Genomic DNA, 121,896 nt, shown 5'->3' with positions numbered 1-121,896 from the left:
ACTGATCTGAATGAGAAAACAGAGCACTCAGGAACGAGGGGGGAAAGGAAACAAAAAGAGAGATAACAACTAGCCTAATAATTACTAGATTACTGAATGGGAAAACATCACTTAAGAAAAGAGATGTTGTCACTGAACTGAGAAACAGAAGCTGCTGGTCTCTGTAGGGTTCAATTAAAGTGCTTCAGGTTTTGGTTTCAGACACTGTAAGATGCCTGCTGGTAACAGGATCTAGGACTTCACTACATCTGGAAATTCTTCAACCAAGCCATGACAAGACAAGACACCTTTTCTGAAGAGAATGTTTTCTTTTATTTAATTTTCTCACAGCTCCAGAGCACAAGTCAATTAAGACACAACAGAAGTTTCTCAAACTGAGAGGATATACTGAAGGTCAGCTTATACCACAGTAGAAGACATATTCACCTTAAGTACTTTGCAAAGCCTAAAAACAGTCTTCTGTGGCTATACAAAGATCCATACTAATGTGCCAAGCCAAGCACATTTCACTAGAATGTTATTACTCTGCAAAAAGGAAAAGAAAACTTTACTAGGCTGAAGAGTTTCATTTAGGATTGCAGCTTTCACAACAGCACAGAGTGCAGAAATACACCCCTGTTTCCTGGTTTCAGGCAGGATAAAGTTAATACGCTTATTGATAGTGGTATAGAGTGGTTTGTATTTGGGATGAGAGGCAACGAGGTGTGTAGCACACTGATGTTGTGGTTATTGCTAAGCAGTGATTAAGGACTCTTCAGCTTCTCATGCTTCCCTCCAGAGAGAAAGTCAGGGAGGGCACATGATGCTGGGAAGGAGACACAACCTGGATAACTGACCCAAACTGATCAAAAGGATATTCCATACCATATCGTGCCTTGCTCAGTATATAAAGTAGGAAGAAAGATTCCTGAGGAGCACTGCTCAGGAACTGACTGGACATCTATTGGTGGGTTATGAATAATTTCATTGTGCATCACTTGCTTTCTATATTCTAATTCTTTTATAGTTGTTGTTTTTCTTGTTATTAGTATTTATTTCCCTTTCTATTGTCCTATTACACTGTCTATACCTCAACTCACAAATTGTACATCTTTTATTTTATTTATTGTCATTTCCATTCCCCTGCAGTGGTGAGAAGAATATCAGACTGAGGTTTCTAATTCCCACAGACCCATGGTATCACTTCTATAGGTTTTGGAGCCAATTTTGCCCTTGATTATTTATGGATAACTATCACTGAAATAAATCAACAGATTTTGCATCTACGCATACCACCAAAGGTAAGAAAAAAGCCATTAGTGCTGAATTTTTAGAAATCCTTTTGTCCAATTGAAGACAAAGAGAATTTTACCATTGACTTTCAGCAAGGAGCACAGATAAATCAAATATAAATGCTTAGAAAAGTCTCATCCTAATTTGTATGTGTTACTGGCAGCATAATATCAATATCACAACAGGGTAAACAGATAAAAGTCTTGGGCCTGTTGCCTGTCCAGGATACAACTTCTACAGAAAGCTACAGCACCAGGAAAGAAAGCCAGCAGTTGAACATAGGCATCCAGCACAAAATTCTTGTCTCACACAGATTTTCCAATGCACCATAGCTGACAACATATGTAATCTTTTAGAGGAACACTACTCTGCACCATATTTTTCAATATCCTTTATTTTTACCAAAGAAGGGGTCAGCACTAACCCATGCAGACAGAAACACCTCATACCTTCCCTAAAGTAAAAAACAATGTCCAACAACAAGCATAATGCTGTGTCTCCACACACTCCAAGGGAATCTCAAAATAAAGCAATGACTCTGTTTCACACTTCATGTTTTTCAGTTATTCAGTATTTCCTGGAGCTCAGGAATCCATGTGCTGTGAAAACTTTTAAGTCTGCTCTCAATATTTAAAGGTACATAATCATTAGCACCTATTGTGCATTGGGCCTGAAAACCTCTAATATTCCAGCAACTCTGTTATCTTGTTTTAACACAACTTTCAGATGCAGCAGGACTTGTAGCTTGAAGCAATTAAAATAAAATATTTTTTTAATATTTTTCTCTCATTTTTTAACATAAAATTTCCATTAGGTTATAATTTAATATGTTAGAAAAGGAAACTACATTTTAATTAAATTCTAGCCAGATCTCTTTTGCACACTGATGACAATTGTCTAGAACAAGATTGTTGTTTACTACAAGTGTTAATGCTTCATTTTCTGCTCTGCTTCGAGTCCTCCCTTGTGCTTAAAGCTGACCCAGTCTGGACACCAGTTCTGCAGTGGCTCATTCATCACTTCTTGGTAACCAGTGAACAGCAGTTTGCTGCTCATCGTGATCCAAGCTCCAAGCCCCTTTCTATCCAGTGACTAATTCCACCATCAATCCCCTACTGGCTAATGAAACTCACTTGCCTTTTTGGTGGTACTGTGTCACAAAGCCTTCCTGAAATCATAACATTTTACATCTTTTTCTTTACCCCTGTCAAGTCCCACTTAGACCACCTCTCCTTCTCAGAGAAGTTAATTGGATATGTGAAGCATGACCTTCTTTTCATTAACCTGCATTGACTCCCTGAATCTGTCCAGCTTTTCCCCAACTTTATTTTAATTAGTGGCTTGAATCTTTCCTAATTCAAAGGTTACATGTGCGTATATGCCATTTTCTCATTTATCCTGTAGTTCTTTTCCAGCTAAAAGCATTACATCATGCTGAATTCACAACTGATCACATCTTGAGGAATTTCCCTTTTCCTATTCCTATGCATAAACACACACACACACTGCAAAGAAAATAAATAGGGAAAAAAAAGCCACTTTCTATTTAAACTCTGGTATCACCACTTAAGCTAAAAGAAATCTTGTTTGTCTTGAAACAGCAGATAATCTATTATACTCAGCAGGTCCACATTATCTTGCAATGCTGGCAGTTAAATTACCTACTTGGCCAATATCTCTCTAAGGTTTTCAAGAGTTCAGATTCTATAGCAAATTCAGCAGTGTGTCACACAGGAGGGTCAAAGCTTCAGGGATTAAAGAGAAACTGTTAGGACTAAGTGAGCATATTTAGATTAAATCACATTCTACAGAAGTCTGATATTACATTTGCCTAGAAGTTGACTTCTGTATTTATATTGAAGTACTTTAATAATATAGCTTCATTTACTTTAATGCTTTGCAACTAGCAAGTCTAATTAGCTTCTGGATGTTGTACTTGTGGAACACAAATCTGAAATTTAGTGAACTTCAGTGCTGAAATCACCAGCTTAAATATTTAAGTTTCTACCTTCAGCTTTCTGTATCCTGATCCAAGGTTTGTAGACTTGGATCATATTTAAAAGTCATCTCAATTTTACAATTTTATTTGCTTTCACTCTCTTTTCATATCTTGAGATCCAGTTGACATTTCCAGAAGATTTACTAAAGTTTTATCTGTCCTATAGGATTAATAGGAAGACATCTGTAGTCCTGGGCTACTATGGCTGTAGAAGAAACATTGCAAGTACTGAAAACTTTTGATATAAGCACTCTATCAAATCTCTATTTTCAAAGCCAGTGCTCCACAGATCCAGTATTCCTGAAGCCAGGCTCCAAAACTGTTTTTAAAATTAACAAGAAAACACCAAAACAAAACCCAACTAGTCCTAAATTATGCATTTGAATTAAAATTATAATACCCTTACCCCATTCTCTGCCAGGCTTTTAAATCCTCCTGGAGCAAAGGCTTTTCCAGAAGTGGAGTTTTGCTCATTACTTTTTCTACTTAGAAGCAAGAAGAAGACAAAAGTCTTTCAGCAAGTTCCATGATGTCCTCTGTTTTCATCAACTGATACTTGAACATGTAAAGCTGTGTGAAAGAGGTTATTGTCCCAGCAACCCAGCAAGCCACATAAAATCATAGAGTCACAGAATAGTTTGGGTTGGAAGGGACCTTAAAAATCATGGAATTCCAACCACCCTGCCATAGGCAGGGATGACTTTCACTAGGCCACGCTGTTCAGGGCCCCATCCAGCATGGCTTTGAACACCTCCAAGGATAAGACAGCCAGATCATGTCAAAAATAAAATCATGTTTATAATTCAAAGCACAAAGCCTCCAAGCCTCCTTGCCAATCAGCCTAGTGAATATTGGCTCTAAGATGTCATTGTTTCACATAAATATCATGTCTTCTGTGGAAAGTTTCCTTATGGTCTTATGACCCATGCAGTGCCCGCAGTCTCTCTCAACCTCTTGCTTCTTATAATTTATATTTGTATAGACATTTATTATTCATATTTACATTCTATGTAATTTTTCTTTCACTTTTGATCTCAGTTTTTTTTGATAACTTCCTTGTATTTTTTCTTTTGCCTCCTATACTTTCTCTTTCAGAGCTAACACTTCTAATTTATCCTAAGGGATTTCTTAGAAATGAAATATTAACTCTCAGTGGAATGTTTTTTTGTCAAACCTTTTTTTTTTTTAAGATTGTAAACATCTCAGCTGTATTTCTCCTGGTCTTCATTGCCTCCCGTAGTTTTCCAGTCATCCATATTGATAATTTCTGCCACTTCCTGAATATTTATGTCTTGACTAGAAACAGCACTGTATTTGCTGTGCTCACAGTAATCTGCCTTTGGTACTTTGTACTCCCTTTGCTTCCTGCAGTGTTTGCTCAGGGGTGTGCATGGCTACATTGCTCCAGGAATTGGCACCTTTGAGTTTGCCCACATAAGGAGAAAATCAGCTATAGGTTATCTATCATACAGCTACTGAAAGTACTGAGTTTTGTGCCTGGAATGCCTCATTCCCACAGACAAGATAGCAAGGGGTCAAATACACTGTTTCTTATTTCTGGGTATGAAACTGTCAGAATATCAATTTTCCATTTGCCAGTCTGTTCTAGTAATGTATATTGCAGTGATAGAGCATTCTGCATGCTCTCCTCTTCTGTGTGCTATCAAATTCTACCAACGTCTGTGGTGAGTTTTTAACATGCTACCACTATTTAAATAATTACTTTCTCCATAAAAACAGAGAACAAAAAAAAGCCAAAATTCTCCTTAGTGCACTCCATCTGACTACTACACACTATTTTTTACATTATATATTAATATTCTCTCTTTGTGGGGGAGCTATTACTTGACACTCACCTCCTCAGAAGCAGGAAATGCCACTGTACTTTTCTATTTCACAATTCTTTCATGTGTTGAACTGGTGGGAAGAATCTCCTTGGAATTTCAGTGGTGGAATCATTGCAATATAGGCTGTGCTTTTCACTGTGTAACATTCAACTCTCTCATCTGGAAAAAGAGTATCAAGATCTTTTGTGAATTTGTCTTCAATCTAAGACAACAACACAGATTATTAACCAGAGCTACTCACCTACCACTCCCCTAGCTACAGCTGGGAGTACAACAAACCCATATAACTCATCTTGACAGCTGAGAAGAAAACTTTGAAAATGCATGAAAAATTCATATACTCTGAGGTAGTGTGGGATATCTAAAATGACTCTGCTCTACATATATTTTTTTTAATAGTCTTCTTATTAGCTGTGTGATGGGTTCAAATAGAGCACTGAATGACGTGTAAATGGGAGAGGTGGAATGGGAATCGTGTATGTGGATGGAGGAGTGTCGTGTCAGGAGGTGGAGAGAAGCACATGAGTTTGTAAAGAATGGAGAGAAAACTGAAGCTGCAATTTTCTTCAACACTTTGAGCACTAAAAGACTGAAACTAGCATCTTGACATTTCCCAGAGAGATAAAAAAGCATCTGTATTGCACTCACTTGTATTAGTAGGTTGCCTTATTACTTCAGTACTTTGGAAGCCTGCCATTTGTTTTTCTTTTACTGCTGACCAATACAGGGGATTTCTTTGCAGAGGGCAGGCAGACAGCAGAGTCTGCAGCCTTGTGGCCATCATCCAAGAACAAGTTCTCATTGCAGACATCAGCAAATACACCCACATCTGCTGCCTGATGCAGTTAAATGGTGAATACACTGGAGAAGGCACTACAGATTCTGCTGGAAGTTGCAAAGATTCAATATCACTTAAGACTGGACTTTTTGGTCCTAGGATACATTTTGGCTACCCCTGGTTTTCTCCCAAATAACACAATCCTACAAACAGGAAGATATATAAGTCACAGAGCTTCAGGTTCCACAGTCTCAAAGACAAGCCAAGGATGGCTGACTCTAGTATTTGGGTTTGCACTTCTGAATCATTTCAGCAAATACTGGAGAAGCAGCCATTACAGGCAACCAACACAACTACCACCAGTTAAAATAGGAAGTGTGCTTATGCCCATTCCCAAATTAGAATCACTGAAAAGAAATGTTGGACTTTGGGGATGTTTTGTTTGGATTCTTTTTCCATATTTGCAGTCATGTTGCCCAAGAGGGAAGTCTGTCTGCTCCTCATAAAAGTAAGCAGAGCAGCCAATGGTTTCCACAGTGATGGTAATACCACATTGTGGAACTCAGGGTATTCATAATGAAAAATGTCCTTAAGTGAAATGCACTGTCAATTTTATAACACTGATGCCTTAGGTTTTAGCTTTTTTTTTTTTCAGGTTCTGTACTGCTTTAGGTGTGTAGTTCTGAGCTTCACATTAAAGGATGGTAAGCTCCCTTCACAGAGTAGCTAGACAAAAATAATTCCTTTCCTAGCTTGGAACCCAGGACAACCATCCAAATGTCAGGCCCAAGAGCATAAACAACACTGGACTGAAGAGAGAAAAACAAGAAGAATGGGACTTCATAAGATAAAGCTGTAAGTGGACAATTAACTCCAATATGCTAATGGACCAGAACTTATATGAGAGAGACCTCATGACCAGTTGTCCATTTTGTGACCACTTTGGTTCATCTTGGGTGCAGCCCTGGCTGGGCTCTTGTGCTGCCCAAGGTGAATCCATTGAGACCTTTTAATAAACACCTACTTTATTCTTTAACTCTGTCCAGCCTCTGTTTTAGGTCAGCCTTGATAAGGCACCAACAGAAATGCTCTGCATCATCCCTGTCAGATGATGTAGTGTCAAAAATCTTTTGAACTGGATAGTATGGAAGAATACAATGTGAATAATGCCACACTATTAAAGATTATCCTGTTTAAAAAATACTATAACGGCAGCCAAACCAAAGCTCTCATTTTGACTCAGTGTTGTATTGTATCATCACCACTTCCAGTGAAATATTTTCCTGTGCAACTGACTTATTCATAAGTTACCCAAACAGAACTTCAGCACACTATAACTGTTCTTGGTTTTTTTTTGCCCAAAGAAGAATTTGTTTTCATATTCTTCCTTCTAGGACTGCTCATTTTTACCAGTTGAGAGAAAAAAAACAACCTCATTTGAAATGCAGTAAGTTCTAGGAGACAGCAATAATATCTACAGAGATAGCAACAATGTTTCAGGAGCACAAAGTGATTCAAACATACATACATTTCTATGCTAGCCTGGAATTCCTTATTTTTAATGACTGGGGCCAAAGATGCTTTTCCTGTAGCAGCTCTGCTGGGGTCATGGTCCCTTTAAATTTTTTTTTTTTTATTATTTACTAGTAAGTGCCTTATGTTTTCATGTTACAAAACATTGAAAAAATTCTTATCATGGTATATCCAAGCAAGCTGAATTTTCTGCATTTTTCTGTTGAAGAATAGTTCATCATACATTATGTTATAAAATTTCCCAACAAAAGTTAATTCTAAAAATGTATTGTCACTGTTGAGTACGAAAGGCCCAGACTCACCAGAAGGCTGGTTTGCACAGCATCTCAGTTTACTTCAAAATTCTCTCTTTTATACACTCTTCTGATACAGACAGACCAGATTAGTCAATTAATCAATACATTTCACCTGATTGGCTAATTAACAAAATGCCTTTCTTATAAACAATCTTTGAGAAAAATAGAAAAACACCCACAGGTTCTTTATAATAACAAGCTATCATTGTTTATCTTCAACTCCCTAAAATCTCACAAGCCAATTCTGGTAAAACTTATCTAGTTTTCTTGCTGTCACACCAGGCTGTCACATCCACAATATATCACCACTCTAATTCTACACTCTATATATATGGGAAATTGCAAGTTCATTTAATTAAAAATAATTTTTTAATGAACACAATAAATCCTGCTGAACACTGCCTTAATCCAGAAGAATTGTCCCTTCATGGACATTTATTTTATGTGGCTTTCCTGGTACTGCATAGTTTTTTAAAAATGCTTACATAATATTTTTCCTTTGTAGATATCAATTTTATAGGATGACAATCAAAGCTAAGAGTATTCAAAAGTGAGGTAAAGACAATAAAATATGCACTTTTGATAGGCACAATGATCAGCTCTACCAACAGTTTTAATATTGACAAGTTACTGACTCGGATTAGACATCTGAAATACAACCTAAATCTCAGTTGCCATTTAGTAATAAATTGCAGTGCTCATTTTACCTTTCCAACATCACCACAAATACCACTGTAAATCAAGGGTTACACAAAAAAAATAAAAGAAAGAAAAATTACATCTCTATTCTGGAAATGGCCATTTATTTATGATAAATTCAGAAAGCAGTGCTTTTTTTTGTTTTATTTTTACACTTATGGAGTTTTTGGGTTTTGATTTTTTTCTTGTTTGGGTTGGTTTGGTTTTTTTAATTTTGGCTTGGGTTTTTGTTTTTGGGGTTTTTTTGTGGTGGATTTTTTTTTTTTTTTTTGTAGTTTTGAAAAAAAATCCAAACTTCTCAAGCAAGATTTTCCTGAGATAATTCAATGAATCTTCCATGTAATAGTAATACATGTCATGGCACTCGTACCATTCAACCCAATAACTTGAGATATAGTCAAAAATTCACATCCAAACCAAATTTTCAACTTTTTAAAGCTTAAGAAACTAAGAATCTACTTCTTATCAACAATTCTGTGAATGTTTTCTATCAGTTTTTTCCTCTCACATCTCATGAAAAACTTTTAAAGAATTACTCATGTATTTACTTCTGGTCTGAATTCCAATTTGTTGACAAACTAATTTCTAAAATAACAGTCATGTTCACCCCATCTAAGACATCATCATTGCCCCTAACTTGGCATGATGTTAACCATTTGCTTTCAACATTTCTACCCCACTATGAAAAAATAATCACAGGAGAGAGCTCAGCTCACCAGTGTTAGCCCACTGTGAGTATCAGCAGGAGGCATTTTGGCTCACATGGCCACTTTCTGAGGTGAGTTTTGAACAAGTGGGATCTAATTGGTGTGGGGAAAAAACCCAACAAAACAAAACAACCAAATCCAAGGCAAGAAATGAGAAACAATAAGCAGAGAAGTCGATGGCTCATTCCCTGTAAGTCCACAAGTGCATCATCCCCAGCACATAGTTTTCTGCAGAAGGACCAGTTTCAGACAGGCTGTTTCCCCTGCTCCTAAAGGTGCACCTGGCTGTGCAGCAGTGCTGGGTGTCTGTCACGTGCTGTGACCAGTGGTGTGGAAAGTGACATCTGTGCGCCCATCGCGGCGACCAGAGCTCACCGCTACCCCAGCCACGCCCGGGCTGAGCCCCACACTCCAGCCACCTGCCAGCCCCAGCACAGGCACCCCTCGCTGCCATACGCTGCCCTGGCACAGACATCATCCACCGAGCCACCCTGGGATGGGCAACACAACACGCTTGGGCCACCTGGCAGCAGAGCCAGCGCCCGTGGCCACTCTCCTGAGTGATGAGATCAGACTGGGCACTGCAGGCCCCCTGAGAGCCTCAGCTGTGTCCTTTTAATTGACTGTGGCACCAACAAGGGTGCCACAGTACTTGGTCTGAGAGAAACAATCATTTTAAAATAATTGCTGTGGCAGAGGGCTCATGGCCACTGAGGGCAATCTGCCAAGTGCTGTTTGAGGGGGAGGCAGGGAACACTTCACCCTCTGCACCTGCTTCACCATGAGCAAATGCTGCTGTGCAGCTCTGGTTTGCTTTTTCCATTCCACTGAATGATTCTAAGGATGGTTTTTGCAGTGTTATATAATAAGTGGAAGAGATACTTTTTTGGTTCTAAAAGAGTTTGTGAAATTAAGCCTGGGTAATTCATAATTAGATTAATTTAGTGCAAGTACAAAGCATTGGGCCATATCTGGAGTGCTTGCCCACAGCAACCCACAACCCACAGACAAATGTGGAGTGGCTATAGGTGAGCATAGGCACCCTATAAACTCTTCCAGATTCTCCAGATTCCCACTGGGCCAACTGCTAGATTTGTTGTTCTTTCCTCACAAATTTTTGAAGAGATCAGACCACAGAGTACATCCTGGGAAGTGCAACAGAACAGTCAACAGTGCCAATGTTCAAGGAGTTATTTCTTCACCAAACATGTCTAGCAGCACAGAATGGGCAGGATTGTCACAAATTCAAAGATTAATGTTAGAATCTAGCAGAGAGAAAATAGTATAAGGGGGAAAGAGCCCCTTATGCAACTTTGAAAAACTAAAATAGGTACACGAGTGTATATACATAGGTATACATATCTATATAATCATACAGAGTTTGACTGTGAGACACAAGTGATCTCAAAGGTGATGGCACCCTCACCAAAGGAAACTTATAAAGAGCCAAGAGAATATACTCCCAAGCAGTGGGGGCTTGATGAGAAAGACTAGATATTCTCTTACAGACAAAGATCCATTTTGCCAGAGTACAGGACAGTAGACTCCCACACCTCCTATCTCTGCTCTCTGTTTGTTGTGGTGCATCCCCCCACCTCAGGCCACACCACGATCTGCAGGAGTCCAAATTTCCTTTAAATTTATTTTCCCTTGTCTTTAGCACTGATTTTTTTCTAAATAACGCATATAGGAGGAAGCTGACCCTGTTACAGATATATTTTCAAGCCCTAGAGCCATATTGTCAAATTTACTTCATGTTCTTTCAAAAAAGGTGTGGTACTAATCAATAGAGAAGTGTATCTGTGAATCTATAAATTTTTTAATTAGTTTCTATCAATAAAATAAGCTTTATTATTATTGCTGCTGCTGTTTGACTTTCCTTGTTTGAATTACTTTATGATGCTTTAAGTGACTCAAATTATTTTTGCCAAATGTCAAGGCTCAAAATAAAGGCATCAATGAAAAATATCATGACTACCAAAATGACATATTTTATTTTGGAAAAGAGTTCATATGGTAGAAACTTTCTTTATACCAAATTACATTTATTTATTGACAGCCTAGATTTGGTCAGTTTTTAAAAATTATTTTAGTTCAACAACCTCCCAATACAGTAATGCACACGTTCACTCCCCTAACCTGGAACAGAACTAAGTCCCCTCACTAGAAATGACAGACAACACTCACCAATAACTGATAAAGCAGAGCTCCTTTTTAAATAAATTATGCTCATCCTAAAGATACAAAACTTGATCCTGAGCCAACATAACAAACAATTAAGCACAAATTTTTGAATCTACAGGAGTACATTTTGGTGAACAGGATATGAGCTGCAGCACTTTGCAGTGCAGAGCATTTGATAAAGTGATTATATTCAGAGTACACCATAGACACAGCTTTTTGCTGGAGATATTAGTTTACACTCTGTGAAATCAGAAGATAACAAAATTGCTTTTCTTTGTTCTTATGCAGTTTCTGACCAAATGATGTGCATCAGGAGAGATGCAAGCTCACACAAAGCAGAAGAGGAGAAAATCTGTTCTGAACTCATATTTGATGTGCCAGTTAGATTTTGGGTTTCATCTCTAAGTTGGCTGAACAGCCCATAAAACAGAAACAAGGTGAAAGTTGTTTGTAGTTTTGTCATGGGAATAGAAAAAGCCAGGAAGAGCTCTGAAAATTTTTCTCACAACATTTCTATAAGATTAGGTTGGGCTTAGCTGCCTAGTCCTTGAGGTCTGGGACTCAGCCCGAGAGGGTTCATCGTGCAGATTTGAAATAACAGCTGAGGCTGCTGCTTACACCCCAGGTCCCCTGTCAGTGCACTGAAGACAATCAGAGCCCAGAAACCATTACAAAAGGGGTTGTTCTGTTGGCTTAATTCTGTGATTTCACAAGGGGATTTTAACTCAAGTCTTTGCGTCAATATTTTGTGTATCCCTTTGCACAGTTGCCCATGACACTGAAGTTTTAACAGGAGATTTTGTAGGGAAATCCTACAGCAGGCCTTTCCTACCTCCTCTTCAGTGGGAGCACTGCACTCATTGTCCACTACTACCCAGCTCCTCATCAGAGAACCCTGTACTGATCATAAAAGATGCTGAAAACAAAACCAAAAGAAAAAAAAAACACACAAAAAACCCCAAACAACCACATCTAGAACAGAAAACATTTCAAAGTGATTTAAAACTGTCAGCTAGTTTAAAGGAAATAGGAAGATATATAAATGAAGTAATTACCTTGCCTTCCTTTTATATTACTTTTTCCTAGGCTTTTTTCTTTGGCATCTGGTCAGTCTGTCATGACACAGTCCAATTAAAATTATATAACATCACAGGCATCCTTTCACTAGTGCCAATGTTCCCACTGGACAGAAGATTCTTTTTGATAGCACTTTGATCCCCACTATTCAGTGTTTTAATTTCCTGACAAATTTATCATGTACAATTTACCATGACTGGTGTTCAGTCTCACTATAATAAAAGGCAGAGCTTGGTGTTTTCCACATTTTTTAATGTATAGGCCCTTCTATTTTTAATTAAACTTGTATTAAAACTGCAGATTCTTCTAATATATTCCTTTTTTGAAGTGCCATGTTTTGGCATTTGGTGGTGTTCAGATGATGTCATTGGTCTGTTTAACTGAACAAACCTGAGCAAATATTTTATCACTGTTTCATTGCCAAAAATCCAACTCATATCTAGTCCACAAGGACCACATCAACAAATTGGAGGAAAATGCCCATTTAAAAAGTTTGTAGCTCAAAAGAGGTGTGCAAGTGAAATAGGAATGACATTTTCTCCACTTTAGTGTGATAACAGAAGCAAGGAGATTAATAAAGGAGGAAAATAATAGATTAAAGCCATTTATAAAGTTCTATTGGAAGTTTGTAGAAGAACCAAAAACTTGAGAACAGTTCTGTACTTTCGTGACAAAGCTCATTTGTCCTTTCATAAATGTCAGTGTTAAGAAAAGCAGGTGACTTTTATAGTACTTTTATTTCTTCCTGACAATCATCCACAGCCAAAATCCTAAATTCTATCTCAGTGAATATTTTAGACTATTTAAAGAATTTCCATTCTCCAGAACTTCTTTAGAACCATTACCTGAAGCTTAAAATACTTTTTCTTGTGTTCTGTCAGTAGCAATTCTCTTTTAACCCGGAAGGGTGCTTAGTATGTGGGATAATGCACATTTTTAAATCAGACAGAGGAAAAAGACAATAATGAATCCAAAAGAATCACTATGCACTGCTGGGATGGAGATTCACAAAGGAAGATCAGAGTCAGTGACTACAGTTCTGAGTATTGTTCATTTCCCAGCATGCTTAATTTAAAGGCTTTCGAGCAGGAATTTTCTAAACTTACACAAACTACCTGTGGTCTAAGAGAGTCTTCCCTTAAAGCTTCTGAGCAGCAAGCCCCATGTAAAACAAAAAAGGCAATATGCCCAAGATCAGCTCCAAAAAACCCCTGAAGTTGGATTTTGCTTGTACACCGAGACACGCCTGTACGTACCCTTATACTACCAGCAAGAAACATCTGCATAATAAGTATGTTCTAAGAAATTAAACTAAACATGTCAGCACATTATATTGATACATTTCATTCACCATTAAAGATTTTACAGCCTGATTTGAGAAACACGTGTTCCACAGTACTTGATCTTCTGCAATTTAAGAAGCTATTTTAAGCATCAGTGTCCCCAAATGTACACAACTGCTACTAAACTGTCTTTGAAATTAGAGTGTAAATAACATATAAGCCCTTTACCAAATTTCTCAGTCAGTATTCACTTCTCTGCCCCTCAGTTATCCCCTTCTGTGCCTACAGCATATATGTGGGATCTACAAACCTATCAAAGACCCACAGAATCATGTTTTCTCTCTTTTTTAGGAAAAATTTGCAAAGGAGGTGAGAAACAGTTTTAAGCAGTATTTTTTCCTGATTTTCCATTATAATTTTATGGTGCTTATGAATTTATAATTCCATAAACAAGCTTATTAAGGTTGAAGGCCCATAGGAGATTCTTTTTATGAAAAACGATTTTTTTCCAAGCCTTGACTGGAATGATTATGAAAGATCCCAAGACATTTAATTCCTACATGGTAGCAACTGAGGCTATCAGCATATCCTTGTTTTGGACAGAATTCTAATGACAAAAAACAGTGCTTCTGGGGACACCTATAATGGAGTGCTGACACAAAAATTCCCATTGATGAATCAATGGATTTTCTTTTCTCAGCTCTGTGAGTTCAAGGTCTGATTCTTCTTTCCAATACATTAGCTGTGCACCTTATTTATACAAGGATACAGAGTTCAGAGTCATGCCACCTGCATGTGGTTGTTGCTACTTTTAACAACTTATGCATCAGCCTGGAGACATGACACTACATGCTGTCAAATCAACCAGGCCAGCTCAAAAACACAGCTTCATCCCCTGTGTGTGTGTGTTACCTGGAGCTTACCTCTCCCCGTACCCACTAATAGCCTGGTGCTGCTCGTAGGTACAAGTGGAGCAAATTCTGGAGCGCTGGCCCCTGGCACAGAAATGTTCCTTGATTCATGTCAGAACTCAAAATGTCCCTCAGACATTTTTGGATGTTCTGGGTCCAGGTCAGGAGCATTTGAGACCCTGGCAGGCAGCTGGAAACAGCTGTGATTTTGGATTTGAACCATGGAACGATTTACCAACCTTGCAGGAAGAACAAGAAGTCACAAAAGTTTAGATATTAGAGTAGAAGTAGTCACAAAGTAGAGGGAAGAATTTTTGAGTGCTGGCCAGGGGGGTTTTAGGTCTTGTACATGGGGGTCAGAGGTTTTAAGATGGAGGGATTTGGGCCTGCCCTGTCCTCCCTTTCTTCCTTACGTCCACGTTCTTGGTGATGTTGGCACTCATAGATTGGTTTAGAGTAGAAAGGCATCATTTAATATAGGCAATAGGCATTGGGGAAAAACTATAAACATTTAACACATAATGTATCATATAAAAGAGCACCAGCCCTGGGTGGGGGGAGAGAAGAAGCAGTCGGGAGTCAGAGAGGATGTCAGGGGTGTGTGTGCCTCTGCCTGAGCAGCTGAGCAGACCGCAGCAGCTCAAGACAATCTTTTAGATAACATGCAATAAACTACCTTGAGACCAGACAACAGAAGACTGCTGAGTCTTTCTTTGAAAGGACGGGTTGGAAGAGAGACTTTTCCAGCACACGGAGCCACCCCTGACCTAGAGGTGAGCTCTGGCAGATTCATTGCACCCACCCCTGCCTGCATCAACTGCTCGTAGCCTGAAGCCCAGCTGCCCTCACACTCCTGCTATCCTGTCAGCCACAAGAGAAGCAACCTGCCCCTAGAACTTCCCAAATCACCGAGGGCACATTCTAGGGCAGAAAACAAACCAAACCAAACACCGGGGCAGTACCTGTGTGCCCCCACAGGTGCAGCTAACTCATGGGAACAGCACTTTAAAGAGTCAGGGGTGCAGGTGTGCATGGCCTGACCACAATTTGCTTTCTCACAGGAAACAGCTAGAGCCAAAAGGCACCTAATGAGTGACGTGGTTAGAGACATGGCATGTAAAAAAGGGAATAAGTGTGTGTAAACAACAGAAAAGGTGCTGTTACATGCGTGACCACAGAAAGAGCAATTTCCAGACCTCCTGGAAGTTGCTGGATACATCTTTAAAGTGCAGGTGGCTGTAATCCAAATTGGAAAGTGTTTTGAAGAGAAAAATCACTAGTGATCAAGAAATGTCCAAAACCTGTTGGGGAAAGGGAGAAGTTGGAGGAAATGAGTGCCATAAGTATTAAAAAAAAAAAAAAAAAATCAAACAAAGACTTTTCACAAGTTGGGAATTACTATTTCTTTCCCTTCCACTGTTACCTCTTCTCCAACCTCCTCCTGAGACACTTTGATCCTTTTTATTTTGTTACAAGTACTTTTATAGTATATAGGTTTTCTTATCCACATTTTGTTTCTACCATTCTAATCACCTCTTCTACTGTAATTCATTCTTTCCAGTCAGTCATGAGAGAAATAAATGCAAATGAAAGCAGAGTAACAACATTCTTTTTGTAATTCATTACCTTCATCCAATTTATTCTATTCCTCTCCTTCAGTCTTTCCTTTTTTCCCTATATAGATAAAAATATGCTTCCCCTCCCTATTTTTTTTTAATTATTATTTATTACATGCTACTTTAATTCTATTTCTTTGCCCTTTTCCATAGTCAGAGCCTGTCTCCTAATTTTTGGTCACTCTGCCCTTGTTTCTCTTAGCTGTGTGCAATGCAATCACACAGACAAAACACTGCCATCTCTCCTTTACAGTGCTGTCTCCATCATTCTACAGGCACCTTCTCCACTCTCACCGTTTCCTCTCCATCCAGTTCTCCTTCTCACATGAATCCAGACATCCCTCCTTTGAAGAGCCATGTCCTTTTCCTCTGCCCCCCCCCCCCCGATTATCTTGAAGTTACACTGTACAAACCAAGCAAGGTGAGAGAGTAAGTAGTTGGAAACTCACTGGCCTCCTGACTGTGCCTCGATCCCAACTCTTGCCCTGTCAAATACAGAATGAATGGAAAGAACAACCAACAACTGCAGAAGGAGGTTGTATTTTCAGAAGGTAAGAATAGCTAAACTGTAAATATGACTTTAGCTTAGAGAAAAAAATTGTTTTGGTTTTGTTACAAGTAAGAGGAGAAAAAACACACCCAAGACTCACTAATATCATTATGTAGATAAGCTGTAATGTGTTCAGTTACTCTAAATGGAGCACAATTCCACTAGATATCCAAAGATTTTCCTTTTTGTTAACATACACTGCACTGTAAGGACTGGGTTATATGTTAGGTGTACTGAAGACAACTACACATGCATTGAGATACAAGCTTTTGAACATGCAGGCTGGCAACAGCAACTTAATATTCACAGGATGACTTTTGAAACACGGGAGAATAAAAGAGGTGACACAAGCAACAGCACAATTTTCTCTTGACAACATCCTGACAGACTTCTGCAGTTATGGACAGTGTCATTTATGGAAAAAATACATATGTGGCAATTGGCATTTTACTTTTTTTCAGCACTGTGAGAAATTTAAATATACCAAATATCAACATAATAATGAGAAATGGCTAATCCCTCTATTAAGTAATTATATAATAAGTAATAAAAATAATAAGTAATTTTCCTGAGGCTCACAGAATTAATTTATTGCCTACTGGAAAAAATATATGGTGGTGGCGAAAGCTAGTTGCCTTCCCACCTTCTTCTTCATCTGCACACAATTTTCCTTCTACTTTCAGTTTGGTGTTGCACATAATTCATGTGGCATTCACATCAGTCATGCAAGAACAAATGGTGTAATAAGCCCAGCCAGCAAGACCTCCCGTGAGATTTCCCCAGTACTGCCTGTGGCTCCCTCAAAACAGACACTTTCTCTCCCTTCTCAGTCTGCCGGACTTTGCATCAGTGCCTGATTTGTGGCAGGAGTTACAGGCAGGGTAAAGATTTCATATTAATGAAGCTGACTTGAACAGATTTTGTCTTCAATACAAGACTTAATCTCCTCTGAACTTTTGGCTGCTAAAATGTCATATTATTCATTTATTCTTTTATAATTTTGGAGTACAAAATATTTAGCAGGACAGAAAAGAAAGATGACACCAGAGCCATGATGTTCTTACTCTACTGTTACGCATAGTTATATTTTCTTCTGTCCTGAACCTTCTTCAAACTGCTTGCATTAGGCAAAATCTACTTGTGAGAGTAGGAAAGAAAACACCCCTCCTGCTTTGCAGAAAGCTTTACTAAAATTCAGCCCAAGTACCAGGTGGGAGGCATAGAGAGGAAGATGGTGATATTACTTAGGAAGGAATTTATTTTTCTAAGAGAGTACTTCTATTTTTAATGCCAACATTAAAAATATTACTTTCCCGCCTCTTTTTTATCATTTTGGTATTTCTTTCAGTTACAAAATATTGATTGTGTTTAATTAACACCATATTGCATTGAATACCTGATTCTCACACACTCCTTTTTCAGGGCCATGCTATGCTTAGATTATCTGTGAACACACTCTATTAATCATGTTGCACAGCATCACAGAGTAATAACAATCCCAAACAAATGGGATTTACTTGGGCCACTGTATGCCCAAGTCTTCCACAACATTCTGAAAATCTCTGCAAGGAGATTAAGTTAAAACCCAACTTTAACTTAAACATATAAACTACTGTGCATATTTTACATATATATATATATATATATATATATATATGTATGTATGTATGTATTTAGGTGGTGCTATATGCAATAGGTGGGACGTGAATCAAGTCTGGTTAGAAATAATAAGCAAAATAATGGTGCAGAATGGCTTATAGCTCCATTGGGAGCTGCCCCAGAACAAGAAGCACTTAGGACTGGCGTTAGACAGAGACAAAATAAAATTTTTCTAGTTAGCACCAGTATCCCACACCTGGATAAGGCAGCAAATATGTGCAAATAACAAAAGACATCAGAATAACAAATAACGGCAGACAGTCACTCTGGACCTATTCTGAAACAACAGAATACACTTTAAAAAGCAGTAAAACCAATAAAAATCCAGTCATCTTGAAAAAGGAGAGTCTTTGCTGCAATAAAGGCAGTCAATAAAGAAGCTCTCTCATTTAAACATCAAATGCACATTGTTTTGCAACACCTGTTATTCAGCCATAATAGCTTTCTTAACCTGTCAAAGTGTTTAAGCTGAGAAAAGAAATGGGCCTCCAGCTGTGCACTTTGGTGGAGAAAGTCTGCGCGAAGCGATATTAGTTTAATGAAATGTGTACAGATTGTAATTGTGGTAATAAGAGGGCAATTCCCAGAGGGACAGTAGGAAGGCAGTGAGTGCAGCCAAGCAGAAAACAGGATGCAGACTGGAGAGAGAGACTGATATCCTGTGTATGGACCCTCACTCTCCAACCTGCTTGCCTACTCTACAGCCCAGCCAGGTCGCCTGCCCAGCAAGCATCAGCACTGCCTCATACCCCATCCTTGCCTATATTCCTGGTACACTTCCCAGAGAAGAGATCAAAGATAACCCAGCTCTCAACAGTAGAGCTTGCCAGTATCTGTAATACAGGCTCATGATTATGTGAGGACATGAAAAAACAGGGCAAAATAAAAAACTAGCACTGGAGAACACTTCCACTGTTCCGCTCTACAAGCCCTGAGACTCTGCAGTCCCCCAGAAGATACAAATCATGTTTCCCCATGAAAATAATTTCCAAGTCCTGGAAAAATGAAAAACAACACTTAGGGAGGAGATGAGGAAAGAGCAACATCAAAAACATAGGGGCCTTTCTTTTCATTTTCTTAAAAGACTTATTCTTATTTCAGCTTGCTTGCCCATGCAAGCACAGCAAACCCATTTATACCAGGCAGATACCCACATGAGAGCTGCCGATGCCAAAGTGTATCCCAGGGCTAGTCTAAGAGAAAACATCAAGACCAGCAACACTCATTACAGCAGATAATGTTTAGAAGAACTTCTGAATTATGAAGTCTTTGTCAGCTGAGCCTGCTGTAGCAATTTGACAGTGTAATTCAATACATCCATCCCCACAGTAGTTCAGCTGGCATAGTGGGTGCCACACAGATCCACCAGCTCCTACCACTGTTTCCATTAGGAAACACCTCTCTTTGGGTCTCCAGATTGTGGATAGTAACTACAACCTAAGGCAGAGAGGCAGAAGTAGAGACTGTCTTTTCATAAATAGGAAGGTAACTATGGAAAATAGGAGCAAAATAAAGAGACGGCTTGACTCTTTCCACAATACAGAGATAAACAATAACTGGCAGGGGGAGAGTTAAAAAACCAGAGTTGGAGACAAAAAAAGAGAGATTATTTTAAGGAAGGATAGAGTGGTCAAAAGAGAGGAAGAACCTATTCCAAGATGGTCAAACAAAAAGGTATGTGAAAAGAGGAAATATAATTAAGACATTTTATACTGAAAAAACATAAGCACCAAATCCAAAATCATTGTCCAGAAAAGCAACAAAATAAATAAAGCGGTAGAAAATTGGAAGTATTTTATTTTATTGGCATAAACAAATGAGCTGAAAAGAGAAGGAAAAATAGCTGTGCTTGGAGTTAGGAGTGGTGAGAATTTTCAGCCAGGGTCATGATTTAGGAAAAGATAAATAATGATTCATCTAGTTTCTCCTAGCAGTAACAAGCAGTATTCTGCCTTCATTTTCTCAAAATTGCCTTATTTACCAGTCACATATTAGGAAAAAGCCCCACAGCTTTATTAGGTTATCTATGGAATAATTTTTTTACAGCACTGACAGCTCACCAATGAATGCTGTATTGCTGTCAATCTGAAAAGCAGCAGAAAAACATAGTTTGAAAAGCAACTACTCATTTGAAAAGTGGATCTCATCTACGCAGAGAAACTTTTCCTGCCCAGTCTGGCTCAGAGTCCTGCTGACACCCTCTTACAGAAAATCTATGTGTGATATAGTAGGAAGAGCACTTCCTACAGCTGCTGCAGGTGAGTACAAAATGATACTGCAGACAAGGAGAGAATATCTGCTATTTGTTCAAGACATAATTGGAAGGTTAACAAGGGCTATCGTTGTTTCAGACATTCCTATTTCCAGCCTTGCAACATGTACCAATGCTCCTTTTACACAGGAACAAGCAGGAACTGCCTGTTGTTATTTAGCAGCATTAGTGAGCTGTGGACCTCTAACAGTGCCTGAGGGAAGCTGGTGAGCTTTTTAATTCATTTCCCTGATTGCAAGGAATAGCTCACAATATGATGGCTGTGATTAGTCAGGATAATACTGAGGACATGCTGACGAGGTTCATCAGACACAGAGCAACTACAGCTGCCCATAGCTGGTGGATAAATTTATGCTACCAGCACAGATGTCATAGAACTCCTTTTTACATGCCTTCAAAATTTCTTCAGCAAGAACTCTTGATCCAAGCTAGCTTGGGCAGCACAGCAAAACATGCTGTGTGAAAAGGACAGGAGAGCAAGGGAGGGATGTAAGGCAGAGCTTGGCTGCTCCATCCCATGTCCCTTTTAATGATGGATGAGAAAATTGCTCAGACTTCTCCAGCTGAGGCCTTGGTTGTGATGTGACACTATCACCTCTCATCAGTTGCATCTCCTTCTGAGCCAGAATGTCACAGAAGACAACATGACTGATGCAACCTGACACAACATGTCACCATGCCAGATCTGCCAGCTGGGAAACTGGAAGGAGGGAGAAAGGAGGGAGTGAGGAAGAGAATGATGCCTTGAGAGGCTACCTAGAACACAGGCTGGACAGTGTTAAAGGAATAAAGTAAGTATTTATTAAAAGGCTTTGGAAAAGGCATTCCTCATAGTTCCCACATTGGAGGGTGTTGTGTTTCTTTTAAGAAACTTCCTATTGCCACAAAAGCAAAAACACCAAAGATAGATGAAATAACCCCAACAGACTGGGAGCAAATCAGTACAACTGAACAATTTAGTGCCTACTGAAATCTACTAAAGGTTTAGGAAGACCTTTTATAGATAGGAAGGGACATAGCAAGGCCAATACGTCGCTGTGTTGTTTTAAAAATCCACCTATCTTTTACCCCTACTGAAAAACTGTGCAAGGAAACCAAGCCTTTCCTCAAAGGGAAGATTCAGGTCCCTAAGGACTGATGCAAGACATTTGCATCAGATATCTTCCCACTTTCCAAAGTGGTAAAGCAGAGAATAAGACGCTCGTTTACTATTTCCCTTAAAAACAATAAAATAATTTTAGTTCAAGATTATATTTATGCTGGCTAGGAGAGCAGAGAGAACTTGGGATGCAGCTCTCCCATTGTTGAAGAGAGTTGGAGACAAATCCATTATTTCTTCAAAACAGTGAAGAAGCTGGGTGATTTTTCTCAAAAAAAAAAAAAAAAGTGTAAAAAGTGTCCTCCCACAATCAGACTGTGTAACTAGAGAACTTGGGAGTCACAGGAGCTTCAGTTAATGATGTCTCAGCCAATGCCACTTCTGCCTAAAGTGCATTATCTGCCTCACTACTTAAACTGAGTTGTCTATATAGACAATTTAGAAAAGAAAAGGTATAAACACTTTGAGATAACAGTGCCAAGTCAATTTAGAGCAAATTACTGCTTTTATTTTCTTCTTCCTATTTCCAACTATCCCATAACTCCAATAGCAACAACTGTTCTCATATAAAAATGTTGTGGCACCACACAACCATATAAATGAAAAGTCAAATAGTGGAACACTCACATCAGTTTCCCTTCCAACTGGAGCTAACTATATTTTACACATTAACACAGATTTTACTAAATTTAGACCATGTTTTTGAACAAGAAGCTTTTTGACACAGAAAATGCTGTCACTGGGATGCCAGAGTAATTGTCTGCAGACACAATGTGGTTCATATATTTGCAATTTTAAAAGCATCATACCTGCCAATAATCACAAATAGAAAAAATTTCACTTAAATATGCAAGATCAGCCTGAAGTTCTGGCATGTTACATGTTGTAGTATTTGCTGCTACTTTTATAGATGAATGCAAATTTGAATTTGCCAATCTGAACTTGCAAGAAATACCGTTTGTGTTACATTATCTAATCTTCATAATATTTCAAGTACCAATCTTAACAATGGCAGCTTCCTAATCTTCTAATGGCTTAATTACTGGCATTAATTTTTTCATTAAAAAATAGGTGAAAGCTAAACGTTAGTGTCAGCAGATCCCTCTCTTTTTTTCCTGCCTACATAGTGCTGAAACATGAAGTCAGCTGGAATTGCCCTGCCCAGGCAGCTCTGTACTGCCAGATGGACATTGCTATCTAGTCCTTCTCACTTGTCAATTGGCTTTGAGCAGTTCAGCTGACAATGTCAGTCACTGAGTGAGAGGTTTTACAGTGACATCTGCCTGTCAGTGACTCTGACTGCTTGTGTCTACTTTCCAGGGCATTTTTCTTCTCCTTGAATGTCAGTTTGTTTAACCAAAGTCCAGTCACAGCTGCCAAATATGCACCATGGCGGCATTTCTAAGAGAAAACAAGGAAAGATAAAATCTATTAAACATGAAAACATTTAATTCTGGCTTAGCCTTAGGCTGCACCATCCTCAGGGGCTGACCCAAGCTAAGTGCTGATATCAACAAACTGTTTCTATTGTCCTTTTTAGCTTTAATTGATTTTTTTGTTATCACCACATCGACCATAATTTGCGGATGACTCACAGCCAGCCAGGGTGGGCTACTTCAGTTACGGTGCAGCTCCCTTCTCTTCACTAACAGATTCCTGCCCAGGAAACATTTGCTAGCCTGCTTCATAAGCAAGGTCTTGATTCCATTTCATAGAAATTACCCAGCTCTCTTTATAGGTAGACTAAAACCCCATTTTATTTTCTTTACTTTCTAGCACTGTTGAAGTACTTCAAAGTCCCTTCCCAGTGCAGCAGGAGTCAGCCCTGCCACTGGAGAACCAGTGGCCACCCATCTGTCCTCACTCTGAGGAGACATGCACTGCCACTCTTGGTGACAGCACCATGTGTTGTGAAACAGAGCAAAAGTCACTTACATGCACTGTTATGTTCATATTTCTTATGCGGGTGACTGAGGGATCACATGTGGCCACAGCTTTCACTCAGAAGCTGAACAACATGGTGAAGATCCAAACACTCAGCAGGATTTTTAAAGTACAAATGCAAGTTTGCATATTCAATTTCATCTCCACATTAATTTTAAGTTATTTCTGGGTAACAATTTTTGCAAATGAATTAATTAACAAGATTAATCACTGAAACTCAGTCTGTAGCTGTGATATTTTTAAATGACCTGACAAATCATATTTACAAGTTAATGGTAAAAAACATTTACCATGTGGAGAGAAAACACAACCAATCAGAATAGAATGCATTAAAAATACTGAAAGTTCACAATAACAGAAAGAAGAGGGGAAAACAGTTAAAATGCAGAGACAAAAGGCAAAATCTTGGTCATATATATTAAGGCAAAATAATACCATTCCCCAGGTTACATACATGGGACAAGGAGAAATATCAAAAATACATGATAGAGATTAAATCTCTAGGCCATTTGCTTAAAAGAAGCTGAAATTCAGATCAAGTCCAAACATCCAGATATCAGGTCCATCAACACTATCATCTTACTCCTTTATCTTTACCACTGCCTTTGAAGGAGACTGACATCAGCAGCCTGGATATGAAATGCCGCCTCTACACAGCCACCACTGACTTGTGCTTCAGATTCATATTCTCCTCTTTTTTTTCTGTTTTTCTTCTCTTATTTTTAATTTCCTTCCTTTTAAAACCCTACACTTCATCTCAAGCTTCTAGCCAGTCAACTAATTTTTCTCTTTTTCTGTATATTTGGCACTGGATTGAAATGAAAATTAATAATCCCTTCAGAAAATGCACACGTATCAGTATATAATGCTGGGGCCAGGAGATCCTAAAGACAGAGCAGTTTATTATTATTATGCAATTAAAAATTTATTCCCTTTAAGAAGCACTACTTTGTTTTAGCCCAATTCTTTAGAAGACCCACTGTGTGCAAGCCACAGTCCTGAACTAGTACCTAGGACAAAATAAGAAGTGAAGCCATAAAAGGAGAGCTGACTGCCAACAGACCTGACTCTTTACCTTCTCTCTCATTAATCTACCTTCTCTTCTTTCAATCCACTATTTTTGTCATTTCCCAGATTTACTTCACTTTTTCCTTCTGGGACTTGGCTGTCTTAGTCTTCCTTCCCTCATGTTCCACTTTTATTTTATTCCCTCTCTTATTCCAACAAATGCTCCATAGCAGACAGATTCATTCATCTCTAGCACCTTATCTGGTGGAGCATATGTTTCTTTTCTTTGAGGTCAGATTAACTATTCCTTATAAATGTTACAAAGAAAAAAATATGTTTTGGCAGCAAGTTCTGCTACTCTTAGCCATCATTTTTGTCCACTGCATTAAGCCCATTTAACATGCTTAAACATGCCTTTTATCAACAGCAACAAAAGCAAAAAGCAGCTGAACTCTAGTTAATAAATCATTTTCTGGAAGTAGAAACTGCCTGAGAAATATGATGCCAAGAAGTTAATGCATGTTATTCTTACAGAGAAGAAAATGGAGGAAAAAAGTTTAACCAGCTTTTGTGATTATAAAATGTGCTTTCTGTATATATTTGTGTGTATACTCATTACACTATTTTAAAACAAAGAGATCACACTGAAGTGCAGTATGTTACTTTAAACATAGATTCACCCACACCAGTTAGTCTTATTTCCTAATTAGAAATATAATTCACTAGTATCTAAATTTGAAACATAATTCTCTACCTCATTAGGCCAGCTCCTATAACTTTTATGTGCATACATATGTGTGTGTATACCTTAAAAAAAGTAAACAATCTGCAGTATGAAACCCTGGAATCACATAGCAGGGAACCACAGCATTTTCTTCCATGAGCTCATAGCTTTCTCTGTCCACTGGAAAGATCCAAGAACTATAATAACCAAGAAGCATTTAAAAAGAAGTCAAAATGTTTAAAAGGTTAGTTTTTTAAAACCACACAGATCATTATTTAAAGGGTTGGGATGTACCAAATGTAAGTGAAAAGCAAATGAAAACAATAAAAGCTGATAATGCACTATATTATGGCCTGTCATTAACCTGCACTGTTTATCCAAAAAGATTGGTAAGAACAGACAGGGAGGATGAAAGACATGTTTTTTCTTTCTTTATCTGTTCTAGTTACTCTCTTCTTGTTTCAGATAGTCAGTTTAAACAATACTATACAAAATGTAGATTTCATACCAGGACTAAGTTTATTCGTACAATTTTTGACTGTATAGGGTAAAACAAATCACCTTAGCAAGCCTGGCAAGAAAGTTATTACAAACCCCTGCAAGCTAGGACCCATAGAAAGGCCCTTAAACATAGCAAGAAAACAAAATTTTTGATCAGTTTATCTGCCTTATCTAGCCCCTGCCAAAAACACTTCCCAGCTCTCCTGTCTTCAGAGATGGCTCCTGCCTTTCTGCCTATCCTTAGAGTGCATCTCACACACTGAGGAAAAGTAAGCAGGTTGTTTCCAAACAGAGAAGTCTCTGTTCCATTCCTCAAAACCAGCATCTCATCCTCTTGCTGAAGAGACAGAAATAAAGTGCATATTTCTTAATAAATGTTATGCATGGCTCTGAGCAAAACACACAAGGAAATTAGCATAAAACTCAAAGATACTGTTAATTTAATGACAATTCTATGTCTGCTAGAGGCTGGTATAAAGAAGTGGATAATACTGAGAAATACCTGCAGTTGTTCTGGCTGTACTGAATTTCTAGCACAAGAAGCTTTGCTGGTTCCCAGGACTGGAATGTTCATACTCAAGGCTGTGACAGCATCATCTTAACTACACCATTGAAACAGTTTTATGTTACTATAGCTCCTTCTGAGGAATTTTTTTTCACTTATTTTGTTCCAGTGCTAACCCTTCTTTTCTTCTGATATTAAAATGATTTAACCTTCCAAAAGCAGTTAGAAGAGAAATTAGAAATTTGGGTATATCCACTGTTGGAATTCTATAAAAACAGGAAAGCAGCAACTATCATGAAGTTTTTATAAGTACTGAATTGAATAGATATATTAAAAAGCCACTAGTTTATGAAGCCACGTGAGAAAGTCAATATAAGAACTTATACTAGAAAATTGGGGGGGGGGGGGGGGGGAGGGAGGGAGGGGAAGAGTCATCAATGAAAAACAAGAATCTGTTTTTTTCCCTGTGCAAAGCAATTTGGTTTTAACTGCATTTCCTTAGATACATTGTGGCTGGTCTCTTCAGAGTTTGAAACAAAGTTAATGAAAAAAAATAACCATTTAATAAAAAAAAAGTTTAGACAGTTAATAAATTTCAAGAACAAATCTTTTTCATTAACCATGTCTAATATCTCCAGTGCTCTAACCGTTTTTGCCAAGGGATAAGAACAGGGAGCATTATTTCCCTACAGCTTAACAAGTCCTTTCTTAAATGCAGCACATCTGCAACCAGGAGTGTGTTGCAGCTTCCAAGCAAAGCCATTATTTTTTGCTTTTTTTCTGTACCTCAAGGAATATCGACTCACTCTCAGGAAATAAAAACACATAAACCCCTAGTATTTCCACAGATGGGTTTGAAATCTCTGTCACCAAGGAATCTTGATTTATGGTGGTGATTTCCCCTGGCAATTGAAAGAAATTATGTTTGCATATACTAAAATGAGTTACTGGATCTGGACAAAACAGCTTGATCCAGATCACAAGATCACTCAATATATTTGGTATAACTCTGAAATGAAAGGTGTTATAAAAGGAGTCTCAAAATATTTGGCCACTTCCACCTCTGAGATCACTCAGCTCCAAGGCAGGTCAAATCATGAGTTAGAGAAGAGTTATGCCTGCAGAGGGAGACCTAATATAGAACTGTAGAGGTAACCACATAAAGCTCTCTTGCCTTTTCCAGAGGTGGAGGGTGGGCCAATGTGTGCAGTTTCTGACATCCAAAATAAGGTTTGAAAGAGTTTTGGGTCTCTGAAACACTAACTGAATATATGAGAGAATCCCAGACACCATGAGTTTGCACACAGCCTCACATCCCCAGAAATTCATTATTTGGCTTACAAAGATAGTAAAGTTCAGTCTCTCTTACTTCTACCCTCAGAGAACCTGAACATCTCCTTACATTGTTATGAAATTTGGGCTTAATTTTCTCTACTAACCTAGGTCTAAGATAAAGGGCAACTGGCTATTTTATCCAGCACAATCTTCTTTGTACAATAAAAGACAATACACATCCAAACACTGCTTTTTGTGCCCACTGTTAACAGGATCACTAAAACCAACAAGCCACCCTAGAATAAAATTAATTTATTGAGGCTTTTGGTTTTCCCACGCTTTCTTTACAGAGGTGACAGTTTTAGACCAGACAGCACTAAATTTATTTATATTTTTCTTGCAGGTAGTTGTCTCAGTAGTACCAAGCACTGATATAGCAGTTTTTCCTGGCTTTTCCCTATACTTCTGGGAGGATGAATCCAAGACTTTACTTCTGCCAGCTGCAGCAGTTCTGACTACAAGAAACAAAAGGCAAGCCCAACTCCAAGTCACAACACTGACAGGAAAAAGCATTGAACACAGTCATGACAGACTGGTTTGTTTGAAAGTGGGGCTTCATTCAAAGAATTGTTGTATGTTTGGAGAGACCCATGGCATTTAATTCAAGCCTGACCCCTGCCTGTGCTGTCAGTGGGAGGGAAAGAGTAGGGAATGTCAAATGCCCCTCCCTACATGCTGTCACACTCCCAGAAAGTATGGGCAAAACATTTGGAAAATAAGCAATCAGTTACTCAAAAAATCTGAACGTGAAATAATACTATCTTTACAAGATTTGGTGAAAGAATTGTACTTTAAGTTAATTGAGGAAAATGAAAAAACAAACAAACAAAACAAACAAACAAAAAAACAAAACAAAACAAAAAAACTGCAGAAACTGCAGGCAGAGGCATTGCTTGCTGCCGAGCTCAGAAAGAGGCATTGCACTGCTTGAAGCCAAGCATGATCATGTCCAAAATCTTCAGCTGGATCTTTGTGATGCACGTGAGACAGAATCTCACAGGAAGAATTGCAGGATGTAATGTTCTCTGAAACAAGGTTTTGTAACTCACACCTTTCATGTTCAGTGGAGGAGTTGAGAGATGGTGAACAAGTCAGTTCTAATAAAGAGCAAAATGTAACATTTGTATTGACATCTGATGATGAAGAGGTAGCATGATAATAACCCTCAATTAAAACTGAAGTCACAAACTATTGCCAGGGCCAGCAAACAGCTACTAAAACACCTATCACGACATCCAAGACTGGCCATAAATCAGGTGAGCTTCAAATCCATTCAATATAAATGCAGTGGAATGCTAAGAAGCTGGACAGCAGAGTTAAAATCATTGGAGTAAAAACAGCAAGTGTTATTTGCCAAAATGAGAAACTTAATTCATGGCTTCTGGGTGAAAACCAAAAGAATGGTAATATTGACCCTAAAAGAAATCCAGTTTAGGCATTCCCTAAATCACAAGCAGAGGTGTTTGTCAGCTTCTCACAAACAACTTCACTTCCTCCAGACATGACATTAAATGGAGGAGATCCCTTGTAACACTGGGGAAGAGTGCAGCAAACGCTTAATGAGAGAGAAGCTAAAATTCCACCTGAGAAAGACCAAATTGAAGCAGTTAAACAACTTTAATTACTATGGGGTAACCCGCAGGGAAGTTTGTGGCGTTTTCTTTTTCTAGGTTATAGCAGCACTCCTCCACTGAAGATTGAAAGAAGCAAGTAGGGGAGCTCTAACAGTTAATTTTTCATGGTTATGATCTATCCAGCAAGGCAGGAGCATTAGCTATAAAATTCTTTCAACTATAAGAGGGTATGATCAAGAGAGAACTGTATTTTAAAGTCTTTGAAGTATGTGAACACACCTCTTCAACAAACCCATTCACAATTGTGTCAATGTGCAAAGGAAATCAGCTGTACTATGGGACCTGGAGGTCCCCTTGAGACTTAGTGTAGACACTCTGATGTGTTTTAACACACAATGTGTTGGGGATCCCCCTCCATGGGAGCTAAAAATCAAGATCTGCTGTGTAATTCTGTGGCTAATTTCAAGACTTATTTGGCCCACATCCAACATAGTATTGAGGAATCCCTCACCCCCACCAAGCATTAAAGAACATTCCAATCCTTGGGACTCCCAAGATGAGGGCAGTGGCTAATGAGAATTGGGTTTGTAATTGCAATTGGATTGGCATTTTAAAGACTGAGCTAGAAACAGCATAAACAATAACACGATTAATCATGCAGTGAAAATAACTAGCTTTTCTCCTACTATCCACTCTCTTCATCACCCCCATGGACAACTTCTGAACTGAGGAAACATCCCTGGAAAATGGTGTTTGAGTGGCAGTGTAAGACGAAATTATATAGTGCAATTTACTTTTAATATTTTCAGGTGAGTATTTTTGTGGTTAGTTTGGGGTGTCATTATTAATAATCTTATTCCCCTTGTACAAATCACGGAGCATCTTAGCCAACATGGAGCATCTTCCCAGGATGGCATTCTGGTCTGAATCTAAATTAACAAATGCACCAAACACTAGAATAACATTTTTTTATCATTTCCAGTCCCTAAAGTTTTTGCAAATAACAAGTATGCAGTTTTCTCTATTTGCATTAATTTTCAAAATATAGCTAAAAAAATAAGGTACATCTTGCCATATTTTTCACATCCTGATCTGAAATATGCTACAATGAAAGGATTCTTTTCCTTCCTTGACATGTGTACTGCTATAAAGGGACAATGCCAAATGCTGTACAAAACAAGCTAGTGTACAACCTTCCACACCAGGTTTACCAAACTGTTTCAAAAGATGAAATGCATTTGTAGGCCCAAAACCAGAGTTGACAACAGGCACTTTTTCTCCCCCATTTTATTTAAAACTTCCAACAGTAACTCTCAAAAGGAAATCAGAGAAGCTTCAAGCACCAGGATGTGTGATTAGACTGACTGTGTGAGTAGCCTTATCTCAATTTTTTTTTCCTTTTTTACAACAGCTCCAACATAATTTCCAATGCCATATTTGAAATTCTCTCTTTACCAGTCACACCAACGTATCTGTAAACTTAATCTCACTCTCTGCACAAGTATTGAAACAGATGGTCACACCTCATTTAATTTAACACTTCTTGCTTTATCTTTCCTTCTGATGACCCTCTGTGAATCATAGCTGTTAAGCTAAATTACAGTATTTAAACTGCTTTTGTGCCATAAACAACACTCCCTTGAGCTTTCTATGACTCTGACCTTTACCAGGCGCCATCATTTTAATTTATATACCTGACCACAAACTCTCATCTCATCTCTATGAAACCTAATTGCTAAAGGATTACTGCCTTTGGACAGCAAATCAGAACAGTTGACACACAGCCAGGGTGCTTTCAAAACGATGGGGCAGCAGAGTTCTATCCTCTACTGCTCCCTGGTACTCTATGGAAACATCCAGCAGCCATAAAACAGAAATACAAAGAATTCCGTTGAATTTTAAGTGTAAGATTTTCATGGGTGAAAACAAATAAACAAAAAAAAACAAAAAAAAAAAAAAACCAACAAAAAAAAAAACCCAGCCACTTACTTTATTGACTGGGAGACCATACTTAGATGCCATACTGGAAATGCCTTTGAAGTAACTGGCATTCAAATCCCGGTAATGGAATTCCACATAAATTTTCTACAATGATATGGAGAAAGAAGAGTTGATTCTTGCAGTGGAGTCTGGTGGAAAAGCTTTCTGCCCCACAGGGAAGTGTTAACAGCTCCCCAGAATGATCAGAGAAATCACTCCATTACTAAATGTTAATGAATCACGTAGGATTGTTAAGACATGACCACAGGTATATTTGGGGAAAAACCATCACACTAAATCCCTGGATGGACCAGGGCAGGGCAAACTCAAACTGCTGAGAGTTCCAGCAAGGTCCCATAGATATTGCTAGCCTTCAAAACATCAGAAATTTTTCTAAAACATTTCTAAGACGTTTTCTTCCCTTTTTAGTTTTAAAGGAAAATACCACAAAAGCCATTTAGAAATAAGATTGCTATCCCATATTGGGCCAAGTCTTCTGTGGCTTTTCACATATCTAAAACATTCCCTCTGAAACTTTTAATGTAGAGTTCTGTACAACATTTGATCAAATGCAAGTATCAGACATGTATAGCCAGGGGAAAAAATATAAAACCTTTTTTGTGTAACATTTATATTTTAATCTATACATAAAGAGTTTCTTAAAATATTTCCTACATAATTCCTAAACAATAAAACCACAGCTGTTTTAGAGTCAACATATTTCCACTGAAACATGTACAGTGTTTCAAAGCCTAGAACAAATAATTTCCCTGTCAAGTATTCAAGTAGTTCTAAAATATTAGCAAGGGAAAGAGAGTAAGACAAATACAGAGATTATTACACAGTCATTAAAAAAAACCCAACTTCCATACAGACAGAAAAAAATCCTAAAGTTTTTAGCCTCTCATGTTCTAAACCAGCAGATCTGACACACCCCAGATTTATTTAAATTACTTTGCTTTATCAGTGAAATATGTGAGATATTTTACGTATATTCGGAAAGTTTGTGTCAGAGATTAACTTGGCACTCAGTTTTTGAAATGGTTTGTATTGAAGGAGGTTGATTCTGTGAATCCCATGGCTGTAACAGAAAAAAAACTTTACATTTTTTCTGCATTTTGGTACAATTTAATTTGAACTCTAGACAAGGTCTTCCATGTTGTGTAAAATTCAGAATTGACTGTGAAGAGAGGACACAAATTTAAATGGCACAACCTTTTTGTTCTGTCCAATGTCCTTTATTTTCAGAAAAATAGGCTCATGCATGAAAAAATATAAAAAATAGGCTGTGTGCACTTTTCACATTAGAAAACAGATTTGTGTGTGCCAGATATGCTCCAAAGATATTGGATGTGCACATGTGGAGACAGCTGACTGAAAAAATGGATCTATTCTCAACAAAGCCATAGCAGACTCTCCTAGGCTCCCTATAAATTCATCTATATATGAAAGGACATAGGTTATCCAATAAAAAAAAAATCAGAGGGACAACTCAGGGCTCCTACATTTTTTGACCTAGGAAACAGAAAGTTGACATTTCAAGTCTACTGTCAAGGTGTTTACTTACATCCCCTTAGTGAGAATTAGGTATGGTCAAGACTGAGAAGGGCCTAAAAGAGCTCAACAATAATAGCTGCATGCTTCAATTCTCCCAAGTGCCAACCAGTTACACCATAAATGCTCCTTTCCTTTCAGAATGCACAGCCATGCACAGCCTTTTCTCATCATCTAAATCCATGCACCAGCATTTGCAAATTCTCTTATTTCCCCACTAATTATGTCTCACCCATGAAAAAAAGTATTTATCTCTAAAACAGTATTTATCACTAAAAAGAAAACACCCAGTGTGGTTGTTCAGGGGTTACAGCTAATATAAACAATTATCCAAACTGACAAAAAATTCAAAGCACAGAGGTATTTATACACATATATAAATATATATATAAACAGAGGTATTTATACACATATGAACACAACAAACAATTTTCAAGTACTTGTCAATCCAAATGTATCCAGGTATCCAGCTAATGAGCCCTGGTAAACAGTCATATTTCAGGACAAAAATTACTCAATGTGAGTTAAGACATCCTATTTACACAGGTGGGAAATCATGGGATGATTTGCCAGTTGTGGCAACAAAATTGCAAGAATTACCCACAGACATATTCAAAAGTCAATTTTAAGATAATAAATCTAATAAGCATACTTTAAGTTACAGTGTCTTAGCATTTGTGATGCATTTCGGCCTGCTCTTTTAATCTTGTTTCTCTTGCTAGTGTTGCTTCTTTGTCATTGTATTGAAATAAAACAAATGTGATGGCATTTATGTGCTTAAATATCTGAACAGCTGCAGAATTTCATAGACAGAAATATAGTGCTAGCCCTTGCATCTTCAGAAAATTATAAGTACATTAATTTAAAATTCCTACTACTTATAACTGTACATGTTGTAAATGAAGTTCTCCCAACTAGCCAGACATTAAAGCCATTATGCAAAGGGAGTATTTCATGAGGCAATGCCACTCAGAGCAATTCTAACCTGAAACTGACATGGTAGAGCACAACACATGTTTACATCCTTTAAAAGTCAAAATTGAAATACTATAAAAGAAATACCACTGGCTGCAGGATTCCTCATGCAATACTTGCAGCCTCCTCAGAGGATGGGCAATATACACACACAGTCCTGCAATACATGTCCTAGCCAAGCAGGACCACCGCTCACCCCCCATGGCTACTCACCAAGCCATTCTCTCCAGGTGGGAAGTCCTGCTTTGTGCAATGCTCAGCTCAGATGGCCTCAATCCACACATCTTCCCAGGGCTCTTTGGGAAAGTACCTGCCCAGCTGATGCACATCACCACCCCTCCAATCAAGGTCAGCAGTACTGCCTGCCATCAAGGCTTGTTTCTACAACTGCAAGTTTCTAAATTTGCCTTGTAACTTAAGGTACCATTTAAATTTAGAAAATTTCAGCTGCTCCCAATTCAAACCAAGAAGACAAAGGTGCACTGTTCCACACCATGTCCTGAGACATTCAGCCACTCAAACTCATCCACAGACCAACCTAAATAATTTTTTCATGAAACCTGATGTTCCCAGGAGTCCTATGATACCAATGAGAAGCTGATAATATTTAACTTTGACTGTAAAGCACAGGTGAACAGGTGTACCTGAAAGCATTAAATGAAATGTTAGTGGTAAAGTATTTCTTATTTATTGTCATAGGGTCTACCAGACTTAAACAATGTAAAAGATTCCAGCTCTGCATGAATGGGAATATTTGTCACTGCCCCTAAAGACCAGGTGACATTTAACCAGGGTCTAGGAGTTACCTTTAAGATGCTTCTTACAAAGGTGCCACAAGAGATACTTAAGCCACAGAGTGCAAATTTTCCTTTCTAATGGAGGGATGAAGGAGAAAAAAAAGAACAGAGCATCCAAAAGGTATGGTTCTTCATTGGTAGTATATTACATGCAAAAGAGTCATTAATCTAAACCAAGCCATAATGTAGATAAATATTTTAATTATATCTCTTAGGCACATTCAGGCTCTCAGAATACAATATTAAAAAAAAAAAAGCATCATCTTTAGAAACAGAAATAATCATCGACTGAAGCTAGACAGAAAGATAAAGATTTCCCTTGAAAAATGTACAGCCTAGCAAGAAACATGGGAGGTTATAGAGAAGAACCATCTGTATCTCCAAATCAGTTGTGCACAGGAGGGAAAGATCCATCAATCAACTTTCATACAGGGTGGAAATCTATTTGTTGCTGCATTTTAGTGATGGAACCAATAGATAATCTAGCCATTTTACCTGACTCCTAACTTCCCATGAAAAAAATCGACCCCTGTAAATGTAATTTTAAAGGCTAACTTTGACCTAGATTGTATGCTTTCCCCATGAAAATTGATGTTTGCTGATGAGGAGCTATTCATAAAAGCTATTAACTTACCCCTCAATGCTTGTAGCAAATGTCGGACAATCATGTCACAATTCACATGGTCAGTACACCTTACTTTTGTGTAGGTCATTCTAAAGAGAATAAAAAGTTAAGCCTTTAACTCTTACCATAAAAAAACAAACAAACAAACAAACAAACATGCTTACATGTAATTAATTTCTTGATAATCATTAAGCGATTTGCTGATGATGAGGTTTCAAACAGCAAGGCACTTTCTCTCACCAGACATAACCTTATCAAGGAAAATAAAAAACATAAAAAAGGCAATGCCAATAACATTCTGAAAGTCTTGTTTAGCAAAAAACAGGACAGGTTTTAAGATACAATCATGCAAAAACTTCTGAATACCACGATCACAGGAAAATATGAATCGTAAGTTACAATGGATGGACCAAATTCAGTTGCATGCCAACATTTTTTTAAGTCTTCCTTAGGATGTCTGTACTTGGTATTAATGTGTTGCATTCAAAATGTCAAAATAAAATCTGACTTATTTTGGATAAGCCAATTCACTTGCTATCTTTGCTGCCAATGCCTGCAGATCTTTCATGAAGATAAATTTGTCCTCTAAAAGTCTATGACAGTTTTATTGACACTAAAAACTGTAGAAAGAGCATTAAACTATTCAAACCATTCCACAAGTTCCAAAAATCACAGATGCTTTTTAAATTTTGAAACTTCACCAGAGTTCAGATATCTGGGTGAGAGGCAGAAAACAAATGAACAAGCTGGAAATTCTGGGAATGAGACAGATACAGCACAGCAAAGAGTAGCAGAACTGTTATAGGGATGCAAGTTGTTATCTGTCACTTTGGTGGCATTTATGAAACCTCCAAAATCCACAAGTTTTGTTTGAGAGTTAGGGCTAGAGAAGTACAAAAATGTCTGAGCAATCATCATGTCTTGGACATGAGCACCCTTTGCAGTTACTGTAAATGCAGTTACAGGCTTTCCTGGAGACTTCTGAAAATCGCTATCCGTTCTTCCAGGAATAAGGAAATAAATTAGGGATCTGCTTCAGAACAACCCAAAGACTTCCTTCAGCCCCAAATTCTTCTGTGTAGCTCCATTTTTCTGTGATTGATGTCGCTTCAAACTGAGAAAAATTACATCATGCGTGTGTCATTTATTTGTGCTCTGATTGTCATTCTGCATAGATCATCAAATGCTTTTTTATTGACTTCTGACAGAAGAGTGTAGAAGGTTTTAGTCAAAGGAAACATTTCCTAAAAATCTTCACAAATAGATGTGGAGGAGATTAAATATGTAATCAGAATTTATGCCTTACAGTAGTCCCTAGACAAACATTTTTTTTTCATATGACATTGCTGTCAAACCTCATCTGGCCTACAGATAATTCAAGCACAAAAGAGTTATTATCATAATAACTATCCTTTTCTGAGCAATGCTTTGTGATCCTAATATTTCAAACATTTCTCCTGAACAGAGTCATCCACACCATTTTATAAAGTCCTCAAATATTTTCTGTTGAGCTCCAGTATTGTTCTTTATATAGACCCAGAAAGGTCTTAGAAAAGCTCATGCTGTTGGAAGACCTTTATCAAGCAGGCACTCCAGGAAATAAAAAGAGCACGCAGTGGTGCGTGTGTTAGTTCCTGCTTGGAGCTACAAAAGTAATCTTACACTTACCTCTTTCCTTAGCACTTAGCAAAATGACAGGTCAGTCTGAACATTCCTTTTTGGTATCAGTGGGTGGCAATTCTCAAAAAAGGCAGACTTACATGTAAAAAGGAGCACAACTACAGACCAGCAAAGCATAATCTGGGCACAAACTATGGCAGCAATCCTGTGCAGATCAGTCATTATTCAATGTCACACTATTTTTTACAGGCAAAAGAAATATCCCAGATAATTTGAGTACACAGAACAGAGCAAAATAGGAAGGAGATGACTATATATTATTCATGAAAAGATCAAACCTTTGAAAACAATCAGGGACAATGTCTAAACCTTTTCATTGTACTGGTGTCTAAAAATCTCACTGTCATCCAGATTACTTCACAAAATCAGTTTGAAGCATCTGGGCTGTTGATGTGCAGCTTAGTTTTGCTCCTTTTGTAGAACACCCTCACATGCTGATATGGCTGGTATGACCCAGAACAACTGACTTGCCTGCACCAGCTCCTGCTGTAGCTGGAATGGGAACAGAGCTGTCACACACATTGCCTGTGTTTTTCCAACTGCCTAGGTCAGTCTGTCTGATATTTCTCCATGACGTAGGCAAGATATGCAGCATCTATATCTCCTGGCAATGAGACTCTGGCATGTCCTCCACTACACAGAGACAGCCTTTGTACTTTGTGCAAATCCAAAACCCAACTCCTGGTGTGGGGAATGTGTTTTATACCAAGGTCAGTCATGACTGCTCTCCTTTGTAAATGCTAATTTCTTAGGCTGCTTTCCCATGAAGGATATAGTCTTAATGCTCTAGATTTTTCTTTAAAATATAAAATTATTCTTAACCTTTCCTGGTAAGGATTGCAGATGGCTTGGATCTGTGAATCCCTTCTTTTTGCTGGATGCTGTCTTAATAGGTATAAAATGCACTCTTGAAATACCAGTAGACTGCCAAGAGTTACAGTAAAGAGCAGTTTGGTGACATGGGAAACAGCAGTTTTGGCAGGCCAGCCACAGAGCTGTGAGGGTCAGTGTGCTCTCCTGACAGCTCTAACAGTTTTTGTCTCTCCTATGGTTAACACACCATTTCCACCTTGGGTCTTCTGGATCACATTGACTGAGAAAGCTCAGAAAAACAACATGGACCCCAACACCACATCCCAGCAACAGAAATGCCTACCCTGAAGCAGATTGTGACATGGAAGCTGGCTGAGGACTCCAAATAGAGACTGGAAGGTGTTCAGTTTATTGCCATAGACCCTGTAAAATGTTCCTGAGCAGTGTCCATCATTTTGTGTGCCCCTTGCACGAGGATCTGTCAAGGCTTCACCTTATGCATGGTTTGCTCTGCAATAATAGCTCATCAGTTTGCAAGTCACATAACACTGGAGAATATAATAGAAAATAAGTGGTCAAAATCAGCAGGAAAGAAAACAAAAGATGTTTTCATCTCTGCCCACTCAGGGGAACAATGGAGGAGAAGCCATGGACAACATACAGGGACAGGACACAGGACAGGGTAAGAGAGTACATTTATGTGGAAAGCTTTAAGAAAAGAGAAGTTTCCATGACTGGGGAAGCAATGAAAAGAGTCCATGTCAATACAAAAATGCTTAAACATGGTTGGTCTGAGAAGTACTTGGCACACACAGAACATGATGGACTGGATGTAAAACAGCCAGTGGAGCTGAGTAGTAAAATGGGTCTTAACCCAAACTGGGAAGAACTGTTTAAGAGGTATGCTCCATGCAGGAACAAGAGATAAATAATAAGTTATTGTATATTATTATAAGAACCATGTGATGCAGATCAGTTACTTCAGAACAATGCAGAGAAATGTGCAGCTTTTTTAAGGCAGTCAATTGGCACGTTCTGTTCCATTCTATAGTTTTGCACACCACCACTGTGAAATTTAGCATACAAAGGTGCACCACAGAAACTAATGAAAAACCAAATATCCTAAGTCCTATTCCCAGTCTGTTTGGTCCAATGTGCTAAACAGGAAGGCATTCCTATCACTCCCTGTTTATTGCTTTCACAGAATGAAATATCACAGTGAACCCAAATATTTTAGGTTAGACCCTCAGCACAAAGAGCTGCAGCCTGTAATTTTCAAGTATTCCCCCTTCACTTTGCTTCCTTAGGAAGAAGGCAGCTGAATTTCTGTTTGCTTGTTTGGCACCTCCACCTAAACTTCATGGTCAGCTTGGCCTAGAGATATGCTTTCTTTTTCTCTTAACATGCTATATATCCTGTTTTACACACAAATTACTTAATCTGTAGCTGACTCTGAACCTAGTCAGAAAATTACATTAAAAATCTTCTAACTTCCCCCACACATGCACTCTGTAATGACTGAATGTTATAAAACAGCAGCTACTTTAAAAGTGACAAAGCAAACAAACTGACTCACCCATCCCCTGACTTTCCTGTTAACACAATTAACTGTTTGAGTCAAATTTCTTTATCTTTTTCAAAGGTTTATCATAAGGATTAAGGAGTCATAAGGATTATCACCAAAACACTCCAGAAACTATTAATTATTTATTATTATTATTCCCTAAACCCAAATCAACTCTTCCACCACATCTCCAACCCAGGCACATGCATGTCTGCTATCATTCCTGCTGGGCTGAGGCTCCAGCATGCCTTTGCATCATAGCAACCACATTATCACTTACAGTTATCAGCCAAGAGCGACACACAAAGGCACAGTGGCTTTAAAGCATAACAGAGTCTCAACAAAGAAAGACTCCATTATTATTATTTGCATAAGCATCTGACAGTAGTTTCTGTGAAACTAATGACTACTTCTTGTCTCTTCAACCAGTTAATTTTGGACAGAGCTGGACTAGCTTTTTTTTTTTTTTTTTAGTTTGGTAGTTCATCACTCCAGTTAGAAACAAAAATGAGCCCACAGAAATGGGATAGATGAATCTTTACAGAAAGCTTCCAAGTGGGTTTGTACATGCATTGTGAATACTGAGGACCCTAAGAATAATGAAGGAATAAAAATAGAGTATTTCACCATGAAAAACAGCAATGCATTATCAAGCAATTAGCTTAGTAATAAGTTCCCGTTTCTCACTTTGGGAAATTTCCATTAATATTGGTATATAATTATGATAAAGGTTGAAGACATACTACAGTACTCTACTGTTAACAGTACACAAACAATTTGTCCTCTCATGACAGACAGGAGAGGGTCTAATTATACTGAACATTTCAAGGAAAGATTGAATGTTTGCCAGGCAACTCTCCATTGATTGCTTTCAAAACAGTACTGGACTGCTGAAGGGAAAATACAGAATCTTGGCTCCAGGTAATTGTGTTTCACACTGTTCCCTTCTTAAACCCTAATGAAGCTCCCTTGAAATCTTCATTACCAAAGGGTATTTGTTAATAAAAAAGAAGAGCACCAGGCAAAGGTCCTATTTCCCTCTCCTTCTCTATAAATTTCTGACAATTATACATTTCTCAGGACTCAGTAATGTCGTTGAAGTGAGTAATGGTGGCCTGAAAAGTGCAAAGGGTGAGGGATACATAATGACAAAGGCCAATATTTCCAGAAATATGGAAAAAGCTGGGACATTAGGAGAGTCTTAAAAAAAGAGAATGGGGATGTTTGACAGAGAAAAGAGCAGAAGGATAAGGAAGGCAGAGCTATATCAATATTAGGTGAAATGACATTACCCTGAAGTTAAACTGATAAAGATAAAAATAAAAACTTTAGGAAATTCAGCAACTGAGTAGCTTAATCTAGATTTTATATGGTAAGGAATAAGGTTGCTTACTGACACTGGTGGCAGTGCTTCCTTCCAGGAAGCATCTGTTCAGATATTTAAAGTACTCAGTGTATCTGGCAGGACTCGCCACAACAAAGATTTCCATCCAAGGACAGTGAATCCCCTTGCTCCAGCCACAAATAAATACTGTTGAGCCAGCTGAGGTATATTGGCTACCTCAGGGAATGTCATCCCTTCCGTTGGCTTTGCTGAAGATAAAGTCTTTGGTTTGCACAGGCTGGGTGGTGATATTTCAATATGTCTAGTGCTATCCAACAAAGCACCAAAGTGCTTTAATACAAGCTCCCTGTGAAGTCACCGAAAAGCATTTTGTGGCTTTCTCTAAATTCCCAAAACAAACACAAACATTTGCATAAATATTGTCCACAATATTACAGTTGGAGACTTTGTTGACTCAGTACCTGAGTGCTGGAGGAAAGTCACGATGTGCAGTCTGTTTCCTCTTTTGTTGTCCACTTGCCTGAATCCAAGCCAGGACCCACTAGGAGAAAGGAATAAATGTTTTTTGTGATTTCATTTTCATCTATTCTGTATGTCAATATGTGCTTTCACTATATTAATCCACATCCTTTCCTGTGTCTAAAACCTACATTAAAAAACAGGAGCTAATCTCTATCCCTTCGTTATGCACTGGCAAAAGAATTTGGCATACGAAGCACCTCAGCACCGTTTGTTAGATAGTCTGTGCCTACGTAAAAGGTTTTCCTGGAATTTACAAGTTTGCACAGTGCATTTTGGAGGAGCAGTTATCACACTATAATCAGATCAGATGAATTGCAAATAGCACACACAAAAGCACATCCTAGCCATTTCTAAAAGGAGTAAGAAAATAATAACCACTAGTCACCATTTGCAATCATTGAAATGACCTTTTTGGAACACTAAGCATTTGAAGAGATGACAATGGTTCCAAGTCCATGAAAAATTTCCATTTCCCAAAACAGAAAGTGTTGCTGATAAAGTATTTGAGGGTTTGTTTTGTTATTAAAAAAAGAAAAACAAAACAGACAGAAAATAATATACAGAAACCTCTGTGCTTTTGATGATCTAAAAACCATTCCTACTCAAACGATTTACTCATTTTTTGAAGCATATCTGTTTTTTACAAAGCTACTCTTTATATATTTCCTGAAGTTCCACATATTATTTAGATATAGAAAAGAATGCTATTAGTGATTTCCTTTGTAAAGCTTCTGGCCATGGTTTCTATATCTTGCTGCACTCGTTAAGACTCTCCAAAGCTAGGATTTATCTTTCTAATTTCAGGATTACTTTTATTTAGTTGAGGCTCTGGCTTTCATTAATCAGTAGCTGCAAGAGATGTTCATTTACAGGAAAGAGTATTTTGGAGCAGGTAGAGACTAATATAATCTCTTGCTTTTAAAAGTACCTATTAAAATACAGTCGGAATGTTGCATTAAACAGCTTAGATACTAAAACTGCACGAGAGACGTCTTAGCTGAAATGTGATAACAGAAGTGCAAGTAAATCCAAGCAATTAACAATGGCGAAATATTAAAAATATTTCTCCAAAGTATCAAACTTGAGCAAATACCCTATCAATGCAGGCAAGGAGCTTGCACTTAGATTCTACAGTTCAGGTGTATTTTTAAAAGCTCATATAAATTGTGAATTATCCCAGAACTAGTCTTTGCATCCAAACCTGTTATTGCTCACACCACTTCATTTGGCAGAGGAAATTGAGTTCTGTTTAGAACTGCCTAACCACCAGTGATAAGCCAAAGTACCCATTCCAGATCTCTGACATTACAGATAAGGGAGAAGAAACTGATCTTCTGATTGTAGCCTAAGGAGCAAAATGTTCTGTAGTTCCCTGCTAAGATGAACAGGAATCCGTCACCAATCCAGGAAGAAACAAGTAATTTTGGATCAGCTTAAACTACATTTTTCAAAGGTTTCACTTGGGGAAAATACTTTCAGTTTTACGTTTTTATTCACTTATGACCAGCGCCAAGATAATTACTCTGTAATTTCATAATAATGCTGATCACCTGTGCCACAAGGCATCACAACTCCTTCTACATTCAATGGGTCTCTTTGTCCTCAGTAACTTACAACAAAGACACAAGACAGTGCTACTGACAACTAATGAAAAATCTTCTCTAGCAGCAGAGGCCTTTGCATTCCTGAACTTACAAGTCCCAAATCTTAATATCCTTCCTCACATTTTAGTCTAAATGCAGGCTGTTATGACCTTAGGGGATTCAGGTGTGAAAATGAACTAGCTTCACATGCATTCTGGTGGGGCACATCAACAAGATTATACAAGCTGATAGGAGATATGTTACCCTCATAATCACACTTCCCAGTGGATGCATCTATGCCAAAACTCATTGCAGCAGGGACAGTGACAAGCAAATGTTCAGTCCTAGGAAGAGAGTGGAAAAAGCTGTTTTGTCATGCTGTTGGTAGATGGTTTGTGCATTTCCTCAGGAGTGTACTTTCATGGCTTGTGTATATTTTAAGTCCAGAAGTGATGGGACTGGCTTTTAATTTTCTATTCCATTCTCTTCCATTAAGGTCTAATGCCCATATCCTCACTGGAGCAACTGAGTGCTTTCCAGTAGTTTGTGAAGTGACATGACTGACATCTGTCCTGTGGTCATGCTCTCATCCATCCTTATACACTCCTCAGGTGTAGCAGTGTGTGCAGCATAGTTTTTGAGGGTTTTGCCCTTTCTTTTTGTTTTTCTTTTTTTTTAATTAGATATATACACAGACTTGTATATGTTGTGCTAGGAAAAACAAGTTAAAACACGTACTTTTTTAACTCAGCACAGAAGTTGCTTTGGTTTGTACTGGTCCTTGTGGGAGTTCAATTCACAGTCTTAAACTATGTCCAAGAAAGTCTTTATGGTGCTTCATATCTTGTTGGAGTGACTGGTCACAGGAGCCATCTGCAGGTCTCTGATCAAACTCTTTCTTTTCTTGTAGTAAAGGGATGTATAGCCTCTGGTGTTATGTTACCATAGGAAAATATGGAGGGGAAACAGGAAAGAGAGAACTGGAATGAGGAACGATTATTATCTTCCTACTAACTTCAGCGTTTGGCTATGCTCAGCAAATATAAACTAGTCAAACTCTCCAGAAGAGATCTTTATTTTTTAAGACATTGGTGCAGGACTTGATCCTAACACACTTCATTACAAAACAAGGACAAAATCCAGCCTTTTCCTAAGGGTTTATTATCAACACAAAAAACACAGTGAGATTTAAAAACAAAGGCAAATGAAGCTGACCCATTTTTGGATGTTAAAATAAAGCACCAGCACCCTCTATCAGGATATTTCAAACACTGGCAACAAAACAGTGATTTATCCTGAGTAGAAAATATGCCTTCAGTAGATATTTAGTATGTACTGCAATCTTCGTAAGTCTGCTTTAATTAAAAGTTCTATTTCTATTTTAAAATTGACATGAACTACTACCATCCAGAGCTCTGCTTTGCACAGATATTTTTCAGAGATGTAGAGCAAATTGTTATGCAGTATCACTCAGATAAAGGCCTGCAATAAGGGAAGCGATAATGAAGACAGCAGCTGTTACTAAATTACAAAAACAAGACAGATTTGTTGGCAAACACTAACAATCTGGGAAACTTTTTTGCAAGTTCAACACTTCTGAAAACAGTCCTTTTTGGGTTCCCTCAATGGAGTGTGATGACACCAGAAAAACTGCTTCACAGGACACTTATGACCTTTGTAACACAACTTGCTGCTCCTCACACTGATCCCCTTCACAGGGAAGGTAATTACATTTATCTTGCCCCCTTGCAACCCCTTTTTTATGGAAAGGACTATAGCTTACAGAAGAGGTTCAGAAAGGATACCTGGATGTTCAACATCCACCCTTTTCTAATAGGCTCCAGAGAATCAACAGCAGGACATATTTTCCTATCATCCTCACCAAAATCCTCAGCCACTAGAGAAACAAATCTTCAGTACAATGTTTTTAGCATTCCTTGCATCTAAACAATTGAATGACATCAGCTTCCAGTCATTACAAAATTATGCTAGATATCAAGAAGAACTCTCAAGGACAAAGACTTCATAGCCATTCTTCCAGCTTGTGCCAACTAGGCTAATGCCACTGATTTTTTTTAGAACATCAGTGATCTAAACAACTGGACAGATTGATGAGTTTTCCAGCACTCTCTGTGTATGTGTACCTTATCCCTCACAATGACTTTACACAGTCATGGAATATCCACCTGAAAATTATCAACTCATGTTTTTCACAATGCACTAAATGAAAGGGCATAATGTAGCACAACTACTCATCCATGAGGATTACAAATCCCTTCAGGCATCTATGTGTGTACAGGTGTAGAACGCAGGTTTTGAAAATCATCTTATTTGATTCTTCTTCCCCCCTCAGATATCCCCAGAAGGCGGCCAAGTACACCCTTCTCTCCTCAGAGGAACCTCAAGGGCAGAATATTTTTCTTTTAATTCTATCATTATCGAATTCCTCAAAACTCTGATAGGTGTCATTCAAGTTCAAGAAACCTTGCTGAGAAAAAATTGCAGTTGCATCTTCAGGGAAGCACTGGAGGCAAAGTTACCAGGGCTACCAAAATGGAGAGTGCTGCAGTGTGCTTAGAGTAAAGAGGCCAGAAAAAGCTCACCCCAAAATATTTACTACTGTTGTATCTAGTCTTAGTTGAGACACAATGAAGAAATAACACAAAGGAGTTATGGAGAACTTTGTTGAGTGTGTTTTCAGATATGCAGATTAATTTATGATGCAAATGCTGTGAAATGCATTCTGCACTGAAGCATGCAAATTGGGGTTTTGTCCCACACTTAAATGAAGCCATACTTCCTTGAAATTTCCAGCCCCAAGAGAGAAAAAAAATTGCATGTTTACATAGAAGAACAGGGGTTTAGTTTGGAAAAGTAGTCAATCACTTTGTAGATTAATTAAACAATGAATTTTGGAAGAAAAGATTTAATCTATTTTCAGTTCTAAAGATGTTTCTTAGAGGAGGCTGGTCTAACAGCTGTCATAATTGTATATGAGTGTTCTTTGCCTTTTTACAGTATTTTTGAAAGCTTTGATATGCAAAATAGCACTACATGGAAAGAATTTGCTTTGCCTCAGTTTCTTTGTGGTAACTTTCCAAATGGATGTTACCACCCTGCTGCCTCCTGTCAAAGGAAGCTCAGCCCTCTCTCATTGAGGGAACTCAAATCTTCCATGGCACACTAAGCAATACAAACACAGCTTCTGCAAGGCATAGTAACACTTATCTCCCAAAATCTCTAGCCTCTGTGACTTTTTGCCAAAGCAGCTCAGGGTTTCTAATACTAATGCATAAACTGAACCTCAAAAGAAAAGGAAGTACACAGTGCTGTAGTAACTGCACTGCTTTGAGGGACCACAACATATCTTGGAACAATAAGTTTATTGGTAAGATTTCATGTATTCTTCTGCCTAAAACCACAGAAAAAAAGAAAAGGAAAAGAATAAACCAGGATAGGTCACAGACTGAACTAACAAGTTCAACTATCAGCTTTTTCATTGATGAAGAAGATAAGTTCACTACTGGTTTCTTCACAAAGATTGCAAAGAGCAGATACTGAAATGCAGAAAAGAGACTTTTCACATTACAGTATACAGCCTAGTTACCCATCTCTATCATAACCAAAAAAGAGGGGCTGTTACTGAGGAAGTTGTTCTGTTCTATGTTGGATGTTATATCAAGTGGCATTTCTTCAACAGGAAAGTAATTTTTCATTAAAAAAACTTTAAAAGCAATAGTTTTGTAATGAAAAAGAGAGAAGCAGAGCAGGTAAAGACAGATAATATAATTAAACACAGCAAGTATAAAAAGCATAGAAGATAAAATAAAGAAACTTTCTCACCTCTTCTCAGGGTGGTAATAGGACTAAATTGACCTGAGAAATATGGATCAGTCAACATTGACATAATATGTATTTTTTTCAAATATTTTCTTAAATGCATTTTTTCAAATATACATCAACTTCAATCATACTCAATAAAAAGATTCTTATTAGGGATCTGACAATATGGAAATGATCTCTGCCTCTGCTAAAACTTTTGATATAAGACACACACTCATTTTCTTTCATGCCAAGTTCATTTAGTGGTTGGTTCTTTTAGAAAATGAAGTCAGACAAGTCAAAATCTGTATTGCATACATTGCAAGCTTCTCCATCAGATCTGCTTTAATCAATACAGAGCCCACAGAGTCTGGACCCAAACAGCTTCAATGGAAGGATTGTTTTGTGCTGACGATATAACACAAACTTGCCCAGCCATGTAATTGCCTGATGAACTTCTAATTTTTTTGGAAGGTAAGTTTTTATTACTAATTGCCACAAAGAGCCACCATCTGCCATCACAGACATTCATTCAGTCCAAACAAATTTGAGAAGACCTATGCAGTCCCATCAGAAGAACAGTGGAGAAGGACACTAGGATCTGATCCTTCAAACATGGACAACGTACAGAGATCAGATTAATGCATGTTTTTCTAAATGCCTTACCCAAATAAAGCACAAAAGAGTTAAGCAACTGGAGCAACGGTCTGAAGAGTAACAATGAAAAGTTCTGACCCTGGTACCTCTAAAGACACTGTGTAAGTTCAGATTTGCTCCATGAACTTGTAGAACTCAGTTTCACCAAAAGCACTATGAATTGTGATGAGATATTCAGTAGTTGTCGTCACATGGGACATACACACATTTGGATATCAGGGCCCCTAAAGCTGTAATCTGATCTGATTCTTGTAATCATGTGACACTCAATTAATTTCAGTGGAACTTTTGACTAGGATCTTCCTGAATAAATTCTAGAACTGCAATCAATACATATAAAATTAGTGAAAGCTTGCTGAGTGCTTAGAGTTTCTGAGAAGACAAGTGCTATATAAATATAAATACAAATGATTACTGCTACATAATATCTATCCTGAGAGAACAGGAGCTGTTCTGGGAGCTGAGGTGAATAATAGACTTTTCATAATTTACCATAAGATATTCATTTATCTTTGAAGAACAGCAACAAGAAAATGCAATGCTGGGGATAAAAAGGAAATAAAAGTACAGCGTATTTTTCTGTGAACTGAAAAAAACTGTTAGAAACCAAACTAGTCCCAACCAAATCGTCTAGCAACTGGAGATGGCAACTGAACAGCATGATTTGATGGAGTAACCAGTGCTGGTAATAAGTAGTAAGCAGAAACACCATTTTAAAAAAGAATTTAGGATAGTTATACAAATGTTATTCAGAAAGGTACAGCTGCATCTGTGGCAAGAATAAATAATTTTCACTTAGTCCTTCAGGGAACTGCAAGGGGCTTTGTGGTTCCTCAGAGTGGTAACCCCAGCAAAACACTTCAGGGAATCTGACTGATGGCAGCTTGCCTTTGAGGAAGGCAGGATCTCCTGCCTCTGAACTTTCCCTGAGCTGGAACACCCTGGCACGTATCTAAGCAAGAGCTTGTGTTTGTAAAACTGCTGCTCCTCTCCTTCAGCTTCCAGTTCCAACCTTCCTTCCCCTCCCCAGGCACAGTCCCCCAGCCAAGGCAGCAAGATGACTCTGTGCCTGAGGGGCAGAGAGCCTGTCTCTCATGAAGGTATCTGGTTTGTGAGAGGAAACTGGTTTTGTCTAGCACTGACTAGAATTAAACTTCACAAACCCCAATCTTGACAGATCTCTAACCAACTAACAGGTTGCTTTGCCATTTTTGTGAGAAGCAGTTTCCTGGCTGTAGCTCAAAGTAGTTCTATCCTCCCAAAACACTTTTTCCCTCACTGCAAGCACTGAAATCAGCTGTGCCAACTACCCATCTACCTGGCCACAGAGCCCTTTTCTTTCTGTGTGAATGCTTGGCAGGGGCAGGGATATATTTACTTACCTCAAAGATCTCCTAAAGGTCTGTAAGAGCCCTGCTCTGGAGACAGCAGGTAAAAGACTCATTTCTCACCCTTGAATGCTCTTTGTGATTAACCAGCTTGGGGTTCAGCCAGAGGAAAGTGATTTTTCAGGCATTTCTAGCTAAAACAGAGCAATGGAGATGCTGCCAGGGGACCACATGGGCAGCACTGTTGCCCCACTACCACTAATATTTTCCATTGCCCCTGGGCAGCTTCTCTGGAGTTTGATGTCTGTGCACATGTCACCTGCTCCAACTCCCCAAACACACACACAAATGCAGCTCCCAGCATCAAACCCATCTGAAAATAAGTTCTAATCCTATACATCATGACAGTGACCAGGCCTGCCTCTATAAGCTGTGGACTGAATTTTGCCCTGTGAGCTGCCAGCACAGCTGCCACCCTCTGGGACAAGGCAAATGACAGTGTTGCTGTGGCAGCGGAGCAGGGACCCAAGTGTTGCCAGCTGCAGGAATGCTACAGCCACAGCCCCAGAGGAGACTTGCTGCACATCAACTCTGCCTTCAGAAAACCCTGCAAAACCTCCTGCTGTCAAACTGCTTTCCCAGCGTAATAAGGATGACATTCATCCTCTGGTATCCCAGTGGTATTAACCACAGGAAAAAAACACTCACTGAGGTAAACGAAAGCCCAAGAAAGTAAACTGATCTCCCAAAGTACTGTACCAGACACCCAAACACTGCTGTAGCCAAAGGCCAGGATTTTAAACCTTTAGAAAGTCCAGAGGGGTTATGAAGACCAGTTGGTGTTTTATACTGGATGCTGAACTCAATATAAAATTTATTCATATACTGCAGTAGCAAGTTTCACAGCTGCTGAAAGACACACTCCTTCAAACATTCTGGTCTGAGAGAGCAAGCAGCTGTGCTACCAGGTAGCAGAGTTTATTCTCATTGTGTGAAAAGTGTGCACAGAACTGCTCTGAAAACCTGAGGGGTTACTTTTCCCTCCTCTAGAACCCAACAGTGTCAGTGTAAGGCTAAATCCTAAGGCTTTTCACTGAATGTTCATTCTATCAGAGTGCCTAACAATTGTAAGGGAATGTTGGCTCCTGTGGTTATGGGCATAATAGAGTGATGGGATTCTTGCTTTAAGAAAAGGGGCTGAACGTTGTCATTCCTCTCCAAACTCCTTTTAAGACCCATATTCCATCTGGGATAATTTTCATCAGCTTGTCTTTTCCCTCCATTTTCCCATTAGAAAGAACCAGGAACAAACAAGAAATTTGTTTAATCGTCTTCTGTGAGATCAGCTGAATTTTAATGCTGTTTGATTACAGCTAGTCACAAAAATGTCAAGTGCATTTCCATTTAGAGTGCTTGCTTAAACAGCCGTGCAAATGGGGACCACCCGAAAATCAGCATACATCATGAGAGATTTGAGCTCCCTTATGGTGTATACTTGTTTCAATCCACTCTCTTGCTCTTTAAAATTATGCATTTTCACAGTACATCATTTCCTTAAATGAGGATAATACATCATTGCTGCAGATTGACTCATGAGGCCCATTAATAAAGGGCAGGGCTTTCCAGCAGCTTTTCTCATTGGGAAGGTGTTATCTTACCATCTAAATTTGTAATGAATATGATGCTCTCAGCCTATGCCCAGCCTACAGTTCCAGCTCCCCTTCTCAGTTTGGTTAGAGGTTTTCATTGCACAGGCAGTGGTATGATGTTAGAGAATAAATAATGTATTGTTCCTTTCCCTAAGTAAGTAGCTATTCATTTCAAATGCACCAAAAATACTTAAAGTGAAATGGTTACCCTTGTCATAGGGGATTCACCTCTTATAAAACATCTCTGCCTGGAGCTGCTCAAAACACTACCCTATTATACAATTTCTAGCATTATGCTGCTGCATGATGCACTATCAGTACAAGACAATACATAGTAATATCCAGAAAGCCTTTGATTTTATTTTTGTAGTTTTCCCACATTCTTTTTCTTTCCAAAATAAGTAGGGCTGATCAGAAAATTGGATGGGAGACTACATTAATATATGGGGAAAAGACCCCTAAAATCTCTGTTTGATCAAATGCTGACTTGATAATTAAAAAATGCTTTAGGTTATAATTTTTCCATTAAAAATCTGAGTTTTATGATGTTATGTTTAAAAATCTAGGGATTGTAGCATTTTTTAGACAAACAAAGTATTTTGGATGCAGCCTGTGTTAGATATCAATTATCTGATTGGTATTGAGAATTTCAGAATTCCCTATAGGGATCAAAACATCATACAGACATTCTCTGAGTACTGAACACCTCATTCCCTGATTGCTTAAACTGAAGTATTAAATGTTAAGCATACTAATTTGAACTGATCAGGCTCCCACAACAAAAGCTTTTGCAAAGGACACAAAATTATTAGCTTTCATGATCTCTTTCAACTATTTGTTTGTGGTCTTCTTTTCTTTTTCAGTTTGTGTCTATGTATTGATTTATATAATAAATTATCCCTGCTTTGGAGCCTAGAAAAGCTTTCTACACAAAGCTTTACTTTATTCTGGGGATGTAGAGTTGCACAATCTGTATTGTGCAACAGTCAGATAAAAACTGTTGTAGGAATGGTATTTCACATGATGGTACTTCCTCTTCTGGTCAAAATTAGGAAGTGCACAGATATTTTTCCCATGCTTTCAAGATTAACACAGCACTTTTGAATCCTCAAAACAATTCAGCAGTCTTGAGCCGTGTTCACTCCCCACAGGCTCTTCAGCATGCAAACTGATTTTTTGTTAGTACAGGAGGTATGTATCAGATATTGGACCTACACAGCACACCTCTTCCCATAGGGAAAAGGAAGTAAGGAATTCACTGGCCAAATATAAAACTGGAGAAATATTTGGAAACATGACTTCCCTATTAATTTGATTCAGTATAGAGGGCTGCATCTCAAACCTAATCTGAACAGGCTTAGGCTCCTGTTAGAGCCTGATGCATTTTTAGCGGTTTTAGCTGGTTTAAATAGAGCTTCTCTATCACTGAGAGGAAGTAAATAGGGGCTGTGTAGAGCTGTTGTTCTAGGAGCACATTTTGTTGGTGGTTTGTTTGTTTCTTAAAGAAAACCCTAAAAGAACGAGAGAATAATAGCCAATTATACTACAAAACTCCTTACAGGACTAACAAAGCAGTACGTTTTCTTTTGTACATTGGATCCACAGAATTTATTAAAACAGATCATTCAGAGTCAGATTGCCAAGATATTTTGAAAAAGTCCAAAAGCTTAAGATTTACCTAGTTAATTGGACATATTCTAGGTCTAGATAAGATTCTCTAGCCTTACTCTCACAATTCCCTGTACTCTGCTAAAGTTTCAGATCTAGCCTTGTCTGATGAAGTTCAAATTAATAACAGTGTCTTAAAGATATGAGAGGTTTGGCCAACTTTGCAAAAGGCCAATGTAATAACTGGAAGGTGCTGGGTCAGTCAGACCTGCTATCCACATTACTGTGCATACCTGCAGGCTATATTGGGCCCAGGAGACAAGTAACCACATAATTAGGTAGACTGACATTTTACTGCAGGTTGAAGTAATTAGGGCACTGGCAAAACAGGAGAATGACTTTCTAAAGCTTATGCTGTTGCATATATTGCCCAGGGTTTAAAATTAATAGTGTAAAGGAGTGAATTTGATACCCTCTTATGCAGGCACAATTACCAGATACAGACAGGCCCAATAAGTAACATTTCAATTCAGCTCTGAGAGATTTTAAAGCTGTAAGGGCCAGAGCTGGTGTCCTAGTTTGAACTTGTACACAAACAAATGTCAAAAATGTTCACAACCAACAAAAAAAGGCTGAATATATCATATAGTGCATATATGCATTATGGCAGCTCCCAGTCTATCACTTGAGCTTTAAGACATACCTGGCAACAGACACATGTTGCTTCAAAAGTCATTCCATGTGCTTTGTTCATGCAGAAAAAGGAAAACAGGACCAAAAGCCAAATTGGTCTTTTATCATTATGCCTCCTAGCTTTTCTCCATAATGTTTTATAACCATGCATCAACCACAAGTGGTGAGCATATTTCCCATCTGCTGGGGCTAAATGTGCTGTGATCAGTACCAGCAAGAAGAGACAGAGAGACACTGAGACTGTGTCTAACTAGATTAAAAACTGGAAAGCTGGAAAGCTGTTTTATCCAAGGGATGTACTGATTGTGAGGCTATCAGCAACATTTCATGTTGCAGTTCCACAGTCATGAGCTGAACCATGACACATTGGCTCCAAACCTTAATTTCATCTCTTTAATTTAAATCAAATATCCAGTAGTAAAAAAAAAAAAAGACATGCAATAAAATGGAGTAAAACCGACTCTAGTAAAGATGATTAATTGTTTGCTAAGTACTGCCATTCATGCGAATGGTGTTTGCTAAATAGCATTCCACATATCTAACATAAAAACCCTCTTGTGGAATCAGGATAAAATGCAATTTCCCAAAAATACAGTATATTGTGATAAAGCCCCTCTCTTTGTTAGAAAGAACAGATAACATCTTTTCTCCCAGTTAAATTACTGTCAGGAATTAATCAAACTCAGCATGGATGGAGAGATGTGGAGGTTTTGTTCTCTTAGAGACTTTCTTTGCTTCATTTTCCTTTGAAGTCCTTTGGGCTAAGCTACTATCCTGTGCTCATAACCAAACTGAATCAAACAGTATCACAGACACTTCAAATGGGCAGCTGATGTCCTGTAACTTTTCTGTACTTTTGGCTGTGGAAAGAGCCCAAAATCCCACCTTCATATGAAGGACACCTGCGTGGAAGGAGAAAGAAAGAGCAAGACCCCCTGTCAGGTGATTGGTTACCCTCGATTTGTAATGCAAAGGTCTGTAATAAGAGCCATCTGTCTTGCACAATGCCTCCCTACACTGAACACTTTTACCAGGGCCCCCAAACCACAACCAACTGAGATTTACCCCGAGGCAGTTTGTAGATGAAAAGAAAAGACTTGGATTAAAGAGGCACTTCCCAGGGATGCCTGCTGAATGGTTTTAGGAAGACAGCCAAGGCGCTGAATCCATTACTCACCAAAAAGTCAACGCAGCTGACAAATTTTTAAAAGAATCAAAGCTTACTGGCCAAGATACATCCATTCCTCTTCCACATCAGTCATCCCCTCATTACTCTCACATCACCATAATCTGCTGTAACAGGAGGAATGCCTCCATGGCAGTGTGCATTAAGCAATCATGCTTTCATGTATGTATCTGTCATAGCAAAATTTCACCATTCCTGAGATTCTATACTTAAAAAACCAATAATTACAAGGACTAAGAACAGTGCCTTGCTTTCTTATAATATCTCTTTAAAGTATCTTTACATGAAGAGGTCATTCATAAGTCTGGCCAGTGCTATGTGTTTTCCTCTAAGGAAAATACAGTGTCTTAACATGGTTTAGATCAGATGCAGATAAGCAAAGTAGATTTTTAACTTCAGCTGAATTACCCAAATTCAGCTCAGGATTCCACCCATTAATAAAGTTCATTAAATTCCTATTAGATAATCAAAAGTATCACACAGATTTGATAGCAAACAAAAGAAAAGGAAGGTGTGTTTTAGCAATATGGGAGTCAACCTCTTTTCTCAGGTAATTAGCAGTACAAGTGGACATAATCTAAAGCTGCACCAAGAGGAAGTTCAGGTAGAACCCTTTTCCACTGAAAGGGTAGTAGAGCACTGGAAAAGTCTGCCCAGGAAGGTGGTGGAGTTACCATCCCTGGAAGTGTTTAATAATTGGACGTGGCACTTAGTGCTATGCTTTAGTTGGCAAGGCTGTGTTCACTCAAAGGTTGGACTTGATGACCTTGGAGGTCTTGCCCAACCTTGATGACTATATGTTTCTATTTTTCTGTGATTAATATAGGACATGAACAATGCTAGGTTACTGTTTTTTTGCAAATTAAGCAAGTTTACACACTCACATGGGACATGATGATTAAGTCACATGACCTAGTGTACTGCATCTCGCCATCCACAACATGTGATGCTGGACTGAAGTGGTACTTCTAGGCAGCTCCTTGGCAGCAATGTTTATGGACCAGCCTTCAGTGGTCAGCAGCAGCTTGGATGAAACTTCAGAACACTCCCTACACTACCATGGAATGGTGTTCATGTACTCATACTGCCAGGATTGCGTGCCTCTCATCTCTGTGTGCTTGCATTTATGTACCAACCTCCTGAGCCACTGTGAGCAAAGTGCACTTAGAGACAGCACAGGCTGGAGCCTGGCAATGGCCCCGCAAGTAAGAATGCAGCTGCACATTTTTCCTGAAGTGGAAAACTTGTTTCCTGTTGTTTCCAGAGCAGTGGGTATGCCTCCAAAAGCAGCGAAGGAGCTATAGCTTTCTGCAGCTGGTGCTGTTGCTAGATATCGTCTGTAATAACTAAGATGTCAAGGTTTAGGCTCGTGCTGTGACAGCATAAATGACTGGTGGCAGGGAGTCATGAACAAAGAGAAGGGAAATGCCAAGAGAGGGCAAATTTCAGGGAGGAAAGTGGAAGTGATCACTTTGATAAAGATAAGGAAGATAATGATAAGATTGTGATGGTATATGTGCCACTGTGTCTTAAGATGCCAGAAGACTGCCATGTTCATGTGTCTACAGACTCCTGGCAAGAAGGCAAACCTATGATTTGGGTTGGCTAGGAGGAGCTGGCCTGTCCTCTGGTGCTAAGGAACAAGAAACCATGGTAGAGTAAAAAAGAAAGGATGCAGATGGATGATTAGAGCAGAGAATCAGTGAAATGGTAGCAATCCATGGTAGTCCTTATGTAGGACAGTGTTTCTGATTCACATCACACAGTCAGCAAAAGCATTTCTTCAGAGCAGCCAAGTGAAGCCATGCCAAGAGTGCCGTGATGTCATTCCTGCAGGAGACACACTCAAAGTCCAGGCATGAAGAGCAATTTGTGCAAGTCTGGCCAGGAGACCTCCCAAGCCTGTAGATGAAAGAGGATTGCTATTTTTATCTGAGAGATACAGTCCAGTATTTCCAGCCCTAATGCAAAACCTGAGAATCAGCAGCTGAGGATATATTGAGGCTGAAGATGGGGGGAATAAGTAGCAAGGGAATGATAACTGTCTGGATGTGCTTTATGACATGAATTCAGTTTGAGATAAAAATTGATCAGCTGAAAATTGTTCAACATTTCAAAAGATAACACAACCATGTCTGTGTCCAACATATGGTTTTCTCTTTGGCAGTTTGCCCAGAAGAGACCACTCAGCCAAACCACAAATAATCTGAGCCCCCACGGAAGACTTCCTTATATGACTTATGTGAGTGCCCAGTTATTTTCTGCATTATGGGCATCTTCTTCAGCACTGGTTGTAATGTGGGATTTGCTCAACCTTGTGCTGTTTAGCTGCTCAGTATTCAGGGCCCAGTTCTGTTAAGATCCACTGCCTAACCCACATTTGCTGTAAGTTGTAGACCTGTTGTTATTGCTTTAACATGTAGTTAAGATGTCTAGGCAAGCATTTGTGGCATAAGAGTAACTAAAGAGAAAACTACCATTGTAAAAAAATATAAAACCTTGAGGAAAAAGAAAATATGTCAGAAGGCAGAAACCCAGCACATGGGAGGATCAGCCAGTACATTTCCCATGCTGTCATTTTATTAATCTGAGCTGTGGATCAGAATCCATTATGCTTATTTGCTGTGGGAATTCATGTGCAACAAAAATGTCACCTTCACTCCATGTTTTACAACTCAGTTACCTGTTACATAGGGGAAAAGTATTCCCAACTACTACTATACTTTGGGAAGTTTGTAAATAGTAATACAGATCTATCCCTTTATGACACCTAGGTATCCCCAGGAACTGAAACAAAATCGACACACAGGGTCTTGTGGGAAAATATTATAACTGATTGAAAATTCTTGCAATTGCAAGAGAAGAGGGGATCACTGACATTTGGCTTCAGGGTATTCTGTGATTTTTACAAAATAATATTGCACCACTTTTTATCAAATTCATGTGTTGATGATACCATAAACTCAAGCAGATATACATATAGTATGACCTTTTACTTCCAGGGCATAAATGACAGTGATTAAATTTTGCCTTTAAGTCACAAATAATTATATGATATATTTGTATGAAAACTCATCCAGGTTTAAATATAACACTAACCAAGTTTCAGAAATGAACAATTGTAATGATATATAATGTGGGAGCATAAAAATTGAAGTCTTCCACTTACCTAGTAAAATTTTTCGGTTTTATATTTATGTTCTCATATATAATTTTATTATACATATGATTCATTTTGGTACTAAGTTTTTTTTTTTCTTTTAAAGTACACCTATATACAGAGGATATCAATATCCACAAGTATGGCAAGTCTCGACTTGTAGATACAAAAGACACTAATTTTCTTCCACACTTTACAAAAAAGCAAAGAGACAAGTTTAGGGCACAGGAACTCAAGCTCTGGCACCTCACAGAGGTCAAGATCATGCGGACCCAATGATCTTCATTCAGAAGTAGCCTTAGAGCCTCTGTTAGGCTGGAGAACTTGTCCACCAGCCCAGCTCTGACTGTAGTCACTTGAGCATGATTACATTATATTTCACAGAAGGCATTTGGGCAAGATTCATCTCAGCCAAATTTTGACACTTCTGAGGCATGATTTGTCTCATTCAAGGATAGTCTGTCTGGTGACTCCCTGTCTGGAACACCCATTTCTGCCCACTGACCACAAAGTAAATTAACTAGAGGGAGGGTATTTGTTACTTAGACACATAAAGGTATTTGAGACATTTTGCACCTTGAGCCTTCACCTAAAAACCAAGGACAGAGAATGCCTTGTTTACACAGTCAGTATCTCACCCTTCTCATAGACTGTGCCACTCTCACTGCAAGAGAGAGGTGCTACCTCTCAATTACACTGGTTCACCAGGCAATTTCCAGCTTATTATGATTTTTTTCTGGCAAATGGAACACCAATAATTTTCCCAATGAAAATGCGCTTATATCTGTCAATCATAGCATCACTATATCTTCCGTTCAGTCCTTCCCTCCATTTAAATTTTGATTTCATATTTACCTATGCAGATGAAGTTTCCTCAGAAAACACACCTTGGCTATGGACTGACTTGTTCTGAAATGGTGTTATCCCAACAGTTAGGTTTCTTTCTTCTGCTGAAAGATATTGCTAATGCTTACTATTTACAGGTGGTCTTTCAGCAGCAGTGTATGAGCATGATGCAGTAGGGAGAATACCACATTACAAGCAAATCAATCAGCTTCAAAATAGAAACAAAAATTCATTTTAGATGTCAAATAGTATTTATAAGTTTAACTGTAAAATGGTACAGTAAGTTAATTGATCAAAGAAAAAAAAAGAAATATTGATTTTAAAAAGTTAGATTTTGCAGGGATGTGTCCCTGTAATTACATTAGTGTGAAACGTGAAACAGTTACTCATATTTTCTACTCTAAGCTTAATGACATTGTTTTGGGCATAACATACACTTTACTGAGGAAAGCAAAGTGAAAAGAGATACCTTCTTCCTATTCTAATAAGAAATAGAAAATTCACTATGACAAATGTCTTCCTTGCAGAAGTTTAACAATTAGGGATAAAACAGTAAGCATAGAGCATAGCATCCTAAAATAATAAAAAGCTCCTTCTAAAACACTAGTGGTCCTAGCTGTTAAAATTTTTAATTCAAAATTTTAAAAAGTCCTTTAAAAAAAGACTTCATTATTCCATCATTCATGAGAATCTCAGAAGAAAACTCATATTTTGAAGGGCAGTAACCCATACATTTCAGTAGATTTGGATTAGGTAATAAAATAAGAAACACCAAAACAGTGGAAAAGGAAACCTCTTAACCATGTATTCAACTATGAAATACAGTTGCCAAAAATATTCTGAAAAAGCCTATTATCTGAGAACATTTGACATTATTAAAAGATTGAGCTTATTTAGGAAAAAGCTTATAAAATGTGGTTAGGCTTTGATACCTGAACTAAGACCAACTTCCTAACTTTTTCAGAGGTCACTCAACCATACAAATTGTACTATATAAAAATTTGTTTTCAATGTACTATTGATGATGATGATTTTGTCTTACCTCAAATGGATCTCAAAGCACTGTGTATAACACAAATAATTTGTTATCAGTGTTTAAATGTTCACAACAAATATCTGTCTCAATATTGTACCAAACCATTTCCCCAACTGGTATGACCAACCTCCTCAAATCAGTTCAGACTTGGATCAAAGATTACCAGTTAATTACTCTCTCTGCCTTATAAGCAAACATTGCCTGTGAGAGCTCATGACTATGAACATTTTTGAATGTTATCTCTGATTTTGCAAAACAGACCAGCATAACATTGGTTAATACAAACATTACATTTTTCTAAAGTCCTATTAAAAATTTACTTTGGAAAATAAGTATTTTTGATATATATCAAGGATGTGAATTTGGCTTCAAATTTGAGACATGATAACATTACTGAGTTCATTCCCATTTAAAAGAAGTAATCCTGCAATTCCAGAAATTGTGACATTTTTCAGAAAAAAAGTTAAGAGGCAAATTACGTTCATGCAGCTGTGTCCTGGTTTCAGCTGGGGTATATTTAATTTTATTTCTGGTAGCTTGTACTGTGTTGTGGTTTAGGTTTAGCTTGAGAATAATGATGAAAACAGAAATATTGTAGCTGTTGCTTTAGTAGTGTTTACTCTAAATCAAGAATTTTTCAGTTTCTCTTGCTGTGGCAGTGAGGAGGTGCACAAGGAACTGGGAGAGAGAACTGGGAGAGATCCAAACTGTCCAAAGGGATATTCCATATCATAGGAAATCATCCATTTATCATCAATTTAGTATGTAAACTGTGGGGAGCTGGCTGGGAGCTGTTGATCACTGCTCAGGGACAGGCTGGTCATCATTCAGAGTGTGGTGAGTAATTGCATTGTGCATCACTAATTTTTCTTGTGTTTTATTCATCTCTCTTTGACATTATTATTGCTTTATTTTAATTTATTTCAATTATTAAACTGTTCTTACCTCAACCCATGGGTTTTACCTTTTTCTAATTCTCCTCCAAATTGCACCAGAGGCATGAGGGAGGTTGGGAGGTAGTGAGTGAGTGAGTGTCTGGTACTTAGTTACCAGCTAGGGTTAAACTACAAGTTGTTTAGATGCAGGCTATGCACATGTACCTGTATTTTTTATTGAGAAATGACAATTTCATTAAATGGGATTAATATTTCTTCCTAATCAGACAGACATATCAATTACTCCAAGCAGGCACCATCTCATCCACAGATTTCACTAGTGCTTTTTGCAATTCACGGAAGCTTTTAAATAACACTGATCCCTAGTTCAGCAACATTTGTTTTAGACATTCACTGGTAAGGAAGTCTCTTAACCAAATGGGACTGTTTTGCCTGGGAAAACAGGAATCTCATAATATTGAATTCTTTGAAACTGAGTTTCCTTTTTTTCAGACCATAATGGAAAGCAAAGTACAAAATGTTGAGCTGAGAGCATGATGTAACAATAGAAAAAATTAATGTGCGTAAAACCTTGCAAAAACGTTCTCCCAGTTATTGTTCAGCTATTTGTACGTTCTTGGGTTGATGATATGCCTTATTAAAGACAATTGTTCTTTCATACTTTTCAGAATACTTCTTTCTAAACTCTGGCCTAGGTTCAGAAACTCCAAAAAAAAGATATTTTAATCCTTACAAACTGTATAATGCTTGTTGAAATTTTTTGCTCTTTCCAGCTTTCCCAGTCCTATCATTCAACTCTTATTTCCAAGAAGTGTGCCTACACTTTATTTCTAGTGATTGAGGTTCAAGCCTAATTAAGGTAGTCAACTTTTTGCTACAATTATTCTTGTAGAAAACCATAACTTTGGTAACATTTCATGTCCAGTTACATAAAAACTAGGAAAAAAATCTGACAGATATCTATGTCTGAAATTAGTAATTTTTTTGTTCTATCAATTTGAAGACCAAGAATACTGCCTATTTTAGTAAATTCACTTTAGGTCAGGAAACAATTCTTTGAATTTAAAATAATTTGGCATTTAAATCAGAGATGCTTGCTAGAAGCAGATACATGTCTTTTTATGACTGTTTTTACTTTCAATGGCTTTTAATGAACAATGACTGTGAAAAAGACACAGGAGAGGGAATAAAAGGAAACACATGGAAGAGTCTCTACTGAAATGACACCAGTATAGACTTGCAGCAGGTAATTTAGTTTAGGCACACTTGCATGGTTTGCTTAGCTGAGCAGAACAAACAATCAGATAAGCTGGCTGGAGCATATTCACAGGCTTTCGTTGGAACAATAAAAAAACCTGCCGGTTCCACTGAGTGTGCTGAACACTGACCCCAAGACATGGAACAAACAGAAAGTATGATTTATTACAGCATTTATATTACAGAGAATAGTATATCAAAGAGCAGCAGTGGAAAAATGCTTTTTGATCATCTTGTAGTTCATCTTTTTCTCTCTTCCATCATTGGAAAAGAAATAAAACAGCATCATTGACCTACAAGTTTCAGGTTTCCAGTAGCACAACATAAGCTGTAAGGCATGCTCCTATCTGCTGCTTGTGTGAATATCCAAGTTGAGCAGGTTGTCACATTCACTAGGCTAAAGCAGTAAAAAAAGAAAACAGAGAACGCAATGCCTGGCAAGCAATTGGTCCAAATGGATCACATACATTTTACTGGATGTGCTAGAAATGCTGATATAATAGCCCAGAAAGATAAATTATGCCTGAATAAAATCCTGTAATGTTTGTTTCTCAGAAAGTACATAAACACTTTTTTTACTGGCATGTGTATATCATGTATCCAAAGGCAAATTAATATCATTTCTTAAAGCAGAATAGGTGTAACACAGGGTTACAACATGAGTTATTCCACCAAGTTGTGTGTCCTCTCTGAGAGACACTTGCATGCAAGAAGTATGTGTATATCCATGCCATGGATTTTTCACTCACAGGCCTTCCAAAGCTTTAGGATTTCTACAGTTGCTACAGAAGAACTCAGCAGTTCTGGAAGCAATATTTTTGCTTTGATAGATCTCAATACTGATGACAAGATCCACCTTCACTGCCAACATGAAACACTAGCCAATGAGAGATCCTGCATATGAGGCTAAAATATAACACTAAGACACTGTATCTGCAACAAAATTATTTCCTTATTAAAATCATCTGGTTTTAGGATTTGTATGAGAGATACCAAGCCCTTCTGAAATATACATGATACATGTGTCATATTCAGTGTAACCACAGGCTAGTAGATATTCCTAAAATCCCCACCTGTTCCTGTCTTTCCAACTGTACTCAGCAATTGTACTTTTATCTTCACCTTTCAAAAAACATTCCTTCCACAGTCAGAGTATTTTTGTACAACAGAAATGATATTGTTTCTCATGATTAAAGAAAAACATAATTTAACTAATTCACATAATATGAATCATCTACTGTGAATGTTCATTTATCTCCAAGTAGAAGAGCATCCCAATATAAATCCCTCAGGAATGCAGGGCAACAGAGCTATCTTTAGCTAAAATCTGCCCTTGAAAAACAAAAGTTTGTTCAGGCTCCAGCTATGCCCCAAAATCATCTACAACTGACATTTATTTTAAGTGGTTTGTCTAAGATGGAAGGCCAGACAATGATTATTAAACACATTTTGGAAAGTATTATTAACCTTCACAAAAAATTATTTATGGATGAATAGTTTTAAAGGTTGCTAACATCAAACTAAGGCCTAAAGAAAATCCAAATGCACTCTCTCATAAATATCAAATTTTCCTTTGGTCTACATGACATGGAGCAAAAAATAAGTATAAAAGTTTTGGTTTGTCCATCCTAGTCCTGCCTCCTGTTTTGTCACCTTGACACAATTGTCATTCCATGCCATTAAAGAGATTCTGATTATAGAAGGAAGCAGAGGGTTTCTTAGAAGAACATTTGTGAAAGAGCCAGACGCACTACATGCTTCCCACATGCAAATACATATATATATATAAAAATCATATATATATAAATGTGCATATATATATATACATATATGTGTGTGTATATATGTATAGATATATAGAAATATATATACAAACACAGATATATTAGCAGTAGATGTTGCAGACATAAAGTGTTCACTGAGATTAGCAGGTCCAATTCAATCAATGCATGCACTGTGCAAAACCATAGCTCAGGAAGCTTTCCAAGGAAAATGCCAAGCCAGATCAGATGTGGCTCTATTCAGCCTGTCCTGCCTGCATTACCTGCCAGACACAAGACTTTTGACAAACTCTGCTGTCAAAATCATCTTCTTTTTCAGCCTATCTGACCTTAGCACTGGCCACTGTGAGCTGCTCTTTTTTGTCCAGTTTAGCAATTAATGTCTTTGCCGTCATGGTCCCTGCCCCCGACTCCATTTCAACATGCATTTCCCAATTCATGCTTCAACACTTATCCCAATTCCCATTAAAGTACCAGCATCCACATTCCTAACTTTTTTTTGTCTTTTACCACTTACTAAATATTTGATGAGCAACACAAAGACTTTTCAAAGCATTCATTCACCTGACTTTACAGCCAAAGACAGTACAGAATCAACTCTATATGTGGAATTAATGCTGAGCACACTGAAATGCCTAAAGCTGGTAATCTGAACATTTCCTTTGGCAACTCTGATTTTTTATGCACAAAAAAATCATGTATTCCATCAGGGAAAATCCAAAAAGCAGTTTTGTTCTGCCTTATAGAGTACTGGCTTGCTTCTCTTTCACCTGAAACTTTAATTCTGGTTAATACTGGCCTATTCTGGAAAATTCTCTCGTTCTCTCCCACACAGGCATGGGAGTACCACCTTTTACTGTTCTATTTAGTGGGGACAGGTGCTGCTTATGTTATACCCAGCAATACCATCAAAGGGCTTGTGCTAGGTACCACATGTGGATATCTGATACTCCTGTAGGAAGCAGTTGTACAGTTATTACTACCTAAGCTGACTTGAGAATCTCTGCAAAGCACTGCTGGGTGGGCAGGAATTCTTATTTATCAAGGATAAGGACAGATCTCAACAGCTTTACTACAGAGAAGGCTTTTAGGAATGTACATGGTAGCTGGTGGCATTTCTAGCACATGTTTAGGGCTGAGATATTCTTTCCAGGAAAAAAATGTTTCACTGCAGTTACTATCATTATGTCTTGACAGAAAACTACAATAAATTTTCTTTTCAAGTTCTTATTTGGTGTGACATTGTTGACTACCGCTTAATTGTATATGTAAATAAAGTAGTGGCCATCACCTTTCTATGATGATGTTGCTGTGAGTTAATGATGAAAAGGGACATGGAGAGGCTGTGGGACATGTCAGTGTTAATGAAGATTTATTCAGTAGTGACATTTGATCAAATCTTCTTGGCGAAGTCTTAGGTTTCATTAGTTAAAGATGTAAAGCAGTCTGTCTGATTAAAGGGAGAAAAAGCAGTGGGGAGCTCACATAAATTACTGCAGCTCAATTAGGTGCAGACAGTTTAGTGAGTGTTTATTACCAGTAGAAAGGAAGATTTTCCAATTAGATTAAAAGGTTTTGAAAACAACTCTTATAGTGCACAGTGATTTAGACCCATTGCTGGAATAATACATTGTAAGAAGCTTCATTGATTAAAAGTAAGCTGGTAAGTTATCTGCATTTCTTCATTGTTTATCAATGGATCCCCTGCTGCCTAGGTACAATTTACCTCACAAGATCAATGTCTGGAGTTGGCTAATTTTCTCCTGGCTGAAGATTTATATGGATGTAAAGGGTATCTACATCATGTCTGAAAATACTGAGGAGATTTATTTGGGATGATCATCGAGGAAGTGAGGTTGTATCAATCACTGTTGATTGATACACAGAAGCGTACCCTGGCCATGCTGTGCCCTCCAGGCTGGCATCCCTGCTGCAAAGCTGGATTTAAAGACAAGACATTTTAATCAGAAAGGAACTTCATTCCTGTGAGGTTCCCCAGACTCATTGTGAAAACTGAAAAGGCATTAAAACAAAAGTGGAAGTATACAGCGCTCAGACAGCGCTCAGCCAATGTTTCTGACAAATGATTGAAGGTGCTCGGTGTACAGTGCAAGGCTGTGATTCATGAATCCCAACGTCCAACAGTGCAGAATGTGACTTCCAGCAGTGCTGAGATAGCTGGAGTCCAGGTCTGCTTTGCCAATGGATTTTTGGATATGAGCTGTGAAAGGTAGGAGGTCATTGTCCATGGCTCTGAATGACTGATTGATTCCCATGTGGAATGGCACGGGGAGGGCAGGGAGAAAAGGAGTAAAGGGAAAAGAAAATGAGTGATATTTAAATTCTTTATGCTCCTACTGTGCCCTTCAGATCACATGAAGGCCTGCAGCTGCTAATCCCTGTCTCCCAGAATTGTCTATTGTAAAGACTGGAGGAACTGAGACCACAAATGAAGAAATGAATAAAATAATTCTACTTTTATAAGTTTAATTCAATAATGACAGTGTTCCACATGGAAAACTTTCTTCTACCTTGTATGTAAATAGGACTCAAAAGAACCCAGAAGTTAAAACATCAAACTTTCATATCTTTCTTTCCTTCCCCTGCACATTTGCACACGCAGCATTTCTCCTCTGTTAATACAGGCTTGGAAAGTTTAAATTTAAATCAATGCCATCAGAGATGCTGACACTGCCAGGAAAGCAGAACTGAGCCCCCCCCCCCCCCTTTTGGCTTTAACAATAAGCCATTTGGGATTCAGAAAAGTGCACAGGAGTGGTGGTGAGGAGGAAGGAACTGTGGCATAGTGAGTTCTACAGAAAATGAAAATCTGGTATGCAGGGGCTATTGTCCTTCATTGCACTAACATGCAGCATGTTCTCCAAATACATGAAAAGTCCATTCTCCCCCTAAAAACTTCTTCATATTTACAGGTAGGGCAGGCACACACTTTTTAATATACAAAAACCTTATTTAAACACAGAAGTGTGAGCTCAGACTGTCACACAAATGGCCCACAACAAAATATTCCTTTTTAGATAATGGTTCAATGAAGGAAGGTACAACAGTGTGGTAGTTACTCACCTGAATAATCCCAGAGTTGTAAACTCATGTGCTCACTGCATACTTCTAAATTACACATTTGAAACCTAAGAGTCCTAGTTCTTCTTTCATAATGAGTAAAGTTCATGTAGTCTGTATTTTTTGCTTTGTCTTGTCCAGTTAAGTCACAAAGCTTTCTTTGGGGATTCTTCTCCATGTTTCAGCAGATGGCACTGCCCTCACCATAACTACACTTCGCCAAAACAACCAGCAGGTCAGCAAATATTAAAAAAAAAAAAAAAAGCACATTAAAATGTCTTCAGGCATCCCAGATATTACCACTTACTTTACTATATTAAATGAATGCTCATGAATAAAACACGGATATTCTTTGTAAAATAAACATTACATTGCTGTTGGTTAGCAAAACTGAGCTTTTGGTTAATTTTCTTTATAATTGGAAGGGCTTGCCATTTAAGGAAACAACATTTTTTACAAGCAACAAGATTGTGAATGACACCTTCAATTACACTAAATACATTTAATTATGATTTATTGGCACATAGCAACCTCTTGTAACATTGCAGGCCAACATGCATTTTCACTTAATTAAACTCATTATAACAACACTTTACTACATACAGGGGAAAAACCCAAAACAAACAAAAAAAAAAAAGCCCATATTTCATAATTAACTGTTCAAAATTAAGGTCATAGGGTAATTACGCAGCAGATTTCCTAGTATTAAACTGCTACTGTTACTAATAGGAAAATATCTGGCAAATATGTCAGAAGAGGAATCAGGCTTTTGGTCTTAGCTATGGAATTGAAACACTCTTGAAGTTTAGTCATTTCTTGAGGAAAAAGGCAACAGCATGCTGCACTGCTGTGATAGTTTATTGACACTTGTACATCTTCCTGTGTCGTCTTAACTTTTTCCCTTCCAAAACAAAAAAATGAAAAACTCCGTTTTTATTGGAGTCTAAATACACATCAATGGTAGCAATTTTATTTGCCCCACAATTGGTGACAGCGCATTTTGCCACTTTTTTTTTTTAAATCCAGTGGAAAAGAAGGATAAATATAGGAGAGAAGGATTTGAATTATTAATCCTCAATATACCTAGATCCTTCTAAAATTATATCTAAGCAGTTTCAAAGTAAAATAAAGTCTCTGAACCCATTTTTTTTTCTGAAATTTAGCATGACACAGTATTTTGTTTTAAATTTTCCAGCCTTAGGGTTTGACGTAATTCACACAAAGAATTTAATAGGGATATGGTCAAAATCACATGCAAAACCCATGTGCTCAGATCCTCTTCTTTCTAATAGGATTTACTTAGGCAACTCCTGGGTGGAGATTAAAACTTCACACAAACCCTTTCCACTCTCCTGTTAATCACGAGGTCAGAGCTGAGCTGCAGCCTGTCTGAGCTCCTAATGAATATGGTTTACACATCGAAGCTGGGTGCTTGCTCAGCAGCAGCCTGTGCTGTCTGGAGGCCAAAGATAAGTGCTCAGGGATTACCTTTAAAACAATCCACCCAGTTCTTTTGTCACTAAAAGAAGAAAGTTGGGAAAATTGGAACTGTAATCCTTGTTTTTGTGGAGTGACCAATTTTTAGAAATTGAAGATTCAGGAAAAAGCCCTTGAAAATCAGTACCAAAGCTCAGGCAAAGGGGTGTGGCTCTAACAAGGTCAGAAGCATTCCACAATAGCACAGGCTGTCTGTGTCATTATCCACCAATAAAATTAAAACACTTTTTGCTTTTTCAGTACTCTACTCTCTTTAAGAAACACTGTCAAAAAAAAATGAGTATTGGCAATGACTCCCCCATTCTCCCCTTTATCCATTTTTACCCAGTTTGCTCAGTTTAGAAGGACAATACTTACAGATCTCTTTTGAAATACCCTTCCCTTCACCAGGATTGTATTTGCCACCAGGGATGAACCTGATTTTAACAGCAAGGAAGTCTTTGACTATGGCCAAAGAATTGTATTTGTGGGTCACACCTTCCAACCATGGTGATTTAGACCCCTGGTTCCCACAACAGCAGGAGCTCCCTCAGTTGGCTGGGGACTCTCCCTGGAGGTGTGGGGGAACCGAACATGTGGGAGTTGTTGGATTCACCGGGGTGATGGGAGATGTCATTGTTTAGCAGAGTAAAATCTGCTTATGAGTGTGGTTATCAACACCATTCCAATGAAAGGTGAGCAGCTGCATAAATTTCAGAAGTACAAGCCAGATATGGAAAACTCTTCTACCTCATTCTGCTGCATTCATTCCCTGGAGCTGTGTAAGGCCAGGTTAGATGGAGCTCTGAGCAAACTGATCTAGTGAATTGCATCCCTGCCCATGGCTGGGAGGTTGGAACTAAATGGTGGTTAAGGTCACTTCCAACCCATTCCACAGTTCTGTGATTCTGCTCTCCAAGATGTGAATCCTTCACAAGGACTCTAGGGATGCTGGGGACCACCCCCAAAAGAAAGGGACAAAGAAAGTATTTCCTCTGCTTAGATGCTCTGCAGATTTCAACATAGAAAGAACAATACAGGTTTTCCCTTCTTTTTTCTATGCCTATGACAGACTTTTCAGCTCTGCTGGGTCAGTCTGGCTGTAAATTAATCCCCCATATTGAAGACAAAGAGAAAATGCTTCCACACTGTGCAGAACCGTAAAGCTACACAATTTCTTGGTTACATAGAAAGGAATCGGAAGAAAACTTTAATGCTTGTAATTTTGTTTGTACTGTGAGAATAGAGGAGTGTGGCACCCAACAAGGAAGAGCAGATGTCTGCTAGGAATGAAAAAGTGTAGAACAGAAAAAAATTATTGCAAGAGTCTTTCTTTATCAGGAAATTATAAGAAAAGCTATTTTGAGCAGCTGGGGAAGATCACCATGAAAGGAATTTATCATTTGGAAGGAGCTTTCAGCTTGTCTCTGTCAGTAATATACTAATGCTGGATTAAATTCTGTGTGAAAAAAGAAAATTATTCACTAAATATAACTTAACCTGAATTGAAGAAATTCTTTCAAATCCCTTCTAGCTCATTAAAAAGAAAATTCTTTTAATGTCAGGTTGCATCCAAGAGATTTATCCAGCTACTCTAGGTAATTAGTGAATTGTATCAAGATTTCTACATATTAGGTTCTGCTGTACATCTCTTTTTGCAATTACTAGCCATCCCAAAATTAGCAGAATATATCTGGTGGACTGCAAAACAGAGATGTTAATTTGAACATGTGTGTAGTCAACAGTTTTGAGAAGACCTACTGCTGCTGAAGCAATTTTGAGAATTAAAAGAAATTCATAACAAAATCTTTATTGTGGTTTAAAATGTTAAAGGGTAATTGGTTGTCCCAAATGAGTGTGCTTGAGATCACTCAAAAAATCACCAGCAAGGCTATGAGCAAGTCAGATTTCATATTAAACTACAAAGCACAACAGATTCTTTGGCAATATTCCCTCTACTTACAATAGGCAACTAAGGCACAACAGGTAAAACAAGCAACACCACCAAACAAAATCCAGGCAATCAAACCAGAAATGAATTGAAACTTCCTGGGAGTGTGTGTGTATCTGTGTGTAAGGACCGTATAAACAAGAATGAAAAGGAACATGACCTAAAGCTTAACAACACTTAAACTAAACAGTACTTTAACTTAACTTATACCTTTGTTTATACCTTAATCTTTACAATATAACAGAGAAATAACACTTAACAGGTTATAAATACCATGTAAACAGGTATAGCAAACATGAGGGTTGTCTGGCTCTGAGAGGCATCTCCTCAGACGTCTCACACCCTTTGAGGAGAGCTCAAAGGGCCCCATCAGGGTCACAAAAGAGTGGGCTTCAGGCATAACCATGTTTCATCCCAGCCATGGTTTGGGTGGGCACTTTCTTTACAAGTGTGAGAATAAGAATGTTATACCGTTCAGGCCAGAGGAATATTTACCAAGGCTCGTCAGGAGAAAAACAGAAGCTCATTAGGAGTGTCTGAAAGCAGAGAGAGTTTTTTTGTAAGCTCAGAAAGAGCTGAGCCCAGGTGGTATTTTTGAGGAGGAGGCCTAATAGGCATTTGCTCAGATCACACTGCAGCCTAGAAAGGAGTTAAGGGGGAATGCACCACCACATTTGTCCATTTGCATGTTTTCACAACCTTTATATTCAAAATCTTCATCTTTATATTCAGTTCATCAAAGGATGAGCTCTTGGTCATCCTTTCCACTTCACACCCCATTTACATCCTTCAACAAACCTCAAGTGCTCACCTCATGATTCCTCATGCAGAGTGGCATGTTTGGTGCCAGAAAGATAAGTGACATCAATCTGAGGTGCAGCTGATAGGCCAATGGTTCTGAATGCATCTCATAGCCGCTGAAATTTGCAAATATTAGATGAAAAATTACAGGAAAAGTTCAACAACAATTCAACAAATTCTCTTCCTTAAAATGCAATGTGGATTTTTACCAGTAATAAAAACAGGATGGAAAAATCATGCTACATTTAAAAAAGAAAAAAGTGAGTAAATTGGTAAAGAAATACTTCCCATTAATATGTGTGGAGCGGAGACATAACCAGTATCAATATAGCCAAACATTTTATGGAAAGAGAAATAGAAAACTTTCCCACAGGATTCTAATAGAACAGAAGTCTAAAGCAGTTCAAGAAATTTAGCAGTATGCTGCATAACAGGCAGTTCCAAGAGAAACATTTCTTGTTTGTGAAGCAAGTCCTAAAGTCAACATGGAAAAGCCTGTCTTCCCTATTTTATTCATACATAACTTTTCAGTTCCTCTAACATGCATCCACAGAAAGAAAACATCTATCTGAAATTAAACAGACTTTTTTACCCATCTCTGCAACAACCATAGGTTTTTTAGGTAAAAGCTAAGAATTCTAACTTGAAAACTATTCTAAAATGTATTTAACCAAATATCAGCCCTTCTGTGCGCAGATATGAATACACAGAGGTGAGGAACTGTGAGCACATTACTTGTTTCTGCACTGTACAAAATAAAGGCATTCACTGCCTAGTCAGACAACTGAAATCAGAGTGACAATATTTCTATTTTTGGACAGTATGCTAGTAAATATAATAATTTATTTTGAAATTCTACAGTTTCTAGCAATATGGTAGTACTCACAGTCAGCACAGAGAGGTCATGACAAACTGCCTCATTTTTTTGCAAAAGTACTCTTCCTCTGAGTAGCATCAGGATTCTGTAAATTAACACTAAACATTCTCTCAAGGCTGGCGTCATTGAGCAATGAGCTGTCAATATACAGATGTAAAAGTACCATATTCTAAATGAAGTAGATGAATCAGGATGCGGTACACAGTAGAAAACTCTACAATAATCTTGATTTTATCATTCTTTGACAAACTGCTGTGGAGAAGGCAACACGTATATCCATTGTTCACACACACTCCCAATGCTTCTGTAAAGAGAAATGTTAAAAATTGCTTACTACTGTTGTTTTTACTTACTGTACTGTGCTGCTCTAGATTTTAAATAGCCATATTTTTAAATAGTGCTGGAAAATGCAGAAGTTTTTTATTTCTGAAATTCAGATACCATTTCTTTATGTACCTAAATAAGTATTCAGGACCTTATCACATAGATCCTCTCTGAAGACCCTGAACCCTAGAGGTGATGCTTCAGGCATGAGTTCATGGACATATGAGAGAATGACAAGGAAGAATGTTGGTTTTCTCAAAGGGAAATTGTCACTGCTAAATAAAAAACAACACAGACTTACCAGAAGGCTGGCTTGCACAGCATCTAGCTTTACTTTGAAATTATCTCTTTTATACACTCTTCTGACACAGACAGACCAGATTGGTAAATTAATTAATACATTTCACCTGACTGGGTAATTAACAAAAGGCTTTTCTTATTAACAATCTTTGAGAAAAACAGGCAAACAGAGTAGGAAAACAACACCTGCAGGTTGTTTATAATAACAGGCAATCATAGTTTTTCTTCAACTCCCTAAAGTCTCACAAGCCAATTCTGGGAAAATTTATCTAGTTTTTTTGCTCTCTGACCAGGCTGTCACATCCACAGAAAAGTAAAAAGAGGCAGATAAAATAGCACTTTATTACAAACACTGGAAGATACCACCTTCCAGAAAGATGCTGCCCTCATGATGACTTTCTCCCTGAGAAGGGGATGCAAAATATAATCTGCCAGCAAAATTCTGGGGAATAGTGAAAAATGCTGTGTGATGCTTTCCTACACAACAGAGGAAAATCCACTGCCTTTGCAGCATTCCTGAAGTCCCCCATAGTCCTCCTATATTCAGATTTTCCTGTGAAATGATCTCAGACCTGAGTACACCAGTGTGCTGCCTTGCTGTCTCTATACAGCTTCTCAGCTTTTTCCCTACTGTGGCTGTGTCACTCTATGTGCATTGCTGTAATAGAAAGTGGGAATATGTAATTCAGCTACAAATGCCTTCAGTAAATCACCCTAAAATTTTACAGTTAGGAAGGGAAAGGGGGAGAAGAAAAGGATAGAACTTCCACTAAAAATTCTTTAGAAGAATACTAAGAATGGAAAATGTTTCTGAAGGAAACATAAGAAAACTTGAAGAAACTGAGAAGAAGATTTGTATAGTCATTGTGGAGGAGCACAAATGAGGATTGTGAAGGAGCACAAAGCATCTGGATAACACGAAGTAGCAAAATACTGTAGGATTTGGTCCTAAGCATCTTTCTACCTCCTTAAGGAGTTTCCTCCCTAAGGGATTAGAGGCTGTAAACTCTAAACATGCACATTTTCCTCTAGTCCTGAAATAGCCAAGACAGTAGAAGCCTGGCCCAGAGGTCACACACAACACTAAAACACTAAATACAGGGGTTTCCTCATTTGCTGTACAATGGAAATACCGGCACTGTTAAGGAGAAACAACAAACCTTTACAGCCCACTAGGAACAAAGCCTCATCTTTCTGACAATTGATTGCTTGGCCCCATTAAAGGGGTTGTCAGGAAAGATGCAAGTTATGGAGTTTCTTGTGATACAAACACCTTTCCAATAGAAAGTTGACTAAGAGCAGCAACTCATTTTACATAGGTCACTGACCAAGCTTTAGATAGCAATGAATTTTAGTCACTACCAACCTGAGACAGACATGACTCAGTGACCTGGAAGCAAAAATTGCAGGATTACATTACCAGTCCTCTGATCCACCCTATCCCTTGAATATCTAGTTCCATTTCTACTTTTACATGCTGTGCAATTTGGTCTGCTACCTATAAACATCTAGTTCAGCCTAACTTGCTTAGTGTTAGCAGTTCAATTTGCCAAACCTTAGTCCACAAGCTGGGAGTGTTCACCTAGATCTGTTAAATTTTCACTGACTGAAGTAAAACTTCCAGCCATGGAAACTACACTCATCAACAGAAGCTGCAACTTTAGAGTTAAGAAAAGAAACAGCCCACCTAGAGAAAATGAAAGGACCCAATGAGGAAGAGGAAGAACCCAAGGCTTACACCACTACTGGTGTGAACTCCTGCTCAAGGGGTGGGGAATTCAGATTGTAAGTGTATAAGTGCCCAGGGAATTCTTTGTTCAAGGTCCCTACTTGAGCTGTGGCACTATGAGAAAAAGGACTTTACAGAATCTCTCTTTAGTTTATAGACTCAGCAGAAACCTGCAGCTGAACCCTGCCACGGAGGCTGGTCTGCATAATTTCCGTATCATACAGAGGATCAACCACTGCAGACACACAGGATGAAATAACATTCAATGGGCAATCACCATGTATTTGGGTCAGGTTTACTTAGCTCTTGCCATTGATTATATTAAATGCAATAATTCTCTGAAGAAATTGAACCCCCTTGCATGCTAAAGCGTTATTAGAATTTTTTTATTTCCTGCTATATAGCAATTTGTCTGCAGGCAAAATGCTTATAAAAAAGGAATTTATAATGAAGAAAAATGTCTATATCAAATAAAAAGGGGAAAACAGCAGAAAAGAGAGAACAATCTTAATTACATCTTTGAATCTCCAAAGATAAGAGATGAAAAATATTTCAGGAGTATGAGGAAAATATTTAGTTTATGTTTTGCTTCAGAATCCTGTTTAAAAAACATATTTTTTACTGGACAAATGAAAACAGAATTTTTCCTTGTATTTCTCAGCCACAAATATAGAGCAGTGTCTGAAGGATTTTAATTTATTTGAAGATATTTTCCTTAATAATACTCCCTTTAAAGATATTTCACTGCTTTAGCTGATACCTTTTTGCCATTTTCAGTGGCAATCAGTTTTACAGATTTAATTTCTTCGCATTGAAGTGTCTATCTGTAATCAAACTTCCATTTTTTTTTACTGGGCCTCTTAAGAAATACAGCAGAAAACAGAGCTTTTTCTCTACCTGTTGCTGATAGCATAGTACGGCTGGTAGTACCAACAACCACTTGTGACACTCTCTGCTCTCTTTCCCTCTAGCCACTCTTACTAGTTATCCTCACAGGATGCTGCTGGTCCTCCAATTTACACTGGTAGACTGCAGGTCCTTTTGATTAAAGAATTGGTGAAAACACCAAATCTCATGCTTAATTGGAGGTAACACAGCTGTAAACCCAGGATAAAGACAATATTCCAGAGAGTACCCCCACTGAATTATCAGTCTGCTAATACAAACATACAATACATGGACACATACAAGCTTAACACGTACTCACATCTTTATGGATTAATAAATACAGGCATATATAGAGCCACTAAATACACACAGCCCTGTAAGCAGATACTGACTCCACCATTCAAGATCTATTTTTACTATAAAATACTGCCAAGATTATTTACTGAGTGCATACAGTAAAAGAATTACACATATTATATTAATATAGAACTGACAACGGCTTTAGATACAAAACTCAAGGGCTCAGTTTTTCAAAATTTACTCCTAAGTGTACCTTTTATTTCCACAAGTGCTTCAAGAACCAATGTATAATGAATACCTCTGCCAACACACATTTACATTAGGCACTCTCATTTTTTGTGAAGTCAAATTAAAATCTCTGTAAATATTTCAAAGCAATTATTAGTGTACATAAGGGTGCCAAGAGGATGAAGCCAGGGTCTTGGTGATACTGGGCAATAGGATGAGAGGCAACAGACACATAAAGAATACAAAATTCTGCCTGAACATGAGGAAGACCTTTACTATGAGAGTGACAGAGCACTGGAACATGTTGCCCAGAGAAATTGTGGAGTCTCCTTCTCCAGGGATATCCAAAAGTCATCTGGGTGCAATCCTGTGCCATGTGCTCTAGGATGACCCTGCTTGAGCAGGTAGGTTGGACCAGATGACCACTGTGGTCCCTCCCAGCCTCACCCACTGATGACTGTGATTCCAGGGAAAGACTCCTAAATGGTAAAAGCCACAGTTACAATAGGTTCAAAAGGTGTTCCAAATTTGGCATTGGGAATTATGGTCATGTTCTTTAAAAACAAAAAATAGAGGATTTTGAGTGACAAAGAGGCTGGTTGTAGCGAGTTTGCGGGGGTACAGTGGGACATTCTGGAGACCATTAGAGCAAATTAACACTTAAACAGTCAGTTCTATGGCCAGGTAAGAGGTGCACTAAAAAAGATAAATACATGACTATGGTAAATCAAATGGAACTACTACATTCTTTACATAAGACATTCAGAGGATACAGAAAAGAAATCTTGAGTATTTTTTTACTTTTATATGCTTTAATTCTGTATGTTATTTTTAAAGCACTTTACACTACTTTGGCAGAAGAAAGCCCTTTGAAAACTCTCCAGAACATAGACAGGAATTTGAAACTGTGGCAGACGCATCCTTACAGGTTACTTACAATTTTTTAAGTTTTGGAGAAAGACAAAATAGCTTGCAAACCTGGTCTAGAAACACCTGTGATTTCAACATGTTCATTGGAATGACTTTAAGCTTTGAACTCCTGTAACCTGCCTATCAGCAACTTTTTACACCGAGTTTCATTCACAGCCACGTTGCTGAATTTGGGCTGAGCTGTGTGACTGCATGTTGATCACTTCTCAACTACAATTGAATCAAATATGAGATTTTTTTTTATGTTGACTTGCATTGGAATCATGAGCAAAGTGCACAGTTTGTGAATACAAAATCAAAATAAATGGCAGTGCTTCTGTAGACAACCATGGTTTAGCAAACATTGCATTTTACTTAAAACTCCAGGGGAAAAACATAGCCCAATGAAAATTCATGGAGGTATTCTCATTTTGAGTATTTTCTAAAAGATTTAATAAAAATAGGGGCTAACTGCTTTTATGTGCAAAAGAAATTCCACTTTTCTGAAATGGCATTTATTATGCATTAAGTATATTTTGAAAAAGATCTTGCTTGCTTCTTTATATTACTACTTTTTATTATTTTCAATCATATTCAACCAGTGTATAATTACTGTGTACAAACACTCACGTACTTTTAATCTGCTGAGACTCTAATGTGTCACTTCAGACTCTGAAAGCTGTTCTTTACAAACTGTCCTTTACAGCTTCCCGCATAAAATCAGTTTGGAGTATAATTAAATTCAAAGACAACAAATTTTATTAATTCAGAGTCTGGCTGAGAAATATGGGACAGATTCTTAGGAAAGTGGGAAAAGCAATTATAATTTCTCTCTCTGATCAAAGCTTAATTTTTATATTTGGTCATAAATATTGATCCAATGTGGAAAGAACAGCAAATAGCAGTATGCAACAGAAAATTACTGATAGGAGTTTATTAAAATGTTTTAATATTAATCAGAGGCAGCATTTTAATGAATATTTTTCACATCTGAAGAGATTATATACATCTAACTTGAGTTACCATAAGTTCAAGAAGTTAATTTTCCAGACTGACTGTCTGTGAACTTTAAATCTACAATAAGATCTTTCTTTTGTCCTCCAGGTTTTCTTTCTACATTCTTGTTAAAATGAGCCCAATAAAAAAATCACAGCATGAAAATTTAGAAATATGTAACCAGTTACCTTTCTGAAATTAAGCCCTAAGGTTTGCAGTCTTTAAAGGGTCCCAAAAAAGTGCAGTGCTTTGATACTTGAGATTTTAACCATGTAAAACATTTTCCTCTGTGAAATTTTTAACAATGCAAGCAAAGGCTGCATTTAGTTAACATTTATTACCCCACTCCCTTTGCAGTTAAAACCAATCTGAATCTGACCTTCAGGGAAAGGTGAGTATATTCCTCATCAGCCTCCATTTATATAAACAGAAAGTTAAATCTGAACCAGTGTGTTTTGAATTTAACACAGTAGGATTTTCCTAACTGCTTTCTCCTGTTCAATAAATGAGCATCTATAAATACTTCTAGATTACTTAGGTGTTATGTTTTGTCTTGAAAATGGACACATCTTTTAAAGAAAATGTTTACCTGGAAACAGAAATACCTAACCAATATTGGCCACATATATTGCAGTTTTATTGCAAATATATGGGATTTTTACTTGTAGGAGGAAGTATTGCCACTTGGTTCTGCATTATCAGTTTCACTTTTGCTTCAATGACCACATTCTGTTGCACTGCTGGAAGTGAATGAAACTTTTCCAGGGTAGGTAAATCTGCTTCTCAGCATATTACAACTTTCTGAAACTAAATCTAAATGAACTTGTCTTTTAAATAGGAAACAGGAAGGATTAGAGGGATGCTCATAATAATTCAAGATGTGATGAGCCAGAACTCTGCAGATGCAGCACAAAACAAGAGGCAGGAAATAACTATATCTCTCCTTCATGGTACAAGCTTAGAACATTCTCTTGACAAGACTAGCATGACTCCAGGTTTCAAAAGGAGAAGTTGAGGAGCATTAATTAAAAGAAACAGGAACTCCAGTCTCCTGAAATGAACATCTGGGTTGGATTTAGTAGATTTCTGATTATTTTCCTGAAATAGTGCAAACTGAAATTCATTTAAGTCTATCAAATTTCACACGTAGGTACCTTGAAAGCTGTTCCCCACCTTCATCCACAACTTGCCTTCCTTCATCATATAAAAGAGAAGGAATGCTTCATAAGCACAACCATGTCTCAACCCATTTCAGCCAGTCATTTCTCTTCACAGAAAGTGCAAAACTTGTCTTTTTTGATTCTTAGCATCATCATTTGGGAGAACACAGATATCAGCTTTGCTTTTCTGCAAATATGCTGGAAGCAGATGATCTCACACTGGTCATTTTGCTCAAGAACTCTCTATAGATAAGGCATGAGCTGATGCATTTCCCAATCCACAATAATTCCAAGTGCAAATCTAACACTTCAGAAGAAAAGGTAGAACAGCAGAATGAGTTCCTTGGAAACAGCCACGTGGAATTAGTACATCCTGCAGGGCAAAACTCTGCTTTTACTTTCAAAAAATACTGTACTTCTGAGATATCAAATATCTCTCCAGCACACACACAACAATTTTGGGGAGACAGGAAATTCTACTTTCTAACCGAGGGTGAAGGTGTATTTATAAACATGTGCATTATAAACATGTGTTTTTATAAATTTTGTATAAAGTGACTTTGCTCTCTTCAGAACAAAAGTCACATCCCAGTACCAGTTCTGGTTAGGCTGGGCCTTATACATTAAAAAAACAGAGCTCTATAAATATTGTGACATCTCTACAGATGAAAACAACACTTTTTTAGGACCCTTCAAAGACAACAGCTTCTAAGAAATACTCAGTTTTTTTACTCCAGAACAGTCAGAGCCTGGGTTTTGCATGAAATGCCTCCTGAAATGGCACAACTCTTAAGTCTCAGCATGTCATTTTCTTCAAGGCAAAAGTCATCTGGGAAAAAAAAAAGAAAAAAAAGATGCTCCTCTGGTCCAAAAATATGAAAAAAAAAGCTATGCACACAAATGAAGAAGCATTGTAAAGTTCACTACTTCCCAGCCGAAGATCTGCCTGGATATGCTTCTTGAAATTGTTTTCTCTAACATATATATGCGGAAAAGGAAAATCACATAAAGTATTTAATTCTCTAGAGAAATAAGAGACTGGCATATGCAGTATTAGACATGCTGACCCACAAAACCCACTCTGTTCCTATGGGAATAAAGGATATTTCTGAACTTATTTCATCTGGCATTCCAGCCATGCCAGTTTCACAAAACATATTGAGAACCTTTACTTGATATCTCCCCCTGCTAGAATAAGTTTAATGATATCCATGTTGCACATCTATAAAACTGCAAATTGATATTTTGAAAATATTCAAAACAATCATCATATCTGGTGTGGGTACTAATTCTCTTTTAGGACTTCAAAGTGACTACTGGACTGGAAATATTATTTTCAAAACTGACTTTACACTGTTTGCTGGATAACAAGATAGAGAATGTAAACCTAAATTGTATCCTGGCAACAAAGGTGTAGTCAAATTTTCATTTCATAAGAGGGTTGAGCTGTCTTATAAACTGGAACTGAAAATGCCTTTTGCATAGCAAAGAAGCCAAAACCTTCAGTATTTATTACAACAGGAAGATAATTTCTTTTCACCAGTAACAGCTTAACCGTAAACACAGCAGGGTCTCAGGAAAAGTTGAGCAAAGTTAGGAGGAAGAGGACTGACAGCACAGCCCCTGAGGATCCACAAATAATCAATGCAAGAACAATGACCTCTACTGCATGATTAATTTCCCAGCAGTGTTCCCAAACCAGTTAATGATCTTACAGTGCAATTAAACCACATTGTCCACATCTTGTGTTTCCTCTAGATACAAACAAGCTATTATTAAGTAGGAAAAGGAATTAAAGTTACAATACTTCTAAATGATGCAGTTACTTACTATGTATATTAAGGAAAACATTTTTTTTCATTCTTAATTTGTGACAATCTGGTGCTCTAAGCAATAATCTACCCTAGGAAACTGCCTCAACGAAAAAGGAAATTGTACCAAATGTTCCACTTTAAAAAAACCTTCTGATTTCTAGAAATTTCAGCTCAAAATGCATCTCCTCATATTTTATCTCAAAATATTTACAATTGTGAAAAAATTATGCTAGCCTTAGAGACATCTCAGACTGGACATACAGCACTTCAATGCAAATAGGATGGAAAGAGTTTAAAATGAAATATTCTTTGGTACAGAGTTTGCCTTGCCATACAATTTGCAAATCCTCAAACACTTTCATACAGTAATTGCTGACCATCACTGATGAGTAACACTACACTAAAAAGCTATGAAGGGAATCCTTACTAATATTTTTTGTAAGTCAAAAAAATTTTAGAATTTATTTTGCCCTCTAGAGCAACAAGCAGTTTTAGTAAATTTCTGTACTTGCATTATCTTTTAGAAACTTGCCTAGTTTTTCCATATAATTATAATGTAATAATTTGGTAATAAAATAATTCTTTAACAGCTATGCCTATTACAACCAAAGAAAGGGGTAAAAAAAGCCAAACATGAAGCTCATCATTCTACCTGCCATCAAGCTTCACTGCAAACATTCACTGCAAATAAAGTCACTGCAAAAAGCATTTTTCACTTTCCTTGGAAAAACAAGATCTTTGTTGCCAGCAGCACTCTAACATCTGTGTTTAAACCCAGCTGCAGAACATTACTCCAATACATAAAAACTCTTAAGACATGCAAAATCTACAAGGCTACAGTCTCAAAGTTATGGTATCAAAAAACATTTATTCTCACAGGAATCATGACAGTGAAGGATGCCCTCCTATTTTGCTGTTAAATATTTCAAAAGATCCTAGTTCTGAGCATTATATATATATATTTTTAACATTAATATACCAGCATTCGTTTTCCCATAGTTCAGGAAGGTAGAACTGTTCATGTATAAATCAAGTCCAGCCACAACTTTATCTTTTAAGACAGCAGTGAGCACAAGCAAGTTACTGTTATTATCAGGCAGGCAAACACTTATTGTCAGTCAGACACACAAATATGATCAAAAATAAATTACTTGAAAACAACCAATTTAATTTATATGTAAGCTGAATCAAGGCCAAATGCAGAGCAGAATGGAAGAATAAAATATGGTTTGAGGTTGTTTCCTCTTGCTGCATTTTAAATAAGAGATTCTTCCATGGGAGAGCAGCTGATGTGTGCACAGCTCTGTCACTCACTACATCGGAACAGTTCCAGTAAAGAAGAGTAATTGCCTCTTGTACACAAAAATTTGTCTCTATGCTTGTATGGTCTTTCAGTAGCTGAAGCATTATAAAAACCCTCCGTGATATTATAAGTGTTGAATAGGCAAAATGAATAGATGCAGAGTGCACAGAATAGTACAACTCATGAGGGTTATCGTGTCATCCCTCTGCAATTCCTACTGAATAGATGGAACATGACGAATGGAGTACAACAGTCAATTAGGGGCTGTGTGAGCTGCAGCAATATGGATCCACAACCCATCAAAATGTATTTTAAATATAAATATAACATTTCTCTTTCACTCATTATCATCTTAATTTTCTGTTTGCATATCAGTTTTTAAAAGTTAGTAAAAACATTGAAGTAACATCACTTTTTTTTATGACAATGAAACTTTTTAATCAGTATGGGTTACCAGGAGAGCAAGAGAAAAATTACTAGCTTTTTAAATTTGATTTTAGCAGTTAAGTTCTGTGCATTTTCTAAAGCCTGAAGTTTATCAGTTGAACAAATCGCCTGCTGTAACTCCAGGCAGCAGAAAATAAGCTGCCTCTGGGAAGAAATTTATTGAACTTGTCTGTCCCCTCAGAGACCCACAGTGATCTCAGAATTAGGCAGCATGAATCCCCAGCATGAATCCCATCTTCAGAAGATCATGATTTGCCTTTCAGTCAGATGCTTCCTGCTGCTGGTGAAACTTAAGCTGCACTTCCTGAAAAGGTTCAGCTTGAGAATTATTGCACTGCCATGGCTACGAAGTGAAATATATGGTAGGCTCAGAGAGCTCAGGTTGAAAGAGAAGAAAAATTACCTCTCCATTTGGAATTATATGCACATATATATGAGACCTTTTGGATTTTTGCATGCCACATATCCCCAAATTTTAACTGAACATCTCATAAACACCATAATAGAGAGTTAATTCACCTGCAGAGCACTGAATGTGGTCCAGCAGTTTGCAACACCTTAGCATTATCTACCAAAGGCATTACAAGGTTTTTTCCAGACATCAATTCCTTAGTAAAGTAACTTTTTTAATTAAAAAAAAAAAAAGAAAAAAAAGAAATTGTGGTTTTCTCGGGAGGAATTTGAATGTCTAACAGAAAACTTTCATTCATTATAACTCTTGCAATTATATGCCATTAACAGCCTCCTGAGACACTGCCAATGCTTACAATACAATGGAAGAGCTGAGAGCTATTTTAAAATCTACAACTGAATAAAGCCCTCATCTAGATTTTCTTCAAGTGTAGGCACACAAGGATTAAGGGGTAACTTTTTAATAGAAACAAAACTGTTCTTTCTAATGAGAGAAGAGAAAACTCTCCACTCCTGTACTGTGTAATAACGTACATCACAGGGCCAGGTCTGCTGTGCCATTTTTAGGAATATACTGAGGTTACTTAAGGAGGGACAAACAGGGTAGGTACAAAGTATTAATGCAGACATCACCCATCCCCTCCTTGAATGGGTAAGTACAACACTGGGATTACTATCAATCAGCCGTTTAGAGCCACTTCCCCTAACTCTGGAAGGAAATACTCAGAATATCATGCAATATCCTCAGCAATAAGAATGCAAGGGATTGAGTATCCAAAAGAGCAAACATAGAGTCTTTTCCAATGCCTACAAATGTAAGTCAGAAAACTGCTGTTAAAATGAAAACTAAGACAGAAAGCTATTCCTGGAGGAGATAATCCATAGCTCACAGTCTCTCTTGTCTCAGAGGTTTCAGTTACACAGTTGATAGAAATTAACAAGATTATTTTTCAGACTATCCCAATCCAAAATATATTTTTATATGGTACAGAATGTCTAGTAACTTCTTACGCAAGTACACACATTTTCATAGAAAATTACCATCATGTATTTAATACATAGTTTTCATTCAGTCTTCAGGTATTGTGCTGTAGAGAGCAGTAGGCACACTTTGCTTGTCTGGTGCCCTTTCTGAATGATCCCTCCCAGACACTTCTCTGCTGACTTTCTGCAATTTACTTATTCATCTCTTCCACCAGATCTCAAATTTTGTATGCCCTTTCCCAGAACTGTTATGAACATCAGTTATTTGCTGTTTTAGCCAAACCTTTTCTGGCTCGATTATACTTTTTTGATTCTCTCTATTTATATTCTCTTGCTTTTTTATTTAAAGCATATATTGAATAGTTCAAAATATTGAGACAAAATATCAGGCAAGGCAAAATGCAGTAGAGTGTTTTTTAACCTACTGTTAACTGTGGAACTCTTTTTAAAAGGTCTCTAGTTTTTCTTATTGCACACTGCCAGAATTGGTAGGGATAAGATACCAAAAGTAACAGAAACTGAAGAGTATAGAGATTCAGATTTTTTTTTTTAATTTTCTATGATGTTTCCTCATATTTGTAAAAGAAAAGTTATAATAAAAATAGAATATATTTTAATATACTATTTAAATGTCTTAATTATTTAGAAAACAGACTAATAAAGTCATGCTGTATTATACATGCTAAGAATTTTTAAAATGTTAAGAAATTAAAATTACTTTGAAATGTCTTTCAAAGAGTGTTTCTCTTCAAATGAAAATTTAAACTCTAGGGTTATAATCAGAAAAATAATAATATTCTCCCTTCTTGATTAAAAAAAAATGATGGTTGCAACAGTTTTAGAGAAAAATTCTATAAACCAATTAGAAAATTTTATCATAGCCGTTCTTTCTAAGATTGAAGAACATTATAGAAAGTTTCAGATATTCTTTACAGCTAAATACATTTTTTTACAGCTTTATATACTAATTGATACAACAGATGAAGGTTTTATGCAGAGCAAAAGTTCTTGTATTCTTGACAATACAAGTAATTTATGAATATATGATCACATATAGGTTAGTACACAGATTAATTCCAGGTTAATACACAACCTGTAATTCAGTGTAGTGTATCACTTTAAGATGTCTTTAATTAGCAAGTACATAGAAAGCGCAGATAAACTAGTTTCATGTGCAGAAATCTAAATCCATTGTAAGTACAGTGTAACTTTTATTCTCTTTATATATACATATGTGTGTGTGTGTATATATATACATACTCAATACAAAATCCAGTGAGACAAAACAGCACTCCTGGAAGTTGGTAATCAGCCAAATTACAAGCCTCAGCAGTAAAAGATACTTTCCTTAAAAAGCAGTTAAAAAAATTTTAGACTTAATGGTATGTTAATGCAGGAATGTTTCATGGGAGTGCAGCATTTCACCCAGAAGCAATCACATGCCAGAAATTGGGCAAAACTTCTGCAAAGGTAAAAAGACACTGGATGATTTCCAAGAATGAGCAGTTCACCGTATCCCATATGGCAGCAGAAGAGCCTGCACGCTCTGCAGCAGAAACTATCTCTTTAAAAAAGTCTGTTGTGTGAAGCCAAATAATCTGACCTGAGATTCAGCTGGGGGACAAAGAGAGCATTGAGCCACCAGCACCTTCTTGGCACTAGCATGATGCCTTGTGAAGGCTGACCTAGAACAGAGGCTGCACAGAGTTAAAGAATAAAGTAGGTATTTATTAAAAGGCCTCATGGATACACCTTGGGTAGTACAAGAGCCCAGCCAGGGCTGCACCCAAAATGAACCTGAAACGGTCAGAAAATGGACAACCGGTCATGAGGTCTTTCACTTTTATAAGTTCTGGTTCATTAGCATATTGAGTTAATCATCCAATTACAGCTTCAGGTTATGAAGTCACATCCTTCCTGTTTTTCTCTCTTCAGTCCAGTGTTCTTTACGCTCTTGGACCAGAGATTTGGATCATTTGTCCTTAGTCCCCAGCTAGAGAAGGAATTGTTTTGCCTACCTACTCTGTAGAGAGAGCTTACTATCCCCTAATATAAAGCTCAGAGTTACACACTAAAGCACTACAAATTCTGAGCAATATAAAAGCTAAAACCTGAGGCATCAAGCATTACTTGCAGACATAGGACTACCCTAGGTCCAAGTAGGCCAACCCAGTGTTCAGCCGCTGCGCACAGCTCCTTGGACTTCGGCAAATCATGGCACCACTGTGCTTTTCTAGAAGCTAAAGGACCATTGGAGTTACAGAGCAGGACCATGCATTTCTTAGCATTGTCTGGAGGGAGGGTGCCAAGGGGATGGAGCCAGGCTTTTCTCAGTAGTGCTAAGCAATAGGACAGGAGGTAACAGGCAAAAACTGCTGCACAGGAAGTTCCACCTGAACATGAGGAAGAACTTCTTTACTGTGCCTGGAACAGATTGCTCAAAGAGGATTTGGAGCCTCCCTTGCTGGAGACAGCCAAGAACCATGTGGATGCAATGTGCTCTAGAACGACCCTGCTTGACCAGGGAGGTAGGAGCAGATGACCCACTGGGTCCAACCTTACCCAGTACATGATTTTGTAAATAGAAGGGAAGGAAAAGATGAAGTAAACAATATGGTTAGTCTCTATATTAGGCACATCAGCAGCACTTCTTATCTTCCAAAAAAATTCAGAAAATTCAGAAATTACATACAGAAAATGTAATTTTAAAAAGATATAGTAGTGTGTTATCATTCTAGATGTTCAAAGAATTCTTACAAGTATGAAAGTATTTCAGGTACTAACTACACCATTTTAACATATCACAGGTAATCTATTTTTTTATTATCTCAGATTGTACTTTAAAATACTGGAGTACTTTAAGGCACTTGCTCCCAATGTATTACATTTATGGCACTGCAATATTTCTAGAATATTATGCCGCTTCTTTGAGTGACACGTTTTACACAAAGATGGAATTTAAGCAAATGGAAGGATATGTATATTACATGTAGTGTGGAGCTGGTGCCTCTCCTGCCTTTCTTAAAAGGAAGGATTAAAGCAGTAAACTACAACTCATTTAATTCATAATGAAAACTGCATAGAAGAAAACATTATGTCACAACTGATTACAAAAGCCTATTTAATGAAATGAATATTTTTGAAGACTCAGAGCTACTGTAATATTTGCACTATTATTTAAGAACCATTAAGTACAATTGTGACAGTAACACTATTAAACATTTTATAGTCTGCTCAGTGCAGGTTTATTTTCCACATCAGCTTGCACTCATTTACAATATTGTTCTAATAATTCAACATCTAAGCAATGCCTCATTTCAACAGATTAAGGTTAGCAGGACATTTTTCTGGAAAGGGATAAAACCCAGGTTTTTTGGCAAAAAGCCTACCACATCTACATGAATGGTCATTTAAAATAATTTGCTGTCTCTAGGTCTCTCTAACCTTGCAAGTAAAATTTTAAGTGTTTCAGAGGCAAATTTACATAAATGCAATAAAAGTTTCAAACCTTGGATTTGTACTTCCCAAAGTACCTTTTTGCATTAACATTTGGGTTTAATGGCAATAGGAATGAAGGCTTTGCTCAAGATATTTGTTGTAACAGCATCTCCTTACAGTTCTTTAGATGAAAATATTAATTACCTAAATGAAGTCAGAATATGAAAGTGACTAAAAGGCAAGAAGAATAAAAAAGTCTAATATTGATCAGGGTGTGGAAAACATCCCCCAGGGTGACCCTGTTCCAAAGCTGATGCAGAATTTGTAGCTAGCTGTACCATGAGGGTATGATGCTACTCCTTGAAGCTGATGTGGATTCACTTTTGACCCCAGGCAAATGTATGGCTGTCATAGGTTCAGAACATAATTTGACAGCTAGAAGCATGCTGTTATGAATTTTTGATAAACAAATTGCCTTGGTAGACTCCATAAATCATATCACATTTCCAAGTCTATGGCTGGTCATAAAGTTTAGATCTAGGTTTTTTGACCTTTGATGTCTTCCTTTCTCAAATCTTTCTGATGGAAATGGCCTTCAACTACAATCAGGATCTAAATCTTTCCCAAATTCATTGTTGTTCAGTTATGCCAATCAATCAAAGTACTTTCTGTTTAAAACCAAAACCATTTTTAGGCTACATATTGTGTCCTGACATTCGGCCAGAAATAGGGAAAAAAGCCTAAGTACCGGTACATCAGTGTCTACACTAGTTCTGGTGGCAAGAAGTATTGAACAAAATATATTTCCCCACTGTGAAAGAATGCATTTCAGTGCAAAGCTAAATGTTTTTCATTTGACCTATATGCCTGTTACAATGACAAACATTAACAAGCATACCAAGGACAGAGTGGAAAGACTAGGATAACTTTTGGTGAGAAAGGGATATGAAAAAAAAAAAATCTCAATTATTATGCAAGGAAACAGTGAGTTAAGGCAAGTGCATTAATAAGAGCAATTAGCAATGTGGGATAGCTGTCCAGCACTTCTCTATGTTAAAACTCTAGATGACAAAATATTCTTGATTCATATTGCAAGCTTGATTCATGTTACATGTTAAGTTCCTATACACTGGTAATTCTGACACCCATATAAACCACAAGATAATCCATATTAATTGACCAAAAATCATTTAAACTCTACACATAAAAGAGAGTTATTTCCGTTAAGATACTTAACATTACTCAATAATCCTCCAAGAGTTCATTTCAGTCACTTTATCCTTGCAAATCCAAAAGATTATTTAAGGTTTCTTTCTGCCATTTTCAAACACATCCATTGTGCCTTCCTGCTCTAGCATGGCACTCAGTGTATTTTTAAAAATTAATCCTATAAAATAGCATTGCCCCATGTAAGAAAGTTTTAAGATGCACAAAATCCTTTAGAAAAAAAGAGACTTCAGAAGCTGACAAAAACTATTGTTAGATCTCAGACAAAAGATTCCCCATGATGCTTATAAGAGAAACACAAATTACCTTTTCGGTTTTTCTCTCTTTCCAAAAATCTAATTAAAGCTACCCTGAATTCAAAGACATAGTTTGTGAATTTTTTTTTTAGAGAGATGTAACACTTAACTACTATATTGTACCCTTAATAGAAAATATCCATAAAAATCCCAAATCTACAGGGTGGGTGTAACATGTAGGAGATCTTAGACTTGAACCTGTGAATTATAAATAGTTTTTGTTTTGATGTTCAGTGGTTACCAGTAAATGTAATATGACAGCAATTTTCTAAACATAGCATGGATAACTATTAAAGTAAGTTGTGCTTTACAAGAAAACATTTAATCAAGTTTACTTCTATTTTACTTTCTACAAACTTTTCATGGCCTGATCTTACTTTAAAAATCTAGGTATGAACAAAAATATGACAAGCCTGCCTTTATTATGAGTTCTGTTAAGAATCTTAAGAATAATAACAAAAATTAACTTCCTTAGCTATAAAACACAGTGTGTGTATCTTGCTGGTCATTATTGGCCTTTGCAGAGACACAGATTAGTTCTGGCACCAAAAAACATAGTGAATATTGCCCAGGTAGGAAAGATAAACTGTCTGGACTTTTTCTTTTTATATAGTTTTTTTCCCCCCTAAATTGCCATGAAAAGCAGGTAAGGGAAACAGGACATCAGGATTCTAAACATAGAATGAACATTTCTAAAACAAAAAATTTAGACAAGTTTTCACACACATAAGGACTTTTTTTTCCCTAGGCTGCCTCAAAAGTTTTCTCTTTTCTCCCAAGCACTAACCACTCTAATGGTGCCTACAAACCCTCCTACAATAAAAATATTTGAAGTGGAAAGAAATGAACACAGACTGAAAAATTTATTTTCAAACTTTCAGCAACTAGTTCTTTCCCCTTCTTTTCACTAATTAAAAATTCTTATTACAGGTTTTTTACTTGGCAGCTTCAGTGAAGTACCAGAAAATACTCCTGGCTCGCCAGTGTGATTTCACAGCTGTCAACTGAAGAAAAACAATATTTGCCTATTTTGTCAAAAATCCTAAGCTTTTTAACTATTAGGAATATTGTGGAACAATTTCATAGTTTTCTTTTTCAATCCTTCTTCTCCACACAGCCTTCCTCTGCCTAATCTTATTTCTATATTTTTCTTATTTCTCTGCCTCTTCATTTATAATAACCTGGTCTCTCATCATCTGCCATCATCTGCCATTTTCTGCTTTTGTTTTTTATTTTTCATTTTCTGCTTTATGTTTATTTCATCTTCCTTCCTTCCAGACCTCAGTTCTGCAGGGAGATAAGATATATATGAATATATATAGAAAAATTTTGGTTTCATTTGAGTTGATAGCACAGCTCTCACTGACATCAGCAGAGAATGGATTTTAGTTGTATACTGATATTTGATATGACTCTTTCAAGTAGTTTTCCCCCATGTTCATTTTTCACATGGATTTTTGATAAATAAATTACTTCAGAAAAGTTGAACGGCATCTCCTGTTTACAATGATAAAAATTACCTGATATCCACACATAATATGACACGTTTCTGAACACACTATCCTTTAGAAATTATATTCTTCAAAGTTTTACAGCTGTAACTACTTTTGACCTTCTTTGAAAGGGACCTCCTCTCTCATGTGCTCTCTTCCTTCCCCTGCATCCAGTATGAAAACAACAAACTCCAGCCCTAATTCCAGGCTGCTGAATGGGATGCTACAGAGAGGTCATAACCCAAAAGCCATTAGAAAACTGTTTTCTCTAGACCTGTACCACCACCATCCCACAGCCCCAGGTATTTTTGTCATTTTTTTCTTTGCCTTTTTATAATTAGCTATCAGATATTAATAATTTTCATTACTAAATACTTTTCTTTATGAGTGTGTAAATACATTTCACATTAGAGTCCAATCTCACTCATTAAAATTTAAGTCAAAACATACTTCCCTCAACATTTGATCTAGCCTAGGCTCCTGCTAGTGAAACAGTGCAGTTTTTGGAATTTTCTTTTGCAATGTTACCAACAGAATCCATTTAACTATTCTGTCATTTTGCCACCTCTCTTCTGGCATGGATGGCACGAAACACTCGTCCTTACAGGCTGCTGCTTTATTCAAACAGCTGTTCCTCCTGCACTAAGTAGAAGGTGCATGAGAGAAAAAGATTTCGTGAAGCCATATTTCAGGATGAACGTTTTTATGGCTTTAGTGTTGCTTACAAATCAATTCCTCTGAGTTGGGCCACCATTAGGAGCTTTTAAGACTGCCTGGAGCTGCCATTCACTGCTGCTTTGACACGTTAATGCATTAATGGTAAGTGCAGGCTGACATAACTTCTCTGAAATACTATTACAGTAATTACCAGGAGTCTTAGATATGACATACTAAGTTAAGAAAGGTGACAAAACTGTATGTAGATACTCATACACTCTTAAAGCATTCATTCAACACTGACAGCTTGTAATTAAAGAACTACAAAAACATTGAGGCAATGACTGTCTGCTATGTACAGTGTCAGAGAAAACAAGCGTGAATGAAAAAGGCAATTATGTGAAAATGATGGCTGGTGCTATCAAACAATTCCATTTCAGTGAAAAGAGGTTAAGATAATCAGGGTAAAAGTACTCTGTTGGCTCACTTCAGTTTTTTCATAGAGAAAAATGTTACAATCTCATCAGTGCTTTGTAAAATGATGCAAATTTGCAAAGCCATTTAGGAGCTGTTTAGAAGCAGATGGTAGTAATGAAACCTGAGTCTGTGTTTAGAACCTTTTGAAACTTGGAACAAAATGCATTTCTGGATTTCTTAAATTACCACAGATGTGGCCTAAAGTAAATTAGTGAGATCATGGAACATTATCTGGAAGAGGTCTTTACCATTAACAAATCATTTTACTGTATTCTTTCTCAATCAGGTTTATTTTTCCTAAGATAAGCATTACTCTGAAATACAAATTAAGAACGCTGAAAATTATCTCCTTCCATCTAAAAACCACTCTTTCATCTCCCACATGTCTTGTTTCACAAACTGGTTCAGTAGATCAAGTACTTTATTATCAAAAGTTCTCAGCTGTCCTTCTTTCACTTGCAGCTAGGAACCATCATTATTTGACAATTCATTGCCTCATGGTCTGTTGACTGAAGTGCTCTACAGGAGTAATTCCTTGGAAACCTCCTTGTGATGTTGTGCTACAGATGGGATTACTTTGAGCAAACACCTGCTTCTGGGTCGAGGCTGCACTGGTATCCTTGGGATCCTGAAGGCTTTATTGAACATTTAAACATCACACCTAAGATGATGAAATCACTATTTTTAGAGAGACATGGCCTCATAAAATTTCTGTAGGGCTTCTGGTAGACATGTGAAAAGAAATGTACAACTATGCAGTGTGAACTCAAGAAAATTAAACCTTCTAAAGGCCATTCAATACATTTGAAGCTACTGAAGGGGACTGGGGTTTTCTTGCTTGCCTATAAAGAGGTGAAGAGTGGAATTACCTTTTCACAAGGTTTATTTGATGTTGTTGAAGCTCCTTTCCTGCCAAAAACCCAGCTTGAACAGACTATTATTTCCTTCACATCCCAGTCTGCAAATGTCAGGTCAAGAAACAGCCCTCCTTAAACCCATATTTGATATTTGTATTATTACTATGTTAGCACGTAAAGAGTTAACTCTGCTAGGAAAACATATTTTCAAATCACTGTACCTCAAGTTAAATCAGTGTTTTGCAAGAACAAGAGCTGATTAAGGGCATCAACATTTGGATGTTAATTTTCTACAACCATAAACTATTTCTATATTTAGCCAAAGACACATTTTAAATCACTGCAGTTTATTTTATAATCTGAAATGAACAGCAAGAATATGGGTGATATTTTAACTGATTCATAAATATTTAAAAGTCTGCTGATTTTCAATCATATCTTTCTGCAATCTGTTTTTTCATAAATACTCAATTTAGTGACAGGCTATTTTCAGCAAAATAGCACAATTCTCATTCTACTAGAAAAAAAAACTAAAATAACAGAAAATCTTTAAGACTAGGAAGTTCCTTAGTAAGATTTATTACCTAAAAAGTACTAATATATTTCAAAAGCAAGCTAAACCTGTATTTCTGTTGCTCCTATTCAGAAATTCTAGTTTTCAGCTTGCCAGTTTGATATATGGTTCTTCATCTGTCTCAAGTTTTTCACTGTTGTCATAAATACAAAGCTGATTTAACATCAATAATTACTTTTATTCTTCCCAGGCAAAAACATTTGAACTTAAATAATAAATATATAATACTCAATAAACTTCTTGAAAAAAAATTCCAAGGGGACTTTTGGTGGGGAAAAAAGTTTTGTCTGCTCTGCTCTTCCTACAGCATACTGAAATTTTAGGTTTAAATGTAAACTAACTTCATACACAAAAATCTGATTCTGGCTCTTCACTCACTGAACATGCTATCTTCACCTCTGTGCAATAATCAACTTGTAATCCCATCAGTAGACCCATAAACAAAGCTGCTTTCAACAAATTTAATAACTAAATATCATAAACATACTCTTTTCACAGCCCTACTGTTCCCCAGAACTAAACCAGCAGGAGTAAAAGCCTGCAAAGTACTCTTTCCAACACCATAAAAAGTATTTAAAATAAAACTCTTCAGGTGACATCATCCTGTGATGACAAAGACTTATATAATACAGATTTAGTAATTATATTTATGTACATCAATAACAACTCAATAGTTGCTCCTCAAAACAAATCAAAGTTCCTTTGGGAAGAAAGTGTATTTTCAGGACAAGTGAAAAACAAGTACCCAAAACAAGACAACACTTGGTTACCTCAAATTAACTTGCTTTTTCAAGAGTCACAATTGAAGGAGATCTTAAAGTTACTTAATTACACCATTATATTAATAAATTGTAACTTCCTTCTGTATAAGAAAAGAAAGATATAAAAGGAAAATTATGCATATCTCTGTACAACACACAGAAGAATTAACTATTTCTTAACATGGATCCCTCTAATATGAAGATTTATGTTAAAACATCTAATTTGTGGTGAAAAAAAGCTATGAAGTGTCATGCTAATAGGTTTTGATTTATTTTTTTTAAGATCAGGAAGAAGACAAGGAAATCCATCAGAAATATAGATGTTATATCCAAGTTCAGTTGAATAACTGCAAGTTAGACAATCCAAAATTAAACAAAAACCTTTGAATTATACCACTGCAATACATCAACATGAACAGAAGCATCTCTAGAAACTACACACATTGTGTTCAATTAAACACAGAAAGTGATTCCAGCATGTCAGATGAGAATAAACAAAAATAGAAACAGCTATTAAAAATTTATACATGCATTTTATGCTGTAGATTATGACCAAAGAGTGCAATGTTAGAGAACAGATAATCACAAATACTTTACATCTGTAGTGAGCTTTTTCACGTATGTTTAAATATAACAAATAACATTGCATAGAAGTGGATAATGTTGAAAACTCCTTTAGAAAATGTAATGTAAAAAGTGTTACTAGATGACTTACCTTGTTCCACATGAATAAAAAAGTGTTTCAACCCTACATATTTAAGAAAGATTCAGATGCATCTCTTCTGAAGTCACTACAAGTTCTTTTGTACAGTTTTCTCTCTTTCAATAATAGCAATTTCTTTTTAATGCAATTTAGGAACAGTATTGTAATGTGCTTTTTTCTATAGCACATCATTAATCTTCATAGCAGCCAGGATGTGTGCTGGGCTCCAGACTAGTGAAGGCTAAGATTTATGAACTACAAACAGATAAACATGTTTTTTAATTTTCAAATTATGAATTTTGATGTCACAGAACATAAACCTTTGACATAAAAATCCATCTATCAGGATCTAATCTAAAATTAGATATAAGACAGTAGAAGGAATGGTCCACTCCATTTCTAGTAATCCTTTATTTCACAGTAATAAATCTCAAATCAGTACAAACTACTAGGAAAATATAAAGCAAATAGTAAAGCATCCCCAGGAAAAAATAAGGAGAGGATCTACTTCACAGTTTCTTTGTATAAGTAAACACAAGAACCTTGAGCAATACATTGTCTGTCTGGAAATCTTTGCAGGAGCAAGAAGACATTTATACAGTGCCTAATGTACTGCAGCTCTCTTTCATAAAGATTTCATAAGTCCACAGAAAGTAAACAGAATGAGTGAAGCAACAGCCTTGGGGAAACAAGCAAATAGAGCTCATTTCATATGCAAAAACAATAATGAGGAAAGATCAGTTACTGCAGTTCTAATAACAAACAACAGATGGTTCATAACAGAAACTTAAATAACACTGTGTGTTTCAGGTGAGCAGTCCACACCAGGGACTGGAATGTTTTCTGACACTCCTCTAGATTTTCATTTTACTCTGGAAGTGCAAAGTGCCACAGCACCCTGATCTTCCCCACAGTATTTTCTTGATGCCCATGAGTGTTGCTGTGATACAGAATAGTGGGAATGGACCCCAAGACTCCCCACTTTCTCAACCAATACAAATAGTAAAAGAGTTTCTGGCACCAAAAGCCAACAAAATAACAAAAATAACTTTGAAAATTGCTGTGTTGAATAAAGTCTCAAGTTATAGTTTGAAAAAATTCACATATCTGCACCTCTCCATAGGATCATTGTACTGAAATACACCTCAGCAGGATTTGAGAATAGAGGAGGATTTGCTTCAGTTTTCTGGTAAATCATTTTATTGCTCTGGAAATCTAAGTTATATACACAGATTTTCTGCACACTCCTCCCCTGCCTAAATTTTACCCCATACCTACAAGGAAGACAATGTTATCTCAGTCCTCATATTTGAGTCATTGTTCATGCCATGCAAATTTAATGTTCAGAACAGTAGCTACAGCAACAGGTAGTTTTTGATATTAGAAAATGAGGAAGAAGAGTTTTTCCACCAAACTTGAGCTGGATAATAGACTTTTGCCTTATGTCTAAAAGCAGTTGAACAAATTAATTACCTATATCTTTAGAAAAAGCAACTCTAAGTAATTTTTTTTTAAATATATCTTTCAGGATTCACATTCCAAAGCCTTGATTTAACTTGAAACAAATCTGAAAGTGGCCAGAGAAACAAAGGACATCATTTGGACTAAGGGACAAACCTGATGCACTATTTATTCCAAATACATTGGGGTTTATATCATATTTAAAATAAGAAATCATAGTATTATCTTTTTTTATGGACATAGGAAGCAATTGCAGGATTCATAATCTCAACACACACCTCCTTTAGCTGAAGTGCCACCATAGGAACCAAATATTTATGTCTGACTGTGGTATAGCTGCAATTGAGGCAATCACTGAAAGAGCTCAGACTTGGCAATCTGCCTATGCATTTGTGACCATCCACTTCTACCTTTACCCATTCCTAAGCACAGGATGGCCACAGCAACCTGGCCCCAGCCTCTGAGAATCCTGAGTCTCAAGTAGAATTAGTGGCAGTTTTCGTGTGATACTAAAATATCCCTAGGCATCAGTAGTTTAGCTTCTGCACTAGCTCCAGTAGGTTATACTTTAAAGTAAATAAAATGGATAATTTTAGATACTCAAAATTCATCTGATTTTGCAAAGCAGCTTGCACAGCTACATTGAACTTTACTGATCTATGATAACAACTTTTATCATTATAGCCCAATAGATGGAATTAATTAAAACAAAGATTCCTAAACAAAGGCTCCAGAGTACCCAGAGTATATTTCTACATTTAACTTCAGCTATTCAGTAAAGTTTTCTTACTTTTATCTTTGCACATTCTTGATTTCAAAGGCACCTTTTCCAGCTCTATGTGAAGAATCAGTTTATATAAAAGCTACACTTTCTTAAGAGTAGAAAATACATTCAAAATGAAGATAAATTCAAAGATGCATAAACAGGCATGTAGAGAACTGCAAAACAGCTTCCTAGCTGTAAGCTGTAGTTCACTCATATGCTTAAGAAGAAACAAAAAAAAAAAACCCTGTGTTCCAATCAACCTGTTTGTGATTTCAGATATGAAAACCAGCATGCAACTAAGCAAACTACAGATATGTAATTAATATATAAAACACAAAACAGGTATCTGTATATACAAATGAAAGACCAAGTATTGAAGTCACTTGCAAAAAACTAAGGACATATACACATGCTTTTTTTTTCTCATGCACCTGAATACGTGTGTGTGTGAACTGTTAATGGAAACAATGAAACTAACTAAAATTCAACACAGATGCAAATTACATCTTTGAGATCAAAACTCTGTATGTTCAGGCAAAAAATCCATGAACATTACTTCTGTACGTCACAAAAAATGATGTTATGTGACTGAGCATGGACAACATAACCTGAGAATGCATCTGAGATATGGGAAATTTTAAATATTTCATGTAATTGCATTCCAAGAGATTCTGAAAACCACATGAAAACTATGAGCACAAATTATTGTCCTGAACAATTTTTTTCTATTTACTATTTGTCAAGGAGAGAAATGTGTTTTTTCTTTTGGAGGAAAATAACCTCTGAGAGTTGTAAATGAAATGTAAGTTACCTGTCACTTTATGAGGCCAAATGTATCTGTTGCCACGTTGTGGAGGCCTGTGAGGCTACCAGGGCCATTCCCTGGAAGGGCACACCATAGGCTCTGGGCATTCCCCACAAGTTAGGGTGAGAAGAAAGGAATGATGGGACTAGTTATGCAGGTTAAGTTATTCCATATAAAGTTATGTTATGAACTCTGCTTTCTAATTGGTTAATATTTTATTCTATATAAGGTATGGTTTCTGCTTCTCTTTGTTCATTGGTTCCCTGCTCTCTATATTAAGTTTGTGTTTGCCTCATTTCATGGTCTTCTGGAGTAGCTCCCTACAGTGTACAGCTTATGTTTTTGTTCTGCATCTACTGCTAGTGCATCTTTTTATTTTCCTTTATTAAACTTCAATTTCGAGTACTCCCATCATACCCCTCCCTATTTTATTTACTGCCACACTCCCAGCCCAGGACTGGGCCCGCCACCATCAACGAGGGCTTGTCCGGCGCATGTGACACAACACCACATGGTCAAGTTTTTCCAGAAGACTCTAAATATTTCATGTTTGCTAGGTCTCCTTGTTATGCTGATGGTGCCTTTGATCACAAGTGTCATATGCTCACCATAAGAATACAATTCCTGCATAGGAGAGGATAATTCCTAAGCTTTGCATGCCTATGATTGGGTCTCTTTCTGGAAGTCAGGATGGAGAAGTGACAAGCCTGTGATAGCAGACAGGTTATGCTGAGCACTGAGCTACAGAGCAGAAGATCAGGGCACATGGAGAAGGCACAGTAATTAAAAAATTGCCACCCACAGACAGAAGAAGCTCACAGTGTATTTAGGAATATTACAAGTTAACCCTGAGCAGAGATTTTGCAGGACTGCAATTATGATATTAGCTGCTTTCTTTTCAGACAGGCTATCTTTAGATACCTTAATCCTGCAGCAGCTCTTAGAGGTGTATGTGAGGTCTGCTAACATTATCCTGCCTTTGATTAAAAGAAAGAGATGAAGTTACTCTAGTCCTAATTATTTTTAAGGGGTTTTTTTGGGAATATAAAAAATCATTAACACATTTTCTCAGTATTGGACATGCCAATTAGAGAAACTATTTCAATAGTTAATCAAGCAGTGTAAAGTAGTAATGAATAAAATTCACACATAATTACACATAGACTTTCATAACAGAGTTTAATTAAGCTTTAAGTGAGTTGAAGCTCTTCAGTTGGGTCCTTTCATAAAAGTAAAGTTCATTCATTTTGAATTCTTATGTAAGTGTGCTTCTTAGAAATGTTACTTTAAAACATTATTTCTACTAGCAATTGTTTACACTTTATTTGAAATTAGAACAGATTTTATTTACTAGCATTTCAGGAGATCTAGGTATTCTTATGGGTTTTTTCCTAACAAAATATTAATGGATATATTAAATGGAAGTTGTAACTTAATCCCCTGAATAGATGCAAAATAAAATGTCTCTTCTGGTAGCAAAGTGTTGCTAAAGCTATGGGAAAGGTTTTCCTATATGTTCATAAAAGACCTGTGTTTTAACTTAATTTTAAAAAAGATACTTTATTTGAACAAACCCAAAAGATTCAGATAAAAACATTAGATTTTTGACATTTCTTACTTCTATTTGGATAAAAAATCTCTTTAGTATAATGGGTATTTCCGAGTAAACATTGCAAGAAGTGGTTCTTTATTTAAAAATTTCACTATATGATTAATGAGATTTCTAAATGTGGAATTAAGAAGCTCTAGGTGGAAGAAAATATCTCTGGATTTAATGAAACTGAAGCTTCTTCAATTTTATATTCCACAAATTGTGTGAAATTCCACATATTCATGCTACAGTAGTACTCTTATTAAAAAAAGTGTGCTTTTAGTCAGTTCTGGGGAGCAAAAACTCCCCAGCTTTTGATTCAAGAAGACAACTATATACAGGAAAATATTGAAACAGCTTTAGGCCACAAATAAGCAACACTATATTCAGAATAGAAAATGCTCCTATTGGCCTATATGTTTTATAAATTAAATAACATAGATAATTACTTTAATTTCCTCCCTGAAATATTTTCCTTTTCCATATAATACACCATATTTAGCTGAGAATTACCAATACCCATAGCTGTGGAACAGAGTGCAGTACAAAACATCTTCAAAAATGCATAGGTCCTTTCTACAGAAACTTATATAAATGTATGGGCCAGCATGCAAAGAATGTAAGTTCCATGTTCACTGCATTTCTCAGCTGATGAAAATGTTGTCTAACAAATTTTGGGAGTCTCTATAAAATACTGAAATAGTCTGGAAAGGAATGTCTGTTACCAATTAGGACGCATTAAAAGAAAAAGTTTGTTACCAGTTAGGAAGCATTAAAAGCTGTTTTTTGTGCTGTATCTAAGTCAGCTGGCAACCAAGCACAGATGAAGAACACACACTTCTCTGCACGTGGATGTGCACAATGGCACAGAGATGCCCACAACCTTTGGGAAACGTCACTCCCTATTTGCCATTTACATGAAGCTAATTACCAATTCTGATATTGGAGATATCATTAGGCATATGGTAAATTGAAGGCATGCCAGCATGCCTTTATAGAAGCTACAATCCTGCTAAAATCTGTATGACTAGCTTTTAAGAAGAAAACAGCTATTTATATTCCTGGGAAAAAAACATTAATATTTATGACATCATAAATCTCTGTAGAAGCCAGTGCCTACTTACAGAGGTAAAAGAATTATAGCTTGTTAGGAAGTCTAGTTGTTTTGCCAAAATCCCATGGAACGCATATTGCAGTGCCTAAGTCATCAGCCTCATCTTCATCACTACATCATAAATGCCACTACATAATTTATGTATTCCAATATGCCAAGTCACATTAAGTTCCGTATGTCAGAGAAATATTTTGGGAGGAACAGTGAAAGGACTGAGATATAGATTCATACTTGCTTCATACTCTAATTTTTAAGAACTTTAAATTATGCTATTGCTCACAAAAGTTTAGTAATTTGGTAAATATCATGTAAATAGAAAAAGTGCATTTTCTCTGCTAGATTAAATACCAGTCAAGCACAGGGGAGGCTATTATAAAATACCATCCTCTTCATTGATTTATTTCTTCAGGTAGAATTGTGACCTGGGTGTCAAGCTGCCCCATGAACATAATAATTCTACAAAGGATTTCTCCGAGTAACAAGCAGAAGAATCATAACACCTAAAGGCACTACCTGATGAAGCCAAACAATCATGCTAATTAGACACCAAATCTACTTGTGGAAGTTGAAGTACAGTTTAAGAAAACACGCAAAAATCTGACAGAGGCAAACTTGAATTCAATTACTATGCTTAAGTATTTGCTTGAAAACATTTAAAATGTACATCATTCTCCTGAAACTGATGACAAAAATTTTATAAACACAAAATATAGCAAAGAAAAACCCCCCAAATCTACCCATATTATCTAGTCTCATGAACTATAATTTTTTGTAATGAACTGGCTACCATTAGAAATGCTTCATGTAACAATGGCACAAACCCCAAGCAAGTCCAAATATAAAAATGTCCAAGAGATTAAAAAATAAAAATTATTAATATTTGTTCTATTATAATAATTAACTAGAGGAAATAATAATAATTAGAGGAAATTAATTAGACATATTCAAAAAATTTAATCAGCCCCATAAAACTAAGATCTAGAAGCAATTAGGAGCTGATACTTGTATAAATAACCATGACCCAGAAAACAATATCAAATTTTGTCAGACTTGTTACCAATCTGTCTAAATTTCATACAGAAAATCAGCTATAGATAATAAGCAAAGAATGTGAGAGGTTTTCTTTTCAGAATTTAATCCTACTCTCCAGAAAAATTTTTCTCTGCTCTAAGAGTACAAGTTAATACACCAGTAAAGTAAAAGAATAAAACTTAATATCTTTTATCAAATGGATAGGTACTTTTGGTATAAGTGGGAATTGTGTCAAAAATGCGATATATAGGAAGGAAAATGGAGACTGTAATTGCCTTAATATAGCACATCAGTGGTGCATCTAGTTCAGCATTTTGTCTTCAGAAACATGCATAAAAAATGCTTAATGAAGCAAACCAGACATGCATAAATCATCAGCTGCCTTCAGCAAATGCTTCATGAACTGAGATGGCTTTACATTAGTATTTAAAATAGGGCAACAACAGACCCTCTCAAAGTATTCTTAGAGGAAAAAAAAAAAGGGTGTTTGAATCTGCAATTACCTTTCCTGCAAATTTTATTTTGTGTTTTTGGTGGGGGCAGGCACTATCACTCCTTGGTATTCAGATAGTACCTATTGATGTAGAATAATATATTTTGTAAGCCTATTTTTTAAGAACTTACCTTGTGATAATTTGGAAACATAATGAATTACAGATGTAGGGATACTGCAGGTTTGCATGAATTACTTGTTCTTGAAGATTACTGTGATTTCTTATTTTTCATTTAACTACTCCTTGTTTGTTGTTGTCTCTTATGAACACATACATCCCTACTTTATAAAACAGAGGGAATAATTTATGAATTACCATGCAGTTAATGAAGCACAATAAAATCACATTGTAGGAAATTACTAAATCCTAAGACAGCAACAAGTCATAAGATCCAATTAAATTACTGAGTCTAGTAGCATAAGAGCCAGAGGAAAGAAAAACTGCAGGACAACAGTGATTGAAAATTCACTCTGAACATAAAATCAGTCTACCAGGTCAAAGGGACAAAGAGCAGGAACAGAACAAGATGATGATTCATTAGAATCTCATATCAAAATGGTGACACTTAACAAATCTGAGCAAGGTGACAATGATAAAGGGCACACACCCTGTCCTTCCTCATGCTTACATCCCCGGGTCTTGGCACTGAAAGCTGCACTGAACCTTCCACAGTGGCCTCCTTCTAAACATGATTTGATGTGTGCTCATAAACCCATGTTCTTCACTTGGTGAATAATTGTTCAGTCCATTTACACAATCATTTTGAATAGAAGTGTCTATTTTGGCTTCAGTGAGCAAAGAATAAGCATAAGGAAGAAATTCTTTGAGTGACAGAAATCTGAACGTTATGCCATGCACTTAATGATGGTCATCCTTTTGCAGATAGACTCCCTGACCACTTAACAGTATGTCCTCTATTACCATTATCACTCAGTTTTCCAGCATTATGTTATTGTGGCCATTCAGCTGCACAATTAGCTCATAAAAGGAGGCCATGGCCTCTTCAGGTCTATTGTAAACTCTGTCTGGTGAATGATTTGCCCCAGTTGGGGGTACTGCCCCGCTGCTTGGGAAGGCAGCATCCTTAATTCACAGAGAGCTAAATTTTGATATGGCATTATTAGATGCAGTGAAAGAGTTCTTTGTAAATATACCAGGATGTCAGAAAGGAAAATAGTTCTATTTTCCAAACAAATTCTTCCCTCACTAGAAGTTTCTTGTAGAGCACCTTCTCTAAACAAAGTAGGATTCACTCTCAAAAGAAAAATTAGGGGTCTACAGCAAGTAGTATCCAGTTGGTCTCATATACCTACTGGGTAAAAAAATATGAAAAACACAAGACTATAGTAAAAAAAAAAATTTTCTTTTATTCAGACCTAACTTTAACTGCATACTTCTATGACAAAAATCTGTGTTTGATGTTACAGTGAAATACCACTGTTCATCTGCAACTAAAGAATTCTCCTAGAAAAGACTTTGGTAATACAGTATTTCATTCCAACTCTAAAAAACTCCATTAATTTATATCACTTGTGCTTATGTTTTGTTTGGTTGTTTGTTTTTTTTTTTTTTTCCTCTCTCCTCTCTGGATGTTTCACTTACAGAAAGATTAAAAAAAACCAGAAACTTACTGTTTGTTACTCTGGTCACAGTTACCAATTTGCAAGTAGTGCTGGACTTCAAACACTTCTCAAGTGCAGCAAATTATGTGATCTGCCTTGTTCTAATAATCTATATTCCCATTAAATTACAGCAATCCTTTACTGCAGGGATCACACAAAGAGAACAGAATTTTTTATAAATGAATGACTGCTTTGGTAACTGTGGGAATACTAAATTTCAAGTTCATCATTAAAGGAAACTCATTACTATGAACAGTTTCTGTGTATGTTCCCAGTGTGCTTAATATCTACTGAATCCACTCAGTTAAGAAAAGAGCGAGGAAGTTAAATATTTTAAAAGCCAGTTTCTTGCCCTTCTTTCTGTGCTTTCAGATGCTGTAAGCATTAGAACTGGTAATGCCTGCACGCAGTTTAAGCCAGCAATGAATTGTGGTTCCACTATCATTTACTGTTCAGAAGGACTGGCGAACAAAAAAGTACTTTTTTTTTTCCTTACCCAGAGTGGGCAAAAGGTGGACATGGGCTGCATTTCAGACCACATGGCAAGTTTAGGGCCCACAGCTAGGGATCATTAATGTACAAGTCACAAAGCCTGTGTATGTTTTCCTTTAGGTCCCTGCTCTCTGGTCTCTTATTTTTCAAAACTACAAAACATGCAAGACCATCATTATACTCAGGTAAAAACCATCACTGACTAATGATAACAATTTGGGGATGTTCAAGGTGTCATAATAAGGAATGGTGAAGTTACATGGTTTAGTGCCACAAGGACAAAAAAATTAACCATATTGAATGAGATCTTGTTCATCCTAATGAGCTTCATCTAATTCCATTCTTCAGAAACCTTAATTTATCTAACTTACAAAGAATTTATTAAACAAAAGTGCTTCACAAAATCAGGGCAATTTACATCAAATGCACTAGAGAAAATTACCTAATACCATTTTCTAAACCATTTACTATTATGAACTAGGAACTAAATGAGAAAATTGCATTTTATGATTTGCAGGCTATTTAAAACATCTCCGCACCTGAATTCACACAATCTGCATTACTTTGATTCTCTCTAAGTGGTAAAGGGCCTTAGTAAAGCAGAGAACCAGAAACAATACTCTGTGAATTAAACTTAAAATGTGTTAAGTCCCTCTAAATCTGCATGAGGAAGACAAAGCTTTTGGTTTCTCCTCACACTTTGGCACTGAGGGGGGAGACTCACCTCCCACCTTGGTTTGGTTTATTTCCAAAGCAAACAAAAGTCTGGTGCAATGAAACAAGGTTGATTTTTTTCAAAAGCTGAACATTTGTGTGGATCAACATTCGGAGATATCATTAGCATTTTTGTTATTTGTCTGATGTTTTCATGATATGCCTCAAATGTGATTGAGTCAACTACCATCCACACCAAAATACCAAAAAATATTTATATCAATATATACTTTTCAGATATTCAAGCAGATGCAGTAAAAAAATGCTAAAACCTTCAAAAAACCTATTTTTTTCCAGACGGCAGTCTTTGAAGATCTAACAAAAAAGCTTCTACTAACAGATCTTTTTATTCTGTAGAAAAGTAATTACTCAATTTTAAAAAAACATTTATTAACACAGAACTCACTGTGAACATTTTTACACAATCCAAACAGTCTTTAAGATATTTAAACTACTAAAAAGTAAACTTTGTTTTAAGGTCAAGAAATGAGAAATTTAGAAGGCTTATGATTTACATTTGACATAAACCTGTGATTTGTAGTGTCTAATTTACAGGCTTTCTATCTTAAAATTATATTCTTTTTCTTAAGGCCAGGAAAGAGTTTTTGTTCCATTATCATGGAGGGGCAAAAGATATTTCTAGGAATGTAAGGATTACACAAATAGCAAAATGAAGTGTTTTCTTCTATTAATTGCTTTAGAAAAAAGTACATTTTTATTAATTGCATTAGCAATAATAAATTATTTCATTATTTTATCATATTTTTCTCCTCCCTTGTTTTGCTGCTTTTACAGCATAAAATTTGTGGGATTTAACTTTTTAAATGTGACAATGGACAAGTTCAGCTATAAAAACTTCAAATAACTGCTGAATTCAGAATCTTCTCTATACAGCAACAGGAACTAAGGTCACAACAACATAAGCTACCATGCTAATAACAATCTGTTACAGTCATCACACTTTTTTAACTGTAGAAGTTCCAGAAAGCAAAGTTATTAAATTGTGTGGGTGTTTTTATCTCACAGTATTTGGTCAAAATGGAGTGGAGCCAAATTGCTATTTTAATATCTCAGACTATGAACCTGAAATTTGTTACAGATAACTCTTATAACATTTACTTACACAGCAATGAATATTTTCCCTCTTTCTATGCCCTTAAAGATCGTTGGAAACAGGTATGCTAGGGATTTGCAGAATGCTCTAGTAAAGGTTGGTACCAAAAAGAACAAGGCAAAATTGCCTAACATAATTCTATCAGGTCAGGAGAAAATAGAGGCCACTGAGCTTCTTTTTCTTCCTAAACTAAGCCCACTTTAGGGAAAAAAAATCTCAGTTACTAAATCACACTATGTTGGGCAACAAAGATAACAAAGAAATACTGCAGACTTCACATTTTCCTGGATAGGAAGATTAACAGTTCCACAGTTAGATTTCCTCTCTGTTATAAAGGATCTGGATCTCATATAACTGTTAAATCTCCCCAGGGATTTGGAGAACTTGTACAAAAACTGTGGAATGAAAATAAAGTCTTCTAAGTGTGCAGCTATAACAAATATATCCCTGATTACACGACAAGAATTCCAGCAGTGTGATACAGCAGAGAACATACACACCAAAGTCACGTGAGATTTTATGTGGGATTTATGTCAAAAAAAGTGGAGCTGCTGAAAGAAGTTTAGTCATTCCTAGCTTCCTTAGGTAGCATCTTTGTAGAAATACAGGAAAATAATAAGTGTGACTAATACAACTTCACGTTGCTATAGCAATTAGTGATATCAGTAGCAATCCATGAAACATTTGCTATAAAATCTTTACACAACAAAAGTCAAATTCCATCATTGTTCCTCCCTATCTTATACTTCTATCTACTGAAGGTGAAAATATAAAGTAGCCATTACAGGACGTTCCATCCAAGAAGTCTGATACAACCAATATTGCATTGAGATCAATTTGAGATCATTAAAACTTGAAAACTCAAGATATTAAAAAGACAGTCAAAGGTTAAATAAATTTAATACTTGATGTGTTTCACTGTGTACGAATAAGAGAACAAATTTTATGATAGAACATTTAGTAAGGCAGCAACAGCACGGAAAGTGTGCAAAATTTTGAGGTAAAAACACATTTAACAAAAAACATAGCAAGGAAAGTAACTTTGTGAAAATGAGTTTGACATTGCAGCTTATTTTTACAAACTCGAGATAAAATTGGCATGCAATTTTTGGGTTTATTTGCATGCATTTTTTCCTGAATGATTTTGCTTTTACTTTGGCCATTAATTTTTATACTGATTTTTTAAAAACTCTTATAAAACATGTATTTAAACACTTTAATTTACATTTTAAATATCTAGAAATTGCCACATTAATTGCTCCAAGTTTTAAAATGGAATTAACAAGATAGCTAAAGCACTAATTATGGCTATTTCCCTCTAATAAAAAATAATATTTCCCGCATGTGCAATATAGTCCTTCCAAGAGTAAAAGTCTCCTTCAACACTTTAAGATGCCTAAGGGTCAAACTTTGCTGAGTTGTTAAAGCTGGGGTAGATTACATAATTTAAAATATAGATTAAAAAATCTGGCATGTACTGCATGCCCAAGTATAAAATAGTATGGGCTGCAGCAAAGAGGCACAAATACAACTCTAAAAGATGATGGATGCCTCAAGTCTGCTGTGTCATAAATTCCTTTCCTATGGTGTTCTCAGCAGGTTGTCCTGGTTCAAAATTCCTGAAGTCTACAGACTATCTACAGACATCTCAGACCACATACTGGAAAACCTCAGGCACAGGTATTTCCAAGGAGCTGAGGAATGTCTCCAACAGCTTGTGACCTGCACGTTGTTAAATATGCAGCCTTCAACTCCTGCAACTGAAATAGATTTTATCGAAATACAGTGCAAAATCACACCACGCAGAACCAGGACAAGAAATTTATTTTCAAATCTCACTGATTCAAAAATGAATATTTGTTGGAGGGAAGTGTTTAGTCAAAGGTAACAAGGGAAGAGATATATCTTATTTTTGCAAATACATTCCATTTTAATCACAGTCAGAGGTTTTTGGCTCCAAAATTCTAAGGCCAAATTACTTGGTTTTACCTATTATAAAGAACATACTATTGCAAAACCTCTCTTAGACAAGTGCTGTCAAATATAAGACCAAATGCTATAGTCTATTAGAAAGCATTGGAGACAGCTGCACCTTGTTACCTTTACCATGACACCAATGGTGTACAAATACCAATGCCAAACAAAATACCAAATACCAGTTGTATATCAACTATATAATGTCAAATTCAAAATCTCTTATAATGTTACTGAAGCAGTTTAGCCTTCTTAAAAGTTTTGAGGTGTAGACTACTTGGTGTGTAAACTGTATCAACATTAGTTGTTTCCCCTAGTCATAATTCTGTTCAAGTATAGAATTTAAGCAATCTTATTCTTCTATTATGTAAGTACAGCTAATTTGAACATATGGCCCAAGAAGTCATTGGGGAAAGTCTATTATATCTTTTCCTGAATGTAAAGATGAAGTTTTTCTCTGTGTTTCAGGCAAATTGTGCTAAAAAAGCATCAGGTCATCCTGAAGTTCAAGCCATATTGTTATAATTTCATTTATAGCTGGTTCATTGTTGCACTCCATCTCTATAAAAAAATTCTTTGACTACCCATATTAACTATAACAATTTGAAACTTCTTTCATCAGCATCATTAATATCAATGTAAGCAGTTTAAGCATACCTATGATTAAATGCTTTCAATGCAATTCTGGCAGGAAATTTTTTAAGTGATTTGAATATCTCTACAAGGAAAAATGCATGCAGAAATACCCAGTTAATGAAAAAAAAAAAAAAATGTTTCTATTCTTCTGTACCTTTTCTCTTGAAATTTCCAGAAACCAAACAGCAGATCAAAAAGCACTTCACTCTGGAATCTAGGAAAGAGTCTGAAGGCCAGTGTGCTGTGTATATGAAAACACAAATACTATCATTCTAAACCACAAATTCAATACCACAGTGATCCCCTGAAAATGGGAGTATCAAGTGCACAACATACTTTCAGTTCCAATCAAAACCTCATCAAGCCTTTCTAAATATAATCTGACTAAAAAATGAAAATCACACAAAACCATCTCCATTTTTAACCAAAGAAATTCCTCTGGCATGTAAAAAGTGGGCATCCACATCTTTTTCAATGCATAAAACACTCATCTATTCTGAATTTTTAGTTTATAGCACATTCTCCAAGTGTATTTTTGGTCATGGACATTTCTACAGCTGCCTGACTTATGAGCGCACTTCAGTAGGAAAGATAAGTTCATAATTCTTACAAATCCTTTAATTTCCTATTGTTTGTGTAATCTTCCTAGTTATTAATTGATTTATTATCCCTTAAAGCCTAGTATAAAATAGCATATATACAAAATAAAACTCTGTCACATAGCACATGAGAGTTTATATATACATTCGTTAGCTTTTTGAATGAATTATGTGAATGATTTTCCTTGTTAGATTATGCTGAAGAAAATCACAGGTGAAATTCCCTTTCAAAAAGATAAGTATCCAGAAGTTTAGAATCCCTGAATGGTTCTCGCTGCTGATCCAAATATCCATATTTCCAAAGAAGTGCCTTATGCCAATACACTCCATGCTAATGGAACAACATTCACCTGTGTCTACAGTTCTAGCTCTTTAAAAAATTTCTTCCAGTGGTCAGCTTAACTCTAAATAATTCTTCATTATCAAATTCATGAAGTATTTTCACAGCTAAAACACCAATTTCTCTGTGTTTGGTTTTTCATTGGAATACACACACACCAGATTCTCAGTTTTCAGGAAAAATAAACAACACTTCCTGCAGGAACGTAGCACTTTTCCAAAAATACAGCACAAACCCATTCATGAAACAGTACTTTCTGATTCAGCAGAGCTTAGTAGTAATTCAGTTTCCCCATACTGATTCCTGTTATATTTCTAATACTGAGCATTCATTTGCTTCTACATCAGAATGAGGAACTAATTCTGTAGGATATTAACCCAGGCGAAATGCCCAGACTTCCATTACGTATGCAGAAAACATAAACCTGATTTCTAGTTTTGTGGTACTTCAGCAAGAGCCCTGAATACTTCTCTACACTTTTCACCAAAGACTTAACATCAAAATGAAATGTTATTATGGGATAATATTATGACTTCATTGCTTTTATAGAACATAAATACAAAAACATTTATATACTGAGAAGACATTGTGATAAATTCTAAGTGCATAAATGTATATTGGGCACATATATCAAGTGTCATATAATTTATATAAAACTACTTTAATTAAAACTTGTCAAATGCATGACTAAAACATCTTTTGTAATTAAGACTAGAACATTTTCAAGAATTTAACTTCTTTGTTTCTCAAAATCCCAATACAATAAAGTGCTACAAGGCAAAACTGGAGCCTAGCAGTGAAACAACTATTGATTTCCTCAAAACTACTCACGTGTTTAAAGATAAGCATGTGCTTAAGTGTTTTGCCGGGTCACAGCCCAACTGGCCAAACGTGCCACCATTAATCATGTTATGAAAGCAATTACTACAAGTTTAGCTTCATTAACTTGGAATTTGAGAAAAGTCAAGATTCCATAGGAGACATTCAGTAGCCATTCCAAGGACATTCCACATTGTTCACTTCCTCCTCTTTGTATACATCCCCTTAATCTAGCTAGAAACAGTTATTTTATACTTTTAATGTACATACAGGAATTATCAGCAAGGAAACAAAACTGCAGGTGAGACATGAAGTGACTATACATTACCTCAGCAGTTACCTTGTTTTATGGACAATACTGAAAGAGCCACATAATAAAAAAAAATACACTTCTGTATCACCCAGAAGCTAATTTTATTTTCAGTCTAATAAAACCATCAAAACTTGTGAAGCCTATTCCTTAGTCCTCATAGCCTACATATGTAAAAATCGTTATTTGTATATATGACAATTGATTAAAAAAATCAAGCTGTCTTTCGCTTAGTTAAATGATTTCAGAATTTATTTCAGATCCTAAAAAATATTTTTAGATAGTCTATATTTCCAAAAGAGACAATTTTTAGGTTGTAAAATGACATCAACTCCTTCAAGTCTGAATGAAATTTTAATTTCTTCTAAGAATAATCCCAAAAATTTTGAATACACTTTTTAAAAAATCCAAATACACACAAACATCAAAAAGGCATAAGCAATCCCTGTGGAGAAAAGTTAGAATTCTGCACAGTTGCGCAAAGGATTCATATAGGAAAGAAACTTGTTCAACCACTAACTGCAAAAATAACTGCAAAATTTCATTTATTTATGTCCACACTTCATTGCCTTGACAAATCATAGTTTTTGACATTGAGTCCACTCATTGAAATTATGTTTTAGCACTGTTATAGAGAGGGGGAAAAATGTTATTAGGCAATCACTGTACTGTGTTCCTAAGGCAATAACTATGAACTTTTTTTTACCTCATATATATTCATCAGCTGTAAAATACAATAATTTTTTAACACTGACAGTGGGACATTTGATCATAATCAATAACAATAATGGTCTCTCAAGGAACATTAGAGAGACATGAACTTTGCTGATGTTAACTCTCCTAGCACATTCAATTAACACTAAGTGCCACCACACCCAGATTCCCAGTGCTGGGAGAAGGTCCAGAATGAGACGTACAAACAGACTTGACAAATGTGCAGTCAGTGCAACAAATGAGGAAAGCTGCACATTTTATTGTGGCATTCAGCACAGGCCACTGGCAGCGGAAAAAGCATTAAAAGTCAGCTTATAGAAAGTTAAAGGCCACAAATTAGGCACACACCAGAGGGCAACAGTATTTCCAGCAATTTAGTGCCTGAAGCATGCTTTTGCAATGAAAAAGCTTTGACAATGAGAGGAGCAAGAGATGCTGACAAGAAGTGGTAAGGTTGCTCACAAATATATTAGACTATTTAAATAAAGAAGTTGATCAGAAAGTGGCAACTCTGGATTTTCTATCCCTGTCCCCAGATTGCTTATGCTTTAGCAATTGTGTTTAAAAAAATTCAAATAAAAATCCTACAAATAATTTTGAAGCAGGGATTATAAAAGCAGGCTTTCCCTCCCCCAGGCTGCATTCTTATGTCCTGACCCCTTACTAATCTAATCCAAAATCAGAGTAAAATAAAAACATTTCCTTTTAACATCCAAAAAAGACTGAAAATTTTAAAATATTTTATAAAAGAAAGAACTGAATAAATGTATGAAAAATGAGGGTTATTTACACTGAGATTGAAACTGGAATGCTGGTTAGAAACATGTCCCTGTATTCGATTGTTTTGATCTTTTTTCTTCCCCGCATTCCCTAAAAACCCTCTCTCTTGCATGTACTACATCTCTGTGGTTGATACCCCAGATGAAACAATGATCTAATGAACAATATTTTATAGTTACAATGTTTGGGGGATCATCTGGAAGTCCCAGCAGGTCTCAGTCTCCCTCTCCACAAACCTACTTACCTCAAACACATTCAGGAAAAGTTTCTGACCTCCCTACTCTCTCCCACCCTTCTTTGGAGCTGCAGTAACTCCATTATGACCAGGGACAATGGTCAATGATGATAATAATATCACCTCTGTTCCATGCTTGGCTGAGCTTCACTGGGCAAGCCCCTCACCAACTGGCCAATGCCTCAACCTGAGCACCTCCATTCGCCTACGCTTCACGTGAATTTATACTTGTGAGAAATGGATTTGTAAAGAATTTTTAAAACTTGATAAGAAGTCTTGTACCTCTGTATGTAAACACTGAGGTAAGGTGTGTTGACTTAGGAAGGTTTTGGAATAGAGGTGACATTGTTGAGAGAGAGACTGAACCAGAAACAAGTTTTAACAAGTTTCAAAATGTGGCCTTGCAAAAAGACTAGATATTTTAGAGAATTAGAACTGTGAAAGATGCATTGTAGTAGAACTATGTGGGGTAAAATATAGGTAATTGGTGTTAGAAGTAGTAATTGCAGTGTGTGCCAAAGGTTAATTTTTCAGCAAAGGCTGAAATACATCTATAAGATATTGTAACCAGAATATAAGTTGGCTTCTAATGGAATGGCGTTGAGTTTTACATCTTCTATATCTCACTCTTCATCAAGACTAATAATGGAATAAAATCTTTTAAAATGCCTCTTAGTTGCCTCATGTCTGTACAAGCTGAGAAAACTGACAGTACTTGCATATATTAATAAACTAATTTTGAATCAATATCTATGAGAGATTTCTGTTGCTGTGCCATGATGGATGACTGGCTCAGCCAATTAAGATCAGACACAGAGGCAACATCAATCACTTTGGAAGGAACAGGCCTGGGTGGATTGACCTGCAAAATGTATTTTCAATGGGTGCTTTAAAATGGAATATTATCAAACAGGGGAGCTCAAATTTGTACTTCCCCTGGCTTTCACAGAGCAGTACAATCCCTCTGCTTCTCAGAGTAAGATGAAATGTGGACTAGCATAATACTGAGATTTTAATGGAGAGCCCAAACTAGTAAAAATGGTTATTTGTGACATGATGATGCAACTAAAGCTCAACTCTACAAAACAAGATAAAAACACATGGGAAGTTTCTATGCAGATTTATATTCTGAAATCATAGATTAAAGTTCAGCAGGAAAATGAGAAGCATAAGTGGAAAAAAGAATTCTGTAATCAAATGACTTACCATACGAACAAACTCACCCATTCTGCAAGAAAAAATATTTAAAATATCCTTGAAAATTTCATCTTATGTAGCCAAGATTAATATCAACAAAAATTCACTTCAGAAATATTCCTTTTGCTCAGTTAGTACCAAACTGACTATTCATATGCTGGGATTACAATGCTTAGAAGATATAAAGATCTTGAAGTACTTTGAAAGAGAAGTACAAGTGATTTTTCTGAGTAGTCAGATATATGGGTTCTTTCCAGGAATAGACGTTTATTCTGTTTTCTTGGCTAAACTCCAGCTTTCAATAGTGACAGTGTTGTCCTCCAAAGTTTAAAATTCTTCTGTAATGCCTGAGGTAGTCTGTCCTACCACTGAGTGAGAAATGTCTGCATTTTAATGCCTGGAATCTACTTCCTCTACCATATATATTATGTAGAGAAATTAATCAGGTTCTGTAAAACTTTCACATAGAGCAATTATTCAGTGCAGCCTTTCTGAAAGGACCATAGATCTATCTCACACCTACTGCCCTTCACTCCTTTTCCAAGTTACTTTGCCCTACAAAATATGTTCCTGTTGCAGAATAAATCCACAAAGACTGGAGCCAAGGGAATAAACTGTGGTGACCTCAAGACATATGAGAAGAAAAAAAAAAAAAGCCAAGAAAACAAATTCCAAAGTCTGGGAAGGAATACATAATTCTGGATAATGTGTCTGTGTCAAGGAAAATACCAGAATATTTGATGCACATCTCTTAACGACACTTTTTTTGAAGAAACAGATTTGTAGCTATACGAGGACCTTGGTTTTATTTATGCTGTGCCACTGGCCCACCAGATAACTGGGCATAGTCTCAGTCATACTGAAGTAAACTTAGAATAGCTCAGTATTTCAGGTGCATTTGTATCAGGTTAAAACCAGAACCTCTCATTTGATAATCAGTGTATTAAGTAGCCCATTTTGTGTCTATAAGAAATCACAGGGTGGTTGAGGTTTGTAGGGACTTCTGGAACTCAGCTGGTCCAAGCCATCTGCTCAAGCAGGGCCACCTAGAGCAAGCTGCCCAGGACCATGTCCAGAAGGCTTTTGGATATCTCCAAAAATGGATGTTCTGTTACCTCCCTGGGCATTTTGCACCAGTGCTCAGTGATACCCACAGAGAGAAAGTGTTGTTGCTCAGTGTTCAGATGCACTCTCCTGCATTCCAGAGGGTGCTCACTGCCTCTGTCCTGACATCAGGCACCACAGAAAGGAGCTTGTCCTCTATGACCTCCTGCAGGTGTTTGTTAACATGGATGAGATCCCCCCACAAGCCTTCTCTCCTCTGAAATAAGCAGTCCCAGCTCTCCCAGCCTTTCCTTATACAAGAGTTGCTGCTGTCACAGTAATCTCTCTGACCCTTAGTTTGACTCCCTCTATTATGTTCATGTCTCTTGCAGTAGGGGGATCAAGAGGTGTACACAGCACTACTTAAAACAACAAAGAGGATTCATGTTAAAGAAACCAGTAAATTATTGCAATGATTATTCAAAACCATCAGACTTCCACCTGTCAGAGTTCAATACCTCTACCCTTTTTTCTTGCAGTGCTAGGAGAAAACATGCAATTGTATGGTCTCATATTTCAATGGGATACTTTGAAAAAAAAATCCTTTACTGATACTAGAATGGATATTTTTGCCTTCCAGATCTCCATAAACAATCTTTACAATGTTAGTAATGACAGCTCAAATCAAAATCAGAGCCAGATCAAGATTATTATCAATGGCAGGCAAAGATTTTAAGGTGATTTGCCTGCCATTGAAAAAGGGATATTTTGATTGGGCATTGCAAACAAAACTCAGAGGATTTGCAAGTTGCATTGCTGAACTTCTCAGGTGTTTGTTCTTTACACATTCCAAATCACCAGGTGTTGCAAGCACAACTGAGCTTCAGAGAAAAACCCATGTTAAGTGAAGTCCTTTAAATGCTATAACAGTATTTACTGGTGACTCCAGGAAACCACACAAATCAGTAATAACATGGCATGACCAAGCACGTAAAACATGGGAATCAGCCATTGAAACAGCTGAACATTCTCCTCAAATTATCAAATTAACAGCAGTAGTTAATACAAGGAACTTGTGGCTGATGCTCCCAGTCATATGGTTTCCTTTTAGGTGGTGCTGTGAGGAGCAATTGGAATCACCAATTCTTGTGCATTCCTTTTAGCTTGAGATATTTTGTGATTCTCTGAAATCCAGTAGACACATTTATATATTCATAGTTTTTAACCATTTCCTGATAAATTGTCATTGAATTAGCTTTCTTCCAATGTCATTGTCATCATTATTACATATTTGTTCACATCAGATACTGTTAAATCAACATCTGACTGAAAACTCATCATTAAAATAATCAATAATATTTAAACTATTTACATGCCAGTGAAATTTGGATAGCAATGTAGTTGAGCTCCTTCTGATTCTAAATTATTAGTCTACCTAGGGCTTCTTGATACTGACAGAGCATAAATACTCACTCTGGAAGGAATCTACTTGTTCAGTTTGACAGTTTGTTGCAGGTGATGCCATTCAAACAATTAAAAGAAACAATGTTCATGATATGATATCGATAGATGAGTATGTGATTAGGATAAAAAAGGAAAAAAAGTATCTGGGAAGGAACAAAAAATCCATAAATGCTACTGAAAAAGTATATTTATTGGTACATAGGCTCATTAATTTAAACGCTAATTTTATCCAGTAATTTTATAAAAATGAACTCTGTTTATATTTCTCGTGAATGTGAATTTTACTCTAATTATTCTTATATTAACTATAGTTGGCAGGACCCCATAATTCAGAAAATAATATAAAATATTTTCAGTGTATACAAAATAGCTTCCAGTAAAAGACATAGATGATACAGCCCCACTATTTCCACTACTTACTTTTATGTAAAATGCGAAACTCAAAGTACCTATTTGATTTATTAACCTCTTAGAACTACTACTAATGCTGAAATGAGATAATTTTGGTTATTATTCCCATATGTTAACCTAAAATATTGTACCTGGAGAAACTCAAGTCACTGTCATAAAGCTTCCATTATGTTAGAAATTTATTAGCAGTGATTGACTGAAGAAAAAGTAGCTCAATTTTTAGCAAACAACATAATTTACTTTAAAGTGCATTGAAAATATGACATCACCTTAAAGACTGGTGTTATTTTCCTTCACCTGTCAGAGATTATTATAGGAAATAAACTCCAGCCAAGCAAAGCTAGAGGTTTTATATATACTTACACTTACATGGCTACTGTGTATTTTTTAACTCTTCTCATCAGAGGATGGAGTGGCAGACTGGGAAAGTGAGACTAACATCTCCTGACTTCTGACATAACTTGCATTTCTTCCACCCCTCCCCCCCACCCCCTCATTCTCAGATTATTCTTAGTTCCATTCAGTTTTGCAGAAAAATCACATCTTTTTAATGTAATTAGTCTGATTTTCAAGTCAATATGTAATGGTATCTGATAGTCTTTCCCAAAACTTCTTTTGATGTATGCTAGGGGAAAAAAGTTACACTTGGGCAAATTATACTTTGGATACTTTGTGGCCTTTGTCTGAAAGACTGAGAAAGACTGTCATTGGGTAAACATGGATGAAAGGACATTATCCATCTCTCATACAGTATCAGGACTACTTATTACAGTTTTGGTTGGCCTTTTTTTAAATTCCTATACCATTATTGTCTATCTGACCACACAGTGAGCTCAAAGACTGTTCTTCCTCAAGAGTCACAAAGCCTGTTTTTCACAATTTCTGGATGATGTCATTAAACCCTGGATCCATCCCAGTATGTTCTCATCCTTCTTGAAATGGGTCACCATCTCATATCCAGTATTAAGAGTATTAAAATTTGATCTCAGGCTTATTAATGCAGAGTGCATAGAGAGGATCAAATTTCCACATCAAATTTTAGATACAACTTCTTAGTTAAAAAAAAAAAAAAAAAAAAAAACAAACCACCACTCACTTCCAATAGCTCTTTTAACTATAAGATTTCTGTAAATGTTACAAATGAACCTTAAGGAAGAGGTGTTTGTTGGCTGAGTTTTGGGAGAGATGAATGACGTTCTCTGTAGTGATGGGCTATGGTTATTTTCCTTTGCAGTGAGCTGTCTTTCTGAAAACAGCATCCCTTACTTTCATCCTTTTCTCCTGGATTCACAAATTAGCTGTGCTGAAATATGTATGGCACCTTATAAAATGCAAATAATTCCATGAAATTTTAAAATTACAAAGAAATGTCATTAATTTTACACTTTCTATGAAATAATACTGAAGTATTATGAAATAATGTGGAAACATAAAGGCTAATTATTGTAAACTAATGCTAAGTATTTTTGAATAAAAATTGATTGATTCAGAGGACTTCATAGAGAACTTGGTTCAGGTAGTGTTAATATGAGGAGGAGAATAATCTTACAGTTTTCAGATTTGTTAGAAAATCATCTTGGAATGGTTATGTGGTCTGCTTTATTAAAAAATATGGGGAGAATAAAAAAGAAATACATAACCAGATATGCCTTTTTTGAGATTTCAGATATTTCACAAAGGAAATACCTATAAAGTAAGAATTCAATTTTTAATAAGGGAATGGACTTTCCCGAAACCTAGAAGCATCCAGAATTCTTGCCCAGGCATATGCAAAAGACTACAGTCTTCTACTCTTCAAAGAGTTCAATAAAGCTGCACTGTGACCAGACCATAAAAGATAAATATCCCTCTTTGTATCCAAACTAGGAAAAGAGCATTTGAAACGCCACCTGATTTCAATTGCTGCTTCTTCTAAGTCAAGGGTAAAAACACCAACCATTTCTACCATTCAAGTTAAAATGACATCTAAGTCTGTAAATTTTAATTTAATCAAGCATGTCAAAAAATGTGACCATTTCTTTGGGGGCTTTCAGTTTGTTTTCATACAGCTTTTTTCTGTAGAGATGCAACAATTTTAAGAGGTCTAATGAAACAACATCATTTCTTTAACCAGACTTCAGTTAGCCCGGGTATAAAACTCAATTATAAAAAAAAAAAATTATGCATTTTGTAAGTCATCAATAAGTAACCACTGGTTAGGACTCACATTTTTTTGAAGATAAAATTAAGTTGCTGTCCACCACATGATGGCCTTTTTTAGCTTCCATAAATAATTTAAAAAGTGCAATAGGAAGGTTGTAAAATTAAAAATACATACCATCATTTTTCACGAAATCCTTTTCTATCATTTCAGATTTCTACGGTAAGACTTTGATTTTTCAGTTGTGTGTTAATTATTCTGTGGTCAAAATTAGCCTAAAATCTCCACTGTACTTCCACACAACAAGAAGCAACATATTACAAACACAGTGTGGAATTACTGTAAATCCTTTTAATAGGCCCGTATGAAAAGAACAAAGGCTAAAAATGTCACTTACTTTAGGAGAGATGCCATTGCTAGATGTACAGCATTGGAGAAGCTGTCAGAATAAGATAAATGGGGCTCAGTTGTACCATTAACCTGTGACATTTTTGACAGTGCAAGGCTGTGCACTGTGAGAAAAGCAGAATATGTATCTTTGGACTTTTTTCCTCTCAGGTATTAATAGAACTAAGAAAAAAAGATGCAATGGTCTAAGGAAAAAAAAATAAAAAGACAAACCACCTTTTTTGCAGCTCTCAAAAATGTAAGAGCTCAAATAAAGAGACCCATGCCTTCAGGATATATGCAAATATATTTTCAATAACCTATAGAAAATGAAGTTATATTCAAAATTAAACTAAGTCATATTAAAATGTAGAACACCATAACTAATCTTCCATAAACTGACATTTTATAAACAACAAATTACAAATTCCATAGTGCCAATTTGATTTATTCTTCTCTCAAACTAACTTTAAGTGACCAGAAAGAGGAAAAGGAATGCATCATTATTAAATGACAATCAATACAAATAAGGCAACACTCAATCATTATGTTAGGCTCTCATGTTGGCATTATAAATTCCAGCAGTTCCTCCTTAAGAATACTTGGTCTTACTGAAAACACAAAAACCACTTCTACAAGTTTGTTACAATTATTTTACAGTTAATACATGCCAATAAACAAGGAGATACACAGTGAAAAAATTTTAGACAGTTCATAGCACATAGATAGTAATACTTTATTCTCCCAATTTTATTAGTAATACATTTTATTCTCCCAAACTCCTTGAAGAGTCAAATCCCATGGAGCAATATAATTGAAATAAAATAGAAATAAAATAGCAAACAATATGTACTGTCATAAATAGCACCTCAGGAAAGGGAAATATAAGGATTGTATGGTTCAGTTTCTGTGGTCTAAGTTACTGGGATGACAGATAGTGAGCCAAGTCAGTGCGATTCAGTGAGCAGAAACAGCAGTCTTAGAAGGGAGAGCAGTAGTCACTTCAAATACTGAAAATCTTTGATGGAGTAACTAGACCTTACAGCAATCAGAGAGTGTGCAAACTCATTATTTGATCCATCAACCCTTAGAAAAAACATTGATTCTCCTGTTACACCCCAACACATTGAATGGGTGGTGGTCGGAAGCACATGGAAGATTAAAGGGTCAAATACTGCTGTGTCTCATATTCAGAATACGAGATTGGTTCTGCATTGGAGATGAGTTGCTGCAGTAAAGCTGCATTTGCATGGGTCAGATGGATATCATAGCTTTGATGAAGGCCACAACACCTTCTGAACATCCAGCTTCTGAACTCCAGGCATTCAGAAGGCCTGCAAGAAGCATTATGGAATGAAGAATAGAGAACATCACCCAAGTCAGTCTTTACTGTCAACATGACCCACACAGAGGGGTGTTTCAAGAGCAGCCCGTGCTCTCCACCTTGCCAAAGCAGGTTGGGTAGCCACATCCAGAGCACAAGCTGCTGCTCTGCAAAACACAACTGAAGAGCTCATGTGCTTTGAGGTTTGGAGGACTGAACGTGGACCTTTGACCTTAGCCTTCCCACAAGGATACACCCTGGAGATGATTCTGAGACTGGGCTTCCTCTCACAGACACGGCAAAACAGGGACACGGGATTTCCTTAGGCTCTTGTCCATAAGGCTTTGATTGCAGGAGACAAATACTCTGACAGGTACACATAGTTCTGAGGCAGTTGCAAAAATCAAGAGATTTCCAGATCAAAACAGTAACTGGTGATAATTTATTAAAATGGCAAAGAAATATAGGTTTCATAAATACATGCAATAAGAAATTACATTTTGAGACAAGAAGGAGTTGAGAGAACTGTTAAGTGTATCTGCTGGACTTTGCTTTACAGAGCAATCTCCAGACTCAGGTTTGTTGTGTAGGAACTCTGGGCTCAAAGACTGAGCTGCACACTTGCACCAGCAGTGGAATGAGCGTATGGGCAGTCATTTGAATGCAACCACACAGTTCACTGAAGATGGTGGAAAGCACAGATGTGTGAAAATAAATTTACCTAAGACAGAACCCCATTCTAGGAAGCAATGAGGATTTTCACAGCAAACCTGCTTTCCATAAGTGTATGAGCCTGCAACTACATTCTGTGCCTCAAAAATACTACTGTATAAAAAACATGAAGTGCTCTTAGTGCTTTACAGAAATCATTAATTTTATCTTGCACATTCAAATCTGTCATATCTCTTGTGGTATAAATCTGGAGCCTGTCTGGCATTGAAACACATGTAATCAGACTGCTTTCATTTAATTTTAGTACTTCACACAGTTTTGAAACTGAAATATATTTCACACCAGAACATTTAAAAATACATCTCATTTTTATTTTATCCTTAAAAACAGGAATCTAGCCTAGGTCCAAAAAGAAATGGAGAATTTTTATTATTTTTTTCTGTATCTCAACCAGAACATCTTCCAAAACACTATCAGATTACTCTGGAACTCACCTATTAGCATTTTAAGGCTAATGCAGACCTTAATATCCTTAATTGTCTACATCACCATAATATTCTTGGATGGGTAAGCAAACAAAAGCACTAGAAATAAAAGGGAGGGGGGGGGGAATTAGAAAAAATATTCTGAACCTTAATTCAGTCTTTGAACATGAATGTCTTCCCCATCTCTGTATGGTATCATGGAAAAACAAATTGCCCAGGAAAAGGTACCACAAGAGTGCCTAGGCATTCTTACTCATAGACAAAACTTTCAACATTGTCCCTTTTTGAGTAATGCAAAAGTCCACAGTATTGTATTTTAGGAATCACATATTATCTATCTATTAATATTATAACTTAGTCTTATTTAAATCCTAAAAAACATGGCTCCTTTTTCCAGGTGAGCATCAGACAATACAAAAGATGAGTCTGATTTTTTCAAGGCTAATCCTGACAAAGAGAAACCCACTAATATAGCCTTATCCATAAGGCTGTCTACATGAGCCTGTCTAGAAAACGTAACTATCTCAAAAATTATCCAAAATTGGAACTGTAGTGTAGTTTAAAATTCCATCCATTTTAAACCCTAGAATTAAAAATAGTACTTATATTTAAATGAATCCATAATTATTGCAGAGAATTTATCAGACATGATTAAAAATATCCCCGACATCCTTATGCAAAATACAACATAGTTGACTTTTCAACAAGCAGCTATCAGATATTAACACAAAAGAGGTTTTTTGCATTGAGAAATTCAGCAGGTAGAATTTTTTTGTCCTCAGTGTTTATCTAAATACTGCATTTAATATGCTTGTTAATTGCATTACACAACACTTGTTTTTGCTTTTGTCTCTATGAAAATGGGACCTTATTTTTTCAAGAAATGTTATTGGTTTGACTGGCTGCAAAAGATTCTTACAGCCCTTTAATCTGCAAAAAAGTAACAAACTGTCTGAAACAAAATCCACATTAGTCTTCTTAGTTCAGAAGAATGATTTAGAGCATTACTATATTATCATACACAAAGTAATAAATTCTGGCAAAGACTTCAAGAGTAATCACTTGCAGAATCATGGCTCTTAAGAGAAACAAAACACATGTGTTATGTAGAAGGAGCAGGACAAACCTATGACTTAAAATGAACTACACGCTTTATGAAAACAGAAAGCAGGGCAACATAAATAAAAGCTTTGTACTGGAAGCTTGAGATCTAGAAGAGTAATTTTTTTTAGTCAAATTGTGATTTTAAATTATTTTAGCTTCAAATCAGTGGCTTTCTGATGGAAAATGGAGGACATAGGAATCTGAAAGGCATTTTTGGGAAGAGAAGTGTGGAGGAGAAATTTAACAGCACTTTCTTATGAACGCATCCATCCCAAGTATCCCTCAAATGAATCCAGTGCCCTTTCTTTCAATGTTACTAATTACTGCTATGGAAATTTAAATAGTATCATTTTAGAATTATAAAATGGCATCACAGAGCCAAAGATCTTCAGACAGGACTGAGTTGCAGAAGCTATAAAATACTTTCATGCAAATATGATCTGCAATTAAGAAAAAGAGAAAGAGAGAAAAAATGAATAAAGGGCACCAACATGGACTAAAGTGAAAGAGCATATCTCATGGATATTTTGGAAACACTTTTGCTTCCATGAGGTGGAACTAGAGCTAGCTGGAAATCCATTGTATTTTAAATCACTCCATACAGTGCTATTTTTCTACAAACTGACAGAGGTAACCATGTTCTATCTGAATTTTATTATTCCATATTCACCCGTACAAGCAGCGAATATAAAGGGAAAATACTACATCAAAGCTATCACACTGTTTTCCTCCTTACAGACTTGAGTTTCACCCAAGTGCCTTACATCTTCCTTCTAAGGAAAAAGTTTAAAGCATTCTTATCTTTTTCCACTTCATTATCCCTTTGACTACATGACCTTTTGTGTTTTGGGATGTAACTGATCA

At 36.8% G+C, this 121,896-nt stretch overlaps 1 long non-coding RNA gene across 3 annotated transcripts; it reads right to left on the bottom strand.

Moving 5' to 3' along the window:
- Window positions 1-288: 288 nt before the first annotated feature.
- Window positions 289-71,473, bottom strand: LOC146767637 (uncharacterized). Of its 3 annotated transcripts, XR_014955184.1 has the most exons (6): window positions 70,926-71,473; window positions 70,050-70,155; window positions 65,815-66,020; window positions 41,168-41,247; window positions 35,314-35,393; window positions 289-5,277 (listed from the first exon to the last, which is right to left on the bottom strand). It is a non-coding gene; the product is annotated as an uncharacterized LOC146767637 (long non-coding RNA). The 3 variants fall into 3 exon arrangements; XR_014955183.1 differs by lacking the exons at window positions 289-5,277; window positions 35,314-35,393; window positions 41,168-41,247 and having other exon boundaries at window positions 65,181-66,025; window positions 70,926-71,378; XR_014955182.1 differs by lacking the exons at window positions 289-5,277; window positions 35,314-35,393; window positions 41,168-41,247 and having other exon boundaries at window positions 65,181-66,020; window positions 70,926-71,269.
- Window positions 71,474-121,896: the final 50,423 nt, after the last annotated feature.

The sequence above is a fragment of the Lonchura striata genome, chromosome 4 (assembly GCF_050655825.1).
Source record: "Lonchura striata isolate lonStrDom1 chromosome 4, ASM5065582v1, whole genome shotgun sequence".
NCBI classification, from domain to species: domain Eukaryota; kingdom Metazoa; phylum Chordata; class Aves; order Passeriformes; family Estrildidae; genus Lonchura; species Lonchura striata.
Note: the sequence above shows the minus strand (reverse complement) of the source record. Positions and strands in the feature narration are given on the sequence as shown.